The sequence below is a fragment of the Amphiprion ocellaris genome, chromosome 23 (genome assembly GCF_022539595.1).
Source record: "Amphiprion ocellaris isolate individual 3 ecotype Okinawa chromosome 23, ASM2253959v1, whole genome shotgun sequence".
In the NCBI taxonomy this organism is placed as follows: domain Eukaryota; kingdom Metazoa; phylum Chordata; class Actinopteri; family Pomacentridae; genus Amphiprion; species Amphiprion ocellaris.
Genome location: NC_072788.1, coordinates 20,068,187 through 20,189,276, shown reverse-complemented (window position 1 = coordinate 20,189,276; position 121,090 = coordinate 20,068,187). Strand labels below are relative to the sequence as shown.

Genomic DNA, 121,090 nt, shown 5'->3' with positions numbered 1-121,090 from the left:
TTCAGTGACCGGTAAATTCAAAATAAATTTAAAAATATACCACGACTAACTGTTTGGGTTTTTTGTTTGTTTGTTTTTTACCAGCATTTTAGATTATTGACTGAATCTTACAATGAGAATAGATGTGGCTGTATCAGGGTATTGTAGGAACCTATCTACTGATGTCCTGTTTTTTGTCCACAGCTGGCAGGCTGTCAAATTCGTTCCTTAGACTTTCTCAGATATTTGCAGCATTACAAATGAGTAGGAATTATTAATTGTTCAAGTATAAAAAGGGTAAGTTCTTTAACACAGGTTCTGGCTATGCATGATGTATGTTCTTCTGCACAGGTCAGGTTCTGGTTTGTTAATGTGAATTTTTTTCTGTTAATGTTTCTTAGATTAAGCTGTCAGGACTGGATGAGACTGTCAATAATAACTTACTGTCATCCTTATCTGCATGCACACAGCGCGAAAGGAGAGGAGGAAAGGTTGTGGTACCGCAATGTTTTTACTGTGTTATGGGTCAATCCAGAATTGGAGGACATTTGGGCTTCATTTTTTTTAAATAAACCTTCTGTTTTACAGTTTTCTGCTCCATATTCATCAATAATACATAATAAACTATCAAAGGCTTGATTGGCTCAGCTTACATATCAATGGAACCATTTTTATTCCATGTTTTATTTGTTGTTTGCTAACCCTACTCTAATCACAGTAACAGGGTTGCTAATACATGCTAATGTTAGCTTTTTCTCAGGAGTAGAAGCTAGATATTTAGCTGTTACTGCTAACCAAGAGGACAAACTTACTGATGGGAAAAAGTCAGGAAAAAAAGTCAGAAGAATTTGTCTTATCCTGATAATAAGTGACCCTGGTCCCAGAGCTGGATGCTTCTGATCTGTGGTTGTTCTCCCACCAACTGGCCTAATCTCCATCTGTGGGATGCTGCTGCTGACCTTCCTCCAGCCCACTGCTTCCAGCTGCCCATTCCCACCAATCTACTCTGCATTGCCCTTACTATACTTGATTTGCTCATCTACATATTTTTGAATTTACAACCAGCTATATATGTAGTATATTTAATGCCAGAGCCATACACCATAGCAGTAAACTATAATTAGTATCCATGTCAGTTGTACTTTGCATGTATCATCTGTCTTATCATGCATGTATTAAATTGTGTGTTTTATGGTCCTTGTGTCCCCCCCTCACCTCTCTATCTCTATCCCTCTACCTCTATCCCTCTACCTCTATCCCTCTACCTCTATCCCTCTACCTCTAACCTTCTACCTGTAACCCTCTACCTCTACCCCTCCATCTCTATCCCTCTACCTCTATCCCTCTGCCTCCATCCCTCTATCTCTACCTTTCTACCTCTTCTGTTCCTCTCAACCCGCCCGGCCAGCAGCAGATGGGTCCCCCCACATTAGAGCTGGGTTCTGCTCTAGGTTTTTTTCCCTGTTAAAAGGGTGTTTTCCTTGCCACTGTCGCCTTTTGGCTTGCTCTGGGGGTTCAGGCATATGGGTTCTGTAAAGCGTCTCGAGACAATTTGACTGTAATTGGCGCTATATAAATAAAATTGAATTGAATTAATTTGAGGTAGAGTGAGACATTCAATCAAGGCTGACAATGTGATGAAAATATGAAAAATAGAGGAGAGGACATAACTTTGCTCGACCCATTCTTTTGTAAAACTGTTTGATGATGTTAATTCCACCATATCATGTGATTCGCTGTTTTCTTCTTTTCCTACCAGTCTCCTGCTGTATTGTTGTCATTTATAAAAATGTTGTTTATTTACTGACATGTTATCTTATTGATTATAAAAGCAGTAACTGTCACGGCGCAGGTTTGAATCCAAAGTGAAAACATTCAGTAGCAGGTGGAAACAGATCAAGTTTAATAACTATATTAATAAACAACAAAACCAAGTTGAACAATAACTGGCTGAGGGAATGTAATGGGAGATAGTAACCAAAGTCCAGTCAAAAAACTTAGAATTCTACAAAAAACAAAATCTTTACTCTAAACTAAGAAGAGTGTGTGAACTAAAGTTAGCAATACCCAAATGTCGAACTAGGATCAACAAAACAGCCTCACTTAACCAATAATTAAGCAGAGAGGGGGCAGGTGCAGTTTGGTTTTGTTGTTAATAAATAAAAGATCTTTTGTTAAATCTGACCTGTCGCCACCTGCTCTGAGAGTCTGCATCTTGGGCTCTAACCTTGTAATGGCTTTGGCAGCTCGTAACAAAAAAAATGTGCAGATGAATACACTACAATCTGATCTTTAATACTGACTGTATAAAAGTCTGTCCATACACTCCATAGTAGCTGCAGGAAATTCCACTTCATGCAAGTAACATAATTGTCCTCTTTAGGACAACTGTAGCTCTCCTGTTTGGTTGATCGATTTAGCTACATTTATGCACAGAGCTGTAGACCGATGTCTACATTAGGGCTTTGTCGTAAACACAGGGACCCGGTGTTAATAATGATGGCTAAACTGCTCCACATTTCCTCAATTACAGAAAAGCAAACACCGCAAAATAAGTATAAATTCAGCAATTTTCAAAAATTAAGTATATTTTAGTAAAAGTTATTTGTCTGCCTTTCTATTCTTTTTAAGTCACAGTAATACCACATTTTTTGGAATGTAGTTGATCATTTAATATATTCCCATGTTTTATGTTAATTGTAAAATCAGTCTTGTTTATAAAAGGTATGAAATAGTTTGAATATTATTTTAATGTAGACTGATTCTTTTCATAGCAACTAACTATACTGATTGAATTGTCATAGTAACTCTGTATTCCTGAAAACTGACATCATTTGTTTTTGCTGTCATTTAGAGGCATAAACTGTGTGTGTAAAAACTAAAATACTGCTGTCCTAACTAAAATACAGTCAAACGAAAATGCAATCATAAAATTTTCATATTAATTTAGCAAATTCTATGATTTTGTTATTTTACCATCATTCTTAACTTAGAATATTGCAATTTTCCCCCTAAATTTACAACTAGATTGTTAGGATCCGGCTCTAGCCCCTGCCCTTCTTTCCCTTTTTCCTCTTTTTCCTCCTTTCTCCCCTGTCATGATTTGTTTCTGTGTTGACCTGTCTCTCTTTGGCTCCCTCTGTCTGTCTGTCACTTCTCCCTCATGTGTCTCTCTCTCTCCCTGTCTCTCACCCTCCTGCTTCACCTGCTTCACCTGCCTGCATTCTGTCTTGCTGATTGCTTCAATGAGTTCCAGCTGCAGCAATCAGTTCACACCATTCACCTGTTCTCCACCTCACCTCCACCTATTTAAGCTCTGCCCGTTCATTCACTCCCTGCCGGATCATCGACCCACATGCCCTCTGTTTTTGGACTCTGTTTTCGCACTCTGTTTTGCACTCTGTTTTTGGACTCTTTTTCCCCTCCTCTGGATTTCCCTCATTTGGACTCAGCAGTTCTTTTGGATTCTCGCTAGCCCTGTTTTGTCCCCAGCCAGTAGCTCCAGTCTCATCTCCGTTCACCCCAGATTCCCCGAGCCTGCTTCCCTACCCCTTCTGTTCAGTTCCCCCATTTTTGTGAGTATCCCTCCTTCGCTTAGTTTTGTTTGTTCTAGTTTCGTGATCTTCTGTTCTCAAATTCATAGTGTTTGTTAGTGGTTTAGTTTAGTCTGTTTTCCCCTCGGTTATCAGTTTCCCCATTTTGTGAGTATCCCTCTTTAGCTTAGTTTTGTTTAGTCGGTTCAGTTTGTAGATTTCCGTTTTTATAGTCATAGAGTTTGTTGTTAGAGTTTAGTAGTTTTGGTTTGGTTCTCCCCCCCAGTTCAGTTCTGTGTTCCTGTATTGATTAGTTATTTTGTGAAATAAATCTCTTTCAGTTATTCATTCGTCTGTCAGTTTCTGTGAGTCTGCGCTTGGGTTCCCCAGCTCCCCCCCGTAACAGTATGATCCGGCCAAAATTGAACCCAGCAGGCTCACAGACTGGCTCTGACCCTACACCATATCCCCTAGGCATTTTCTTTTCAAGTAAGGAATACAATGAATATTTCGACCTCCAGCTCCAGTTGTGGGGTTTGTGGACGAAGGCTGAGGATCAGGGGCTCAAAGACGAGGTGGTGTCTTTGGGTCACAGGGCGGCCGCCAAGATGCCCTGGCTAACGAGCCACCTGCCTGATTACGTTTTAGAGTTCCTGAACTCTCCCTTGCCTTTTGTGAACCAGCCTACCTCAGCCACATATTCAACCTGCACTCCACCTGCTAGCCCCCAGCCCACTAGTTTCCCCGCAGATCCTGTTTCACCAAGCCCCCTGGACGATGTTAGCAGCAAGTCGTCTTTCGAGGGGACCCGTCTCGCTTTCAAGCCTAGCTCTGGTCGAAAGCGGGGTCCCCGACACCGGAGTTCCCAGTCACCTCCCATCTCCATCTCCTCTAGCGACCTGTGCTCTTTCCTGCTCGATAGAGCACTTGGACTAGACAATTTCCACCCCAGCCAGATCAGTTCCCCACCTGAACCCGGACCCCAGTACCCTGACGAGCCACCCTCCAGAAGGTCTTCCAGAAGGAAGAGAGGTTCCCGGAGACCCCAGACCTCGCCGCCGCCGAGCGCCGCAGAGGTCCTGCCGCCACCGCCGAGCACCGCAGAGGTCCTGCCGAGCGCCGCAGAGGTCCTGCCGCCGCGCGCCGCAGAGTTCCTGCCGCCGCCGCCGAACGCCGCAGAGGTCCTGCCGCCGCCGCCGAGCGCCACAGAGGTCCCGCCGCTGCCGCCGAGCGCTGCAGAGGCCTCGCTGCTCCCCAGCGCCCAGACCTCGCCACTCCGCAGCAGCCACCGAGGTTCCACTGCCACGCCCCGTCTCCTGACCATCACCGAGGGGGTCGACGACGCCGCCTCACCCGTCTCCGAGGGGGTCGACGACGCCGCCTCACCCGTCTCCGAGGGGGTCGACGACGCCGCCTCACCCGTCTCCGAGGGGGTCGACGACGCCACCTCACCCGTCTCCGAGGGGGTCGACGACGTCGCCACACCCGTCTCCGAGGGGGTCGACGCTGTCGACGCCGCCTCACTCGCCTCCGTCTCCGAGGGGGTCGACGCTGTCGACGCCGCCTCACTCGCCTCCGTCTCCGAGGGGGTCGACGCTGTCGACGCCGCCTCACTCGCCTCCGTCTCCGAGGGGGTCGACGCTGTCGACGCCGCCTCACTCGCCTCCGTCTCCGAGGGGGTCGACGCTGTCGACGCCGCCTCACTCGCCTCCGTCTCCGAGGGGGTCGACGCTGTCCACGCCGCCTCACTCGCCTCCGTCTCCGAGGGGGTCGACGCTGTCGACGCCGCCTCACTCGCCTCCGTCTCCGAGGGGGTCGACGCTGTCGACGCCGCCTCACTCGCCTCCGTCGCCGAGGGGGTCGACGCTGTCGACGCCGCCTCACTCGCCTCCGTCTCCGAGGGGGTCGACGCTGTCGACGCCGCCTCACTCGCCTCCGTCTCCGAGCGGGTCGACGCTGTCGACGCCGCCTCACTCTCCTTCGTCTCCGAGGGGGTCGACGCTGTCGACGCCGCCTCACTCGCCTCCGTCTCCGAGCGGGTCGACGCTGTCGACGCCGCCTCCACCTCAGTTCCCGAGCGGGTCGACGCTGTCGACGCCGCCTCAGTTCCCGAGCGGGTCGACGCTGTCGACGCCGCCTCAGTTCCCGAGCGGGTCGACGCTGTCGACGCCGCCTCAGTTCCCGAGCGGGTCGATGCCGCCTCACTCGCCTCCGTCTCCGAGCGGGTCGACGCTGTCGACGCCGCCTCAGTTCCCGAGCGGGTCGACGCCGCCTCACTCACCTCCGTCTCCGAGCGGGTCGATGCCGCCTCACTCGCCTCCGTCTCCGAGCGGGTCGACGCTGTCGACGCCGCCTCCGCCTCAGTTCCCGAGCGTGTCGACGCTGTCGACGCCGCCTCAGTTCCCGAGCGGGTCGACGCTGTCGACGCCGCCTCAGTTCCCGAGCGGGTCGACGCTGTCGACGCCGCCTCAGTTCCCGAGCGGGTCGACGCTGTCGACGCCGCCTCAGTTCCCGAGCGGGTCGACGCTGTCGACGCCGCCTCAGTTCCCGAGCGGGTCGACGCTGTCGACGCCGCCTCCGCCTCAGTTCCCGAGTGGGTCGACGCTGTCGACGCCGTCTCCGCCTCAAAACAGCCCGGGTCAGCTGACCAATCCCCTGGCCGGGAGACTGTAGAGCCCGGGTCAGCTGACCAATCCCCTGGCCGAGAGACTGTAGAGCCCGGGTCAGCTGACCAATCCCCTGGCCGAGAGACTGTAGAGCCCGGGTCAGCTGACCAATCCCCTGGCCGAGAGACTGTTGAGCCCGGGTCAGCTGACCAATCCCCTGGCCGAGAGACTTTAGAGTCCGGGTCAGCTGACCAATCCCCTGGCCGAGAGACTGTTGAGCCCGGGTCAGCTGACCAATCCCCTGGCCGAGAGACGTTTGAGCCCATGTCAGCCAACGGATCCTCCAGTCAAGAGACTGTTCAGCCTCAGTCTGCTGACCAATCCTCCGGCCAAAAGACTGTGCCTGTGTCCACTGACAAACCTCCTGCTTCTGAGTCTCCGTCTGCAGTGGCCACCCCCGCTCCCAAGTCTCCAGAGGGGTCCCGCCTTCGTCAGTCCCCAGCCCGGCCTCCAGAGGGGTCCCGCCTTCGTCGGTCCCCAGCCCGGCCTCCAGAGGGGTCCCGCCTTCGTCGGTCCCCAGCCCGGCCTCCAGAGGGGTCCCGCCTTCGTCGGTCCCCAGCCCGGCCTCCAGAGGGGTTCCGCCTTCGTCTTGTCCGCCGCTGCCGGCCTCCCGAGGGTCCCCGTCTCGTCCGCCGCTGCCGGCCTCCCGAGGGTCCCCGTCTCGTCCGCCGCTGCCTGCCTCCCGAGGGTCCCCGTCTCGTCCGCCGCTGCCGGCCTCCCGAGGGTCCCCGTCTCGTCCGCCGCTGCCGGCCTCCCGAGGGTCCCCGTCTCGTCCGCCGCTGCCGGCCTCCCGAGGGTCCCCGTCTCGTCCGCCGCTGCCGGCCTCCCGAGGGTCCCCGTCTCGTCCGCCGCTGCCGGCCTCCCGAGGGTCCCCGTCTCGTCCGCCGCTGGCCTCCCGAGGGGTTCCGCCTCCTCCGTCGTCGGCCTCCAGAGTGGTTTCGTTGCCGGCCTCCAGAGTGGTTCCGTGTCCTTCGTCGCCGGTCTCCAGAGTGGTTTCGCCTCCTCTGTCGCCGGATTACAGAGTGGTTTCATCGCCGGCCTCCAGAGTGGTTCCGTGTCCTCCGTCGCCGGCCTCCAGAGTGGCTCCGCCGTCGGCCTCCAGAGTGGCTCCGCCGTCGGCCTCCAGAGTGGCTCCGCCGTCGGCCTCCAGAGTGGCTCCGCCGTCGGCCTCCAGAGTGGCTCCGCCGTCGGCCTCCAGAGTGGCTCCGCCGTCGGCCTCCAGAGTGGCTCCGCCGCCGGCCTCCAGAGTGGCTCCGTCGCCGGCCTCCAGAGTGGCTCCGTCGCCGGCCTCCAGAGTGGTTCCGTGTCCTCCGTCGCCGGCCTCCAGAGTGGCTCCGTCGCCGGCCTCCAGAGTGGCTCCGTCGCCGGCCTCCAGAGCGGCTCCGTCGCCTCCGTCGCCGGCCTCCCGAGCGGCTTCGCCGCCTCCGTCGCCGGCCTCCAGAGTGGCTCCGTCGCCGGCCTCCAGAGTGGCTCCGTCGCCGGCCTCCAGAGCGGCTCCGTCGCCTCCGTCGCCGGCCTCCAGAGCGGCTTCGCCGCCTCCGTCGCCGGCCTCCCGAGCGGCTTCGCCGCCTCCGTCGCCGGCCACCCGAGCGGCTTCGCCGCCTCCGGCCTCCCGAGCGGCTTCGCCGCCTCCGTCGCCGGCCTCCCGAGCGGCTTCGCCGCCTCCGTCGCCGGCCTCCAGAGCGGCTTCGCCGCCTCCGTCGCCGGCCTCCAGAGCGGCTTCGCCGCCTCCGTCGCCGGCCTCCAGAGCGGCTTCGCCGCCTCCGTCGCCGGCCTCCAGAGCGGCTTCGCCGCCTCCGTCGCCGGCCTCCGGAACGGCCTCGTCTGCCCGCCCAGCACCCAGGCCGTCCTCCAGAACAGCCTCGTCTGCCCGTCCAGCACCCGGCCTGTCCTCCAGAACAGCCTCGTCTGCCCGTCCAGCACCCGGGCCGTCCTTCAGCCTTTGAATTTTTTGTTTTGTGTTTGACCAGCCTTTGAACTATTCTCTGGTCTGTTTTTGTTTTTGAACTTTGTTTTGCAGCCTCAGTGCTGCCCCAGACTGATCTGGACACTTTGTTTTGTCCCTCCGTCCTGACCCCCTCCGCCCACCCAACTCCTCTTGGACTTCCGTCTCTGTCCCTCCGTCCTGTTCCCCCTCCACCCACCCGACTCCTCTTGGATTTTTGTTTCTGTCCCTCCGTCCAGACCCCCTCCGCCCGCCCTGTGCTTCTTGGATTTTGTTTCTGGACCCCCTCCTCTTCAGTGACCAGCTCCTTGTTCGGTTTTTCGTGCGCCAGGAGGCGCACGTAGAGGGGGGGGTACTGTTAGGATCCGGCTCTAGCCCCTGCCCTTCTTTCCCTTTTTCCTCTTTTTCCTCCTTTCTCCCCTGTCATGATTTGTTTCTGTGTTGACCTGTCTCTCTTTGGCTCCCTCTGTCTGTCTGTCACTTCTCCCTCATGTGTCTCTCTCTCTCCCTGTCTCTCACCCTCCTGCTTCACCTGCTTCACCTGCCTGCATTCTGTCTTGCTGATTGCTTCAATGAGTTCCAGCTGCAGCAATCAGTTCACACCATTCACCTGTTCTCCACCTCACCTCCACCTATTTAAGCTCTGCCCGTTCATTCACTCCCTGCCGGATCATCGACCCACATGCCCTCTGTTTTTGGACTCTGTTTTCGCACTCTGTTTTGCACTCTGTTTTTGGACTCTTTTTCCCCTCCTCTGGATTTCCCTCATTTGGACTCAGCAGTTCTTTTGGATTCTCGCTAGCCCTGTTTTGTCCCCAGCCAGTAGCTCCAGTCTCATCTCCGTTCACCCCAGATTCCCCGAGCCTGCTTCCCTACCCCTTCTGTTCAGTTCCCCCATTTTTGTGAGTATCCCTCCTTCGCTTAGTTTTGTTTGTTCTAGTTTCGTGATCTTCTGTTCTCAAATTCATAGTGTTTGTTAGTGGTTTAGTTTAGTCTGTTTTCCCCTCGGTTATCAGTTTCCCCATTTTGTGAGTATCCCTCTTTAGCTTAGTTTTGTTTAGTCGGTTCAGTTTGTAGATTTCCGTTTTTATAGTCATAGAGTTTGTTGTTAGAGTTTAGTAGTTTTGGTTTGGTTCTCCCCCCCAGTTCAGTTCTGTGTTCCTGTATTGATTAGTTATTTTGTGAAATAAATCTCTTTCAGTTATTCATTCGTCTGTCAGTTTCTGTGAGTCTGCGCTTGGGTTCCCCAGCTCCCCCCCGTAACATAGATTTTCTTGCAATATCTTTTTTAACTTAATACTTTATCTTGCATTATTAGTACAATACTGTGACACTGTGACTTCTTCTCAGCCTAAGAGTTTTGCATCATTCTTCCTCAGAACAGCTGCAGCTTCAGCCATTCATTAGATATGTGGTGTGAAATGCGAACTGAGGTAATCTGCAGCCCTCCTGAGCGTTATGAAGTGTCACTGTGCACCAAAGAGCAAATAGAAAGGATTTCTTTGGGGAGCAGTAGCTTCCTCTCTGGTGTCCTATCATGAACACTATACTTGTTCAATAACAGAGATGACAGCTGCTCCTATGATTCCTTTAAATATTTTTTCCAAACCAAATTGGGAATATGTAGATGTGAACCAGAACATTACATTTATTTGCATGTTATTAGTTAACTGAAGGTGCATATAACTTAGATGAAGATATGACCAGGTTTCAAGACAAATTTATTCATGAATGCAGATAATTCCAGTGCTTCAAGTGTTAACTTACATTTTCTTGCCATTGCAGTGATGTGATGGAGGAATTCTGACAACCCACTTTTCAATCATGATTCATATTTTTTTTCGCTGTCAGCTGTCACTTACCAGTGATGCATTCTTATACTTTCTCTTCCTGGGCCAGCTATTGCTTGGAAGGAATTCCAGTCGAGTTGATGTTAATATTTGTCATCAGACAGAAGTACCAGTATCCATCAAACAGAACAGTAGACAACCAAACAGCACAAAGAAACAAATATGTGGGAAAAAAAACAACAACAACAAAAAAAACTTTGCAATAAAGTATCAGAAAAAAATTGCAACAATATGGACAGTGGCAACAACATATAACCTCCGTGTAGAAACTTTCAGGATAAAAAATGAGCATAAAAGTATGGAGAGCCAAGGAGGCTCCATCACTTACACTACAGTTCAAAAGTTTGGGGTCACTTTGAAATGTCCTTATTTTTGAAAGAAAAGCATTTTTTTTCAATGAAGATAACATTAAATGAATCCAGTCTAGAAATTGTTAATGTGGTAAATGACTATTCTAGCTGGAAACGGCTGATTTTTAATGGAATATCTCCATAGGGGTACAGAGGAACATTTCCAGCAACCATCACTCCTGTGCTCTAATGCTACATTGTGTTAGCTAATGGTGTTGAAAGGATAATTGATGATTAGAAAACCTTGTGCAATTATGTTACCACATGAGTAAAAGTGTGAGTTTTCATGGAAAACGTGAAATTGCCTGGGTGACCCCAAACCTTTGAATGGAAGTGTACATGTAAGCCAAGGTTACATTAGCAAACATAGTTCATATCAAAAAAGTAAGCAATGACCAGCAGTGTACTCACAATACAAGAGAAAACTTTGAGAAAGTTTCGAGGAACATCAGTGTGCTGTCCTAAATGAAAAATGTTGAGTTACAAAATCTTACAACACAGTTCAGTTATCCTTCTTCGCTTCACCAGTTTTTTCCTGGTAGATGTATTTGTTCTCTAAGTTTAAATAGTTTGAACAGTTGAGTAGAAACACATCCACACCAGTCGAAGGGATGTTTTTTTAGCCACAAAATCAAAGCCGTTTGCATGCATGAACCTCGTATGAACAGTTCTCAGGAGTAATGTGCCAGTGTTAATCAGGGTTACAGCAATGTTGGTTGTAATGAAAAGCTCCCATTCTTTCACATGGCTGGAGAGGTTGGAGAACCTGGGGATAGCTTGTTTTGTCATAGCAAGTATGAAGCAGGTATGAAACTAAGAAGAAAGCCAGAGTAACTGCCTTCGCTCATTAGTTGAAATCTACCTTTGGCTTCTCAGATGGTATTTTAAATTTGTATGTATGCAGATTTAAGTTACATTGTTATCAGCCATCCTTTCCATGGTTTTCATCTTTTTTCTTTAATTGCTGTTGTCAGCAGTCTTTACATTTTTGCTGCATTGGGTATTACTTCCTCCTACTGCCACCGTTGCAACGTGCAGACTGTTTCTGACTTTGGTTTTTGTGACACTACAGCAGTCAATAATGACAATATATTAAATTTCTCACCAATATTTTTTAGTCTGTACTCAAATCTGCTTGATTAGGCCAATACAATATCTCAGCTGATACAATTTTAATGTTCTTTTGGAAAGCTTGGTGAACAATGACTGCACGTTGATTTAGTTGAACAAGGGCATGTTGAGATGATCAGCTACACATTGAAACGATCCATCTCAAGGAAATCTGACATTTGTACAGACAATTTTTTATTTTGACTGTCAGAACCTCGTGTTTTTCAATGTTTCTGTCAAATTTACTAATTATTTTTAGGTTTACATGAAAATATGACAGATTTTTGATGTGGCCAATACAATACATTACCTCGTACATGCACACATTACACATGTATACAGTCAATATTCTGTATTGATGGTAAAAGGTATGCTGCTCTGATGAACTGAGTGAATATGTGCTCCACATTCATTCTGCAACAGCTGTAGCAAAAATAGAACTGTGTGAATTTGTGAATCTGAAGCAGTTTTCTCAGTGACTTAAAATTTTTTGATACGTTAACAAGAATAATTTCTACAAATACTAATTCTACGTCAGTCTCAGAGCAGTACTACAAAATATTGTCATATCAGACTATAGTAAAGAAAACTATGATAAAACTATAATAGGTAGTCACAGAATGGAAAAAGGTCTTAAGTCCTTTATCACTATGTAAAGCTATTGGTACCACAATGTAAGAATACTGCACTTATGAGTTTATGTAAGTAAAAGTATTTAAAGTCAAATGTAGTAAAATATAAGAAGTACAAGTACTCATGGATTTTATAGACCTGTCGCATAAGGTCTAATGTGTCACACTGTAAGTATTTCATTCTCATTTCACATACTGCTGGTATTAAACTCTTAAAGGAATAGTCCTACATTTAGCTTTTCATAGTTCATAAATATTAACCATCTTTCCGTGAGGAAGATGAACAGTCAGACGGATATCAACTTCTGTGTTTTCAAAAGACAAACTTTGATTTCAGAAGGAGCTTTGGGCTGGAACTGTTTCTTCAAACAACATCTGCATCCTGAGGTCTTTCCATCGCAGAAAGGCTGCCAGTACAGAGCCCACAACTACAGCCTGTGCTCACTGATCATATCTGGCAACCCATGTAGCCTGCTTGGAGGATCAATAAACTATTATTCCAAGAACAGGACATAGTCATGTATATTTCAGCACACAACTCCTCCTAAAGCCATGAAGTGGCATTTGCAGACATTCTTCTAGATCTTATTCTGTTGGTAATCTTTATGCTAAGCTAGGCTAACCACATGTGGACTCAAGCTCCTGACCCAATATACAAACATTTGATTAATGTCACTTTTTTCATTTCACTCTCAAAAACAAACCATATAAGAGTATAACTGCAATGTTGAACTATTTCTTTAAGACACAGACAAGAACCTGATATCAACTGTCTGCTAACTCTCAGAGAGAAAGCTAATAAGAGTGTTTCATAAATCTTGAACAACTGCTTTAAATAAGGAAAAATAAAATGAAAGAAAGGACAGACTCAGTATTTGTCTTTACTTAAAACAGAACAAATGAGGAATGCTTGTTCATGTCTCACCTTCTGGAGCTCCACGGCATTATCAATCAAGCCATGATAAAGCAATCACTCCAAATGAAGCACAGAGAAAGATTTAATGTACAGAGATAAAGGTTCGCATCACTAAGTGCATATCAAAATAAAATTATCTTTGAAGCCTACACATTTGTCACACTGACTAGTTTAAACTCTAGTAGTGCATCTTATTTATATTTTGCTCATAACAACATTAGTCTTCAAGGTAACTAGTTACTACAGCTGTTAATGGAATGGAGTAAAAAGGACAACAGTTTTCTCTGAAGGTCTCACAAAATGAAATTACTCACATGAAGTACTATACTAAATGTACGGAAAACTTTTTATCTGTTGGTTTAACTAACCCAAACCTGCATTACTCTTTCAGCACATCGCCATTTCACCACCCCATTCTGTTAAATTGTTCATCTGTTCTGAGAACAAAATTAGGATTCTTTTTTCATGCCACTGCGTACTGATGTACAAAATGCTCTACACGTCTTTCGTGAAATGATTCAGTTTTGAAGCAACATTGTCAAACTGACAGAACCGATCTTACATGAAACTTGATGACTCTTTCTGAACATCAAAATGTACAACGAGAACATTTGTGTTTCTTTGAAGTTGATGCTACTTTACAAGAGATGGGAGCTTATCTATTATTGCCAGAGACAACTAAAGTGCATGCTGCTTTACCCACTAACTCAATGGCTTGTACAGTAATTCAATAAAACATACATTAATGTTATAGTTAACCCTATAATACCTATAGGGTTTGCAGCACAATGTATTAGCAGTTTATTCACTTGTATACTAAGTATACAATCATCATATTTTTCAAAGTGCTATAAGTAACCCAAAAACATATTTCAATAATAATTCAAATCATCGTCACATTAAACCACCAATGATATTAACTTTGACTTTTGTTTATGTGCTGTAGGGCCACTGGCTAGAAGAAAGACACACATTTAACTTAGATAAATTTTCAACTAAGGTTCATATTGAAAAAAAAAAAGTTTTAAAAATTTACTCAAAATTTGCTGGGTATTTTTTTTCTGCTAATTTAATTGACAAACATAAAGGTTTAGCAGTTTAGCATGAAATTTGGCACTTCTTTGAGCTTCCTTGAGCACCCACCATCCATCCACATTCAGTGAAAAAATATTGTGCATATTGAACATATTGTATATTTGTACACAATTTACCGTAAACACAAGTCTAAAGTAAGCAAGGGTCTCCAGCTCTCTGGGAATTCTGAAAACACAGTGACTCCACAGCTGACGATACTCTCCCTGATTAATGCGATCTGAGGGCTCTACTTGATGTTAAAGCCAATCATATATTTGATATCATTAGCAAAAATGCTTTGTTTTATTTTCGTCATCATCTAATAGATCCTCTGTGTCAGAGTATCCCTGAATGGTACATCCTGGTCTTTTGTGCTCTTGCCACCTGTACATATGGTACCATAACCTTTCATAAACAACATTTTATTAGATGGTAGTGGCAAATTTTAACATTTTTTTTAATAAGTTGTGGCTAAAGGTCTAATATTGTGTCATAGGGATGAACTCTGGTAGACGATGGGTCAATAAAGTGTCTAACACCTGTCACCATTGTTGCACTGTTATTTCTCACCTCTCTAGCATTATCAAAGTAGCTGTTTTCACCCCAAACTTCAGTCTGTCCCGAACACTAACCAGTGCCCAACCCTAACTAAACTATAACTAAAACACTGACAGGTCAGAAAGCAGTCATACTCATAATTTTTTAACAATAACCCATAACCATTTCACACCTCTGCGGACCTAAGCAAAGAAAAGGAGCACCACAGCCTTGTTATTTATTGGCCTACAACTTGTTAACCCATTACTAAACATGACTTACAAAAATGTCAATGAAAAGGTTTAATTCTGTGTTTAGTTAAATGGTTGTTTAGCTGTTATGTGACACCAAACAATCTCCTTATTAAGCATATTACTGAGCTATACTAAAGACACTACTTACTATTTGTAACCTTTTAAAAAGCATCTCTTAAGTAAACGTTGAATCGAAAAGGGTTAATCACATATTCTGTTGGGCTGTGTGTTTGATACCATTCAAACCACACTGCACTCCAATTCCACACTCCAAAATAGAGGTTCTTCAAAGTCTGGGGGCCAAGCAGAAGAGCATCAGGCAGAGAACAAATAATTTCATCCTTGAAATACTGCAGGAAAACTGTTAAACTTTGTTTGAATGCTCTTTTCCCTTTAGGACAATATTTAGTATCTTTGATCACATTCAAAATGGTGATCACTAAAACTCATCAAACCACATTTGTTGGATTGATCTCAATCTGCAGAACTCAGTGGCAGAAACCTTTTTTTAATGAGTGAAGCACTTCAATTTATAGACTTCAGAGGTTTGTAGAAGCACCTTAACCTTTGGCGGAGGTTTTTAGAAAAGTGAAACTCTACAAGCAAGTATATCTAACACTTGTCTATGTAATGAACTATATGGATCATTAACAAGGCAAAGATGTGGAAATGCAACTTACTGACAGCTTCTGCTAGATTCATTTGCATGTAAATATCAAAGAGCTTAAAATGCTTGGTAGGCCATAATAAAAGCATTCCCAAGATGCTTCAGTTCATGTGATGATGACTGGGTCAACTTTATGGGAAGATGCAAAAATAGGAAGAGAAATGATACTGGTGTTATTGATACAACTCAGTGTCTGTTTACATATAGTGCATTAAGATTAAAGGGTGATTTATAAAAGGTTAGAAGGTAATAATTTTGAGTTATCGATCCAGGGGGAAGATATATATGTATGTCAGTATGCCCAATGCAAAGGTCTTTCAATGGCAAAACTGAAGGACTGCATTTATCAGTAGGGGGTTGTTGGGTTTCTCTCTATAATAATGAAAGACCTTACTATGTAAAGTGACCCCCCACCCATCCCATTACCACCTCCCAGGCCCTAAACGGCACAAATAATCTTGAGACCAGATCTAGCAGTGACGCTGATGATGTCAGGACTGAAGCAGGCAACTCAAGCTGAAATGGTTTTTAAAAGTAAAGTGGCAACAGAGCGCATTGAATGAACATTGAAAATACACATGTTATTTATTTTTTTTAAAGTGAGACGATCAGTGATAAGAGGACAGGTTTTCTGAGATAAATTCACAACTGGCTACTTTAGTAGTTTCCTCAGAATGAAGCTACCATAAGCTTTATGACCATTCAAATGTCAGCATTAAGTCTTAATTTGGGTATGACACAAGCTCAGGTGACTTTTCCAGCCAAATGTACAGTATTCACACATGTTTTAAATTATCAGGACAAAAGACAACAAAAATTTGTTCATGCATTTATTTGTCTGGGATGCCTCTATTTGCTGAATTGGGATTAAGGTTTACGTTATTTTAAATTAAATACAGGGGCTATTTGATTGTGAGGAAAACATCCAGCTAATTATATTTCAAAGACTACTCAGCTTGTTCAGTGCTGCTTGGTAATGTGCGTGTGTTTGGGGGTGTAGACGGGCTGCATATGTACATTTCTTCATCATCAAATGAAGGCATTTAAAATTTATATCTTCCTCGACATCATCTTCATAAAGAAAGGAGTAGAGCACATAGGTTAACGTAATTATTGTTTGTTTTAAAGAGCTTTTCGTGGAATCACAAGAAAATTATCTTACTGTCTTGAAATTGGAAATCTTTTTTGTGACTATAAAATTACCATAATCTAACAAAATGACTGTTTGTGATTATTTGACAAAAATAGCCAACATATATACTTGGATGTGTATGTCTGCAATTGACATCTCCAAGTTGAAAGTCACGGTATGTGACTAGCAAATGGTGAGTGGCTGATTCCAAATTATAGTAGCTGCCGACAAAAAAACTTGAATTCAGTTATATTAGAGGGTGTCCCTAAAGTCTGGGCACATAGGAAATCTCATTATATTTTCTTTGCCTCCACAGATTAAATATTGCATAGTCGATAGAAGAAAGGATGGACATATCGAAAGATAAGGTTAGGTTTAAGGTTAAGTTTAAGGTTACAGCTAGGGAAGTGATTTTTGGGGCCTAGCATGAATTTTAGCATGACCAATTCTTTCGTTTTGACTGATACATTTGGTCATCCAGAACGGGGTTTGTCCATGACACTGCCCATTTTTGTACACTTTTTAACCATCTTCGCCACTGTGGAAAAGCCAAGTAGAATGACATGCATTAAATTCATCTGCTATCTTTCGATATGTCCGTCCTTCACGTCCACTGAGAATTACCAGTTCAACTCTTTCTTCTTTCAAAAAAGTCATGTTTAATCTGTGGAGGCTAACAAAAATATATTTAATGAAATTTCCTATGTGTCCAGACTTTAGAGACACCCTGTAGAGTCTTGTTGACAAGTGAGGGTAAGATGGAATGCAAGATCAACACACAGATTCAGTAGTGTTGTGCCAAACTGTTGTGATGAAGACAGGCCTTAGCCTGAAAGCCAAGCATTAGATTTACAATAAATCCAAAACTTGGCTTAAAGTCAGAACTAGCTCCTTCATGTCTGATAATATTGTAAATAACACAGTGGAATTAAATATTATTGTTACATTGCACAGACATTTACTGCATTAGACTTAAGGCTGGATTACTAACAGTCAACTTCCATGCAACCCCAGACCTTTGATTGGCCCCAGAATCTCCACATTCATTGTGTGGCAACCAGTTTTGTTGATCGATTTAGTTTAGTTACCTAATCAAATAATTTATTTCCCAACATTTGGAGGGGAAGCCAGAAAACAGAGCCACCAAAACACAATATTAACTGACATGAGAGGATGGATCTCGATTTACTACCTTATCTGCCATTACCTTAAATGCCCATAAAATCTAGTTTTAAACCTCCATTATTACAGCTGATTTTATGGACTAAATGTGTGTTTAATTATATGGCCATACACCAAACCTGAGGTCAATCCAGGGTTATTACTTCTTCCACATCATTAGGTTCCACTCATCCCTTGAGTAAACCTGATAACTACTGATGTTAACAGCTAGTCTGAAATGTTAGCGGCAGTCTGCTCTGTGTTAGCCGATAAACATGGTTATCACCTCAAAATCATAATCATGAGAATACAGCTTGGGCTATGTTTTTCTAGGAACACTAAATATTGGATCTGTAATCACAAAAAAACCAAACGTAATTACAGCTGTGGTTTCTACAATCTTCCATTTCTACGTGTTCACTACTGGCAGCAAATAAAAGGCCATCAGTTTAGATGAGGGGTTATTTTCTTTGGTTACAAACTAGAGAATAAAAAGATAGTTGTTCACGATGTTTCTTATGATCCCTGGGATATATAAGAGTGTGGCTACTCTCAATATTCAGAATTTCAAAAAGGAGGACTGTTTAATAATCTAATTCTGTTATGTAAAAAACTGTTTAAAAGATTTCACTCTTTCTATCTTTCTTTAAAAATAGGCCCAGTCATCCTCACACCTAGAAAATTGCATACCAGAGGAAGAAGGAGGTCAAAGTCAAGATAAAAGCTGGTCAAGGCAAAAGGGACAAAAATAGTTCTATACAAAATAAAGTGTATCTCCAAAAACAGACTAATTTCAGGCTCAGATAGCTGCGCAGTCTCACACTCTGTACATGGGCATTTAAAAGTAGAATAAGAGAGTATAAAAAATGAAGATGGTCTTATGACATCATTTTAATGCCACTACGCAACTAATCTCAAGAGAAATAACAAAGAATATTTCAGGCCTGCTATGATACCTCCAGTTGAAACTTAATATGCAGGTGACAATGCAGGCCAAAGGAAATGGACAAGGAAATAATGCACTACAGGCAGGCGGAAGGTAATGAATGTAAAGTGGCATGTTGTTATTTTTTAGATGAGGACACAACAGTGTCTATTGTGTTTATACCATGGCCATTAATCAAAGGAACAAATTTACAGCAAAGCTAATAGTTTTATCAGGCTGTCCATTAGCAATATGCTAATGTAACCATGATAACTTGCTCATGATGTTTAGCAGATGTAGTTTTTACCGTTACTTTAGTTTAGTAGGTTAGCACACTAACATTGATAATTAGCTTTAAACAAAAACAACAGATATTTGATCAGATTTTAATGGACAAGTGTCAGATGAGCAAAAAATTGAGTCATCCTTGACCATGTATATAATCCACAATATTTTGTTCATGTTTAGACAAAAAAAACAGAAATTAATTTGTCCTAATGTGGCAAAAAACTTCTCTTAGCACTGGTCTTACATAGCTGCAATGGGAATGCTTTCTAATAGCTTTTGCCTGCTACTATTAGAGATTATTAAAACATGTAACACTACTTTAGTTAATTCAAATAGTTACTTTCATTACACTCCCTTTCCCTTTGTTAGATGCAGCCAGTAAACTGCTCAGTCATCTTTTAAACATTTTGAAGCATTAGCATTTGTTTGGCATTATGCTAAGAATCTAAAAAAGTAACCCTAGGTTTCACTTACAGCTTAGAAAGTTAATCATTTTATTGCAGCATTTAAGTGAAAATATTAAATATATAACACATATATATATTTACAGTCAAAGATTTGAAATTAAAAAAGAAAAAAGCTAAGACATAAACTTGACCATAACAGAAGATAAACTGTCAGACATTTTGTGTCTGAGCATGTTTATTTCACTGTGTATGCAGATAGTTGTTGTTGATAGTCCAAAGGTAATGCTAGTTAAAATGCACCCATCAAGAGTAAAGTGATGGGATCCGTAAATTACTCCTATTTGATCCTGAACTGTTCCTTTTCATTCTAACCTGTCTGTGTAGTTTAAATAAAGTGCCTTTAGAGTTGTGCAGATTCAGTAACCCAACTCAGCCTTTGTACATATTTAGAAGTGCCATATTTACAGAAAGAGCAGAATTGAAAGGTTTGATGCCCTAGGGGTACTTCCATTGGTTTTCTTCAAAGAAGAGCATTTGCATGTTTGCACTATTTTTAGATTACGTCACTGTTACCAGTGTACCAAATATCAGTAACACCTGTCATCACTATAATAAAGTATCAATTCAAGCTAAGCTAATTAGATGATTAATAAATTACATGATAATTGTTTAGGCGATAATTGTACTGTTGTTCAGGAATATGGGTTCTGTAAAGCGTCTTGAGACAATTTGACCTGTAACTGGCGCTGTATAGATAAAAATTGAATTGAACTGAAATTGTTCCATTGGATTGTAATCAGGCCCACTCAAATCAGTGTTTTTTTCACAATGACATTAATTTTCTTTCAATGCAACAGGATGACTCTGAATTCACATGTAGGGTCTTTGATGTACAGTTCAACTTTGAAGAACCCTGTTGTAAAAAAAAATCACTGTTGACCAATTGAAGGCTCTCTTGACAGTACTAATCAAATTATCCCTGGGGAGACTCAAATTGGGCCCCTCTCAGATTGGGTCTCTCCTCTTTTTAAAAAAAAAAAAAATAAACAGCGTGTTTGCATATGTTTTCTGCAGGTCCATTTTAGACCTCTACTAAGAGGTAGTTATGTTATTTCATGTCCACTCTATGTATTTTGGGGACACAACATATTAAAAATGCCTCCTAACTATAGCCTTAGATCTGTACCTTTCTAATGTCAATTGAATACTAGGATCTTTACAAATTAAGTGTTTGTCACATCCCAATTGTAGCTGATTGGGTGATGTGTTTATGATTTTATGTGCCTGCTATGTATTTGTTTCTGTATTTGTTAAACGAAATTTACTGCATTCTTAGGAGTTTTGTTTTGTAAAAACTACATTTTGTTTGTATGGTTTCTATCTCCTCAATACAGAGGGTTGTGTTTCTTTATGATGTGGAAATGAATTATGTCCATTTTTGTTGTCAAGACCCTTGTCTCATTTCTTTCTTGCCCCCTCACCTTCTGCTCCTTTCCATGCACCCTCTGAAACTAGACGACATCTGACTCCACCACGCATTGCTCAGTGTACTCTTTCACCAGCTCCACACTCAAGGTGTTGTTGCAGAATTCAGCCATCGACTTCCAAAGTGGTGGGTCCAAGAACATCTGGCACATCACATGACCCTTCAGGGTTGCAGTGTGGCGCTGCAGGTGGCACAAGAACTGCTGCCGAGCCAAGTTCAGGTCTTTACCAAACATGTCAATGTTCAGGTAATACCTGGTTCAAAACAAGTGCATCAGTTAACATGTGAAAAAAATGAAAAGGAAGAACATGTATGTTTAAATAGCAATAAATCTACAAATAAATCAACAATTCTTGTACCCCTTGCAGTACTATTAAAAGATACTATGGTAGCCAGAAGTGCTTGTCTTACATTTTACATTTTTTTTAATTACATTTTACATTTTCTTATGGACAATAGCTGTCTCTGCCTGTAGTAGCAACATCTGCTTTACGTTATGAATAAATAAAAACAAGACATTTACCAGTCATCTCCAATGGGCACCCTGAAAGGGAAGGTGCAAAGGCTGGCCACAGTAGGATTGGATACATCATCTACCATCCAGTCAATGTCCTTCTTTAGAAGGATGGCCATGTTGCTGGGCAATGGCTTGAATGGCTGCCAGTCTTGAATGATGGTGGCATTAGGAAGGACCCCCTGCATCAGGTCAGTGGTTAGATAAAGTCGGTGGATAGCTGTATGGTCAAGTCGCACTGGTGGAATAATGGAGGGGGAGGAGGACATAGAGGAGTGGATGTCTCCACCCAGGCCAAGTTCAGACAGACGCAGCTTGAGGTCTTCAGCTCTGAAGCGCACCAGCAGAATCCCCTGTAGAAAGGAAAAAACTATTTAAGGACAGGCAAAGAAATACAACAGTAAACAGACTGAGTAAAATAAAGACTAATAGTGTTTTGCTGTAGGTTTTGTGGTCCTTACCAGCAGTCATTAACCATAAGCACAGATCAGCACAAAGAAAGGTGTCTGAGTCTGGTTGTGTACCTGCTTAGTTATGATGCGATACTTCTGGAAGTCCTTAGGTCCAAGCTGATCATCACGGGTCAGGCGGCTCACTTTGACCTCTGGGTACTTGGATTTGACCAGTTCAGAGCAGAAACGCAGCAGAACTCCTGCCACACCCTTTCCTCTTTCCTGAGGGGCAACACGAAGACCTTCCACCAGCATAGTCTCCCCGTCATCAATCACACAAACTGACTCCAGAGCAATCTATGGAGCAGAACAGAGGAAGATGGAAGACTAAAATTTGAAAACAAGAACACCGACACTGTCCATTTAAGTTATCCAAGTTATCCAATATCAATATTTTGGGTTGATGTAATATTTTCTTTTGAATTCTATTTTATTTGTATATATTTCAATATGTCCCACAGTGTTGCAGTGCTGGGCAGCATGGTAGTTGGCATAAACTCTTAAAGGATTCAACAGCTGATTGGACTAGCATGTCTCTTGGTGAAGAGCATAGTATCCATTCACAGGTACGTAAGGAATATCCGAATCTGGTCTCTACAGAGCAAGAAGTCAAAGACCTCCAAAAGAGTTACATGAAGGTCCCCAGACTCTGATTAGGTCAGTCGGGAAATCATATCTCATTTAGATTCATATTCTGGTGGAGTTTGCTCATCCAGTTTTTCACTGAACTTTTTTGGACTTGTTTCAGAAGTATGCAGTTCAGTCAATGAATACTGATCAATGTATCCCTGCTGCTCTCTAAACTGTGGTAAATCTGAGCTGAAATAACATGTGACATGCACAAATAATGTTAGTTTTAAAATTACATTGAATTGATGTTTAAGTTTATGATATAAGTTTAAATGTTGATTCTAAATAGGTTTATTCTGTACTCCCTGTCATTTTTGTCTTGCTTTTTCACATGAATATGAGTGTAAATTTATGAGCAAATATACTAAAATAGGACATAGATATAAACTTATTGACTTCTTCATAGAAGTAATGCAATTCTTTGCCACTGCATGGAGACAAATCACAGATTACAGTTTGTTCTGATTTTGCTTCTGAAATATAACATTTCTGCTTTTCTCTAAAACCCCAAATAACTACATGCTATTGACAAAACTTACCACTTTTCCCTGTTTGCGGGCCAATATCACTATACGGTTGGTTTCTTGCAGCCAGCTGGTGTATCTGGTGGGAAGGTAGTCAAGGCCTCCATAGATGTCCTGGCTCATAGCCATGATTTCTTCAAAGTCCTCCTCAGTGGCTACAGCAAACTGAAGGCCTGTGTGGGACAGGGCCTCTGGGAGCTGGGGCATAGTCAGGCTGGTGTCAATCTTCATCTTCAAATAACTGATGAGATAGAAAGTGGAGGAGAGATTATTGAGGACTGTATTTATTAAGTGTCCCACAGCAGGATGCCATCCTCAACTTGTGAAAAACAGTCAGTCACAAATGACAAGCAACTAGTCCTCCTTTAAGGCAGTAGTAAATGCATGGTCAAGAGCTGTAGTAACAGAAGAGCCTAATAGATGTCGTTCTACACATGTCGTAGCGAACAAAACATCACCCACTATAAAAACTACTGACAAAATCAAGTATCAACTGTTGACTAAATGAAGAAAAACACACTCATGTTCTCAAAGTGCTGAACAGAGGGTAGTTAAACACAAATAACTGCCTGAAGAGATAAGTGTCAGAAAGCTAAAGTAGATATCAGGACACGTATACGAGAAGCAACATAGGAAAAGGGACCAGCAGCAAAAAAAAAAAAAAAAAAAGACAAGGCAGAAGTGAACAAAGCAAGACAACAAATCATAGGAAAGACGCAGACAGAAATATGGGACAAAACAGTAAACTGACAACAGACAGAAAATGGAAGGCTGGCACCTATCTAGATCCTTATGTCTTGTCACAGAAATCCTGTTTAACCACACCCTTACCCCCTTAATCCGTAATTAATACTTTCTGATACACACTCCACATAACACACCGGTATTTCTCCGTAGCTTGGCCGAAGAATTCACAGAATTAAATAGACAAAATGTAACAGTGAAATCTCTAAGCAATTAGACATTTAGGGCTTACAAGTACATCATGTGGAACCCAAAACAGTTATTTCATCGAAATGATATAAATTAGATATGACTTGTGTGTTAGGAACTCAGATAGGCCACACAAAATTCCATTATAGTTCAGGCAGCAAAGTGCTCCAGGAGCTATATCAGAATATTGAACAATATCAATCAGAGTGCACAGATATCAAGGCTCTGCACTAAAGACAACAAAACAAGTTGCTGGCTCTTATGTGGATTTTTGCATTTAATTCCGTCAGGATACAATGCTTTAACACATGATGCAATACAAAGTAATCAGACATCATGAAATAAACTTCAAAAAGAAAACATGCATTATAACATAAGAAGTCATACAAAAAATGACACAATATGATAAGATAAAACAAATTACCATAAGTATATGATAAAATACAATAAGAGGTAGGGCTGGGTACAACATCTTAGTAGGTTTTGAACATGCACCAAATGGTGTTGAGTTTCAAAAGCTTTCAAGTATCTAAAGTTACCTCTATTCAGCCGACAGTTTAAAAAATGTAATTTGTTACTGTGATTGTGTATTTTACATGGGTATTGAAAATTCTTCCTGTTTTTGTGAAGTTTGGAATATTGGATTAGTTGTGCACAATAACTGGTGTCACTGCCATGTCTTTTGTTTGCCTGAGGGTGCTCCTCGTGAATTACTTCCACAGCAAATGATGACTCCAGCTGTTTCATTTCCCCAACAGTTTTGACCTTAAACATCCAGGTTCCCCCACCACTCAGGAGGAGAGGAGGAAAGCAGTGCTAGTGCGGTAATATGGACATTCGTGAGCATCCGTGTGTTCTTCAAAACTCAAGACCAATCTGGAGTGACTTGTACTGCAAATCGGACCACAGTTTTTTGCACTGGTGGGCAGAAATTGGAAACTTCAAAGGAAAAGTTAAAAGTATATAAAGGACACTGACATTGGTTGCAAAACCCATGTTTGTTATTCCAATTCATCACAAGAAAATCGAATGATACCCAGCCCTAGCTATTTGTAATATCAAGGAGATGTCAACACAAGTATAATGACAAAGAAACTGTAAATTGTCCAAAACAGAGTTAAGTAAGCTTACTGAAAGACAAATCCTAGATACTGAGGCATTAAAACTGAATGTCCACAATTGTGACTTACTGAGTGCTAAACAGGGGCTACAGTTTCTGCTAGCCACAGAAAATGACCCACCCTGGAAGCACAGGTCAAGATGACACAAGAGATGATGACAAGGAAAGACTATCATCAAACTGCTGATCTATAACCTCCTTCTCTATAGCATGGTATCATAGTCTCCAAGCTGCACAGATACACATTGTGCATCAGTACAGGAAGGAAATCAAACAGGACCAGGAAGCAATTCCTTGGACTCAAAGTGCTCAACAGCAGTCACTGAAGACTTCAAGACTTTAGAGCTAACCTGACAGTGCTTTCTGAAGTGACAACAAGAAGCTTTCATCTCAGTGCAACATACGTCATTCTTGTATGCCTGCCACTCTAAATGATCAAAGGATACTCCAGAGTAGAGGTCCGCTTTGTTTTAGAGAACCAAGTAATGACCTGGAACTCAAGTCACAGTGACTTCAAATTCTATTCAGTGTAATTATGCCAGGAAGAATCCCATTGTACTGCTGGCTAGCTCGGTTCATCTCGTGATCAAGAGGTAAGTCACAATCAGATCTCTCCTTTTTCAATATGATGTACATTGTACACTGGATATGGAAAGGTCCTAAACATGGGTCCCCTTCATATCAGGTAAAAATTTAGGCAGTCACATGCATTCACATTGGATATTGGTAGAGGACACTGAAAACAGTACATTTTGGTACAAGTCTTGCCCTGTCTACCATAGAAGCTCTGAATCCAGGACTTTACTGGAATACCTTGGAAACAAATTTCCAAGTTGGAGACAGTACAGGCTCTCTATCTATGCAGCATCAGGGAAATCACATGTCATACTTGATGGGACTACCAAGTATGGCCAGAATACCAAAATGTGTTAAATACTCAAGAATAGGACAATTAGCTTACTCCACTGTATGGACCTCATGTCCACAGTTATGAATGGATGGCTATTAGAAAGGAATACTGGAACTGAAGAGGTTAAACTAACCGATGGCTACACAGATACACAGGGCAGCCCTATACTTAAAGATATCTCAATCATAGCGGGGCCCCAAGGCCAGGAAGACAGAGTAAAAGTACTCTCCTGAAGTACCACAGACACACATAAAATAAGTAGATTAACGTAGAGAAGATATCAGTCATCACACATCTGTATAGGAGGGAAGCCAAGGTCAATGACGAGGCAACTCAAGGACTCAAAACTCCAAATTAAGGAAGAAGGAAGAATTCCACCACAAATCCACCATCCAGAGATTTTGTAACTGCTGTAAGAGAAAACGACTGCAGCTAAGAAACAATCATGGACAGTTTCCTGAATCAAACATAACCTTCCCATAACTATCCATATAGAGCATTCCATGGAGTGCACCAGTTAGGGGTTTATGAGTGTTCTACTTGTATATTATAGAAGTTTGTTTGAAGGTTGTCAGCTGGTTGACAATAACAGATGAAAACACAACATTGTGTCACCAGCAGCAGGGTAAGACCCAATGCATTAACTGCACAATTACTCAGGACCAACCAACTAGCAACTAGTTGAAGAAATTGTGCAGAGAAATATTGGTGCTACAGAGTTATCAGTCTTAAGTACAAACAACAGGCATAGAAATAGAGTAGTTGACAATACTCAGCTATATACTGAGAATCCAGTGCAGCAATGGTAGGTGACAGCATTAAATGGAAAGAATATCAGAGGTTGGACAAATACCAGGGGTTGAAAGGAGAACTACACAGAATATGCAGAAAGTGAAGACAAAAGTGTCCTAGTGATGGAAGGAGCTGCTGTATGTGACAATGCAGTGGTTTCATAAAAATAAAAATACAAGCCAGCAAACTTCTGACAGTCTGAACACAGCCTGTCATGTGTGCTTCTCGTCTATCTCACCCAACTCTCTCTTACAACATGCACACGGCAGTAAGACATCAAGAGGTGTACTTGGGGATATCAGTACCTTAAACTCCACGGTACAAATCACAAAGTCATACAAGATCTACATCACTGTGCGGAAAATATTTCAATAAATATTAACTTTGAGACTTGTACAACATCACAAAATAATGAGCTCCAAAACATAATAGGGAGTTTCGTAATTATTGCTTTGTTAGAGGCCAACACAGAAATGCTAGACATGTTCCAATAATCTATCAATGGGCCATGTGAGCTGTGAGGGCATTTGCAGTGAAAACACTGTCTGGCCACTGCAGACACACAAGCATACACACTGTGGACACTGGTATTTTTCCATCATGCTCTGATGCTTTGAGATGAGCTGTCAGGCTTTGCTGGGCAGTCTGGTTCTGCCAATGAGAGTGATGCTGTTTTGTTTTGGTGTTTCTGTCTCTCACTCTCTCTCACACACTCATTTATTCACTCTTCTCTTTTTCATTCTTTCACGCTGCTGCTTCCTCTCTTTAGCTGGCAGTGTACTCCAGACAAAATGGAATTTGGCAAGTTTGCAAAGACTGTTGAACTACCATCATATACGCATCTGTGGGCAGATTCCAGTATGCTCACTTCAGACTGCATTACGATCATTTAATGATGTCAATGCCAGATAAAGGAACTTTAGAGACGTGGTGCGAAATGAGATTGAGGAAACAAATGCACACAATTAAGCGCACAAATTGCTTGACTTGGGTGGTAATATGGAACACGCATGACAGTCAACAAAGTTCTGCGACTGTTATTTTGCTTACATGGCAGTTGTCTAGATTATTGGCAGTTGAATGTTATGGTTATAGTTTACCAATACAAACTACTATACAGTTAACCATATAACCTAAAGCTCCCCAACAACCATATCTGGCAAACAACTTTACCAACAATGTCTATAAAGAATGGCTAAGAATCAACTAATGGTAATCTTCAATCTTTGTTTGATGATTGAACGCTATAAAGACCTGCATTTTCCACCAACCTGAGAGAAGAAGTAGCATTCATATGATGATTTCACATAAAAGCAACATAAAGCAACACAAAGCAAGGTTGGTATTATGGCCATTGCACACTGGCGATCAAAGTAAAATGTGGTGCACATTCATTATGAGCATGCCACTTTTTCTCTGCTAAGAAACCAAATGTAATTTTATTTGGAGTATGCTGCCAGCTGTTCTCTGTCCTCCCACACTGAAACACAGAATTGATCGGACCATCATACTGAAAAGAACAGGTCTCTTGAGCACCTGAATAGTACAAAACTCAAAGGAACACACCATGTTGTCAGTAGATTATCCTGTTGGTCAAGTGATGAGAACATGGACACCAAAATCATTCATGTCTTCTGGGTAGATCCTTGGCTCCAGTGCTTCATACCAGTAGGCTCCATGTTGACGCAAACACATTAGCATATCACTCTGTTGCACGATAGCAGGCTCCATTTTTCCCACGTAGCCCCGCCTATACATGAAACAAACCATTGACACACAGGCACCAGAAAATGATTAGTTGGTAAATTTGTCAATAATCACTCTGTGCTTGTCGTCATGAAAACAAGACTGTGCCATGTACTTTGACACTGTCATGTACACTTTTTGGTCTGGTGTAAGATTACTAATACTTCAAGAAAAATACATATGCAAATCATTGCAGCAGACCGACACATTTCTATGTACTACCTAAAATTATAGGAATATTCTGCTCTGACTGTGAGTAGACATTTGGCTTTTGTACATTTCAACTAAATTTGAATGACTACATCAAAAAACGAAGCTAATCTTGAGATTTGATCTTTTAAAAAGTTTTTGCTTGAAATAAAACCTGAGGTAATGACACTCTAGTGGGAAAACACAAAACGTATTGTCCTTAAACATACAATATCAGTGACTACCATCCCCAAGTGTATATTTGTGTGGTTTGGGGGTTTGTTTTCAGGTACATTTCCCAACTATAGGACACTTTTGAAGAGAAATATTGAGTGAGTGATTATCACACTGAGCTAAATAATGCTTGCTGTCCAAGCAGTCTCAAATGATTTAAAACAACAGGATCCAGTAAGGTAAACCTGTAAAATGTGATTTACTCACCATGACAAACTTTCTATTTAATGCAACATTTCTCTAAAATACACCTGGTAGTTAAATTTATCATTAATGATGTTTCAAAATAAAAAAAATGACACCTATATAGGTCCTAGGTGTGGCTAAAAGCAACGGGATGCAGCTAAGTGTCGTACAGTAGCACACACTGTTTTGTCTTAGCATATGACTGTAAATCAAAAAACAGAGTGCAATATGAATGACCCCATTTCCACACATTATAGAGTAGAGGTCAAGGTTACTGTCAATCCTTGGATTTACTGATAATGAAGGAGCCTCTGTAATAGTCCCATTATTTTTCAGAAATGATAGCTATATTCATGTATAAACAAAAAGTAGATTATGTTACAAGTTGTGAGTAGGTTTAGGCTATTAAATAGTATTAATTCTTGACACCGTATTGTATATTGGGAGATGACAAAACAAGGGACCATAAATAGACACCAATAAGCTAAACTTGGCCCTTCATCAATGTTTTAAGGAAACCTAGAGTACCTGAAGTAAATGCAAATCTCATTTAAGTCTCACTACAAAGATCCTGATGCACCACATACAAATCAATACATTCCATGCTGACAAAGGCCTGCCAACCACAACCAGGTCTGACTGTGCACCAGGCTGTTTACTAAGTCATACTGTGGAGTCCCTGGCACTGAAACGAAGCCTAATAAACATACCTAATGATTTGAAGTAGATGAACAAAATCCCATTATCTTAATTAAGGATATACTATTTCTATAAAAAAAACTCCTGTTTCTATGACCGTTCATTGTTTTTGTTTTGTTTTTGCTATTTCTATTAAGAAAGTCATATCTTGAATTGTTTAAAGTAATCATGTCTAATTCCTGCAGATATATCAGAGCTTCTAGTTCAAAGAACTACGCTGACATTCCCTGTAAATTTACAAAGGAATAAATGTACATAATTCACACATGCCTTCTTCGTCTAGAGCAAATTTAGTGTTATGAAAAGAATGCTCTAATTTAAGAAAATCTTGCTACATGTAAGGCAGCAAATCAGTCCTGAATTTCTAGGGTCTTATTGTCATTACACACTTTGCCTACAAAGAATTTATTGAGTTTCTTCTTTGAGAATATAATTCCTTTGTTTTCGTACAATCAAGATTAGTTACTACTGTGTACATGTCTATGTCCAGGATCCCAAAGCTTTATTTATAAAACTACACAAAGAAAATTTGGGGCCTGACTGAAAATAATCATTCATCTAACCCCAAATTTGAGAATAAAACCTCATCATATTTCCTTAGGTATAGAAACATGCCTAAATTGAACTCACAATATATGGAAGTTATTCTTGTCTTACTTTGATGTCATATTTTTTTACTGTTAAGTTCCTACCCAACAGCAACCCCAACTCTCATCCCAAACTCAGAAATGATTTTTTTTAGTACCAGCAGTTATTCCTTTTGGTCTAGTTACATTTGGAGACTATAGAATAGCAGTATGATGATTTTATTCAAGCCTGTGTACAAGGAATCAACAGGAAGTCAGCCTGGATGGCCAGCAGGAATCTTAACTGTGAAGGACACTAATGGACACTTTCTATGGACCAACAGTTGAAGAAGCATGCAGAACACCCGAGTACCAAAACAATGATTTTCTAAATAGCACCACATATTGTAGAAAAGAAGTTTAAACTGGGCTCTCATCAGAGGAAGAAGAGCTGCATTTCTATATTTTCCAATGTAACTAAGTTATAAATTCCACAGGACTATATTACAACATCAAGCAAAGACATGAAAGAAACAAAGATATGAAAAAATGAGTGCTGATGGATCTTTAGTGAAAGCAAATCCGGCACTAAAACTTGCCCAAACTTTGCTGTATTTTCTCTGCGCAGGACATTTACCCCCGTACAGTGATTTGGATCTGGTGATTGTACATTGTGTAATTTATTAAATGGTTACTGAAGGGAGAGAAAAAGTATTCCAAGGTACAAACCATTTCACTGTTTGCTGTCATTAACTTGGCTGTTGACAGGACAATAGGTTCACATGTTTTATTCAAAAGCTGTATCTATATTATCTGTCTTACTTTTCAAACTGTATGTTTACACTGCAACAGAAGAAAGTTCAATTAAAATATGTGAGCATACATATAGTTATGTAAAGATGGATTACCAATGGTCAACGGTACTATTACATGGGTCAAAGTTCACTAAACTCAAACCAGAGGTGAAATGAAACTAGTCCACTTTGCAAAGCAAGCAAATCCACTCCAAATCCAAATCCAATAGTAGCTATTTCATTAAAAATAAGTTTTGCCGGGGCGCCCGTATAGCTCAACGCATTGAGCGGGCGACCCATGTACAGGGGCTGGTCCCCGACGCAGCTGGCTCGGGTTCGATTCCCGCTCGCGGCCCTTTGCTGCATGTCTTCCCCTGACTCTTCTCCTGTTTCCTGTCTCTCTCACACTGCACCTATCCAATAAAGCCGATAAAAGGCCAAAAAAATAACTTTAAAAAAAAAATAAGTTTTGCCACTGCTTCTCTGTTTAAATTTGGGAGTGTCCAGGCCATAAGAGGAATCCTCACCCTCAAGCACATGCGCTCCTAGATAATGGTGTCAGTTGCAATGGTGTCAAACACCATTCTCAGGACTGCAGCTGGTTAGTGGCCTAACCCTAACCCTAACCCTAACCCTTTATGGAGAACAAATTACAATACACTGAGTTGTATTTTATTGCACTTTGTACTTTCGGATCACACAAAGTGACTCAGAGGGTCTGGACAGCATGTGTTCCGTGTTGCCCAAAATGAATAAAATTTTCCTTCCCAACACCCATTATCATGCAATGCTAATGATGCTTTTTTTTTTTTTACTTGTTTAACCAAATAGCATATACGAGATCAAAAACACATTTTGTGTTAAATGCTTTATTTTTTTAGAGAATAGTAAATAGAACATAGAATATATACAAAGTTTACATAGATGAGTAATGAGCCATTGTAAGCTCAAGACTACCATGATATACTTGTTCTTTACAAATGTATGTATGTACACACATATATATATATATATATATATATATATGTATATATATATATATATATATATATATATATATATACACTCTAGCGTTCAAAAGTTTGGGATCACTTAGAATTGTCCTTATTTTTGAAAGAAAAGCAATGAATTGTCAATGAAGATAACATTAAATGAATCAGAAATGCAGTCTAGACATTGTTAATGTGGTAAATGACTATTCTAGCTGGAAACGGGTGATTATTAATGGAATATCTACATAGGGGTACAGAGACCCATTTCCAGCAACCATCACTCCTGTGTTCTAATGCTATTCATCCATATTGATGCCTCTGTGTTATCAGTATCACCTGGGTCCAATCGTGAAGGAAAAAGCACAAGGTCTTTGCCCTTGACTGGTAATGGGGAATAACAGACCATGCCAAGACAATGGTGAAGCAGTGTTTAACCTGGAAATAAAGGAACATACATTAAGCTATGAATTTTGACATTTGTGTGTAATCAACTCATGGATAAGAAAACAAAAAAATATGTTTATTTATATTTCCATACCTTGTCAAAAATGTTTTAATCCCTGGATGGACACAATAGAAGCATCATTCCTCTAATTGAAGTGTTACTTTCTCCAAGCACTCACTCAGCCACTTCTGCAAATGTGCTTAATGGTTCAAGACTGCCACCTGTGCAATGTAACATCGGTCATGAATAATGCGTTATCCGAGCCAGTATGCATTATTCAGAATAAGGTAGTATAGGCTTACCAGTCGTTGCAGTGGCTGTCTGGTATGCTGCAATCTCCCAATTAGCTTTTGACACATTAAACAACTTTAAGTGTTTGTCCGATTCATAAAACAACAGTAAACTTGCCAAAAATTTAGTTTTTTGACCTTTTTTTCATACACACCTACAAAAAAATCAATGCCCTAAGCACATATCCATGATCAAACACAGCTGATGACAGTTTCAGCTGTCATATAGATATCAAATGAAGCTCTGTCAGGATGGTATTATTACTCCACCAAGGAGGCGGAGCCTCGGCAGAGTTATGCGTCGATCGTCGTTGGTTTGTTTGTCTGTCTGTCTGTTTGTTTGGTAGCAACATTATTCAAAAACGGACTAACGGATTTGGATGAAATTTTCAGGGAAGTTCAGAAATGACACAAGGAACAAGTGGTTAGATTTTGGCAGTGATGCAGCTTACAGTCTTTAAAGATTTCTGCATCATTGCGAGGTAGCGACACGACGTTACTGTAACTATGACAACAAGTGGACACTACGTCAGCTGCCTGCTGACAATCACATGTTTGTGATCCTGCTACAAATCGACCGCTGCAGATTTATCAGGACATATCTGTTGGAAATGATGCAAGGAACAATTGATTAAATTGTGGGAGTGTTTCAGAGTGCCATCAATTCCCACCACCTGCTACATACTCAGATCATGTGATTCAGTATCCATACAAAACACACACATGCAAAACACACGACTGTGCTCAGCGCAAGGTCATTTTGTTTGTCTATTTATATTAAATGGCCACATTCTATAGTGCTGTGATTTCGACTGAGCACCCTTGGTGGAGTACTGTGCTCTCTGAATGGTTTTCTTGTTGATATTGTTATTGTTCTATTCTTTTGTGTGCAGTTGGCCCAACTCAGAAAAAACAGGAACATAGAAAGTAAAATGAAATGCACTGTCCCTTAGCTTTTCCTCGGTGTAGTTTTGTGCACATGGTGCACATAATTGTAATAAAAATTGGAAGTAGCACAAAAATTGTCTAATTATGCACATTTGTAGCTTATGAGTTGTCAATATTTCTGAGAATATTTGAGGCAGAGTGATGATCCACATTAAACTGAGTCAAAATAAACTATGGTGTGTGTGTTCATTACGTGATAACGAAGAAACATGTCAGCCAATGCAGTTGTATAGTTTAAAGGTGTAGTTTTAGAACAACAATGGTGCAGAGAAATAGGGAGACTCAAATTACATACCAAAAAATTGTCAGTAACACAAATCCATTGTTGGTTTGGCTTTGCACATAATAGCCGCTCATCATTCCTGTATTTAAAACCAGAGTTTCAGTTTAAGTCAGACTTTGGACTGAATTACTTTGGCTGCAACAATGCAGAGCTTGTTTTTTCAAACTGCTACACCGCTGTTGTCCTGAGTCATGTCCATACACAAGCACACAGTCAAAATCCCCTCACAAAAACAATTGAGCATATAAATGTCAAAGCAAGTAATATTGCAGAAATGCTTGTCAACACACTAAAATGTTCCTGCTGTAAAGTGAATGAGGGTCGTGATGAGGCAAAGATGGGTTTGGGGGAAGGGTGGGGATTATGTGTTCATTACACCCATGGACAGCTGTCGGTGTAATAAAGATGACGAAACAGTGGAAGGGAGAGGTGAAAGGACAGAAAGAATGACAGCTTTGTGTTCTGTATATTTGTATTTCCTCTGTCCATTTTCAGCAACGGAGTGTGAGCAATGCAATGCATCACTTAACACACACAGACACACTCACACACACACATTCACTAAGCATATTTGACTGTGCAGTAGTTCATCACGAGTGAGGCCTATCTGCAAACAATAAGACATTCTCCTTCACCACCTCCTGGTCTCCTTCTAGATTCCTCTTTGCCTCTTTTTGACCTCTGACCTCCTCTTTGCCTCCTACTATTTCAGTCCCAAAACCTTCTCTTCATCTCCTTCCTCCTAAGTTCCACCTCCCCTGAATGTCTTCTTCGGCTCCTTTTGAACATGCCCTCCTCCTCTCTTCTTTCTTGCCTCCCTACCATCCCCCTTCTCCAGCTTCTTTCCTCCTCTCCTAAATCTGTCCCTGCCCTCTTTCGCCTCTCTTGTCCTCCTTGGTTGGCCTCCCCCCTGCACTGCAGCACCTATACAGTCATTAATCTCTAGTGTCCCTTTCGTGCGACACACAATGTGTGCGCATGCATGCCTGTGTGTGTGTGTGTGTGTATGTGTGTGTGCCTGCAGCTCTTCATCACACAGCCCTGGAAAGTCACATGGACAATGAAAGGCAGATCTATCCTGCATCCATGCTCCCACAACGGTGCATCTGTCCACAAAGATCTGTGAAATGTAAATTCTGTTAGCTGCTAACTGTACAATATAGACGCTTTTGCTGTTTTCAAGTAGCTATCCAGAGATCCTTTTCACCAAATTTAAAGCAAAGCTGCAATACAAGATAATGTGCGTTCATATTAATTTGGACATTTCACAAATCTAACACTACTTGCAACCCATATGTGAGCAGCTGAAAGTCCTGCAGAACTCGCACACTTACCCATGATTTGTAGGACGTGATGATGCCACCATTTTAATTCTCAGTCCTCACAGAGAATCTTCATGCTTAGAGCCTTTTCTCTCCCTGTGTGAAACTGCTCACGTACCTCCTGTCAGGTCCTTAGAATGGTCAGGGTGATTTTCTCCAGCTGTTATTATTTTTCAGATTGTCTTTTTGAGTTTCTCACCATGACGTTCAATGGTTATGGCAACAAATCCGCCTATGGTTTAGTGTAGTAATACTACTAGTAATTTAATCATTTATAGATTTAACAAAGGACACCCACATAGTAGATGTATAGTAGGATTGATATATAAACCCAAACTGCATAGTGTTAAATTAAATGAATAAGTTTATCAGCCTGCAGTGGTCAAACACGTCTAACATTTACAGCACAGTATAACAGCAAAACCACAGACTTTGGTTTGTGTTCATGGTCAGAGATGGTGGGTGAAGCTGCACAATCCTGAAGCATCAGTCAGATTATTATGACCACACAGCACACTTTCATATATAAATACTTTAAACATTGAAAAGACTTAACTTACTAAGACATTGCACGATAACAGGCTTAACAAACTCCACTCAGTCTAGTCCATCCTCTGCATACACATCCACTGCCAGTGTCAGAGACAGACGGCACTGTGTGAGTAAATGTGTTGACAGAGTTGGAAAGAATAGGATGTCAATGTTGTGCTTTCCTATTTTTTCTCTCCCTTCCATGATTAATACAATAATGCCTCTGCTCTTTCAATACCAAATACCAAACTGTCAAAAGACATCAGATCACATCAGAACCTCTCTCTCTCTCTCTCTCTCTCTCTCTTTCTGTCTCTCTCTCTCTCTGTGCCTCAAGCTGCCCTAAAAGGCTTCTATAACAACACAGTATTTCACTCATTAGCCGCCATGCACAAGAAAGACACACACGATATTAGGAGTATGATGATGAAAGGGAAGTATGGCTGCCACTTACAACACACTTCCATTACTAACTAAAACTGCACTAATCAATAGTTTTATATTACTAGCGAGTCAAATGTCAGCAACTTGTGTGTAGTGATTAACCTACACAAAATTATCATAAAATCTGCAAGCTTTTTATGCCCTTTTAGTCTATTCTTTTGGATTCATAACAGACAATTTTTGGTCTCATCAATATTTGTAACAGGCAAAAATTTTAATTTAATTTAATTTTTTAATCTAATTTAATTTTTTTTTAAATTTAATTTTTAAATTTTAGCAAAAATATTAGCAACTAGCAGGAGAACATACTGCTTTTACATTTGAGTTTCCTATTGTGCCATAAACTCTGAATCTCTGAGGAAAATATGAGAGCAGGATCTGGGTTCCTTGCAAAAAGAGAATGGGATAACTTTTTGAATAATGTCAAAGATTTATCTCTACATTAGCATATTAATTCTGCTAAAATACATCAGAATTAGACCCCTATGTTTTACCTCGGTAGCAAAAGTTAATTTAAATGCTTAGTTTTCTTCCGACTCAAAGACTTGAGGTCTTAAACTGTTCATTTGATTTCTCAGAACTGACACCCAGTACCCAAGCTGGATTGGGTTTATCTTCTACACTGTTTAATTGTGTTGGGTATAGTCTTGTTTTGCTGTCTCCAAACATACCAAAATGCACATGGAATGATCTTGTTTCAGTTCTAATAGTTTTTAGTTGGTACAACTGGTGGAAAGAAAAAATAAATTAGTTTTTGAAGCATTTAATCAAACAGTTTTCATTTTGTGTACGCTGTTTTGATACTGTTGTATATATGGAATTAAAAAATGTTTGCTGATCCATTTGTCATATGTGTCACATAAAGGATAAGCGATTTCACACTGCAGACAGAGGGAAATGTGAATAAGACAGACAATTTCTGCTATTCCATCAACAGACATGACACCTCCCAACAAGTTTACCCACAAACTAAACTCAAACACTCATCGAACAAAAGGATGAGAAAAATATGTCTGCGTTAATGTCATATCAGAATTAATCTTGGACACTTAGACCCATCCCTCCATTCGGCGCACACACACTATAGTGTGTCCCACTTGTGTTTAGGTGGAAAGGGCAGTGGTTAAATAGAGGCCAGATGGTCTGCCAAATGTACCATTATTACATGCCAAGTCAAATTAAGGGAGAGAAGACTTTTTTCAGAATACAGTACAGTGCAATGATGAATGACTAAAAAATGAACAAATGTGAGGTAAATATTGTCATATTATTTAACAAAATGCTTTAAAAAAATATCTCATACACATGCAGTGGATTGCAGTATGTTACTAATTTTGTATTATGAGTGCATGACCATTCCTGCAATATATGAATATAAGATATAACAGATGCACTGGTCTGAACTACTACAGTCTAGTTAAAATCCTGCTCTCTACAGTAGTTTCTGTTGTCCACTAGTACATTTTGTATCTCAATTACAGGTTGCACATTGACCCTTTTGTCCTTGTGACCCCATTCCAGGGGGCTATTAGCCAATCAAGAGAACCTATAAGTGATTGGGTTACAGGAAAAGTAATGGGACGCAGCTCATATCTGTTAATTTTACATGAGTCTCATATATCTATTTACGTTTTTAGTATAAGATAAAACAAAGTAGACAGATGCCTAGTTCTCATTTGGAACAGTCTAATTCAATCACTTTGGACCCTTTGTCTTTTTGAATTTTGTTGACTCTGGTTGTCATCTGAGCTCATCTAGTACCACCAATGAAACATATCCAGCACTGCATGACAAGATATGACTAAAACTATCAAATTCCTGTCAGCTTTAGGTTACTATATAGCACAGGAATATGCTTCAAGTTTCTTGCTCTTTGTGGACAGATATGTTTAATGTCTGACAGCAATGTAAAGTTTTTCTTTCTTTCTTCTTTTTTTTGGACAAATTGAGGTTTTTGTCCCTATCTATGTTTCAATATTATTTAAACAATTGACTTAACGTGCTTGGTAACACTGTAAGACTGTAAATTTACTTACCCTTTATAAAGAGTCTTTTAGATTTTAAGATTATCATTATATTGAGTCATTTTGTATGTTGTTAAAGCTACTATTCTGGCTGGTGATGCAGAGGCTTTGAGTCAGTGCCAGATAATCATCAGCCAAACTAATCTCGGTAGTTCTCTGATTGGATGATTGAGGCAGTTCTTTGGTACATATAATATGGAAGCTTTACAATATTACCCAAGGATCTGATGAAGATCAGACAAACCGAAACGTTGTAATGAAATAAATATTTCAGAAGTAAGTGAGGCAGTCTGCAGGAGTTCTTATTGTTACTCTGCCAAAGAACGCAGCGGAATTATATGAGTTATGTTTGTCTGTCTGTTAGCAACATTATTCAAAAAACGGACAAACAGATTTAGATGAAATTTTCAGGGAAGGTCAAAAATTACACAAGGACCCAGTGATTTGATTTGGCAGTGATGCGGCTTATAGTCTGGATCCACGGATTTGTTAACGATTTTGGTATTATTACGAGATAGCAGTACGACATCACTGTAACTATGACAACAAGTGAATGCTACGTCAGCTGCCTGCTGACGATCACATGATTGCAATCCTACTACAAATTGACCGCTGTGGACGTATCGGGACTTATCTGTCGGAAATGATAAAAGGAACGATTGATTAAATTGTGGGGGTGCTTCCGAGTCCCATCGATTCCCGCCCCCCGCCACATATTTAGGTCACGTGATTCGTATCCGTACATAACGTACACACAGAAAACACATGCCTGTTCTCAGCACAAGGTTACTTTGTTTGTGAGTACATCTATATTAAATGGCCACATTCTATGTTGCCATGATTTCTGCCACAAATTTTTTCAAGATTTCAGCCATCAGAAATTATACAATCACTGAGCAGCCTTGGAGGAGTACTGCAATGTGACTTTACAGGAAGCCACATTAATAAGAACATCACGGAATAGAAACTTAAATTAGTTCTTTTATTGCACAGCAATATATCATATTGTTTAGCCATCAGACTGTAATGTGTCAGTTTAATGTGCAAATATTGGATTTCATGTGCCACTAAATCCATTTTAACAGCAGTCCTTTGCACCTACAGTGTTGATATATCATAGCTCCATATTTCTCTATCTGTCATGACCTAAATAACATCACTATCATCATGTGAGATGAAAGGTAGCGAATAGAAAGACACTAGCCAAAACTCAAGGTGATTGTTGCTAATGTTGCTATTAAAATGTGAAATGAATAACAATATATAATTTGTCATGAGCTGTGCTATTTTAGGATGCAAGGCAGAGGTAGTCACGAAGGAGTAAAAACTACTGAGCAGTCACCAAATCATAAAAAAATGAAGGTTTATTGTGAAGTATTAACATTGTTTTAGTTGAGCTATCTGTGCTTACTTGTTTTTTAGACTCTCTGGATTATTTTGTGCCTTTATCAGTTTTTAGAAAGCCTCAGTAGCATCCCTCATCGCAGCCGCAAATATAGGTTAATCCTGCCATGATCGGATGATAAAATGTTGAAATCTGGAACTCTTAAGTGACATCAATCCTAGTCTGGTAGATTTTGTAATCATGTTTCAGCAGGATCTAGTACCAATCGTTGGTGGTGGTTGATGACCGGTTTAAAAAAAAGAAAACTCTGAATATAGAAACATACCAGATGGCTGCAAACTGCATCCTATTATTCCCTTGCTGTAAATTTTTTGTTGTTTGAGTTAAGTATAACTTAGGTGGACAATACACACCTCACAGATGTGGAGCTGCCACACAGTTTTAAACACAGTTTTAGATATCCTGGACGTGTACAGAAGTCAGACTTGATTGATTATGCTCACACTTGGTCTCTGGTACTGCTACTGGCACAGATCTATGAACAGAAATGGCCATTTTTCAGTATGGTTTATAGTGAATAATGAGTGTGACAGCCTCACAGCGTCATAGATTTTTGTGTCTTGTTTTATCTAGGATGGCACTGGGTGCTATCAATAGAGGTGCACTACACAGAGATGACCTTGTTTTCCACCCAGTGTGCCCGTTATGGCCGTTGTTGTCCATGCTGATACTATTGTGGTTACAAAATCATTGGCAGTAATGTCAATGTGAAATACATGACTGGTGTAATGGAAAATGTAGTCTTTATAAAGAGCAGTGAAAGTACAGAATCCAACTAAATAGGATCCCAGTCTGGGAAGCTCTGCATTATATCCTGGCAGGGTGGGGTACAAATTAAACCATTATGTATCTGTATGAAAAAAAGAGCCAGTGAGACAATGCATCATGTCAAATAGCTGAGGACCTTATCGTTAAATGCCATTAAAAGGTAGATGTTTGGTTTTTTGCCCACACAAAACATCATCAAATTACAGATAAATTCACATCAAGACAACATTTTAACTTCAAGGGTCACTCAAAGCATGAATCCTATTGAATGGTTAGTGCACTGAAAAACAAGTATAATGTCGAGAGCTTGAAACACTTGACAGTTTAATCAACCAATCCGTTATCAATCAACAGAAAATAGACCAGTGCCAGAGTGTCTCACTGACTAGTTTTTAAAACGAGACCCCCGACATTATTCCCCATAGCTATAGATTGCATTCTTACCATTACCTCCCTTTCTAACAGACGTTTATGTCATTTTGTCCAAATGATCTAAAATGCATAAACTATCCAATACACTACTTTGCACTGACATGGCCACAAAAATGAAATTATTTAGCAAATATTTGCACATTTGCAGCTTTCTAGTGTGATGATTTGTCAGTGTTTCATTATAGACTAAACATATTCAGGTGGACATTTACCTGCTTTTTTCATGTTGGGGATGTTGTTGATATTTTATAGGCTAGATGACACATCAACAAATCCAAAAAAAAAGTAAAAAATCAACAGATAAACTAACTCAGTAGGTAATGCTTTAAATAAACAAGGCCTACTTTGACATAATTGTCCAGTACTATCCTGATTAAAAACTATCCCTTAAAAGCTGCAGACTACTGTACATCCTTTTTGTTTGCCTCAGTAGAACCATCCATAACAAAAATCAACAAAATATGTCTTCATGTAGAAAAACCAACCTCTCAGACCATATTCAGTAGTTATTTCATTGTAGTTCCATGATGCCGTGAGCTGACCTGATAATCAATTTGTTGTTTTTCAGCAGAAAACTAATCACACATTCAAAGCTCACACCAAATACTAAGCAAAATGCCAAACAATCTCTGGTTTTACTTTCTCCAATGTGAGAAATTACACCTTTTCTCCGTTTCACACCAGATATGCAGGAAGTGTACGGCAGGGTACTTTAGCTTGAAAAAAATGATTTGGGTTGTTTATTAATCATTGGCAATGGAGGAATCAGCTAATTGTCTAACTCTAGATTAATAAGCAGCTAATGAAAATAGCCATCTAGGTTACTTGCAGCTCTAATTTGACAAAAGACAAAGAAAAAACTAGGTCTATGTGTTTGATAGATAGTGGAATGGAAAATGCCTAGCTGACTAGTTTGGAAATATCCCACATATCTGTAGTCTCTGTAGTCTGCATCCTCATGCCTCTCTGCCACTGAATAAGCTGCTTCTGGTTTTTTTTTTGGGGGGGGGGGGGGGGGGGCTTTGGTTTGGTTTTTGTTTTGTTTTGTTTTTTGTCCAAAGGTACAGAAATCATCTGCATTCCATTTTATCCACTACACTCTACAAACCCAATAGGCAGCCTAGTGGCACATGCAAAATAAATATTAAAAAATGCAATCATAAACTGAACATCATACCCTTGTAAAAATCACATTTTGATTTTTTCCACTCTCTTGCAGGTGCTTAAATGTACGAATTTGTTTTTTTATGCATCAGCAGTTTGAGTATCTTCCGTTATACTGCGTTGGAAGAATAGCTGAGCAGACTGAATGAATGAGACTACACCAAAAACAATCATGATGACCTTAATGCCAAGTTATGGAGCGTTATGTTGCACATAGTGTTCAAATGGCGACTAAAAGCGGAGTTTTACAGGAATAATGCTTTAAAGGAAAAAAAATGTCAAGGTTAGACATCCACATTCATCTGTGGTGTGTGTCGTCATTAGTGATGGGCTTCCAAAGATCAGAAAGAGCCTAAATAATCCGACAATGTCACTATCGTATCATTATTGAGCAGCCTGCCACACATTTAATAATATTACGTAATATCTAGCGCTGGTGATTAAAATCAAACAATACCGTCAAATCCGGTAGGCTACGTCACAATGAACCCCGCGGGCCTACCGAGCACCGCTGAGCATCGCACGCGCTCCGTAGCCCATACAGGGATGTTATAGGCTGGTAATTTTCCCTCAGACAGCCTATAGGATAGCGCACTGCCGCCTGTTATCTAAGCGGCAGCCGCTTGCCAGCCTTCTGTTCTGCGGGTCTTACCGCGGATGATGACCGGCGGCGGTGTCCTTGGTCGGAGGAGACAGGATGGTTGACTGTACCACGGCTGATGCTAGAGCTGCACAGTTCCGGTGATGAATGAAAGACGGACAGCGCGGCTCTGCCGGTGATACACTGGAGACTCAGCACCGACTACAAGCCCCGCCTCTCCCAGTTCCCTACGTCAGCCTCCATACTGGAGTCACTGGAGCGGCTCAGCATCACTGCAGCCCTCCCCCCAGCAATCTGAGTGCGTGCGTGCGTGCGTGCGTGCGTGCGTGCGTGCGTGCGTGCGTGCGTGCGTGCGTGCGTGCGTGCGTGCGTGTGTGTGTGTCGAGAAGACGTGCAAAGACTTTTAACAAGCTCGAGGAGTTTGGTCATTTTGTATTTGGGTGGCAGGGATATGTCTGTGTAAAAATGCCATCACATCATATGGAAAAACTAAAGAACAATGTAATTAAGATCCGCCATAAATAAGATCTTGTTTAAAGATTGGGTTTGAAAAAAAAAAATTAGAAATGGCCCCTATGCGGCAAAGTATCTTTTTTCTAACAGAACACAAACGTTCACATGTCTCATGAGCATGTTGATGTTTCTATATGTCTAAACTTCAAAGGTGTGTGATTCAGGATGTTATTACCAAATGGCATGTTAGGTTTTTTTGGCATAGAGAAGTATGTATCTAATAAGGCTTACATGTCATAGACTTTGACTTAGACTGGCTTTATTAATCCCCCGAGGGAAATTCAGTTATTACAACAGCATGGATATTCAATAAAGGTGTAAACAATAAGAATATAAGTGTATAAAGTGGAGGTAAATAAAATAAGATAAAAAAAATAAAGAAAATATAATACAGAAAAAATCTACAGAATAACATAAGTAGATGCACATGAATTTACAGATATAATGAATGACGTTTATGTTTACGTTTACATAAACATTTGTCATTATGTTTACAAATATGTGTTTGGGATGTTTCAGAGGCGATGGTTTCACTGTCACTTCTTTTAAATTGGAGGACACTCATCACCCTTGTAACCAAGAAAATGAAGTGAAATGCTTGTTACAAAAGTATTGACTTTATCCCATATCATGATTTTTCCATAAACCTGGCCAAGTAGTTCAGTTGCATTAAGTTAGTGGCTGACATTGAAAGAATTATAATGAATAACAAAAATTTAATAACAAGTTAACTATATGCTAAGAAAAAAAAACACTGCTACATTGGACACAAACCCCACTCTTTTAGGTGGAAGTCTATGATTGATGTTTGCCTCTGCCACATTCACATCCTCTAAGTTTGGACTTTTCCACCTTTATACTAGGTCACATTACAAACATTCATATATGTCACATATACAACACCAGTCAAAGGTTTGGACACACCTCCTCATTCAATGTTTTTTATCTATTTTAATTATTTTCTATGTTGTAGATGAAAACGGATGACATCAAAACTATGAAAGAAAACATACTGAACAAGAAAAGCACTGAGAGAGTGCAGTACTCAGTTGTATCATTTTCGACGGCTGAAATCTTGAAGAAAATTGTGGCAGAAATCACAGCACCATAGAATGTGGCCATTTAATATAGATGTACCCACAAAAAAAATGACCTTGTGCTGAGCACAGGCATGTGTTATGCATGTGTACGTTATGTACAGATACCAAATCGCGTGACCTGAATATGTAGCGGGTGGCAGGAATTGATGGGACTCGGAAACACCCACACAATTTAATCAATTGTTCCCTGTATCATTTCCGATGAACAAGTCCCATTAAGTCCACATCAGTCGATTTGTAGTAGGATCGCAATCATGTGATCGTCAGCAGGCAGCTGACATAGTGTCCACTTGTAGTGATAGTTACAGTGACGCCGTGACGCTATCTCACAGTGATACAGAAATCTTTAACAAATCCGTGGATCCAGACTATAAGCTGCATCACTGCCAAAATCTAATCACTTGGTCCTTGTGTCATTTCTGACCTTCCTGAAAATGTCATCCAAATCAGTTTGTCCATTTTGAAGTAATGTTGCTAACAGACAAATAGACGGAAAGACAAATGTGTGCCGATCGTCACATAACTCTGCCATGTTCCTTGGTGGAGTAATTATGTCGTGGACCAAAAAATCTTAAGTTTGCTCCTAGTTCTGCTGCTATAGGCCTAGGCTGCTGGGGGACCTCTCTTGATGCACTGAGCCCTTCTCTAACTACCTATGTATTTACTATATATACCATTATTGCATTACACTCACTCTGTTTCTTTCTGTGTCCTTTCTCCGAGTGTCCCTGGTCCCAGAGCTGGATGCTGGATGCTTCAGATCTGTGGTTGTTCTCCCACCAACTGGCCTAATCTCCATCTGTGGGATGCTGCTGCTGACCTTCCTCCAGCCCACTGCTTCCAGCTGCCCATTTCCACCAGTCTACTCTGCATTGCCTTTACTATACTTGATTTGCTCATCTACATATTTTTGAATTTACAACCAGCTATATATGTATTATATTTAATGCCAGAGCCATACACCATAGCAGTAAACTATAATTAGTTTCCATGTCAGTTGTACTTTGCATGTATTATCTGTCTTATCATGCATGTATCAAATTGTGTGTTTTATGGTCCTTGTCCCCCCCACCTCCTCTACCTTTCTACCTCTTCTGTCCCTCTCAACCCGCCCGGCCAGCAGGCAGATGGGTCCCCCCACATTAGAGCCGGGTTCTGCTCGAGGTTTTTTTTCCCTGTTAAAAGGGTGTTTTCCTGACACTGTCGCCTTTTGGCTTGCTCTGGGGGTCAGACATTATGGGTTCTGTAAAGCATCTCGAGACAATTTGACTGTAATTGGTGCTATATAAATAAAATTGAATTGAACTAAACAAATTAGAATATTTTACATTTTAGATTCTGGGCTGCACAGTGACATAGTGGTTAGCACTTTCACCTTGCAACTAAAAGATCCCTGGTTCACGTCCCGGCCTTCCTGGGATCTTTCTGCATGGAGTTTGCATGTTCTCCCTGTGCATGCGTGGGTTTTTTCTGGGTACTCTGACTGCTAAAATATTTCTGCATTGGTAAATATCTGGGTCTGAATTCCTTTCTGATTCTGTTCTCTTCACCAACCACTGTCAAAGGTGAACAAACATGGCCGATTAGATGATCTGTACAGTGTTATCAAGGAAATCTTCTAATTTGGTGACGCAAAAAGACCAATCAAAACTTGTACTGTGAGTTAACACAAGACATACCTTTCATCTTGTCCCGTCCAAGCTTAACAGTCAACCTTGCAATCACCAGCTAAACACCCAAGCAGCTACAGCACCTATCCAACTATTGGAACAGCTAAGAAAACACTAAACTAACTACATAGAATATCCTAGCAGAATCTTTGTTACACTGAAGCTTTAAACCAACAACCCCTCTTACATCAGAGTTTCTCATATTTCATCCAGTCACTCAGGTCTGTTTTACTCAAATCTAATATGTATCTTTACTCATTGTTTTAACAGCAACATGACAGTTTTCCTGCCCTGTGAAGATACAGCAGAGGAGACACTAAAGTGCTGGGCAGGTTTATTAAGCCAGCGCTCATCATCACCACACAGCGAACACTTATGCCCAGTCCAGGTGATATATTCACAGCCTGGGAAAAAATGAGGCCAAAAAACCACAACCACACAGTGACTGTGATAACCGTGATGGTGTAGAAAGCTCTCTGCTTTGATTGGTCAACATGCTGCTTTTCCCCACCTCCTTCCCCTGGACCTGGACGAATCAGAACACAGAGAACCGACAGGCTGCAGAACGATATGACTGTTGTGGAGAAAACCAAAAAGCACAAAGATGGGATGAAGGTGGAGTCAAGGAAGGGTATAACAACACCTGAGATTCCAAAGCTCAGCAGCCAAATACAGCCTGAACAGATGTTTCTGATTCTGACCCCACGAGCTTTTCTCAGCCCCATGTAGGTGATGGGATGAACCACAGCCAGGTAGCGCTCCACACAGGTCAGGACGTGAAAACATAGCTCTCCGGAGTAAGGAACAGAACAAATATACTGTCCGACTAGTACCATTGCTGCGTGGTTAGTGGATTGGCCACCAAAGAGGCAGAAACTCCCCAAGATCCAGATCAGCTCCATGGCAGCCACATGATAGGTGAAAATGTCAGAGTGAGTTGTCGTTTTAGAGGAACGCTGCTGTCGCCATCTTTGGTGACCCAGGTAGAGGACGAAGGTGGAGAGAGGGAGGAGGAGGAGGATTCTCAGTTGAACAATGGTATAGTACATGTACATGCTAACCTCAATGCTGATACAGGCGTAGAACAAGTTGGAAGTTGATGACGAGTTAACAGACATATCTGCTGCATATAATGCCGGTCTGAGGAGAAAAAGAAATTAGAGGGACAAATAAAGAGACAGTAGGTTAAAGGGGGAAACAGAGAAAGATTGACACAGTTAATCTTGGAGATGGAAGGTTACAGGGAGTTTCGACTGGTAGCTTGAATATTTTATCCACTGTCATTTTAGTCTTCTTTAATGACCTGCAACATTTGAGGAATCATACTTCTGATCTGTGTTGCCTGTTGCCCAAAATATGTTCAGAAAGGGATTTTGCATTTTAAATGAAATGAACGTGACATGTAATGCTTTCTTACACTACTGGTCTCTGGAAGGAACGGGAGTTTTGAATTAAATTCATTTACAAATCAGAATTAGACAAGTGGATGTGTGGATGTGACCACATCAGTTTTTTATGTTGCTATGAAGGAATTGAGTAAAAATAAAAGAATCGAAAGTGTGAAAAACTGGCAAGAGTCTGCTGAAGTTAATTTGGAGTGGAGTACCATGTTAACTGAAAATGAATAAGTTATTAAAGAACACCAACCTTGCCTGCAGTGTTCCTGATTGTCCTTAGTCTCTCGTCTCAACCTGGCTGACTGCTGTTCATTCCAAATGTGCAGTGATGTCTCTGCCTCTGTTGAAGATGTTCATGTGTCACAGCAGCAGGACTGTCTGAGCTTTTTGCATGATGCAAAGCAAATTAGAGATTCTGCATGACTCTCTTACTGTAAACTGAACCGTGCAAATCCACCCATCCACCATCATCTGTCTCCACTTCACCCTTCAGAGGGCCACAGGGTGGTTAAAGACAGAAGGCAGGTTTACCCCAGCAATTTCTCACTACTGTGGAGACTTTATGCAGAGAAAACTTCACTCTTTATCCAAATAGGCATCAAAATAGGTAGCTACAAGTCTGTGTCATTAGTTTCGAGGAATTCTTTTTCAGTTTCAAACATCTGAAAGACAACAAGCTGCAGATTAGGACAATAAATAGGGGGCAAAAAGTTTTTGTGTTTCTTCTTCCTGGGCATTGAGCAGGACTGACATATTTACACATCAGTGGTTGTGATTCATGTTATCCATTACATTTGACAGGATTCAAATTACCTGCATAGAAAGACAGACATCTATTCAAATGAAGCAGTATCACGCAGACTGTGTTTACAGAGCAGTTTGAAAGCAACTCATACATGATTTATGTGCTTGATAATTTACACCATACTGGAAAAGCTTCCAAAACACCCATCACTCAAGAATGACATTTAAAAAAAATATTTATTGTTAAAGACCATTTTCTACAGAAAGAATCAAACTGTCCAAAACTAGATAACAACAACCATTGGTTAAAGCCTTTTGGTTGATTTAATTGTCTTGTGTCTGCAAGGGATTGGGTCTGATTTTTGCTTGGACTTTGTTATACTTGCCTACCACTTTACTTATTACTCAGGCAGTATTTAAATGTTGGGACTACAGCAGTCTTGATTATAGTTGTGCAGTGACGTAAATCAAACCACCTATTGGTTGCATCATCCCAGAAAACTGCGGATGCACATTTTTCTTGCTGGACAATAGAATCTGATTTTCCAGTGTCAAAGCTTTTTGTCTTATGAAACATTTTCCTCTGCAGGGACTTGCAGACCCTTTTTAGGCAATCTGCACCTTTGTGCACATTTGACCACTGAAACTAATCCTGTAGAACCTGTTCAAGGACCATTTTCTGGGAGAAAAGTACCAGCTGTAAGGTAGGTACATACAGTGCAATGAAACAGTATTTGCCCCTCTACAGAAATCTCCTATTTTTTGCATATTTGTCACATGTAAATGTTTCAGATAATCAAACTAATTTTAATGTCAGACAAAGATAAAACAAGAAAACACAAAGTGCAGTTTTTACATGATGATTTCTTTTTTTTGAAAGAAAAATCCTGTCCACCCCACCTTGCCCTATGTGAGAATATAATTGCCCCCTTAGCTACCAATCTTCCAAATTACCAAATTCATCTGGCAATTGGGTTCACTTTTAACCATCCACACTCACATATGATTACTGCCAGGCTTGTTGAACCTAAACATCACTAATTAGAACTTATCTGGCATTGCGAAGTAGCTAAAGGGTCTCAAAAAGCAGCACATGATGCACCACACGATGCTACACACATGAAAGTCATTGACATTCATCGGTCTGGGGGGTACAAGAGAAAGACAGTATCCACAAATGGAGAAACATTAAACAGTGGTGAAGTTTCAGGAGTGGACCAACGACCACCATTTCTCCAACAGCATTGATATCTACGATGTCACAAAAGAACCCAGACGAACATCTGAAGATCTGCAGACCTCACTGGTCTAAGTTAAGGTCCGTCCACACAACAGCCAGGTAGCACTCTACGCAGGTCAGGACGTGAAAAAATACCTCTTTGGACAGGGTGCTGGAATAAGTTTACACCCCTACATTTATCATTACCAAGTGGTTACTGTACAGGCCACCAAAGAAGCAGAAACTCCCCAAGACCCAGAGCAGCTCCATAGAGGCCACATGGTAGGTGAAGATTTCAGAGTGAGTTGCTCTTTTAAAGGAATGCTGCTGCCATCTTTGGTGACTCAGGTAGAGGACGAAGGTGGAGAGAGGGAGGAGGAGGAGGATTGTCGATGCAGCCTGAGAGATGGTCATGGATAAATAAACTCTATCACTGGTGCACAAGTAAAGCGAATGATAGTTGGAGGCTGATGAGGAGTTCACTGCCGTATATGTCACCTGACCTAAACCCAATCCAGATGGTGATGAGATGGAGTGCAGAGTGAAGGCAAAAGGGCTAACAAATGCTCAGCATCTCTGGGAACTCCTTCAAGACTGTTGGAAAACCGTTTCAGGTGACTACCTCATGAAATTCATCAAAGAGAATGCCAGGAGTGTGCAAAGCAGTAATTCCATATGTGTTCATTCATAGTTTTGATGTCTTCGGTGAGAAGAAAGAAAAATCATTAAATGAGAACGTGTCTCCAAGCTTTAGACTGGTAGACTGGTTTATATATGGAGTACATACACACACACACACACACACACACACACACACACACACACACACACACACACACACACACACTTCAATATTGTTACAATGGCCAATTAAAAACGACATGTTTTGACTCTATTTTTAATTTATAGAAATGTAAAACTGAACAGCTGTCAACTTCTGACCCTGTGAATTCCACCACCTGTTGCTAATCTTAGCAAAAAGTAACAACTGGTCAGTCATTATTCCTGCTTCTCCACTGTCGGTCAGACTTTGAACCATTTTGGGGTTGCAGACTACAAACACGTCTTTAACTTTAGCATAGATTTAAATTTAAACTGAAAATCTTAAAGCAGAAGACAGATAGAAAATGACACATCACAATTCATAATTTTTTTTTAAAAAATAGGGAGTATAATGAATAAATGTAATGACATTGATAGTGAATCAGCAGGTGGAGCTGTCTAGCTGCAGGACTGAAACTGGCTCTTGATTGGAGCCATTTAAACCCAAACTGAAAATGTTTTTAAAGAGGGATCAGTGATGTAGTCAGTACTGATGTCTTGTTATATAGCGGTTTTATTGTATGCCTATCATAGTTTATGTCTTGTGCATTGTCTCTGAGTGTCCTTTATGTGTTTTCAGACTGGGTTTATAATTGGTTTTATTATTTTGGTTGTGTGATTTGTGCTGTTCCTTAAGTATTTTGTTGTTGAGTTGTATGTCTTTAAAGGCCCCACGATAGAATTGGCATTGCAATTAAGCTTAAGATGTACAGTAAATGTGGTGGTATCTAGCATCAGTTCATGCTACATAGTTGTCTATATACAAATAATTATTAAATGAAATTAACATATAAATAACTTTTTTTGAGTAAACTGTTGCTTTATATGTGGTACCTGTAAACTCAATAGCATTTGAATCATTTTAATACTCATCGAAACATTAGTGAGCTTTTGTTACAGCATTATACACAGACTTTGTTGTTTTCCTGCTTTTCTAGTCTCATTCATCGTCCATCATCCATAGATAGATGAATATTTTATTAATTCCCTTGACATCAATAAAGTAAAGCTCATATCCATCATGGACAATCCCTCTCACCCACTGCATGTGACTGTAGGGGCTTTAAGCGGTTCCTTCAGCAGCAGACCAAGACATCCATCCTGCAAGAAGGAGTACTATCACACATCATCTATACCATCTGCTGTAAGACTGTACAACATTAGCATTACTGGCTGATATTAACATAAACCGGACTTATTTCATATCATCAGCATCATGATTTCAAACCATGATAAAATTTGCAGAGCAATTTTTGCACTGCTGCGTCTTTTACACTTATTTTACAAGCCACTTTATGTTGCTGTTTGTTTACAGTTTGTTTATACTGTATTTATTCATTTTCATTCTTGTACTTATTCTTATTCTTCTTATGATTATTATCATCATCATCATCATGTTTGTTTCTGCTGTAAAAATGTTGCTCCTGTAACAATGTGAATTTCCACTGGCGTGGGGAGCAATAAAGGATTATCCTATCTTATTTGATCTCATTTAAAAATGCTGTCAAGTGTAAACTGATAACCAAGCATAGTAAGGCTTATCACCTGAACCAAGTGAGAAACTGCCCCCGGCTCCTGATCTCCACATGCTCCAAAAACTCCAAGCTTTTTTGTCCTGTCTTGTTTCCTTTCTACCTTGGCACTGAGTTATCTAATTAAAGCAAAAATGCAACCTGTACAAGCAGCAATCCTCTTTTAGTTTAAGCTCTCACAGAAGTTAATTCAGGCCTGGCCATAGAAAAAATACCTTAAAAGAACAAGTAGTAATATACAATGCCTCCATTTCCAATCCCATAGACATTTTGGACCTCAGGACAGCAGTGGAATATTGTGTGAGATAATGCATTGACATAGAAGTATACAGTATACCCCCATCTGTGGAATCAATGCTCTGCACAGGTCCACAGTGCTGATAGGACCACATTGCTATAAAAAAAGTCATTTAGTTCAGCAATGCCCTCTACTTCCCATTGTAGACTGGCTCTGGCCTATTGGGTGAATTGTGAAGTGTCTCTATTTATTTGTTTAGCTTATGTGCTGAATTGAGCACAAAAACGCAAAGAAAAATGAAAATGTACAAATGTACACTATTCATAGCACAGAAATTTAAAAAACAAAACAAAAAAACAGCAAAATATTGTTGACAGTGCAATGTTTCGTATAACGATAGGCAATGGCACTCTACAAATTCAGCAGAATTTCAGCTAGCCTGGAAAAATTATTTTTCTGACATATAAAAAAGCTATTCATAGGACAAGAACTGCCTACTATTCATCTTCAAAACAAAAACAAACCCCAGGTTTCTTTTCAGCTCTGTAGCCAGGCTGACAAAGAGTTACACCTCTATGGAGCCTTCTATTCCCTTAGCTCTCAGTAGTGATGACTGTATGACCTTCTTTACAAATAAAGTTTTGATAATAGACAAAAAGTCCTGAACATATCTTTAAATGCAGTGGATCCATAGGATCAGGTTTATACTTGGATTACATCTCTGCTGTAAATCTCTCAGAGCTCTTGTTTATAGTAAATTCCTCTAAAGCAGCAACCTGTTTGTTAGACCCCATCCCCACTAGATTGTTTAAGGAAAACTTTGCTTTAATTAACACTGCAGTATTAAATTGCATCAACTTCTCCTTACTAACAGGGTACATACCATAGGCTTTTAAAGTCGCTACAATACAGCCAGTTTTCAAAAAGCCTACTCTAGATCTGTGTGTTTAGCCAACTACAAACCCATATCCACACTTCCTTTTTATTTCTTAAATTCTTAAAAAAGTTGTTGCAAGCCAATTATGTGATTATCTGCATATAAATGGTTTGTCTGAAGAGTTTCAGTCAGGATTTAGAATACGTCATAGTACAGTAATAGCACTGGTGAAGGTCACCAATGATTTTCAAATAGCTTCAGACACTGGACTATTTTCTATACTTGTTCTATGGGATTTCATTGCTGCATCTGATACAGTTGATCACAGCATCTTATTACAGAGACTGGAACATGTTATTGGGATTAAAGGAACTGCACTGAACTGGTTTAAATCATATTTATCAGACAGATTCCAATTTGTTCATCTTAATGATGATTCTTCTGCTCATGCCAAAGTTAGTTAGGGAGTTTCACAGTGTTCTGTGTTATGACCAGTATTATTTACTTTGTATATGCTCACTTTCGGCAATATTATTTGGAATTACTGCATAAATCTCCATTGTTATGCAGATGACATCCAGTTATATTGATCTATAAAGCCAAATGATACCAATCAGTCAGTCAAACTCCAGGCATATCTGAAGGACATAAAGGCCTGGAGGAGGATTTTCTTCCTGAACTAATTTTGTGTTTTGTGACACATTAGGTGTAACAGAGTATAACAGTGATCACATGCAGTAGTTTTGTGTGTTCAGTGAGTTGACACAGTTATGCTGGCTGTGCATTGCATTGAAGATACTTTATTCCTGTGTTGCTCACAGCCTTTCAGAAGAAAGAATGTGCAATAAATGCATCAAGAGTTACTTTATCTTTCCTCTCTGTAGCATTTGCAGTGTTTTCTATGAGGCTCACTTAGGGTCAAGTGGGGACTTCGTACATTCTTATTTCACATTGGACATTTTTACTTAGAGTGTATATTACTTTTGTGCATTTTGCATTTTACATTTTTCTTATTGTTTATTTTTACTTTCTGCATATTTTTGCATATTCCTCCGTATTTATGGTGGTGGTAACTTTACTCTCTCTTCTGTAACAACTGATTTTCCCCCTCAGGGATTAATAAAATATTTCTATTCTGTTTTATTCTACTTTTATGTTGCCTCACAATAAGACTTGCAATGTTTTTTGCAAGTTGTGGTGAAGATATGTTGCATGGGACCACAAAACTTTCTCAATGTGTTGGAACAGCAAATTTCCAGTTTTGCAGGGGAAAAAATCCCAATGACCCTTCTGTACAGTTTCAAGTTAATTATCCAGCTGGTTGTTGAGTGTCCCACTAGTCACCAGAAATTAGCCTATTCAGATTAAAAGAAAAACACCATGCAGAATTTTTCAGAATCAGATTTAGCATTAGCTCTGAATCTGTGAATGACTTGGTTCAAGCTTGGTTAAAACATTTAAGCATTTTAGTGCTTTTTTTTTTTTTTTTTTTTTTTAAAAGAAATTGCTTCTGATTTTGTTTTACTTTCTTCGGATAGTGACAGAATGAGCTGGAGAAGCACTTTGAACTCTTGAAGGAGTGCCCAGCTACGACTGAAGCAAGGGCTGCAACTCAGTTCTAGTACTGGCTTAGCTATATTGCTGGGTTTAAGCAGTTTCAGGTCTCGTACGGTTGAGAGTAAAGGCCCAGCAATTGGAATCTCTAAGGCTGCAGCTGTACAAGTTGTACAAAACTGTAAGAGATGGGGCCAGATTGTAATGATACTGAAAAAGGCAGAGCCATTTTGTAATTATTCACACTGATAACGATGTTCCAGTATGAATTCATCCGATGTTTTTATATTAGCTACAAGAAGTGTAAAAGATGAAAAATCAACCTCATTTTGAGATGTTTTTGTAATCTGACTAAAAATAATCCCTATACTGTGACACATATACACTCTGTACACTTTGCACATTAGAATTGTGTGTTCTAATATGTTCTACAAATACAAACAAAATAAAGACATAAGCACCAACCTGTCCAGTGTTTACTGGTAACACTGACACATAATGGGTAGAGGCAATTGGACCCTTCTGAAGCTTTATCTCGTCAGAGATACAGTAGCCTACGTGTCACCATATCGCGGAAGGACGTTTGTCCTCTTTATTACAAAATAAAGAAGCCCAACCCATCAAATCCAGTTCTTTAGTTTAATTACATAGTGACGGCACTGGTTAACAGCACTTTATTCCTAAAAGGAACAGCAGATGAGAACGTACAAAATATATTTATTTTAAAGAGTATACAGAAAACAATGCATCGTCTTGCCTGATGCGTATTCATATAAAATCCAGGCACATCTGTCACTTAAAACAATTATTGCTCCACAAAAATAGGGCAACAGATTTGAAAACTACCTTTCCCTGTTTCCTTTGCGAACGACAATTCGACAACGAGCCAATCTGCGCCATGTTAGCCTGTCACGTGACATAGAGTGAGTTCCTGCTGTGGCTTGAAGGAAACAGATCGACATTCAGCCACGGGAGAATCGCACTTTGCGGGTAAGTTAAGACATTTGGCCGCCAAGAGGCCGCCTGAGTCCATATTAAGTGTTCTTTGGAGGGCTTTGCCCTAGGTTTCGGTGCACTGTAAGCCAGAAATGGCCTGAATTTCTTGTGGAACAAGCTGTCGTACCGTTTAGGCCTACGCTATTTCCTGGTGTAACTCCACAGATGTGCCTATTGGAATGGCCAAGTTGGGAAAGTTCACTTTTGGGGCTTTACATGAGCTTTGTTCTTCTCCACACCGACTTTAACTATTGTATGGGCTCAGATTTAGTAGTGAGTATTTCCCTGTTGTGAAGCCGAGTACATTCTCGATGGTGATGAAGAGTGAAAGGAACATTTTGGCTCTGTGTGCATATCTTTGAACTGTGTATTGACACCGCAAACCATTCCTTAGGTTATTTTGTCCGTGGTAATTGCTAGCTAACCATACCACTCCGTATTACATTGTGCCACAAACCCATTGACTGCTTTTATTTAAAACAAGAATCGTAACTTATTTTTGAAGGAGCAGCCATTTTTAGTCCTGAACGTGTTTCTGTTATTCACAGCATTTTGTCATTCTATTTACCGGAGCTGATTTTAAGTTGTGAAATATATAATAGCATACATTTGCAAATATAAGAATATATACGAATGTTTAAGTGTGTGTCTAAGGACGTATGTGCAAGGTAATACCTGCGTGAGACTAGACGCTTCTCTGTGCTCTGCCACCTAGCTAGCCTCTACCGTAGCCATGTGAGGTGTTTAGGTAAAATTGGTAAATTGTACTGTCTATTGATACGCAGGTGTTCAACAACTGAGACATTTTAGACAACTTACACGTTCATATATATTTCTCCTTTTAGGAAATACACTGAATTCAGGTGAAGAAGAACATTATTTTATTGTTTTTGTTCATTTATTTTATTTTTTAAGTGAAAGCAGTACTCTGTTTATTCAAATTTGAAAGCGCAATAAAAAATTTTGTCTGTAAAATCTTGATAGTGGCCAAAGTAATCGGATTTTAACAGCACCTTGGTCAACTCTGGTTGGTTTAAAGTGCTTTAGAAATAAATTTGATTTGATTTGATTTTGATTTACACAAAAATGGACCGAAGGATTTGGATGAAATTTTCAGGGAAGGTCAGAAATGACACAAAGAACAAGTGATTAGATTTTGGCAGTGATGCAGCGTATAGTCTGGATTCACAGATTTGTTAAAGATTTCTGTATCATTGCAAGAATGCGGCACAGCGTCACTGGAACTATCACTACAAGTGAACGCTACATCAGCTGCCTGCTGATGATCACATGATTGCGACCCTACTACAAATCGACCCTGCGGACTTATCCGGACTTATATGTCGGAAATAATACAACGACTGAGCAGCCTTGGCGGACTACTGTGCTCTCTGAGTGCTTTTCTTGTTCCAAATAGATTTATTAAAGTCATCTGGTGGAAATTCCTGTTTTTCTTAACATTGCAGAAAAAATTTATGTCACTGTCAGTTTTATCCAATATTGTAAAGAACTAATACTAATAGCTTTTTGGCTGTTTGAATAGAGCAACTCACTCTGTGGTTCTGGTTAAGTCAGTCATTGTGGCTACCAGTCACCTTCACTGCAGAACAGCTATTGGTTTAAAACTTGTTCTCTAAAATACTGTTTGCTATCCAGGTTTATTGTGAGATTAAAAGCACTGCACTGATCCTAAAGGTGACTATACACATCAAAGTAAAACTAGCATTAGCTGCCGGGGATGTTGGTGTTTTGCTATCAGTTGCATAATTACCAAGCTTTAGCCAACATGTTTTGTGGTTTGTCAGTTACATTGCTTCTTGTTGTAATTTTCAGTGTGCTTTTATATTGGATTTGTAAATATAAATAGTCCAGTATTCTACTACTTTTTTCTTCCACTGACTGGTTAATTTAGAAAGAAAAAACTAAATAAATTTGTTATAGTTTTCATTATATACTGAATGTTTATTATTTCGTCAGTTGATTTTTGTTTCATTCTTGTATTGTAGAAAGCAAAAAGTTCAGCATAGATTTGGCTAATTTCACATCTCAAAAATGATTGTCATCTTGTGAAGACACTTACCCTAAATGACCTCGATGCAAGAGCAATCCATATCAAGTTTGTTTTTTACAGTGTAAAACATCCCAGTCACTACATATTTTGGCTGCAATGTTTTAATAACCAAATTCAGAAGATTATGTTAATGTTTACAGATAAGAATTTGTCCATTATATATTTTTGAATATTTTAACTCTAAAATATGGCTTTTGGTGTTATTTTAATTTCAGTTTTAAAAATATGTACATCCAGATTTATGATTTCTATCAGCTGTCTTAAAAAAAGAATAAATGAACAAGAATATAAAAAAAATCCATCTGACATTTAAAGGCAACATAGTGTACATATGATTTCAGCACATGCCACACAGACATGTTTTAGTTGATGCTATAAAGGTACAGTGCAGACATTTGATCAGACATTGGAAGCTTACTTTCCACAGGCTATAATTATTCACATAGGCTTTTAATTCTTCAAACTCCACCCTTCTCCCACAGCCTTTCACCGAATGAGGAAGTATTCACTGCTAGTAGTTTCATGTACAGTCACTTTAGAAAACATTCAGACCCATTGCTTTTTGCATATATTTAAATATTGTACAGTTCATGTTAAATGGCTGTATTTGCCCATCAATCTATACTTAACAACAAAACAAAAGTGTTTTTTAGAAATGCTACGAAATAATATTTTTTAAAAAAATTTCTCAGTTCTAAAAATATTTATACCCTTTCCTGTGGAAATCTACATTGTGGACTGGCGTCTCTTGTTTGCCTTAGTTTTCCCGGAGATGTCTGAGAGAGAACTTGATTGTCCACCTGTGGAAAACTGAATGACTTTTGGCTGTTCTCTTCGATGGACTACATACTGTAATAACTGTGTTGGACCCCACCAAAAAAGAGAAAAAAAAACTTCTCGCAAATATTTGGGAGAGACTCATAACCCCCAACAAACCCACTTATCTATGTCACTGCCTTTCTTTAGGGGATGTGCAGTTCTGGTAACCAAAATAATTCATGTTATGTTAAGTGTGAGATTCTTTATTGAGTTAAATTACTGATGTCTCACTATAAAGGTCCTGCATCAAAAATATCATTTCAAAAGTTGTGAATGACAAAAACTATATGGAAATCCTATAGACACAAAAGAGCAAAATTATGTTTGCTCCCAGCAGTCACACCAATTATTGTATATGTTATATTTATGTTAAAAAATATATGTTGGACAGTATACTGCATTGTTTTCAGATTTGAAACTTTCAATTATTGCTATTGATGCTGACCTGCAAGGTTTGTGTAGGTTTATGTTTGTAAGACTTTTTTAGTCAGTTGTTTGGTCAGTAGAAGGCTGTTATCACTTTATATTTTAAAGTGCAGCATTGCTTGTCATCCACATTAATTTGGGTAAAAGTAAGCCAGCTTCATGACACAGAAAATGTTCACTCAATGCCAGTTTAGCTTGCTGACCTTCTGATGTCACTTACTAACGTAGGTCTCTGATTGAGACGGCTTTTCAAGCAGAGTATAGGGTACTGCTCTGTAATGTATTTTTAGGATGATTCATTTTTTCAGTAGATGGTAAGGTGAATTAAAAAATGGTTGTAAAACACAGGTTTCTGAGAGGTGTTGCCATGACTACTGAGATCCAGTATTACAGAGAGATAAACATCCCTAGTGCATGGAACACCTCTTACTTGCCTTACTTTTACCTGATTATTGTGTGTATTGTTGGAAGTTGCAATTCAGCATTAGAAGTGGACTTGTTAGTTAATGATGCAAGCTAATGACACAAGTGGGCTTATTTATGCTCAAAGGTCTTTCAACCTGATTCAACTGGTGGTCAACTCTAATCTAAATTTGCAGCTTTAGTTTTGATTTTTGGCTTGGATAGATAGCTATAAAACCTACCTCTTAAACAACATTGTCTTGTGCCTGATATCATGTAAACATTAAAATGTTTCAAAAATCATGCTTCATTAGAATGTGTGAGCATAATTTAAGTGGGATTTTTTTTTTATTTTAAAGCATGATTTATTTATTAGTTTGCACACATTTTTCCTCCATTCCATAAATTCACTTGGACCCCACCCGATATTGTATAATCCTATGTAATTTTCATGCCATTTGGTCGACGTGTACCTTCCAGACAGGTAAATGTTTTATGGTTAGAAAATTGGGTTATGTTGATTCAAAATGTGATTCTGCTGAGTACCATTGACAATTTGAAATGTGGGATCATAGTGACTGAAAAATAAAAGCTTAGCTTTGCTCATGATGTTTGCATGACACCATTAATGGTCGCTGTATCTGTCATTCTCAGCCTGTGGAAGCCCCCTCCCTGAGCGATGGCCTCACCTGTCTCGGTCTACAACTCCAATGCCTTGGACGCACACATCTCCAGCGTAAGTGGATTTATGAGTGTGTTTTGTCTCTCTTTATAGTGGATCTGCAATGGGCTAGTGTACCAGTGCCCACTAATTAGAAATACAGTTGTGAACAAATGTTTACATACATTTGTAAAGACCCTGTATATTATAGCAATCCTGAGTTTCCAGTCACTCCTTCAACTCTTTAATTTTCTATGATGGAGTCATTAAAACACATGCATCTTTGTCACAAAAAAAAAAAAACAACAATCACACATTTCAGTTCTTTCATGGATTTTTCCTCTGGAATTGTGACAACATCTGCTGGGTCAAAAATATACATACAGCCATTCTCATATTCTAATATTTGGTTAAATATACTTTGGTCATTTTCACCTCAATTAGGCACCTTTGGTAGCTGTTCACAAGCTTCTGGCAGGCTTCTAGTTGTATCTTGTACCACTCCTCTTAACAGAATTAGTGCTGTTCACCTAAATTTGTAGAATTTTTGACACAGACCTGTTTCTTCAGCACAGTCCCTAATCCTTGACAGGGTTTAAGTCAGGACTTTGGTAAGGCAAGTCTACACCTGTAGTTGTAGTCTGATTTAGCCTTCTTCTTTTTTTTCCACTTTTGGTGTGTGTTTGGGCTTATATCTTGCTATAGCACCCAGCTACATCCAAGCCCCAACCTTCTGGTTAACGATTTTAGGTTTTTCTGAAAAATGTGGAGGTAATTCTCCTTCTTCATTATTCCATTTACTTTGTATAAAGCACCAGTTCCACTGGCAACAAAACAGCCCCAGAGCATAATACTACCACCACCATGCTTCACAGTAGGTTTGGTCTTCTTGGGGTTAAGAGCCTCACCTTCTCTCCTCCAAACATATTGCTAGTCATTGTGGCCAAAAGCAATTTTTTTTATTAATCTGACCACAAAACTTTTCTTCAAAGTTATTTTCTTGGTCTCTGTGATCAGCAGCAAACTTCAGTCGATCTTTAAGATGCTGTTTCTGGAGAAAAGTCTTCCTCCTTGCACAGCAGTCTTTTAGACCACGGTGATGTAAAACACACCTGACTGTGGACACTGCCTCCTGTATTTCAGCAGCTTGCTAATTTATTGCAGGCCTGCTGTGAATCACCTTTTTGGTGATTTTTTTTTTTTTTTTCTGGTTCTTGACCATCATGACCACCTGTGATCACTTGTTTTTCCTTCCTGGCTATGGCAGTGACACAACTGTGGAATGCACTTTACAAACAATTGTTTGCACAGTTGATTTGGGGATTTGAAGCATCAACTTTCTCGGCTTGTTCAAGTCAGGGATTTGCTCCTCAGACCAGCACTCAGCTCCTTAGACTTTCGGATTATAGTGTTTGTAGCAGCAGTGTCAGTTGTGGAGGTTAAGCGCATGAAGTCCTCTCTGTCATAGTCTATCAGTTCAGGTACTTAAAAGGAAACCTTCCATGTTTATGATGTCCCATCTTACTGGTCTCTGAATCTGTTCACACTTGGTCCAGCTTGATACTGATTTGTTCGTTCTTCCCTGAGTTTAGTACCTTTTACTGAAAGATACTCGAACTTTCTGAGGTTTGACTTGCACTTGTTTGACTATTTTATTTTTATATTTTTGACATAGACGACCTTCAATCTTTGGGAAACCTCTTACTTTTCTAAGAACTTCTGATGTTGGCGTCCTTTATGATTCCTCTGACCTGCTTGGGATCAGATGTGCATAGAGAATACCTTCGTGTTGCTATTTACCCTCTGAGGTGCTCTTTCTTTATCTTTCGAGAATTGCTGGTCGAGGTTAATGGATGACCCTACCACTGTGACTATTGTAAACTAATTTCAGAACATCTTGCTCACAGTTTTCTTCCTAAATGAATGTCTCATGAGAGACATACTCATTTTGGTATTGGAGGGCTTTTTGGAGAAGTTTTTTGTTTGTCTGCTACAGTTTTGTGCCTGTTGGAATGGAAAAGGCTTTTATTTTGCTAGTGTAATAGCTAGAAGGGGACCTAGGCCTGGGTCTGAAGGGTGTCACCAGACCAACAGCAGTCCTCCTCACTCCAGTATTTTTGTGAAACCTAAGCCTTTTTTGATGACGCCATGACAGAAATTACATATTTTAAGTCACTGTAATGGAAGAATTTCTTGTCTTTAGTTTAATATGAACATTCTCTGGAGGCATAATTATTGTGTCCCTGCTGTAAGTCGTTTTATCAGGTTAATAGAATTGTGAAGCACTAAAAACACAGAATTAGTGATTCCTTCTGTGGAGCCAGATGCCTGCCTTCAGTATAACTGTAAACCTTTGATTACATGTTTTTGACTATTATTGGGTTGGTTAGTATTGTTATGTTTGCATATTTATTAATGTAGATGGTTTAAATCTTACATTTGTTTTACCTATTTTTGTTTCTTTGCCTTTGTACATAACTTATCTCTAAAATACCAAATTAATAAAGGACACATATATTGGTTGGTTCTACAACTTTTGGTGTGTGTTGTTTGTAGACTCCCAGAGAGTCTCTGAAGATGGAGTTGTTAGCTGATGTTTCTCTACTGCCAGGAGAGGAAAGAATTATAGGTAAGTACAATTTACTATAGCTATTCATTCTGTTCAAAGGAATTAATTCTCACTGCCAGTTAAACTTATACAAATCTATCTTTATGTTTTTCTTTGTCACCAGTTTTATACAAAAACTCAGTCCAGCAGTGGTATACCTGTCATCAGTTCACATATGATTGGGTAGCTTACTGTATGGGTTAAACTGAGAGTAGAAGGTTCTGTTATGGCCCACCTTTTTTATGCACGCTTCTCTTATTCTGCTTCCTTGTCTGTGCATATATGGTGATTATTTTTTCCCTCACAGTACTAACTGTGTACATAAAGTAATAATGGCATCTGTACCAGAGTACAGATAGGAAAAAAGGAACCTACTCTGGGTGCAAAATCAGATAAAAGGGAAGATTAGTAGTAGTGCAATCAATCTGTTTGCGTTTTGTCTGTTTTCAGATAAAGACATCATCTACATGTGTCACTTCAATGGAGCTGTGAAAGGCAAAGTGTTAATCACAAACTACAGACTGTACTTCAAGAGTTCAGATGCTGTAAGTCCTATTAAACTCATAAGGGGCCAGTCACTGGCTCTGGACTGTGTGTGTCATGGAAACATTCTGCTTATCTACAAGCGATTGGTTTAAATCTAACACTATATCTGTTTATGTTGTTTTTAACATGGTGCACCACTCCTTTGATCTGTTATTACAGGCTGAATCTTCTACATTTTTCTTGAGGGGCTGCGCAATTTTCACCTGAACAAGCACCGTGTATGCCTCAAAGTCATTCACAATATTTATTCACCACCATAATATTTGCCTTTTTCTGCAATAACGAAAATTCATGTTGACCACTTCAGGCTAACGGAAACAATCTAACCCAAGACTCCTAGATTATCTTCTCATAAAAAGAGCTTACATTGTTACCTTTATATAGCACTAGTATAGTATAGTATGTACAACTATACAAATAATGAAGCTGCTCTTAATACTAGGCATTGCTTTGTCACACACACTCTACAGCAAGCCTGTCATTTTGAGCTACACATGGTTCATGTGGAACTAGACTTGACATACATTTTTCAGCCACATATACTTGTGTGGATTTCTACCAGGTAAAGGAAGTGCAGGACTTTCCCATTAAATTTTCCATGGAACCAAAAGGGGTAATTTACATTGGTCAGGGAGGGGGGCAGAATATGTTTTTTTTTCTTTTTCTTTTTTAAACAGACTCTCAGTTTTCTAACAGTACTTGGCATCATTTAAAGCAACAGCTAATAGACACTAGTGTTCAAAGAAAGTGCATCACCTAGGAATTCACATTTCTAAGCTTGCCAGTTACTGTCCGGGGGGTGTTTACATAGCTGAAAATACCAAATAATGCAATATCACATCTTGTGTCACATATCAAATTATGTGATGCAGTCTTTAACAAATATTGCCATGGTTATTCGGAAGAAAACTACAATTTAAAGGCATGCACTTTCTTTGAATGCAACTGTATTTAAATGAGTTGGTTGTTCTCTGCTTAGTAATGAAACATAGATTACAATTTTTAACACTCAGACTAAAAGCCAGTGTATCCAAAATTTTGCCTTGTGACACTTTGTATTGATTGGTCATAATGATACTGTTCAGGATAACTTAGAAGATCTCTAGGTTCAGGGCTGTTTGTTGTCTTGGTGTATGATCTCCCAGCTTGTAACATGGAATATTATGTCTCCAAAGTACATATTCATAAGGAACAATTTTCCAGGGGGGATTATTCCGTTTATTTTACTTGTTAGAGACTATTTAATTGGTGTACTTGTGTGCTTGTTGTGTGTGACATATTTTGTGTGTTGCTGAGTGTGATGACATGCTTGCTGTTGTGTGTTGTAGGATGTAACAGTGATGCTGGACGTTCCTCTGGGTGCTATCAGTCGAGTGGAGAAGATGGGTGGGGCATCAAGCAGAGGAGAAAATTCCTATGGCCTGGATATTACCTGCAAGGTGTTTGTGCACTTTATTGTTTATTTAGTGGTCAATTATTTATTTACAGGCATGGTGATCTGATGGTCATCTTTTAATGCTACCAAAATGATTACTAGGTCAGTTTCTGTGTATTTAGTCATAAATAGTTGGTATGATTTGTTTAATGTTGGCAATGGCACTGATGTGCTGTGAAAGCCATTATTTCACTGTAGCATAGTGGTTTGTTATTATGCTGAGCAAAGCACAGAAGGTTAAGTTCAAGTTAGTTGAATTTTGACCTGCTGTGACAAATACCTGCATGACCAGTGGAAACATGGCATCCAGCTAGGAATGGAAGGCAAAACGGAGGAAAAGTTGATGCGGTGTGTGTATGAATTCCCCAATTTATACAACACAGGTTTGCATTTGTATCAAGAGCTTAGGAGGAAACCGCTTTCTCTTGTGACTCCCCACGCCTTGTACCGAATTAAGCAGCAGCCGCAGGACATATCGCTTTGCGTCTAAAAGCACCATAACTTATATCGATGACATGTGTAGTGTTATCAGTTACATAATGCACCAAAGTCTACTGAGGACAATTTACTGTCATTGTATTTGTATCTCAGCCATTGTATACATTCACTACAGCCTAAGAAATCCATGGTTGAAAGCCAAGTATTGAGTTTTATTTTAATATAAATGATGGCAGTTATTATCCATGTACACAGAAAACTTTTTTTGTAATAAGAAAATACTAATCGAGTTTGGAATATTATTTTGCATGCCTTATCTGTTGTGTGTGGGATTCTGTGTTTTGACTGTAAATTTGTTGATCTTCTTTGTCCCCAAGGACATGAGGAACTTGAAGTTTGCCTTAAAGCAGGAAGGTCACAGCAGAAGAGACATCTTTGAGCTCCTCTTCAGACATGCCTTCCCCCTCTCACATGGTTTGGTAAGCTGATAACACCTGCTGCCATCTAATGGCTGATGGATGTTCTTCTTGAATGTGGAAAAAGGAGACACACTACCAGTCAAAAATTTGGACACACCTTCTCATTTAATGGTTTTTGTTTCTAATAATTATTTTCTACATTGTAGATTATTACTAAAGACATCAAAACTTCGAAAGAACCCATATGGAATTATGTTGTAAACAAAAAAATGTTAAACAAACCAGATTATGTTTTATATTTTAGACTAAAAACACCTAGTCATTGTAGAGCACAATGAACATTTTGCACAAAGAGAGCACATTTTAAATAAAATGCTTCACTGTCTTTTATTGTCAAATTAGTCCAGACTTAAACACTGACTGTATTTAAGAGCAAAAAACATTTAAATCTATCCAGTGCTGGCTGAGAAAGTACATTTCTCTGCATGTAGTCATCCTCCATTTGTTTCAAAGCCAAGCATTCATGCAAATGTTGAAATGCGGAGAAGCAGCCCCCTCATATGCCATGACACATAGCTACCCACCCACATCACAGCTACATCTGCTTGGCTAATGTTCGTATATACTAAAATTTGTGTCAAGCTTTACACATGACACATTTATGCCTGTGGTAAGAGCCAGTAGACACGATGAAATACCTGTGCTTTTATTCTCTTAACTGCTTGGAAGCTGAATTGAACAACAACAAAGCAAACAGCAATAAATTATATGAACAGATTTATTTTTAAAAATGTTTAAAGCATCTCACTTAGAGCTGAAAAGTGACAGATACTACTGAGTGCTCTGGAAGTCCTGTTAATTTCTTTTTCTGTTGACTTACAGTTGAAGCACAGTGCACATTAAACTGGTTGTATCATTTCAAAAGATGGCAAACTGTGTTAGAAAATGAATTGTTCTTTGATTAAAAAGTGAACGCTGTAAGCCTGTGGACAAAACCATAAGGTGACCAGTGCTGCTGCTATAATATGATTGTAGTCTTTAAATTAAATCTCTGTCTCTTGCCTCCATGTAGCCTCTATTTGCATATGTGACACAGGAGAAGTATGCTGAGAATGGGTGGAACATTTACAAACCTGTAGAGGAGTTCAGACGGCAGGTAAGAAGGAAGACAAGTGCAGCATAATGATTACTTTACATTACTATTAATCTGTGATACCAATACTTGTATATAATTTTGTAATGTTGGCATGTTATGTAAGAAGAGCTGGAAATAAGGTAGAGTTAGGAGATTCCAAGTAAATCATAAACATCTAAGATGTGTATTAGGCAGTCAAAGCAATAAATACTTGGTAGGTATTTTGTAGAACTGAGTTTGGGTTCAAAGTAAAATTTGAATCACGCTGCCTTAGCAATACAGTGTTGTAGTCACGAATTGATGATGATCACTTTCTCCTCCAGGGCTTACCTAATAACAAGTGGCGTATTACATTCATCAATAAGAGCTATGATCTGTGTGACACCTACCCCACTGTGCTGGCTGTTCCCTTTAAAAGTAAAGAGGAGGACCTCAGACGAGTGGCTGCCTTCCGGTCAAGAGCACGCATACCGGTGAGGGCAAAACTGATCTACATAAAATGAAACTCTTGTTACGCATAGTCCAGAGTTTAAAATGTTTAATTTTGACAAAATAAATCTTTACCTAAGATCCATTTATTAACAATTGCATTAACCTCTATGTCAAGGAAAAATAGGATTTGAAAACGCAAACAGTTCTTGTAAAAGAATCAAGATCTTGTTCTTTGTTTCTTCATGGAAATTGTTGAAAATTGAAAACAAAACAAAGGCATTATCCTTTGTAATATCAACTCACAAAAGCTAATATATCGAAAAAAGTAAGCAGTTTGGTGTGCTTGCTTAAGAAAACAGTGAAAATAATAATAGTTTAATCGTTTTTTGGTTGTCATTGCCTCATAACTAATGTCCTATCATGCAGTGAGTGACTCTGAATTTGAAATTCAAAAATGTGCCCTCTAATACTTGCATTGTCATACTCTGAGGGATTTTCTTGCTGAGGGTATTTAAGTCAGTCCTTCCTTTTAGGCTAATTCATGCGGTCTGTGTGTGCATCCACAAGGCATGATGTCAATTTGTTCCTCCACCCAAACCTGTTACATCTGCATTGGTCTGGGCACAAGGATGTGGAATTAATTGACCCTTAGGCTACAAACTAATTCCATGCACTGTAGAAAACAAACCCTACAGTGCCTATAAAAGTATTCATCCCTCCTTGGAGATTTTTCCCCTTGATTGCTTTTCAGCATTGAATCATGGTCAGTATAATTTTGCTTTTCCGACAAGAATTTACAGAAAGACTCACGTTAAAGTAGAACAGGTTTCAACAGAGTAATCTCAATTAATTAAAAATCTAAAATGTAACATAAGTCCTTGCATTCACCCTCTCTAAGTCAATAGTTAATAGATACACCTTTGGCAGCAATTAGAGCAGTGTGGATAAGTCTCAATCGCCTTGCACATCTTCACACTGCAGTTTTACTTCATTCTTCTTTGTAAAACTGCTTAAGCCCAGTGAAGTTGCATGAGGATCGTGAGTGAATATCCCGTTTCAAGTCCATATGTCACATAAAATTTTAATTAGTTGTGCCATTTGTTGCCATTTAAAGTAACTGACCGCCATTCCTTGTCCGACAGTATAGACAGACGTCTATAAATGCATGTCTTTGTACCTTAGGTTCTATCGTGGATCCACAGGGAGAACCAAGCAGTGATTGCCCGCTGCAGTCAGCCTCTTGTTGGGATGTCTGGTAAAAGAAACAAGGACGATGAACGCTACCTGGACCTGATCAGGGAGGCAAACGACACCACCAAGCTCACTATATACGATGCTCGGCCCAGCGTCAATGCAGTGGCGAACAAGGTGAGGAGTGACAGACACATGAGGGTGGAACAGGTTGCAGTACTCTGCATCTGTCTTAAATAGGAAAATAGTGACAACAATGCACTGTGTAATGGGATTGTAAATCGTTAACGTACAGATGTTTAGAATGACAGAAAACAGAGAAAAGAAACAAATCCTGACACAAGCTGTTTTTTTCTATTATACATTTGAAACACACAACTAAAAAGATGAATACAGTTGGAGTTTTGTTTTTATTTTACATTGATTAAATGACTTTTTTGTTGCCGACAAAATATACACAAATCTTCTGATATCCAGCCAAAATATTCTAAGATGATGATAGAATCAGAGTGAAATTATTTCTTCAGTATCATCGTTACAATACTGTTTAGGTATCTTTTATGCTTATGCTTTTATCTGCTTTTATAATATACATTATTGAATACAGAAATTTCACAAAAATGTAAATGTGTTTCAAAACTTGGCTGTGGTGAAAGAGCTGATGCATTAAATTAAGAAAAAGAAGAAAAAAGACACATGAACACATGAAGTGTGTGGCTTACATGTTTAAGCTTCCACAGAAGACATGAAAAATAGCACAACATGAAAACATGGCAGATGTGTAGAATGATGAGGGGACTGTAACAACTTCGAACTCATACTTGAAACAAACATGCCATTTTACTTCCCGTTTTCCGTATGATTTTCTATCCTTTAAACTTTGCTTCCACCTTTTAAATGACATCAGTTTAGGGCAACAACTAGCGATTGTTTTTATTAGCCATTAGCAATTAGTTGTTTAGTCAGTCAGGTGTCAGGAAATGGTGGAACATGTTGTGTGTCCAAAACACCCAAGATGGCGCATTCAAATGTATTGTTTTGCCGACAGTCCAAAGTTGTTCAGTAAACTTGTCATAGAAGTGTTCTGAATCCAAAAACTACCCTATCTTAAACTGGAACTTAAATTTTCTTGATTATTAAAGTACTTGACGGTTAATTTAATAGTAGACAAATAGTCAAGTGATTATTCAATTTGATAATCAATTGAATAATTGTCACAGCTCTCCATTAGTTACACTGTCGCACCTTGATCTTCTGCAATGATTTAATGAGACTGACTCAAGAATTTGTTCCACTGTTAGCTCAATAGTTTACCTCTAGAAGCCAACTACTTGTGAAAAGACTAACAACTATCAAACTAAGTCAAGGTCTCCTATAACCCTGTGCTTCTGTTGTTGGTCAGAGACATCAGCTATGAAATCAAAAATTATTATTAAAAAAAACAACTAAATGCTGCCAGTTTTGGTAGATTGATTATGGAAGAAAGTTGTTTTCGTATTTGAGTGTACTCATGTAGTCAGTGCTGTTAATTTTGCTGTCCTCAAGGCAGCAGGCCCTCAATGTCCAATGAGCACTCTGATAATATCTCAAAAGCCAAAGCTTCAGTAAATTTGTTGTGAATGTTGAGGGTCCTTTAAGACAATGAATCGTAGAGTTTCTTGATGCCCAGATTTCCTCTAATGCCTGCACATGTACAATTGAGTGCTCAATCTTTGCAATCTTCAGGCCACTGGAGGAGGCTACGAGGGTGATGAATACCAAAACGCAGAGCTTGTCTTCCTGGACATCCAGAATATCCACGTCATGAGGGAATCCCTGAAGAAACTTAAAGATATTGTCTACCCCAATGTGGAGGAATCCCACTGGCTGTCCAGTCTAGAGTCTACACACTGGCTAGAACATGTAAAGGTCAGGAAAAAAAAACCATCTATTTACACATAAAAATTCTGAAATCACCAAGGCATAGTTTATCATTTTTATTTAATGTATTGTTCCTTCTTCTCAATCCTATTCTTGTGCAAGTAGCTTGTGTTGTCGGGAGCCATCCAAGTAGCAGACAAGGTTTCCAGTGGAAACTCAGTGGTGGTCCACTGTAGTGATGGCTGGGACCGAACTGCTCAGCTTACGTCTCTGGCCATGCTGATGTTGGACAGCCACTATCGCACTCTGAGAGGATTCCAGGTCAGTAACTGCACAGAGATGAAAGGGAAACTGCTGAAATATGGGCAAAAAAAGTTGTTAAATTGGAAAGTTCACCCCAGTTGTGAGCAGCACAATATTTTTTTGTATTGTTTTTGCATCATACCATCCAGTGGTTGCACTGTACCTTTAAATAATGGAATGTAACTTTTATTAACAGTCTGGCTTTTACAATAAGGGTTTAGGGAAATGAATTGACAGAAATGAAGTTAATTATTGTTTGTGTGTTTGTAGGTGCTGATTGAAAAGGAATGGATCAGCTTTGGGCATAAATTTGCCTCAGTGAGTAACAGTTTAACAACACTTGTATTTACAATGAACTACGCTAACTGTGTTGTGACTCCATAGTCAATATTGTCTGATAGTTTAAAGGAATATTCAAAAAATTGAGTCAGACATTTTTACAAGTAACGGCTCAGGTAACTAAATGTGTGTGTTTGTGTGTGTGCTTATAGAGGATAGGTCACGGTGACAAAAATCATGCAGATCAGGACAGATCGCCCATCTTTGTTCAGTTCATCGACTGCGTATGGCAAATGACTAAACAGGTATGTTTAACACATCTGAATTATCTAGCACAACTCAAGTGTTAATGTAACTACAAAATTCTTAACATTACTTGTTGCTTGGTAGTTATAAAGAACTGACTGAAATTACCTTGAGTTTTTAATGGCTAGCAGGGCAAGTTTATTTGTCAAGTTCAGGTCCTGTGTCACCAACAAGCCACTACAGCCCTGTTTTACTTATGTAAGCACATCAATCAGTGCAGGGAATGAGGTCTTAAGTGCATGGACTTTGTGGGCATCTTCATGTGCTATTTTGGTTCATCTGTGTGCAGAGGTGCTAAATTTGCAGAAAGTGTTTGGGTTAAGGATGAAGTGCAATATAGACCAGAGGTTGTGGGAAGTAGTTAATTCAGTGTCAGCCAACACTGGTCATCACTGGACTCATAGCACTGAATGAATCCAGCACAGTGACAACACCTTAAATATAGACACAGAATTCATATTGTTTTCTGGTGCATAGCGTCCAGGTGTGAAGACACAGCATTGAGAAATCTGCTGCCAAGTGCAGACAGTGTAAGTTTTTGATTTATTTTGAAAGATAAAGATTTAGAGAACGCAATACTCCGCCAAGGCTGTTCATTCCCCCATATGGCATTGTGAGAAATGCAGCACTTGTTTATTAGTTATTGATGATCAGAAATCACGGCAGCCTAAAATGTGACCATTTGGAATAGATGTACCCACAAACGTAATGACGCTGCCCTGAGCACAGGTATGCATTATGCATGTGTCCGTTATGTACGGATACCGAATCGCATGACCTAAATATGTAGCGGGCGGAGGGAATTGATGGGACTCAGAAACATTCCCACAATCTAATCGGTTGTTCTTTGTATCATTTCTGATGGATATGTCCTGTTAAGTCCACAGTGATCAATTTGTAGTAGGATCGCAATCATGTGATCGTCAGCAGGCAGCTGACGTAGTGTCCACTTGTCATAGTTACAGTGACACCGTGTCGCTATCGCGCAATGATACAGAAATCTTTAACAAATTCATGGATCCAGACTATAAGCCATATCACTGCCAAAGTCTAATCAGTTGGTCCTTGTGTCATTTCTGACCTTCCATGAAAATGTTATCAAAATCCAGCAGTCTGTTTTTGAGTAATGTTGCTAACAGATGGACAAACTAACACCGATTGTCATATTACTCTGCCATGTTCCTTGGCAGAGTAACAATGATGAATGACCAGAATAAATGTACATAAAATAACACCGTGACGTCATCTTTGAATTGTAACTAGTTCTCTCCTCTCAGTTTCCTACAGCCTTTGAGTTTAATGAGCACCTCCTGCTGACCATCCTGGATCATCTCTACAGCTGTCGCTTCGGGACTTTCCTCTACAACTGTGAAAGTGCACGAGAGCAGCATGTAAGATAACATGGATAGAAAACATTGTTTGCTCTTAGCTGCCCTACCGCATGCATGCATGCAAGCATTGCTTTGACTTTTAGCTTTTAGCTTGTTCTGTATTTGAATTGCAAATGTGACACCCCCTGTGTTGCAGGAGGTGCGGTCAAAGACAGTGTCTCTGTGGTCCCTGGTCAACAGTAAGATGGATATTTATTTAAACCCCTTCTACACCCCGGAGTCCGGCAGGGTCCTCTACCCTGTTGCCAGCATGCGCCACTTGGAGCTCTGGGTGACCTACTACATCCGCTGGAACCCACGTATACGACAACAGGTAGGCTCATCTCATTTGACTAATTTCAGCCTCTTCCTCTACTCTGTGTGTGTGACAAGTGCCCGTGTGACTCAAAAAACATCTTCAAGCAGAAAAAACTCAGAGATTCATTGTAAAAGAAGGACTCTCGATTTGAAATAAAGAAAAGGGGCAAGTTTGCTGAAACAGGAGGTAGATTCAGCTGTAATCATTACCATGTAGGGGCTGAAAAACTACTCAACTCACATAGTTTCCAGGCTGAATTAAAATCTTTGACTGGGAACCTTATATGAGGCAAGTTCATCCCACCTCCCCTAGAGAAATAATTCCAATGGGGCTTAACTCTCCTGGTCAGAGAATGAACTCACCAAACGTGCATTCAAAACTAATAAAACATTTGAGCTGTCTTCTTCTGTGTAACATTTTGTTACTTGTGTTGTTGCAATTCAATGCACCAGAGTATGTGTATTGGTACTGCCTGTGACTTTAAATAATGTGTGTGTGTGTGTTCCAGCAGCAGCAGAGTCCAGTGGAACAGCGCTACAAGGAGCTGTTGGCCCTCAGAGACGAGTACTTGAAGAAGCTGGAGCAGTTGCAGCTGTCGGATTCCTCCACTTCCTCCCGTCTGGCTAACAGCCCCACAGCCAACACCTCCTCCACCACCTCAACACCAACACAGCAATACACACACCTACAGACTCCCTTTTGAGGGCTGGTAACACACACTTGCTCACTCACAGATATCAGATATACTTGTTGACTTGCACTTACGTCCTCTTTGCTCCAATTTGTGTTTCACACACACGCAGGGAATTAATTAGTATTGTGCAGTCCTAAGTGTGGATAACAAAGAATGCTAATAAGATTTAGATTTGATGGCTATATTTAATACCATAGTGGTGATAATGGTGATTTATGCAATATGTCACAGTACAGCCTTGTCTCAAGACTTTTCTATACACACACTGATCATACAATGAAGCCTTAAAGACATTCACTGGCTTTAAGTCCAAGGGCTTGAACACACAAGACACAGCGGTTGTGTTCACACAAGGAACAGAGCAAAGCTGAAGTGTTTTTGGTCTGTATGTCCTACTGTGACTACAGATTAATGAGAATAGTTGATCATTACAGTTCTTTCTTCACCTTAGGAAAAGTAGTCTGACAAGAAATGTTTAACTCAAGTCTTCTTAATAGCTTTTTCAGGAGCTTTTAATTGGAGAGTTACGCAAAGTGTTTACTGACACCCTGAGATGCTGCTGAGATTAGTTTATCAAATGACATGAGAGCTGATGTTATGATTTGAAAAGTAAAAAGCAGGAAAGCCTCAGGCTTATGCAGCCACGAGTGGAGATGCTGGTGAAGAAAAACTGACAGCATAGATGAAACATTTCCTTCATTTTGATATAATGTATAGTTGATTTTAATAATGGTTCAAAAATTTCAAAATGTAAGTTAAACACATTTCACAGTTAGATGTCAGAAAACTGCACGCACTTAGCCCAGCTTAACCCTGTGCTGCTTCACACCGTTGATGTCCTGTGTGAGCAAAGCGTAATGCTAACCACGATGTTGTAGAACTCTCACTTTTCACACTTTTCCTCCTTGCTGCATGGCTGTGTAGTGTTGCCCAGTCCTACAGGGAACTGATCAAAAGTGCTGCAGAGCTAATGCAGCAGCGTTGGAGGCTCCTACAGTAGATGTCACTGTAGTTTCCAAACAAGTGTTATATACTGAGTGTGGTCAGATTTGGATGAATTAGTGTGGAATTTTTCCATTGTCACCTGAGGATGGAAGCTTTCAGTAAAGTTTAAAATATATATATATATTTCAGGTGCTCAAGATAGTAAAAGGAAATGAAATGATGCTGGCTTCTAACTCTGAATCACTACTTGTACTTTAAGGTTTTAACTAAACTAAGACCCTGGATGGAGAAACCAGCCAAGGCCCATGAATACAATTTGTAGATATTTTTATTTCACCCTCACTGAAAATTCACATTGAATCTTAAAGTACATGTGCCTTTTGGACAAGTGTTGGCTTGTGCTTGTATTTGGGAGCTTGATGTAAGAATTATTGGACAATATACATTGGAGCAAAGTCAGTTTGCTTTAATATGTGAGTAATTTATTCAATCTCAAAATGCTTAGGTAGTACTACGGTATCATCATTTTGACATTTTGAGTCGCATTTTTGAATTCTAATAACTGCAAAAGTCTAGTCTAGTATGTTCTCAGTCATCCAGGTCATGGTAATTGTCAGCGCTTTGGTAAAAATACCTAGTATGAGCTACCTATGACCTAGTATAACAAAAAAAAAAAGCTTTTTAAAGCAACACGTTTTTGATTTTTATTTATTTCATTTTTTAAGTTAACTGTCAAAATATTTCCTAAATTATGTGTAATAGTTTCCAATATACTAGAATTTCATTTGGATCACATAGTAGTATCTTTTTTTCCTGATTCAAATGGGCTTCCTTAAAATTCCCCAATACAAATTCATGAAACCCAATCTGTTCAAAAAGCGCATGCTTTAAGAGTTGAAGTGCTTTAATGAAGCTGGCATCTACAGAGCGGTGTACAAAGTCAAACTCCAGACATCACAGACAACAGTGTGTGTATCGATAACAGAAATGCTGAGAACAGTATCTTTTTTTTGATCATGACAATTGAATTAGACTATTTCCAGAAAGTACATGACACAAGGATTTTGCTGCTAACAGCTCGTATTTGGGTTGTTTTAACATTTGATATAAATTCAGAAAATAATCATAAAATAACAAATATTTTTGCTATATCATTCTGTCTGTCCGTTTATTACAATCACACCTGAGTTTAAAGTACTCTGTCACTGTGTTTGTTCAGTTAGTCTATAAGGATGCTTGATTTCAACCTTGGTTACTTAGGAAATTAGGGCTTTATTTGAGGAGTACAATATGAAAATGTTTTAAGTGTGATCATTTTTGCCACCACAGTGCATAATCAGTCAGCGATCATTTTAATAGCACGTTAAATTCTGGTTGTTGTGTCATTTGGGCATAATTCAAAAGAAGAACAAAGCCAATGGATAACTATTAAAAGCAGCTCCAGAACTGTACTGGTAGTGCTGCATTGTGGAAGGGGAAGCGGTTAAATGCAGGTTCGAAACATCTTAAAATCTACATGGAGCACCACTGTTGATAAAGTCCTAGGCCTAAATCTGTAACATTTTATAAATCACCTTTTTCACACATGGATGTTACAGTAACCCTGAACTTTTAGTAACAGTGGTTTTATTCAAATGAGCTCTTTTTTGTTCTTTAGTCTTCACATTGACTTTTCAAAACTGGATACACTGTCTTTGACTTGTTGATAGTAGCCAGTAGAGTTGCACAGTGTGAGAAGTTGTTTCTAGAAGGATTTTCCCCACATAACTTTGTAGTTGTATTGATAAATTAATATTAAGTTCCAGTAAGTCAGCAGTGTTTCCTGCTGAGGACCTTGTAGACACAACAGTTGTTTGAGCTTGGATACATGAAAAAGCAATCATATGTCACGAGACAGACTTAACTGTCGTCTGCCATTTGCCCTAATTTAAATGTCAGTAACAGAATTTAAGCTTGGTGATGTAGAGTTTTCTCTCCTGTGGTTAACTTGTCTTCTACAGTGTACACAGGAAACAGAATGGGACTTCTGAAACCCTAAATACCCATAATGTCTCCCTGCTGTGTTTTTTTTTTTTAAACGTCAGCCTTGAATTCCCAGAAATGCAGCCTTCCTGTTGAAAAGCCTGCTCAGACAATACATTTTCCTCCTCACAGTGTATTCAATTCAATGGGTTTTCAGCAAACTGAGAAAAATGTATATACAGTGTAAGATTTTCATTTGTCAATGAGGTATAAGTCATTTTGTGAAGCGCTTCAGGTTATGTCCAGATTTGTGCCTTGACTCTTGTGAGAATCACCTTCATCTCTACAAAGAGACACACTTGAGCTGTCTTGGGCCATGTTTGAGATTGACATCTTTGTAGTTCAGGGTTCCAAAGAAAAAAAAACACACCCTTGGATTGAGGAGGAAGCAGAGCTATGCCTATTTTAAAGTGGGAGGAAGAGGGTGGTCACGGTAGGGATTCCTCAGGTAACTACAGAGGGTAGAAGACAAGATAGTTTACTAAGGTAAATTCTCTGTGTGGAAGGAACCCTCTGTTTATCTCCTTAAATCCCACTGTATGATGCAGTACCTGTTCAAACAGAGCAATAAAAAACACGTTTTAGTAGGTCTGTGGCATATTTAGCCTTAAGTAGTGCAAAGTAAGATGGTCACAAGTGCTGTAGGTTTCAGACACATCTTCATCTATGTGCAAATCCTGCAACCCCACGGAAGGGGCAGAGAGTCACTATATTTGTGCTTTTCTTGTTTTATTCCTGGGCCTTGGCACATCAGTCTAAATCACAGCACCTCGATTTGTTATGCAGTGGTTTTGTTCTGTCCTCCCCTTAACCCAGTGTGTCACTTGGTCAGTAATAACTTCTTGGTAAACATGGCATAAACGAACAACTGGGGAGAGATCTTTCTAATAAATTACAGTTAAAAATAACCAAACCCAATTTTGTCAGGACCTGTTGGGTTCTGATTGGGTGGCAGCTCTACTAATACCCCCTGTTCATTGAATTATTTTAAAGTAGTTGAATAACATTCATATAAACTGCTTTTTGAGCATACTTGGTCCCTTTATATAGTTTCCAAGCAAATCAATTTACAGACCGACTATCGATTGTCATCAAGGCTTTGTTTCCCCCATCACCAGAAGTAACTATGACAAAATAAGGGAGTAGAGATCTCAAACATGACCCGTTTTTATGACTGGAAGGATGAAAGAGGGTAGATCAGAGAGTGCAGTCTGAGTCCCGTGTTGACAGAGAGATGGATAAAAGATTCTACCAAATGGATACTTTGGACAAACGTTTGGTGTCCTTGATCAAAGGTTTGAAATTGGCTGAGAAGGTTAAGCAACAGATGGAAAAGAAGTGGCAGAAACATGAAACATATGTGTTGGTTCCAGGGTTGTGTTGTTAGGGAAAAACAGATAAAAAATCTATTTTTTTTATTTTTTACTTTGTACAAGCACCATGATGTAATTACCTCAATCAAAACCTATTTTACTGTCTAAAGTTCTATTGTTGTAAGATACAATTATTTTATGTAGTGTAAAATCTTCCAGTTTTATAATAAAGGAAAGTAATGTTGGTTCAGAAATTGTTGGTATAAATTGTGGATTTCTGCTCCATTGGGTCAAATTGTTCTGTTTTATATTTAAGGGCATTTTTAGGGGTTGTACTCATTTACCCAGGAGCAAAAGACAGAAGTTTCTGGATACTGTTAAACCTTAACATCTTCCTGTCTGTTCTCAGCGGGTCTTTACCTTTGAGATTCTCTCTGGCTTTGTGGTGATGACTGAGAAGTACTTGTTCATTTCAGTTTCACTCTTTCATTAATGTAGGGATTGTAGTTTGAGGGTATTGTGTCATATTATAGCCTGCTTTGTCATAAATACACATGAAATGTGTTTGAGGATCTTCTCTGTATCAACAAAAAGGTGAAATCTGAAAACATTTCAACTGTACTTCTTTTAATCATGTTATCTCCTCTCCACAGTTTGTTGGATGGCTCTTTTTATGTAAATATTACTGATTAAATTAATTTAAGAATTTCTGACAGACTCCCTGCATGTGTTGTTTATTCAGTTGCTTTTTTTGTTGCTTTGCCCTTTATAAAGGTAGCCTTTTCTCTCCGCATTAACACTTTATTAATTGAAAAGCCACATATTACATTAAGGTGAGAAATTTATGTGCAATTAACAAAGTGCCATTTACTAAACTGAAGTTTTGACTGTGGCTTCATACTGAATATTTGCCTGATCTATGATGGGCTTTGATCGGGATGAAATCAAAGCACCACTTTAAGTAAAAAATGACTATATCCACCGACTTCATCTATTCCTAATATTTGCTTTTTATCCTGCAGCAGGCCATCGCTCACTCAGGACTTCTTGCTTGCAGTGCAGCATCAATCTAAGTATGGACATGCAGTTTGGCTCTTCAGTATTTCCATTTTGAAACAAAATACTACATTAATATTCCAAGTCAATTATCAATGTGTGTTCTGCTGCCTTTAAATTGTTGCAGAGACTTAATGACCTGAAGGCGGCAGCCTAAAGTAGCTGTAGACAACAGATACTAATAGAATCAATCTTTTTTTATTATCCCTCATGAGACCATAAGGACAGTTTTGTCTTTTTCGTGTTTGATTCCTGTAATAATTTTGGCTGTTTAAATGTATATGGCATAACATTTTGCAAACCACACCTTTCACAACTTCAGCCCCCACAATGCATCAACAATACATATGGACAAAAAAATGTTACACTCAGGACCTTCAGGACTAAAATATGTCTATTGACACGCATTAAAACTGCTATTACACTTTTGTGCTTACATGCAGGTGTTTGTGGCCAAGTCCAAGTCTAGAGTCACTGAGCTTAGAGTCCAAGCAAGTCCAAGTCTTGTTTTGATTTGATCAAGTCGAGTCAAAAAGTCATAAGATCGTGACACAAGTCCCAAGTTCCCATCTATGGTAGGCCAACTTGAATTTCACATTGATAGGAATTGTTGATTATGGGCATCATAAAACCCATAGCTGAAGCAGATAAACTTGTCTTCACTTGCACTACATGTCCACAGACACGTTCACAACTATTCAGAATATAACTCTATTTTTCTTTTGCCGTTCTTGGCTTGACTTAGCCTTTTATGAGTTTTCTGGAGAGTTTTGTCTTTACACACTAGAGGGTACAAATCGAAAAAAAACTTGAACTCTTGAACTAAATTATTCTTTATTATTTTGTTGAAACACTAGTCATTCCTTATTGCTGAAAAGACAGAAAAATTTTGCCAAAAGGTTTGCCCTGTTTTTGAATTTGTTGTAAGAAGTCCTCCAATTTTATGTCATTCAAATATTGTCAGATGTTTCTGAATATTTGTCATTACTGGAATTGGATGTCAAAAGAGGTAGGATTCTCTGAGTCCCCATCTCGTTTGTCATAATTTAATCCATTTGGTTCTTTATTTAATTTTTTAAAAATGATAAGTTACTTATTGTAAGACAAACATGCATTTTAAAATATTATTTTGACTCAAGTGTCAATATGAAGTGTAAATTATCATTCTGGGTGCTTGTTTATTCAATACATACTTGCACGTTGGAAAACCTTGAATATTTAAACTGGCAGTATGTGTGGAAAAAGTTGTTGTTTTCTCTTTCATGTAAGCATTTGGATTAGACTGGGAACCTGCAGAGGTTTCTACAGATCACAGTGGAAAAAGTACAGTATGACATTATCTGCACACCAACATCATTTCATTTAATTGCAAAGAACAAAACAGGGACAGTGCAAATTGAAGAACTACATTGTATATTTTGTTATCTTGTAGTCATCAAGTTGAATGCAGTACTTAGTTTCCTTCTAAGAAGTTAATTATTCTGGCAGTGTTAACACCAAACTGCTAAATATTTCAAATGTAAAATAAACATAACATTAGTCAAATAGCAGTAGCAGAAAAAGTGAAAAAGAAAGCACAGGTAACGAGAGAAGTTCCTTCCCAGATGTGCAGCACTTAGCATAGGTCATTTCATAGCTTAGTTTCACATTTACCTTTTACATTTGTCCTCTATATGGATCAAAGTGAATCTAACCGTGAAGCTGCTCAAAAAGACGGACTACATCGGTTAAATTACACCGGATCCAGCTCAGACGACAAACTAAACCGGATTACATGTTCCAGCTGCTACATCACTGTCATTGTGTCTCGCTTCCTCTCATCTTTCATTTTCATCGCATTTCTAGTAGGTTTTAACTGGGCGGCGCTACAGAGCGAGGAAGAGATGTGAGTAAAGCAGTCAGTAGGAAGCGCAAATAACCAAAAGAGACGAAGCAACGAGACCCGCCAGAAAACCTGAGCAGATTTTACTAACGACCGCCGCTCCTGACCAAACAAAGGGCGGCGTCTGCAGAAGGAGGATACTGGAGTTCACCCGAGGTTTAACTTCATCCGCATCTTTGCACTGTATCAGAGGAAAGCATCCACCCCCGCCCCGCTGACCCAGAAAGTAAACAGTTGTCTGGCAGATGGAGAAGCAGGCCGGAGCGGCGGACGGAGCAGGGCCGAACAGAAACCCCTGGGGCTCCCCGACCAGCGGACCAGGCGCCGGTGATGCCCTGGACAGGTGAGTGGACTCGCTATTAAGACATCTCTAAATGCTATTACTCGCATTTAGAGATGTCTTGACTTTCCACTGTACCAAAGTCGCACAAAATATATCTCAAACTATTTCCCGAATCATACCTTTATATTCGGCGTAGACCAAAACCACAGAATAGCGCTTGTTTTATAAACATTTAAACTTTTGAAAGTGCCCTCGGAGTCTTTCCGGTTAGCAGTGGTTACTGCAAATTGCCGTATTTCTGACTGGAGCGTTGAGTGGCGGTACACCCTACCAGTTACTAGCTAACGGTGAACAGGCTACGAGTACACCACAATGCTGTATTAGAACCAGCATAAGAACGCCTAACGTGCTGTTCGAGGGAAGAATATGGTCTAACAACCTCCATAACTAGACAACAGCAGCTACAAATAGTTTCGAATTAAATAGCTACTGCTAATGTCGGCCACAGCAGGATACTGTAGGCGATGCTAGCACTAATGTTTACTGTAACCCTGTTTACTAACTGACACACCTACTATCCGCTCAGGAAAATTGCTCTGCCATTATAAACGTAGAAGGAAGCAAAATGTTTCCCTGAATTTAATGGTGAATAATATCTGGAAATGTAGAATCTTGCACATGAAAGCAGCATTTGACAGTATTCTGTGGCAGCATCTCGACCGTAGGAGCCGCTGTTGCACAGATGATAATTTGTTTCAAAGAGGTTTGTGCTGTTCTGTTCAGGCTAAAACAGGTTAAAGGATGAAACACCTGACAGTGGCAAGTGCTGCACATTTGTATGCACGTTCCAAGTACATATTCTATTCCTAAATGATTCTGTCTGGTACAGTTTTTGTGTTATTTCAAAGAAAGGGAGACACATGCTAACTACTTGTTAAGTGACATCACATCTGCAGTCTGTGATGTCAGCAAACATACTGTGTTGTTGATGACACCATGGAAAACGAAGCTGCTCATCCAATTATCTGCCAGGCCAGTTACTCAATATTTTTCAGATTTTCAATATCTTTTTTTTAAAATCAATTCTCCAAACCATAATTAATGGAGGGCTGCACAGTGGATCGGTGGTTAGCACTGTTGCCTTGCATCTAGAAGATCCCCTGTTCGCATCCCATCCTGGGCCTGGGATCTTTCTGCATGGAGTTTGCATGTTCTCCCCGTGCATGCGTGGGTTTTCTCTGGGTGCTCCGCTTCCTCCCAGAGTCCAAAAACATCCATCCGTTATCTATACATCGCTTAATCCTCATTAGGGCGGCGGGGGGCTGGAGTCTATCCCAGCTGACTGCCTTGAAGGCAGGGGACACCCTGGACAGGTCACCAGCCTATCAAAGGGCTACACATACAGAGACAAACATTCACATTCACATTCACACCTATGGACAATTTAGTTTTTGGACTGTGGGAGGAAACCAGAGAACTCGGAGAAATCCCATGCATGCACAGGGAGAACATGCAAACTCCATGCAGAAAGATCCTGGGAAGGCCAGGACGCAAGCCGGGGATCTTCTAGTTGCGAGGCAAAAGTGCTAACCACTGAGACACTGTGCTTTTTGATTTAGATAATTAATTGTAATTCACGCTGAAAAATATAGCGAAGTATTCATAGTTTTGCGATCTATATATAGTATTTCCTAAAACCGGACAGGTAAATGAATGGTTGTTTCAAATGATAGCTGTGATCTACATAAAAAAACAAAAAGGCTGGCTTTACTTTGATAGTTCACAGCTTCAATAATATTATACATTTTGATGTTATTATTATACAGAATGATGTTCTATTCACCTCTGTGCTTTTTTGACCTGAAACGTGTTAACATGAAACATTTACAAATGATGAGTTTCCAGGGAAAACAACTGTTCAAGCAAATGGAAAAAGTATGTTATATTTTTGATGAATATGTGTCAGCTCATTATTCCTCTTCTTTTCCTCAGTCCAACAGGTTCTCACGTAGAGTGGTGTAAACAGCTGATAGCAGCCACTATCTCCAGTCAGATCTCAGGATCAGTCCAACCAGACTTTGTGAACAGAGACAACAAGGTAGCTAACAGCTTAACACCCATACATTCACACTGCTGGCAGTATTTCTCATCAGTTTGTGTTTTGTAACTAATAGGCTGGGAGAAGACCAGATTTCATGGTAAGGCTATCAGAAATGTCTGTATGAATCTATGAGCACATGTGCTGTATGTGCAATGTGGTGCAGGGCATTGCGTCTTAATTGTATGTGAATGTGCTGTACGACTCCTGTTGCCGTTGTTTAGATCAGCCACTGTATATTTTTACTTGTGCTTCTGTCTGTCACCAGCCTGCTTACTACAGTTACAGCTCTCAACCAAAGCACATATTTGCTTATTGAATATTGGAATTGGTGCTTTCATTGGTTTGAGAGAAGAAAAAACATATCTGGATGCATACTGTATGTAGTTGGTAGGGATGTGTAGTTTTGCGACATGTGGTCAGTGGAGCAGTTGTTCTCTGTTGACTAAACCATGCTAGCCAAGTTAGCCTCTGGCCGTGTAGCTCATCTGGCAAACACAAACAGCCCAGAGTTGGAAGACCCTCTTCACTGCATTGTGTACATGGGAAGTGGCTTCCCTGTATCTGTTGAAGACAAGTCGGGTAATACTACATGTATAGAAACACTAACATAGTTAACTATTTACCATAGCCTCACTATAATACTCCTGCTCGTGTGCGGTGTTGATGCTCTTTATGCAACAACATGACGTCACCCTTGGCTAAAACTAAAACCAGATACTTTGAGTGGGTTCAGTTTTGCAGCTACTCCTGCTGACTTCAGTGTCTTTTTTTGTTGTTGTTTGTTTGTTTGTTAACCCCCCCCATGTATTGAAGTTTTTCTGATGAAAATAATCCTTAAATGCTTTAAATCTTTTGATCTTTGACATCCTCGCCTCTCATTTCACCTACCCTTCCCCACTCACAACAGCTTGAGCATATCAGCTCACCTTCAGCTGATCTCAAACACTTTAAAATTACTTTACATCAACAAATGTTGTGTTGTAATATTGAAGTAATACAGCCATACGTGTCTGAGCCATAAACCCATTCTGATGAAGAATAATGATACAGAAAGCAGCACCCTGTAAGTAGACAGGATCTGCTCATTAGGTCTGTTATATATGAAACTCCAAAAGTCTGAATCTTAGTCTAAATGAGTTGAATTTTCTCATGATTCATCTTCAGTATATAGACACACATATGGACATACTGACAAGAGAAAAAATGGGATTTTCACCTCAAGAGTGTTTAAGTATAGCTACAGGGAAGAAAGGTGCAATAACTATTGCTCTCATGAGTCTTGGTGTTGCTGTTGAAAGCTAACAAAATATTAACAGTATGTAAGTACTTAAATTGACGTTGATCAGATTTAATGTAGATGTTTACATGGATACTAATTAGAAATCTAGATAAGAAATGTCAGTGTCATGGTTTAGAAAACAATTCGACCAAATCAAACAGTTTCAGCTGGTTCTCCATGCAGAGACTTTTGATATTATTTGTCCTACTTTGGAGACATTTGTCCATCTCAGCTTCTGCCTCCACTAATAGAGGTGAATGGAATTAAGTTTGTACATTAATCATTACACTTAGATAGGATAATCCACAGATGTCTGACATGATGTGGCACATCCAGTGCTTTACTGTGGCTTGCATTTGAATTTACAAATACTATATATTTGCTTGGCTGTTCTGCACGTCCCCTGTATTTTAGCAGCTTTTCGCAGTTGTATTTGCTGAAGTTTTTTTTTTAGTTTGCAGTGCATTTTTGCTTTTGTAATTGCTTTGGGCTCTTGCCTGTTTTCACCCATTTGTCACAATTGTTGAATTCCCTGGAGTAAAAGTAATTTTGAGTATAGATGTCATATTGTGAATGTAGTGGTTTCCATTTCATGTTAACTACATGTGTTCTGTTTACATTTCCGTGTGTGTGTGTGTGTGTGTGTGTGTGTGTGTGTGTGTGTGTGTGTGTGTGTGTGTGTGTGTCATGTGACGTGTTTAACCTCTAGGTGTCCAAGAGGCTGAATCCCAGGGTAAGAGTTGTTCTCTTATCAGGTTGTTGCCTGATAGATGCACTACATTTAAAGCGCACACTACCCTCTAATTATGATCAGTCTTTCAGCGGGGCTGTGATGCAGTAAATATTTTGTAAATCTTTCAGAGAAACAGTTTATAGGTACAGTAATCAGATAGGAATGTCACATTTTTTTGGCAAATTGTCATCCGACAAATAAATGCTAAGGTCATATAAAATCTGTTGCTGGAATAGAGCAGGTCCAAGACCAGTTGGATGCTCACACCTGTCACAGCTTGTTACACGGTCTTTGATTCTGACTTTTTAGAATGCGTAGATGTGTTTCCTGTTTTCATGTGACATTAACTGGAAGTGATTTTGTGGCCAAGTTGTGTGAGTGTAACTGCAGACAGGTTAGATCTGTCAGTGATGTCTGAGAGCAGAGGTTAACTGTGTTTCTTGCGTCGGTCAGAGATAGAACTGAGCTCCCTCTCTTTCTGCTCAGTGTGCTCTCCATCTTTTTTTCCACTTACTGTGACTTTTGTCATGCTTTTGCTTTGTTCTCTTATGTTAATTTGGTGAAATCTTCCTTTTTCTTGTAAAAATAACAATAATATCATATGTCATAAATATTTATGTCACTTGTTTTGCAGCAGGTGGATCACCTTAGTCTGATAAATCTGACATTGAGACATTTGCATTTTGTACAAGTAAATTTATCTTTCACTTGCTCAGGCACAAAAGTCACCTGTCTAGCTAAAAATGTCACTCAGAGCTACACTTAATTATTCTAAATTATTTATGAGTGATGAATTTTAGCGTTCTTTTTATTTACATTTGAATAATTAGTTCTCGGTTGTCTTTCAATTTGTTTTTGAAATTCAAAGCACTTTGCAAAATCAGTTTCGTTATAAGCTCTAGAATAATTATTAATCGTGCTTCTGATGTTTAATAAAGATAACTGAAATACTATACTGTAAATTTTACTGCAGTTATGGTTTACAGGTACATGTGATGACTTAATGGCTCATGTGCAATGAATAGCCACTGTAGTGTGCCATGGATGCATGTAAAGCCATTTCTACATCCATTTCTGAATAATCTGAAAGTGGAAATGAAGCTCATGCACGTGTGCCCCTTTCCATAGTGACTCCAGTTTATAACATGAAATCAGACTATTCAGCAATCTCTAGGACTGAAAAATGAGGCCAACGCTTAAGTGAACAAAAACTGCAGTTCCTTGAATGCCCACTCGAGGCTTATTCCTAAAGGGGGTCAGTCCCCATGGCCCCTCATGTTAAAATGCCCAGCTTTATAGAAGAAATACACAAATTTATAGCTATGCACAAAAAACTATTTTATTCTCCAATAAAATATAATTATAAACTTTCTCAGACCCAGATCCAATGGCATGTCACACTGTGTAGGTCTGCATGTGTTCACATCAGAAATGTGAGCTTCCAGCTATATAGAACTATTTCTATGTAGTTCATTACAAACCTGCAGCATCAAACAGTGGTAGGATCCACAAGTGTCTCCAAAGAGAGAGAGCTGCACACGTTTACGCAGGGATCAAGAGTAATAACTTAATTAGGTTTAATTGCAAATAATTCCAACTTGAAGAAAGAACCAGTCATTATCCAACAGCAGCTGTGAACATTTCTTCACCTCAGATGGGTGAACTCTCACACAGAATCACAGCTTATCAGCTGCAGTTAAATATTTTGTCACATCGCAGAAGTCCTCAGGTTGAGACCTGAGCTTTAAGTTTCACTATTTAAGACAACAAGAATAAACTGGACTGTTTGTTCCTGGGACACTTTGATCAGCTGCTATTAGTTTAGTTTATTCTGTTATTGCACTATTATGTACCATACATCATTTGGTGCATTGACTAGTCTCATGTGAATGACAAATATCACATGATTACCTTTCTCCGGCAGTTGTAAGGACCATTAAAGGAAATGGGGCTTGAATGACAGAATGCTGTCACTTTAACAGACTGATGAACCCAGCAATGTTTCATGTCCAGTGTCTGAAAGGGGCTTAATAGTAAATTGCACAGCTGCTAACACTATCCATCTAATATCACTAACTCATCAGCCGCTTTGGGTTGTTAATAGTAGAATTGTAATGCACCCAGTCATATTCATCTCTCCGGTTGTTCACTAATTTTCATTCTATCTTTTAATTGTTCAGTGAAGTTGCTGTAACATTAGTTCTTCTATTTGGTCCTGTCTGTTGGCTGCAGAACCTAGAGAAACGTCACTGCCACTGTGTTTGAACTGCCAGTGGTTTCCACTTTGATTAATACTTGCCTCCCGATTGGTCAATCAAGGCATTCTATGTTGGACTTATCATGGGGGAAAATCCATTTGTTTCAAATTAGTAATGTGAACATAGTGTCATACCTCACTGTTACGCCAACAGTGGCCCAGATGTTACCAACAGGGGAACATGAGGAACTGCATAGAGGCTCCAGACCCTCAGGAGTCCCAAAGGCCAGATTTAGTCAGTAGTAATAAGATCCACATCATTTATTATTAATGCATATTTGTTAAAACAAATTGCAACACTGAAGAACAATATTTACTGTGTGGGGTTCTCCATTATCTGTCTTGTAGCCCTTTTGTAAAAATCTGGATTTACACCTGGAATTGTTTTAGTTAATATTGAGTTAATTTGTTGCAAAGCTGTATTTTATTAAATTGCTTAGGTTGCTTAACCATATTTTTCCATTGTAAGAGGACTGTATGTCTGCCACCAGTTATTTTCATTGTCAGTTGATTTCACAAAATAGTGAAAAACAGCACTTTCAAGTTGTTGCCTTTATGTCTCAGCAACAGTTTACTATGAGTTTGCTATGACAGAAAACCACAAAATAGCCACTGCTCACATTGGAGAAGATAGCACAAATTAACTTGGGGCATTTTTGTTTAAAGATGACTAAAATTAATAATTATGAAACTCTTGCCTAATTGATTATCAATCAGTTGACTAATTATTTACACAACTGATTATTTCAGCTATGGATATCAGTGTGACAATCGTCTACAGAGAGTGTTGCATTATGGGCTGTTTGTAGTCTAAATGTCATCAGGATAGTATATGTTTTCAGCTTGGTTATAGTGAACCTTTCAGAGTCAATCAGCACTAAATGTGTTGGGGTTCACCTACAGGAGTTTCTGAAGGTTCCAGTAAACATGTTTTTCTGCTTTTCTGTTATATCAAAGAACTAATGTGAATCCCCTCATCATTCCATACAAGAAGGCACCACTCTCAGCACTGCAGGGAGTGGGAAATGACTACAAACACACATCTATTTACTGTATAATCTATCTTTCTCTCTTGTTTTCTCTCACTTTCTCCATGCTGGCTTTCCCCTGCAACAGGATTCACAGGATGAAGGGCTTTGTCACCATGGAGAAAGTGATTCTGAGCATCCTTCCAATGCTTTGGCAAGTCTCTCTCTGTCTTTCCCCTGTTTACTTCTTCCTTGCTCCTCCCTCTTCTGGTCTGCTGGCCTCATTCTGCTGTCTCCCTATCCTCTTCCAGCAATAAACACGTTTTCCAGACAGGAAGAACCTTATGAAAGGTGTATTCTGGGAATTGTAGGAGCCTGTGTTTTTTTGTGTTTCCCCATACCAATACAAAAAGTCAGGATATCTCATTGTTTGGTCTGTCATTTTTCACCATTCTTTTTAAAACAATGTCTCAGTTGTCCATCAGCATTATAGAAGTGAAATACTAAATTACATGTGGAAATTATACAGGAAACATGTACACAATATTAAAAAAAATAAAAAATTCTGAAAAAAAACTGGTATAGGCTAATGTGGCAAGTATTTAGTGTGAATCTATTTGCACTTATGCACACCACTCTTTTGGACAGACAATAAGACATTTACTGCACTAATCTTATGATGTATTACATAAGGTTTCTTTCAGGACATGTCAAAACTTTCTTATTGATTGTTGGGAGTTGGAGAGAGGTACAAGAAAGAGTGCTGTAGCCTTTGGTAAACATGGTGAAGGGCCTCTTATGGATTGGGGCTGTGTTTGTACCCCGGTATTGTTGGGGCTACTCTCTGAAATGATGGCATCATAAATGCTGAAAAGGACAAGAAAGCGTCTGGTTGACAGCAGGTTTATTTTTCAGTCTGACAGTGACCCTAAGCATACTGCTAATGCAGTAAAATCAGATGTGAAGATAGAAGATCACTGACAGTGATGGACTGACCTCCACAGAATCCAGACCTAATATTATAGAGACTGTATGAAATTATCTGGAGTGAGAAAAACAATAAGAGACAGTACAAGTCTAAAAAAAAGACCTTTGGGAAGTGCTAGATGAAGACTTGTATTATATGCCACAATAATCATTAATAATAATCAAAGACAATCAAACAAAAAGAGTTTAAGATGTGCCAAGTGTGTTTACACCTTAAACTGCCTTTTTTTCTTTGGACAACAGAACTTGCAACATGTTAGCACTCAGCACTGTATACACTCTGCTGTAATCAGTGTTATTTTCTCATGTTGCTACTACACTGCCACCTGTCAGAGATGCTTATTTAAGTTATATTTACTAGAGAATTTGAAAATTGTTACTAACAACGATCATCTTCACTTCCATTTTGTTTTAAGTTGCGTTACATATGTGGAATACAAAGAACTCTGACCTTTTTTTCCCCCCAAGATTAATTATCTATCAGGTTTTTCTTCAGCTTGTTGGTCCCCTTATCAGAAGACATTTGAAAAAAGTTGAAACTTGTATTTCTTGCAGTGGGTGGTGCTAGCATACGTTTCAAGTTTTAGTTTGTTGTATCAACAGAACTGAGATGGCATTCAGTTTTCATGTTCTTGTTTTTAACCGGTTCAGATTTAATCACTTTTCATTTCATTAGTCCATTCCTGGCAGAAATATTTACATGAACCTTATTTAAGCATCACTTTGGACAAAAGCTAGTTTCTTAAACAGAATCACATTGTACTTTGTCATAGAGTCAAGTAGTATGTGTCGACTACATAGCTGGAAACAGTAGGTCTTTGATTTTTTTTTGTATTTATTTTTTGCTGCAAGTGTTGCCTAAGACACAGAAATTTCTAAAGTGGGCAGCTCCTATTCTAATCATTAGAAATGCAGGGAAACCCCTATTTCTTGACCTTTATTTATATATTTGACAGTGTCTGATCGTGATACTGTGCTGTACTAGTGTGAATGGTGCAGGTCTAGTTGCATGTTGATGGTTATTATGGTCCCACTGACTGGTCTGTGTTCTGTACAGAACCTTTCGGCTCTGAGATACGGAGCACAGGCCAAAATGTTCCAGAACCAAGTTCCTCTGCTGCCGGGGGAGACCATCAACACCACAGGTACCTTTCTTTCTGTCTGTTGCTCAGCCCTGAGTCCACCACCGTCCTCATGTGTATTATCCTGCAGCACAGTTACTATTCCTCAGGTCTCAGATTTTCTTAATGTTTGCTGCACACCTGCCAGTGAATTAATATATTTTCAATTTTACCTGTGTGTGTGTGCGTGTGTGTGTGTGTGTGTGTCTGTGTCTGTGTGCACGCACAGTGAAAGATGTGATGTATATCTGTCCATTCAGTGGTCTGGTTAATGGGACCTTGACCATCACAGACTACAAGCTGTATTTCACCAGCGTGGAAAAGGTACCGTAGGTTTGCTTTTATTATTTACTCAGAAGTTGGCCTGAAAAACAATTTCGAATTGAAATTGTGATTTGAAAAAAATGCAGTTGATAAGTCACAGCAACTGCACTGAAGGACATATGTTATGCAGTGGCCTGACCCAGGGTTTAAACTGTTGTGTCAAAGGCTTTACAAATTCATGACGTCCTGTTTGTGTGAGAGTCAGGTTTTTGACGACTTTTGATGATGTCATGTGGTAATGCTCCATCATATTATTTTAAGTCTATTACACAGGATTATTTTTGTAAGGATTAAAACTTCACCTGGAAATTTTTAAACCACAGTCAGGAAAATATGCAGTTAGATACACTAGTGTTCAGAAGTTTGGGGTCACCCAGACAATTTCCTGTTTTGCATGAAAACTCACACTTTTATTCATGTGCTAACATAACTGCACAACGGTTTTCTAATCATCAACATCATTAGCTAACACAATGTAGCATTAGAACACAGGAGTGATGGTTGCTGGAAATGTTCCTCTGTACCCCTATGGAGATATTCTATTAAAAATCAGCTGTTTCCAGCTAGAATAATTATTTACCACATTAACAATGTCTAGACTGTATTTCTGATTCATTTAATGTTATCTTCATTGAAAAAAATGCTTTTCTTTCAAAAATAAGTGACCCTAAACTTTTGAACGGTAGTGTGTATTCCCCAAATCGTTCAGCCCTATTCAGAAGTGTTTTAACATAGAGACTGTCCACCAAGTTATAGTGGCAGGACTGTTGTTACCTCCCAGTGTGTGTGGTTGCAGCTGTGTGTTGATGTCAGTCTGTGCACATTTAGGAGTCTCACTTCGTTCTCGATGTGAACCTGGGAGTCATCAGCAGACTGGAGACCATCAGTGTTCCCAACCAGGGAGAGAACACCAAAGGACTGGAGCTGGTCTGCAAGGTCTCACTTCCACACAGACACAAAATGACTGAGAATTTTACCTTACAATAACAGTTATATATATTACCTTATATTACATCATGTAATTTATTCCAGAGCAGCAGCTTATGCTGCAATATACAACAGAAAAGCAGCAAATCCACGTCACTGTGACGACCTCCTCAGTGATGCATTTTCTTATCTTGTGCTTGCAGGACATGAGGAGTCCCAGGTTTGCCTATAAAACAGAGGAGAGCCAGCCAGATATAGTGGAGGTCTTGACTAAACATGCCTTCCCTCTTTCACACAGCCTGGTCAGTCACATCAATTCTATTCTTTCCTATTGGTTGAATAGATGTCTATGTTGTGTTTCAAAGTAGTCACTGAGTATAGTGGTGTGACCAGATTGGATACAGTACAGTATAAGAATATACACCTATACTGTATTCAGTCTATTATTTTGGCAATGTGTGCAAAGTTTTACATACATTTCTTTTTATAAAGCTTTGGTCCAAAATAAACAAGATCACTATTGGTTCTGAGAGATTGTGATTTAATTATATGGTAAGCAGTTGATCAATTACTTAATAAATAATCATGTATTTTTTGATAATAAAACTGATTGTTTGATGATAAGGTAATAAGGTGTGTATTCACACTTACCTATTCATTATACACAGTTCTTCACAGTTGCAAACTTTTCTCAAGCAAGCGCTGCACACTCACGTTCCAACCAAACAGACAAAAACTCTGAAAAAACTATAAAACTATTCTAAGAATGATCCAGCTAAAAAACAGTTGAGAAAAAAAAGGCAAAAGATTCAGTCTCTGTTCCAGAAAATGGATCGATCTCACTGGTTTTTAGACTCGCTATCTGAGGATCCCACGCAAAATATAATCAAAGAATGAAACCTGTCATTCTTAATACCTACGTAATACTATAATACAACTATAGGACTGCAGACATTCAGAATGGAATAATGTTAAACGTATTACAGTTAATTTTCCCCACTGTTTTATGTTTCAGGCCTGTCTATAAAGCAAACCCTATGGCAATGTCACAAGTCTAACTACTGATGTGTTTAGAAAAAAATGTCCATAAAGTTAACTGTAACTGCATGTAATTGCTCAAGCAGCCATAAATACTGATCATTCTACGGAGACTGAATACTAACATGTGTCCTGTGACATCCACTGCCAGCCGCTGTTTGCCTTCCTGTACAAGGAGCAGTTTCCTGTGGATGGCTGGAAGGTGTATGATGCAGCAGCGGAGTACAGACGTCAGGTAACTATACACCAGTTAACTAGATGTGTAAATCTCACAACACACATGAAGTGTGACAAAGCTGGGAGGGTACTCTGATCTAGTGTGGCAGTGTGTTGTTGGTATAAACATTATGTCATTTTGCTATCATCTGCTTTGTTTTGCCATTGGTTGGATGTTTTTTCAGGGCCTACCTAATGAGAGCTGGACCATCAGTAAGATCAACAGCACCTACGAACTATGTGACACCTATCCCTCCATCCTGGTCATCCCCACCAACATCACAGACGATGACATCAAGCGAGTGGCGTTGTTTAGAGCCAAGCATCGCATACCGGTCAGTCCAAGAAGCACACTCTGAGGAGAGACACCTGAGGTTTTAATATTGAGTTTCCTTATTCCCTCTTGACCTTTGGAAACAGCAGCTGACAGAATAATCTCTTTGACTCTGAGAGATTCTTTGGTCAGCAATTTTGATGCTGTCAGATGGGATTGTACTAGAAGCAACAGAGAGCGCTATTGTTTAAAGTGTTGAGGTCCTCATGGTGAGCATCATTGTTCTTGGCAAATAAATTGAATGATTTAAACCTGTTATAAATCTTGTTTGGCAGTGGGTAAAAAAAAATACTATTTGATTTTTAAATCACTGTTACAATTGAACTACAGCAGGCATTTGTATTATCTAATGCTATAGTTAGTCATGTTTGTTTGCCCCAAGACATCTGTAAAATGATGTGCCTTCCTTTCTAGTAAATGAACCATATTATTAACCTGTATTTTTGACCTGGTGTTGTTTAGATAAAGGAACTGTATCTCAGTCCAAACATTTGAATTCAGATTTTTGAATCTCAAAACAGTAACACAAAAAACTAAAAACAGAACGGTCCAACTTGACCTCACGTTTGCTTCCTATGACACAACATGCTACTAGAAATTCTAAATGTTCCATTAACTAGTTGAACTTGCAAATTGCTGTCAGAATTACTGGAAATTATCACAAAACATAGCCACTACAAAACGAAAGGATGAATTTAAGTCTGTTCTTATAAGCAATTAATTGTCAAAAATTAAAGATGCACAAAACCAGATTAAAGTGCACATTGATGACTGAGACAAATCAAGATGAGTTGCCTTATACAGTCTGAAATAAGATGCTTTGATGTGCTTGAAATTACTATTTTAGTGACAAACAGTCTGTTTACCTGCTGTTTTACTTTTTCCCACCAAAATGCATTATATGTATTCCAACAGGATCACTCATCCGTCTGTTTGTATTTTTCTCATTATCAACACTTCTTCTAAAAAGACTAAAACCAACTATATGTTAGTGTGTCTGTAGCTCTCTGTCTTAGACACACTGGTACTTAACTGAACACATAAATCAATCACAACAGCTCACAAATATATAGTTGCATGTTTGTTTGTTTTTTTTTAACATGCAGTCATTTCCCAACAAATGCACTATTTGTGAAGTAGCAACAGACTAATTCACGTTTGCTGATCCATTGAGTATTTTGATCCGAAGTTATGATTCAAATTCATGGCATAGGGCTCACTGGTTTAAGCAGTGGTTCTGAACTGCTCCTGCTTTTCCTTGCAGGTCTTGTCCTGGATCCATCCAGAGTCTCAAGCCACCATTGTGCGCTGCAGCCAGCCATTAGTCGGACCTTCAGACCGTCGCTGTAAAGAAGACGAACGTTTCCTCCAAATCATCATGGATGCCAATGCTCAGTCCCACAAGCTCACCATATTTGATGCCAGGCAGAGCAGTGTAGCCATTACCAACAAGGTGCAAGACAGACATTTGTCTCCTCACTGATATTTGTCTCTGTTTTCTCCCTCTGTCATCACCCTTACTTTACTGTTCACTCAGAAATTTACTCTCTTTATCCTTTCAATCCCTCCACTCTGACCTCTGCTTTATCCATCACATCCAGGCGAAGGATGGAGGGTATGAAAGTGAAAGTTTCTACTCCAACGTAGAACTGAACTTCCTGGAAATCCCGAACATCCACGTAATGAGGGAGTCTCTAAGGAAGATGAAGGACGTAGTTTATCCAACCATAGATGAAGCCCATTGGCACTCTGTGATTGACCAGACACACTGGTTGGAGTATATACGGGTAAATACATAAAGACGTCATAAAGAATTATTAAATATACCAAAATACTCTGTGTAGCCTACAAGACACTAGTTGTTTGTGTATTCCTAAAGCAAGATTCTTCAGTTTTTTGAATAAATCTTTACCTGCAAAGAATGTACCAAAAATATCTTGTAATACATTGTCATGTATTCCTGTTTCATTCAGCTGTTATTAGCAGGAGCAGCAAAGATAGCAGACAAGCTGGAGTCTGGGAAGACGTCGGTGGTGGTTCATTGCAGCGATGGCTGGGACAGAACTGCCCAGCTCACTTCTTTGGCTATGCTAATGCTGGACAGCTACTACCGCACACTCAGAGGCTTCCAGGTCACACATTACATCACAACACTAGCTACACACTGTAGTCTTCATCTGTGCAGCATGATAATGTCATTTATGTCTGTGTGTTTGTGTTTGCAGGTTCTGGTGGAGAAGGAGTGGATTAGCTTCGGACACAAGTTTTCTGCTGTAAGACATTTGGACCACTTCGTTGCTTAAAAATGTCACTGTATTGTATCAGTAACAGAACAGCATCCTCAATTATCATAATCTATTCTAGTAAATCTAATGTTATCTTCATCATAGCTTCATTTAAACATTAGCCTTGGCTGGCTGTCTAACAAAAGTGTCATAGAAATACATTTTCACACATGAATCATTTGCAGCAAATTCACACAAAAGAACAATGGCCTCTATGTCCCATTTACACCTGCACATACATATTACCTATAATAACATCTGATCACATCCCTTTACACCTGATATTGATAGATGTTACATAGAGCAGTGGCTGTTAAGGTTTTCATTAACTAGAACCCTTGTGATGAGAACTCATCACTTTAGGTCCTGCTTAGGGAAATTATTGCCATTGTGTTGCATATTTATGACATCACATGTAAAAGTACAGGTATATTGGTACACAAAGCTGTACAAAGCCACATATCAAATAATTTACCCTGTTGAATCCAATTGCAGTGTATACTAAGCACATGTCAGTTCTACAGTGTCCCTAAAGTATGGACACATACGAAATCTCATTAACTATCATTTTTTTCCCTCCACAGATTAAATATGGCTTTGTCAAAAGACGAAAGAGTTGAACTGGTACTTCTCAGTGGATGTGAAGGATGGACAAATAGCAGATGAATTTAACTCTTTGATGCACAACATGGGTCAAGAGATACCCATTTTCCATTGAATATGGGTCACTTTTGGCCCATGTTGTGCATCAAAGGGTTCATGCACATCATCCAAGGAGGATTCCACTTCCCCAACCCGAACCCGAACCCTTATCTTTCGATATGTCCATCCTTCACGTCCACTGAGAAGAACCAGTTCAACTCTTTCTTCTTTTGACGAAGCCATATTTAATTTGTGAAGGCAAAAAAATTATATTTAATGAGATTTCATTTGTGTCCAGACTTTAGGGCCACCCTTTAGTTGTCATTTACATCTGTCTGATGTCTGATTACCATTCCATCGCAGTTAGAATGGTTATTTCTGGAAAATTGTAAAGGTGACTGTAGTGCAACTCGCCTTTGCTTAAAGTTGTCTCTGTTGAGTAAGTATTGCAGAAATACACTGAAGCCAAACTATTCCAACCTCTCAAAGATGAAGCAATTAATGTTGATTATCTCGAAACAACATTGTATGTCAAGCTGTGGAATAAATATATGTGAACAGTTGGTTCTCTTAGTAACCACATATGCAGAAGAAAAAGGAATGTGTAAGGAACTGAGCCACACTCCTAAAATCCCTGCACATCTATGCAATGGCAAGATTGTGTGTTGCTGGTAGTGATCCAAGGAGGTATGAGGTACAGTGTGTTGGGATGAGGTTTATATGTGGTAGCTTCACCTCACAACTTGCAGGACCTAAAGAACAGGCTGGTTACCTTCAGAGGTCCACCTCTTTGCACTTTGATATCAGGTCAGAAGTTCGAATCCATGACACTGTGATGTGTGTTTATTTCGGTTTTGCAGCGGGTGGGTCACGGTGATGAGAATCATGCAAACTCGGAGCGCTCACCTCTCTTCATCCAGTTCATTGACTGCGTCTGGCAGATGAGTCGACAGGTCAGAGTCCTTAATCCAGACTCCAAACACCCATGTCAAATGTCATTATCAGGCCAGAGTATACCTTTAATTACTTGTTTTCATGGAGTGGCATGCTAAAAACATGTATGCTCTGTATATGTACAAGTGCTCTTTCTAGGACATTTAGAAGCTGCTTCTCATCATATTTCCTCTGACTTCTTCTGACTCCAGTTCCCAGCAGCCTTTGAGTTCAATGAGCTGTTCCTGATCACAGTGCTGGACCACCTCTACAGCTGTCTATTTGGTACATTCCTCTACAACAGTGAACAGGAGAGGATGGCCAAGGTATGTTCCTGCTTCTGTTAATAAGAGTCATGGATCTGTAAGAACCACGTCAAATGAAAGTTTTCTTCTGTCCTGTGCAGGAGGTTCAGGCTAAGACTGTGTCCCTGTGGTCCTACATTAACAGGTAAAATACTGACCTCATTGAAGTGAGTGAGTGGAGTGAATGACTATCTAATTGTCTGATGCTCTTCCTTACCAGCCAACCAGAGGACTTCACCAACCCCTTCTATGTGGATTATGAGAACCATGTTTTGTATCCACTGGTTTCCTCCAGACACCTGGAGCTGTGGACCAGCTACTACGCCCGCTGGAACCCACGCATGAGACCACAGGTATGCTGTCTCTTTACTAGGTGATTTAGGAGTATTCAAGGCAATAATCTAGAGTCAGAGAAATGTTGTCCTTTGCAGATTATTCCAAAAAAAAAAAAATCAGCAAACAAAGACAGAAAATGCATGAGCAGTATGACCAGAATTCCTTGAAAAGTAAATTTCAGTTCTTCTAATGTTTCATTAGGCAGTTATTTTTTTCAGACTGCTCATGGATGATCTACTGTATGAGCCAAGAAATTCATATTACAGCTTCTTATAAATGTTTGATGTCACCCTTCTCATTCCATTAAATAACTTTTTATCATATATTTCAGTTCTTTATCATAAAATTTTGTCATAATATTGCATTTTTTATTAGAGATGTGCCTTTCATTGTATTATGTGATCTTTGCTGCAACATTAAAAGTTGTTTTTATTGACATTATAAATGAAGATTTCTAGTATATTTTTACAGCATTGAAGTTTATAAAATGTAACTTTACTCATAATGTGCTTCTTGTTCCTGGAGCTACATTCTAGTTGTGGAGGAAGGCCTTTGTTTCGAACACTGTGATTGTGTGTTTCAGGTGCCAGTGCATCAGACACTGAAGGAAATGCTGATCTTACGAGCGGAGCTCCAGAGGAGGGTGGAGGAGCTGCAGAGAGAAGCTTCTTCCCACTCCCTGTCCTCATCCTCTGAACACTCCTCCTCCCCCACACACACCACAGGAACCCCACTGCACACTGCCGTGTGAAGCACCACCACACTTCACCGTCTGCCACACAAACACACACTTATATGCAGGTTTTAACCCAATTACAGCGAATGCTGAAGATAACAATGTTTACAACCTGAGGGATTCATAAATTATAACAGTTCTAGATTTATACGAAAATATTTAGCAAAATAAAGTGATCTCAAAGTGTTCACAAAGTAAAAAAAATATTTATGAAAATATTAAAAGCTAAAGGTGCATTTGGAGAGTGCAGATTTCTACCAAGGCCAATCTTCCACTTTTATATGAAATGTGATTTCTGCAACAAATTTAATGGTTCGACCATGCTTCACCTCTTTAAGTTTCAGGAAAATCAGCTTGGTAATGAAAACATTTCCTCCTTGGCGGATTTTGCTAGACCTAACTGAACCTTCCTGTCATAATTATTTCCACTGATTTCCTCAGTTCAGAACAACCTGCTCCGTCTGTACTTTGAGGAATTCAGTTTGTGTGTTCATAATTACATTTAGACTTGATCCTCGGTTCAAGTGATTTTATTTTTGTATAAGGAGCTATTACATGTTTCAGGGATCTGACTATAGACAGCTGACAGGCATGTGATGCAAACAACTTTGCTTTTTAAATAAAATAACTGCATGCCCCCGACACTTTGCTTTGTCAGTGTTTCAGCAAGAATCTTAATTATCAGCAATGCCATTGTTCTCTCCCGAGTTTGAACTGAGCTCTTTTATGAACTCTTTTTTTTCATTAATGGCAGCTGTAATATTTTTAAAGTGGAAGAATAATTTTTAGAAATAGAAATCACAAAAATAATCACAATGGTTGCATGAATCCCAGTCAAACATTTACTTCATGACCCCTGTAGATCCCATCCCTTATATAAACACATTGTGATCCTTCACCTACCTCCCATGTGCAGACACTGCCACAGCAGAGACCAAAACAGATCGACAACTGACAGTTACTGCCCCTTGTGTATTACATTCCAGTTGGAAGCTCATCATTTATTTTTCTGTTAATTGGGTGGATGGATACGTGCTTTGAAAACGGGATGAAAGTTTGGATTTTTTATCAAGTCTTGAAGGTTAAACCTGCAAAAGTGCTCCTTAATATTCACTGGATTGCGACCAGAAAAATGTTCAGTGTTATCTTTTGGTGACTATTTGTTAAATAGGAATGGCAAATAGAACAACAGTCAATCCGCATTGAAAACCTTGTTAGTTACCCAGCTAATGTGTCAAACTGAACTCAGTTTTCTAAATGTTTGTCATACAGTCGATATAATGGTAAGTTTAATGTGTTCTGAGAGGTTTCATTGCAGACTTGGATTTTGTTTCAGGAGGTTCATTAAATTTTAAATCCTGTACAACTGCAGTTGAAAAACACTGTGTGCTACAATAGTGTCATTCAAAATGCACTCATTGAAGTAGTGTTTAAATGAGCACACACCAGGTTTAACCCTCTCACCGTTCTGCCCTCTTTTATTACTATTTTTTGCCTTGATGATGTATTTGTACAGTGTAATAGCAGCCCTTTTAGTCAAATGCAGTGCCACCTAGAAAGTCCAGTACCTACATGTGGAAGCTTACGTGAATGTTGGTTTTTTTTTATGTGAACATCACGTTTGTCTACTTATGTGAAGCTAAACACAAAACCTCCTAATGAGCCATATTCACTTCTGACATTCCATTTAAAAAATAAAACAGGAACAATTCAGAAGTCCAGTGTCTTCCTTGTCTTTTGAAATTGTTTATTTTATTGGTTCATATAATGATACCTGTAACATATTGTCAAAGTTAGCATAGTGGAATAAGAGAGAAAGCAGAGTTCACTATTAGACTTCAAAGGAGTGTCCAACATCCAGTTGTCTGAAAGACACACAGTTCAACACGTGCAAGTAATTATAATACAGTATGTAGACAAAAGCATGCATCAAAGTGCGTATGTGTATCAGAGCAGTATACTGTAGAAGTGTGAGTACATGTGGTGGATGACCTTACAAAGGCAGCCCTCATTTCTGTGAGGTTTTAGTTCTGCTGGGCTCTGTACTGGGAACAAGATGTGGCTGTTCTTGTTTACCAGAACCTGTTTCTGAATCATAAAGTGAGGCTGCAGGATTTTGTCTGACTTTGCATGACACAGTGACCAGCACTGGAGGGACAGAACAGGCAGCGCAGCAGCATGACGGGGTGATGCCACTGTGGACACACTGTGTCTTCACTGTGGACACACTGTGTCTTCACTGTGGACACACTGTGTCTTCACTGTGGACACACTGTGTCTTCACTGTGGACACACTGTGTCTTCACTGTGGACACACTGTGTCTTCACTGTGGACACACTGTGGACAAGTTGCCACATAAGTGCAGATCCCATGCAGTCTGGATACCATGGTGTTATTATGTACAAATCAGGCTGGTTTAGTGCAATCATTCCTTGAGAAAAATAGATCCAGGCTTCTGTGCTTTGAACAATAGGGCTGTCAACAAATATCTTAAAATTGATTAAAAGATCCAATGGTAAAATTATTTGATCAACATTCAGCAATTGATTGTGAAAATTGATATTTTATTGTGGGAAAAAAAGGCAGACACATTTTGAAAGACCAATTGAAGCATGAGCAAAAACAGCAACAACTGTTTCTTTGCTTCAGCAGAAATTACTAAACATGTTTTTTGGCCAGTTTGACAGCACTTTTGTTCATGGTGAAAGTCGCATTTTACTGTTAATGATTTGACAGAAGCAAGGATTTTCAGTACCTCAAAACTGCCTGACAGTTCTTCTGAAACTTCAGTCATGGCAGCAAGTAATTGAGCCCAAACCCGCACAACTGAAGCTTATTCGGGACAGAAGGAACGTTTTCGTACAACTTGAACATGCGGTTTTAGAATGTCTTTAATCTGCTGTTTGAGAGGGAAGAGTAGAATCATAAATGTAAAAACCTTCCCGAGCTTTTAATATGGTCAGCATCTCATTTGATCTCTGGTCATGGTTTCAACTTTTTATGCATCCTGCAGAGAAGCACTTGTGACACAGTGAATCCAATGTTTTAAATGCAACTAGCTTTAATGAAAATATCTGGGTTTGCTGATATCTTGCTGTTGTGTTTAAATCAGAAATCCTATTATCCAATCATTTCCTTGAATGTGCTCCATTCAAAAGGTTCAGAAGATATACAGCTAGGGATTTTTAAAAGCGTCCTCAGCCCATCCTTAGTCCATTGTTCCCTAAATGGCACAAAACAAAGCAACACCCCTGCAGCCTAATATCCACCTCTACAGTGTCCTTAACAACCACACATGGTTGATGTGCTCCAAGCCCCTAATGTAAACACCTCCCCAGGGTCTTCAGCCACCCAACACCAAACCATTCACAAGGATGTAAACCGCAGTAGGGTGTAACTGCTACATGACGTAGCATTAAATTAGCTACATTCTGCTGGTAGGCCATTCAGCTGTGTAGCAGCTTTAGATTGTACTGATGGTCATAATATGGTATCTACTGTCTGTATGATCAGTACAGTCTGGTAAGTGCAGTGTTCCACATAGAACCTTAAAACAGCATCACCATCCTCAGTACCAACAGTAGCGCAGTCATTCACACATTGTGTACTGAAGTGAGCACACAGCTACACACGTATCATATCAGGTGCATCTTTACTTTCTTGACTTGTTATAAAACAGACCCTTTACGTCCACATACACTCTACTCCTCACTCTCATCCTAGTGATCAAACTAATTCAAATGTTGCACTTGAGGTCATCTGCGTTACATTCAGATTCAAGCACAGACCCAATGCTTTTTCTCCAGTATTATTTTCTTTCATTTCCAATAAAATAAAGGCAAAGTCAATCACAATCAGCACTACGTCTTTGGTGGATTAGAGTTTTTGCTACAAGCCAAATGTTTTTGCTATAAAACATGAAGATATTGAATACATTCAGTCAACAGAAAGTTTTGTTATTTTGTGTTTGATGTGAGTGAAGTTCAGCTCTCAGCAGCCTGAGCATGATCAAACAGCCACAGCGTTGTGTCCTCTGGGCATCATAGAAGATGAAGGCAGTGGCTGCTGCTGCTGCTCAGCTGCAGCTACGGTGTGTTAGATGAATACTGTGGCGCGTCCCTGTGGGACTGTGCAGGGTACAATAAGGCAAAGAGAAAAGCACCATTTGAATTACAGCTGATAGGGCAGAGAGATTATCCATGCATGAGTCTTACAAGGTGAACTCATCAATTTAACAGCAACTCCCACCACCCAGAGTCCCTGAACACAACACAGTGGGCTAGTTCAACATGCTGGATCGCTTTTAGAAAATGATATAAGACCCCTAAGAAACTGAGAGGCAACACTGGTTTATCATTCTCTCATCTGAATGGGATGTTACAGGATTGACAACTGGTTGCACAAAGATCTGTCTGCCCATATACATGTGAACCTCACAGCCATGGACAGAAATGTAGATTTTCCGAAGGCTGAAAAAGGAGCTCCTTTCATACCACTTCAATTACTACATGTAGAAAGGTTAGTATAGAATATGTGTCCAGTGAATCCAAAAAAATACTGACTATCCCAGCTTTTATATTTATGATAACAGAGGTCTACCCTCTGAGGTCTTCACACATATGACAGTTTTTTTTTTTTCAAGATTTATACCCAGCATTTGTTTCATTTTAAGAGCAGAAGCCGGGGTGCTACTATGACTTCGAGGTTAAGGTGGCACCATGAATGGACCTTGAGGTTGTACCTTGGCTTTAGAAATTAAATGTTCAGCAAAGTTGTGCTGCTTCACACTCAAAATACATACACAGCTTTGTGTTAATGATGAGCACAGTGTCTGTATTCACCATATTTGTCTATCTTTGTGCAACCGGCTGCTGTGGCATGTTGTGCTGCAGCAGCTGGAGTGTTCAAGGACTGTGAGTAAAAGAGTGGACAAAAGAATTGTGGATAGAAGAGTCTGCTTCTCCAAGACAACATGGAGGAGAGCAAAGTGTAGTATTTGTGTAGAACTATGCCGCAACCTGTCAGATATGTAACCCAAACTTCCCATAGACCACAAGCACAGCTGGATGACTGTACTGTCCAACACTATTACAGTTCATACAACACATACTCATTCAGTATTACACATATTTAAGGACAAAATATAAAAACAGAGATTTATACACATTAAAGTCAAGAGCTAACATCCAAAGTCCTTCACACATTTTCTCCTGTGTCGATACAGACTATTCTGTCAGACACTACTCAGTCCAGTATAATCCATAATGGTAGTTGCTAACCAGTTATGGTCGCACGTTTCACATTTATGCATAGGTGGTTGTTGGTCTGTTTTTCAAAGAACAGTTTAAAAGAAAGGCCAGAACCGAAACTCTCACATTAAAAAAAGGGTTTTGCAGACATGCATGCAGTGGGTGCATATTCTAATTGGAAAACTTTTTCAGAAAGCTCAGAAATATTCAACTACAGCCTGAATGAAAAAGTAATGTAGTGAGTACATTCTGTTAACTTCCACACAACCACCTTTACAAATGAAACAGTCGTCTTTTGTTGACTTTGCCAGTGCCACCCTCGACCACAAAACACGACAACTTTAGTCACTATTTTTCATGCTGCATTGTGGGATAATTTAAATCCTCACTTTAGATCTTGAGCAGCGCTATAAAACAATCTAAATATCAGACAGTATAGAAAACAGTGAATGGTTTTCCGATGCAGCCCAGGTCTCCCAGTTAAAGCTTTCTCATGTAAGAACACACAAGACTCAAGAAGTGTGAAGAAAAACACAACAAGCTCACTCACGAGGAAGCAGTAACTATCTACAAAAGTTCAGCTATGTTATTAGGAAAATTCATTTCAGGTACAAAGTGTAAAAAGAGCAGGCGAAGAGTGTAAACACACACACTAAAGACTTAAGTCTAACATGGAGCATAAATATGCTCTCAGAGTCTTCTACTAGTATAAACACAGAACTGCTCACAGTACAACCATCACAACTTTCCAAAAGTATTTGTTAGGACACTATTTCAAACCTAAAGCTACCTATGGCTGCTAAAATTATCTACACAGCTAAAGCACTCCTACCTTTTTAAAATGCAGATTATCTGAACTACAATGTTCTGTGTGGCAGTTAGTCACTCCTCTGTGACTTCAAACATCCATTGCTTATCTCATCAATACATCTTCTTTCTACTTTTGTAAATCCTATTCCCATGGCATCCATTTTGAACACTATCTAGTGTTTAACTGCATCTGAAACTCCCTTTCTGATACGCTGATTAGGGGACACAGCCAAAAAGAACATAACTTTCACCAGGTATGAATATTTTTGTGTGTAGACATACAGTACCGTTCATAAGTTTGGGGTCACCCGGACAATTTCATGTTTTCCATGAAAACTCTCACTTTTTTTCATGTGTTAAAATAATTGCACAAGGGTTTTCTAATCATCAATGAGCCTTTCAACACCATTAGCTAACACAATGTAGCATTAGAACACAGGAGTGATGGTTGCTGGAAATGGGCCTCCATTAAAAATCAGCCATTTCCAGCTAGAACAGTCATTTACCACATTAAGAATGTCTGGACTGTATTTCTGATTCATTTAATGTTATCTTCATAAAAAAAAAAAACTGCTTTGCTTTCAAAAATAAGGACAAGTGATCCCAAACTTTTCAATGGTAGTGCATGTGGACAACGAAACATATCATCTAGTTTGTTTAGGAAGAAGTGAGGCTGGAAAACTGTTACAAATCCGTATCAGCTTCTTCGATGATTCTGTGGCAGACAGTAATATCCAGTGTAGCAGGCTGTGACAACACAATATCAACCCTGAAAAACAAAACACAGGGTCTCTGGGCTGAACATTGGCGTCACATATGACAATTGGTATTGATGTCTCCTGTTTCAGGACAGTAATGAGGTTAAAGGCACTCTGTAGAGTAACAGCTTCAAAGGTGTTAGGCATACTGGTTACATGCTACACATTCCCAGGAATGCTTTCACATTGTTCTAATGACAGATAGCTGGTGACAGTAAAGCACCAAGAACATAAAACTATATAGTCTTGTGTATGTTTTGAGGGAGAGAATGCATTTATTATGTTTGTTAAGCCTCATGGATACTCAGAAGGCACTAAAGCCAGATGTAACAGTGTAACTCACAGGATACTTGGATGATTTTGAACTTATCTTTATCAGTTTATGCTTTGGATTCCTACAAGGTTTCATCTAATAGCTTCACATTCTGATCAGTCTGCTTAGTTTATGTTTTTGTACCGCTGTTCCCAAAACAAGTCATCACAATGATGTCAGGTCAAAATGGCCGCCATGGGAAAAAGGTCACTTCAGAGTTGTGTTTCTGCACACACACTACTGCTAACACAAGAAAACAGAGCGCAAACAATATTTGCTATTATGTAGCATCTTCAACATTTTCTGCCTGTCCACGAATCTCATCGCAGTCAACTTTTTTCCCGGAACAAAGTGCTGACATTTCCTCTTTTTCCACTGAAGAAAATCCCTTTCAGATTAACGGAGAACGCACGCGCTGTGCATTTTTAAGCTTAAACTGCAGTGGAACTGATGTAGCTAGCTTCAATTTCTTACATCAAGTGCAGTGAGTGCTTATCTGATGTTCCATATTTGGCACTATGTTCAAACTTCTGAACTTCAGCTTTTCTTTTGAACCTAAATTGCTATTGTGTCAACCACTCAGTCCTTTACAAAGAACATGATGGGTGGTTCACTGGGAGTTTCACATCCCCATTTTGAACAACCAATCTCCTCCAGGCTCCACTCACTAGGCATTGTAATTAACTAAAGGCTAGTTGAAACAAAAACTATTTGAAATATTAAGTTATTTACACTATAAAAAGTCGCACGCAGTTTGTAGACAGAAATGTTCAGATGCCTTATTTTCCTCACTGCAAAAAAGATCCAAATCTGAATAAGGCAACTTTGTACGTGAGGAGGAAGTAGATGGACCTACATGGACGTACATGCAGCAACTAATGATGTAACCATCAAATGATATAAACAGTAGTTACATGCAGTAACTCCAATTCATGACTACGCACATTACTTACTAATGAACTTTCTCAGATAACAGTGAAGCCCATACAATACATGAACCAAGTGGGTCAAACTGTAATTAAGCGTGTTTAGATACTTCATTGACCCTGAATTATTAATGTATGTAACATTACTATAGTAGTCAGTGATTATGATGTGCTCATAGCAAACTGAAAATGCAATAAATTAAATAAAAATGTCACATTTTGTAGGATTAGTTAGTCTCTATGTGTATTAGCTTTCCAGTTCTAGGAGCTGACCCCTGTAGTGAATCCTTTCTATGTGATCACAACATTTAACAAAGCAATCAGTTGCTACAGGGCTATGACAAGGGCCTTGTTAAATGTCTCTCATTCAAATTCAGCACCACAGTGGAGGGAAAATACAGATCTCCATTCCTTAATTTTGAGAAGGGTTGTTCCAGTTTAGATCTGATTTACTTCAGTGGTCATCAACAAAAGTAAATGCTTTGATTTATGACAGAAGATCAATTATCTGTCAAAAGAAAAAGTAAAACTGAAAGCCACTGTGTTCCGTAACAAGTAAAGGCATGAGATATTCCTGATTAAAATTCACATCTTTCATTCACAGAAAACAAACACAATTACAAGAAAATAAAAATACAATGGTATGCATCACAGCATACTCTGGTTCACTGAAAGTTTAGCTGCACAAAATACAAACTTTTCTGTCTCTTTTTAAAATCAGGCTGCAAGTAATTTATTCATCAGTATCCCAAACGTTATCTAGTCAGTAAGTAATCCACCTAGTTCAATGTACAGTGACTAAATCTCCGTGAACTCAGAGCAGCTTGGCACATACTGACAGATGCCCAGATGAGTTTCTCTCACCCACACAATACAATAAGATCAACTAGATCCTTGCTTGTGTTGTATCTACTCTCAGATGTACATCGCTTTGGATAAAAGAGTCTGCTAAACGAAACTGTAGAATTGTAGAACTTCTTTCTGTATTCTTCCCCCACTGTTCACGCTGTGTCTGGATATGATGCCACTGCAGCTTCAGCCCACAGATAACTGAAGCTAACATTGTTAGTGGTGTCAAAACAATAAATTACTATGTACACATACATTTGTCAAAATTCCATAACTGGCAAGAGAATAAAAACCACATTCAGCGTAGAAGGACTAGAAATCTCAGCTTCTGCAGCACAAACTACAGGATCAACATGACATGCTACACAACAGTCTGGCCTGTAGCATGGCTGTGAGAGTGTTTGTGTGTGTGTGTTTGTGGGTGTATGCGTGTTTTGTGCGTGTGTATACATAGGGATGAGTTGTGGGGGGGAGGACCTTCATGTGTGTGTTACACAGCATTCTCTTCAGTAGGAGGCTCAGCATTGGGCGGCTCCAAGAGAGTCTGTTGGACTGCAGAGACAAAAGCACACGTCACCTCCATCAGATATTACAAAAACAGTCATAAAGTCGGTAGATTTCTAACTGTATGTGGGTGAAAAGATGTTCTAAAAACAATCTCTACAAGTGTATGAACTACATTTTCCCAACTGATCCCCATCACCTGATAACTGCCTTCAAAAACTCTAATCAGTTTCTTCCACACGTACTATCAGTTCCATAAGTCGAAAAAAACTGTTTCTTTTAGCAAAAAAAAAAATAGATAAGAATGGAAATGCACATGAAGTAGATGTGAGTGGAGTGTAGCAGCAGTGTGTGTGTACCTTGTGGTTCTGTTGCCACCACTGTGTCAGGGTTGTCAGCTTTCACCATGTCAGTGTTCAGGCTCTCTGTCACAACACAGCAGAACAGCCACTCAGTATAAACAAGTCAGAAGCACAGGCATAACCTTAACCTGGAAGATATATGATAGATCCATCAAAAACTCACAGATATCTCTAGTTTACGATTAAAAAGTTCAAACAAGTCAGAGATGGTCAAGCAGAAGGCAGCTGATTATTTGAGACTGAATAACCCAATTATTAACTGCAGCCCTGTTATTACTATGTCTGTTGCAAATACCTGTAATACAGTGTACTACTGGTTTTACAATGGTGAGTTTTTGTATAATTAATATAATTAACAACGAATGACGGAGAACACTGTTTTGAAGCAAATACTCATGTAATTCACAACTAAATATCAGCTGGAATGCGGCGGAGTTTTGTAGTGATCGATGTACGTTTGTCTGTCTGTCTGTCTGTTCGCAACATTACTCAAAAACAGACTAATGGATTTGGATGAAATTTTCAGGGAAGGTCAGAAACGACACAAGGACCAAGTGATTATATTTAGGCAGTGATGCGGCTTATAGTCTGGATCTACGGATTTGTAAAAGATTTCTGTATCATTGCAAGATAGCGGCATGGTGTCAGTGTAACTATGACAGCAAGTAAACACGACGTCAGCTGACTGCTGACGATCACATGATTGCAATCCTACTACAAATCGACCGTTGTGGACGTATCAGGATTTATCTGTCGGAAATGACACAAGGAACAACTGACCAAATTGTGAGGGTGTTTCCGAATCCCATCAATTCCCGCCGCCCGATTGGTCACTTGATTCATTATCCGTACATAACATACACATGCATCATGCCTGTGCTCAGTGCAAGGTCATTCTGTTTGTGGGTACATCTATATTAAATGGCAACATTTTATATTGCTGTGATTTCTGGTCATCAATAACTAATAAATAAACAAATGCTGCATTTCTAAATAAAAAAATAAAAAAAAGCGTAGTCATACATTGCTGAGGACAATATGCTTGAGGGACTGGCCCCTCTAAAATACATGACTGCATTGTAAAAGCCTTACGCTGTATACTGAAGCAGAACTTCTTCTTCTGGTAGGAGATGTAGCTGCTGATTGCGCCCACCAGTGCCATGGCAACCGCACTAACAATCCCTGCAATGGTGCCCACCTCTGCTGTAGTCTCTGAAAATGCACACACACACACAGATCCATACACACATTAAGCTGAGGCAGCCAAACAGACATGTATGCATATGAAAAAAACAGCAAAGACACAGAAAACCCACCACTGTTGTCATCATACTGGTTAATCTGATCTTTGTCACCACTTGGTCGCCCCCCTGTGGAAATAGAGTGTTCACATTTGATCTTTTCCACAGTGAGGAGTTAAATACTTTTCATGTACTATCTTTAGAGAGTCATGTTACCTTTGCCTTTATCAGGTTTGTAGGTGTCATCTTTACTCACATCAATGAGATCACTGTCAGAAAATCCACCTAGGAGAAGACAACAATAATCATCACACCAAAGATATTCACCAATATATTGTCCTGGCCCACAGACTCAAGATCACTTGAGATATCAACATAGGTGCGACTATTGGATTAAAGAAACAAACAAACAAAAAACTAACTCAGCAGAAAATATAGAAAATGACTGAAAACATGCAGTGACTGAAATAAATTCATAAAAACTATGAAGCAATTTTTTGTCTTTAGCCAATAGACTCAAAAAACCCTACCACAAATAACATGTGAAGCAGAAGACAGTGTTTTTCTGTCAGCAGAGTAGGGGGTGGTGGGTTGTGTGGTGATGAGAGACAGTGGACAACAATGAGCTTCCTCTCTTTAGGAGAACAGACTTGGGAGTGTCATTTACTGCAGTTCTTCTGTAGCACTTCTTTTAACACACTGTGTGTTGAAGACGATAAAGCAGTCTTTCTGTCCTCTAACTGACGCTGTATTTCCATTCTGTACTGCAGTCTGGTCTAGTATCACACAACTATGCTGGGGGTGGATCTACTGTGACCCTGTACAGTTCTTTTTGGTCCACATGAGCTGTATGTGCTGCAGCTGTGGAAGTTTGCAGTGATGTGAGAAACAAGAATCGTACAATTATAGCATGAGTCTTTTTTCAGGTTTTTGAATACATTCTTAAAACACACTTTATGTCTCGCCTATTCCATCCTCTTTTTTTCTCTTTAAAAATAAAAAATTCATTTTCTCATTAATAGGCAACCATGGCTGAGTATTCCTACCCTGAAACTGCAGGGTACTGAGGTTTCATAACAAACCTAAGGAATCAAACCTGTCACTTGCAAAGGCGGCTTTCCATATCATTCTTCTTCAGAATCAGTTTCTGTGACTAAACGACTAAACAGTAGAAAAGCCACTGTTTTGCTGATCACATGTCTGCAGCTGGGACTTCTCAGTGGGCGCAGTGGTTAGCACCATCGCCTTACAGCTAGAAGATCCCTGGTTTGGTTCTGCCTAGAGTTTGCATGTTCTCCCTGCATGCATGGGTTTTCTCCAGGTTCTCCAGCTTATAGATAATGGATGGATGGATGGATGGATGGATGGATGGATGGATGGATGGATGGATGGATGGATGGATGGATGGATGGATGTGTACAGTGGAGACATGGGTGGCTTGGAAGAATCCTAATCTAAGAGATTGCAGAAAAAGAACATATCCATTGTAGATGTGTGGGTAGACTTAGGGTAAAGTATAGAGGTACAATTTACAATGATGAGGGTTTCTTGTAAACTGGTATCAAAACTCAGACATGATCAAACCAAAGCCACAGGCAAACTGTGCATCAACAATAAATCAGAAATAATGATTTGTCACTCATTAAAGGCCCTATGTGCAGAATATTAAGGAGATTAGAGTAACTAATCATTAAATAATATGTCTTTGCTTGGCTGCACTACTGTCTGTCAGTGTTTTTCATTTTTATTTTTTCTAATTCGACACATGGGGCTTTAATTGCATAGAAAATCCTTATGAAGTCAACAGACTTAAGAGTGATGATTTACTAATTTTGTGAACCCTATGGGAGACACTCCCACCCACCTCCCTGCCCCTTGTTCTTATCCTTGCCACCAATGTCATTGTTGGGGTCCAAGGCATCAGCCAGGTCAAAGTCATCAGAAGCTGTAAGGGTCAAAAGGTCTATGATCAATGTTACTGCAAAATGAAGGCAAAATCAGGAGTTAAAAAAACAAACATTAGTGCATACAGAGAGGGTAATAACAACTGAGAAAAACTAAACCAGATACAAATGAAGCAGATTTGTCTCCAGTCCCAGTCCTGCACTAGCCTCACCTCATGTCTGTGATATAAAATCAAAAAGTTGCAGTCGTAAGTCTGCTGTTCATGATTAGCTACCTTACTCTACGTCGTATGTTGCAAACTATTTATGTTAAGTTTTAACACAATTCCCACTATGTGTTCAAAATAAGGTATGTCTGAACTTAACTTCCTGACAGTTTCAATTCATAATGACGAGTTTGATTTCTGAGGAGCTCAGTGAATGATATTCCATAGATCTCCCTGTAATGCTAATCAGAACGGTTCATAAGACCGTTGTACTGATGAAATCAGAGCTGGTAAATTGTGCATAATCCTGACTGTAATAAGGCAAAAGTTAAGAAAGTAAATTAAAAGAGAAACTGGTCAGAAAACAGAACTCAACAACATAAATGAGGTCAAATTAGAGATGAAGACCTCATTTTAAAGTAATGCTGCATCAAACCTGGTTCTCTGTGCAGCTGAGGTGCAGGCCTCGAGAGAAGAGCAGGTAACGAACCTTTAGGGGGATGCATTCTCTCACCTGGTTTGGGTTTGGGCTTGGCTGGGGCCTTGGTGCTTGTGGGGACCTTAGGAACAACCTTGGGTGGGGCTTTGGTAGCGATTGTGGCATCATCAAAGTCAAGCAAATCCAGAATAGGATCTGCAGAGAACAGAGACACTGTTGCATCTACATCAAGGTTTTATTTTAATCTTTAAACATCAAATATTTAAACACCCAGATTCTGACAAAGTTTGCTGAGCTGGAAATGCATGAGAAACATTTCTCTAAAACCTAATCTAAAACATTTCCAGGAACAGGTGACCTTATGCTGCAATGGAAGGAGAACGTAAATTTAATTAATTTTCTGGGCCTATGGTGTTGAAAAGACGATCAAATATACTTGAAGAACTAACCGAAAAATGTTGCTGCATGCAAACAGTTTTCATCCTCCATGTCTCATTAAAATATCACCTTTGGGCAAATCCAGAATTTGAGATGCATATGATTCTGATTCCTGATTCCTGATCAGAATTTCAAAAACGCCTCTACTGACATGTAAACGCCATTTCACACAGACAAGATATCAACCCCACATTCTCAGTCCATTGATTTCAACTACTGTAAGATTATGGTAAAATCTGACATCAACTACAGGATACAATGCCTATAAAAAGTATTCACCCATTTGGATGTTTCACCCTTTTGTTGTTTTTATATATGAAATTAATTAATTATTAATATAATTTGGCTTTTTTGACATGAAATTGCAATAAAAAACTTCTTTAATATCAAAGTGAAAACAGAATTTGTACAAAATCATGTCAATTAGTTAAAAATACATAAAGTAAATGATTGCATAAATATTCACCCCCTTTAAATGTGACTAACCTAATTCAACAGAGCTCCAGCTGGTTGACGCAAACAGTGTCACAATTAGTGAAATGGGATCACCTGAGTGCAGCTTATGGGGGTTTAGTGATTGTAGTATAAAGGACACCTACATCTGGAAGGTCCAGTCTCTGGTTCATCAATATTCCTGCTACATTTGCAACATGAAGACAAAAGAACAATCCAGGCAGCTCAGTGCAAAGATCTTTGAAAAGTATAAGTCAGGAGACGACTAGAAAAAGATTTCTAACTCACTGGACATCCCACGGAGTTCAGTTAAATCCATCAGGAAATGGAAGGGGTATGGCGCTTGTTTAAATCTGCCTAGAGTTGGTCTTGGGCAAGAAGTTGACTGGTGAGGGAAGCCACCAAGACACTATGACCCTCTGAAGGAGTTAAAAGCTTCAGTGGCTCAGATGGGAGAGACTCTACATACAACAACTGTTGCCCGGTTCTTCACCAGTCGAAGATGTAGGGAAGAGTGGCAAGGAAAAGGCTACTGTTGAAATCTCACCTGGAAATCACCCAAAATCATGTGGGAGACTCCAAGATCACTTTGAAGAAGGTTCTTTGGTCTAATGAGACAAAAACTGAGCTTTTTGACCATCAGACTAGACGCTATGTTTGGCGAACACCAAACACTGCACATAACAACAAACTCACCATCTCCACCATGAAGCATCATTATATGGGGGATGCTATGGGGATGCTTCTCAGCAGCAGGGCCTGGAAGGCTTGCAAAGGTGGAGGGGAACATGAATGCTGAAAAATATTGACAAATCCTGGAGGATAATCTGACTCAGTCTGCAAGAGAACTATGACTTGGGAGAAGATTTATTTCCTAGCAAGACAATGACCCCAAGCAAACAGCAAAAGCTCAACAGAAATGGTTCAAAGACAACAAGGTGAATGTTCTGGAGTGGTCAAGTCAAAGCCCAGAACTCAGTCCAATTGAGAATTTGTGGCTGGACTTGAAAAGAGCTGTTCACTCCCGTTCCCCGAGCAACCTGACAGAGCTTGAGCTGTTTTGCAAGGAAAAACAGAAAATAATTGGAGTGTCCAGCTATACAAGGCTGACTGAGACGTATCCACACAGACTCAGTGCTGTGATTGCACATGATTATATAAAAATCTGTGTTCACTTTGATTTTAAAGACGTTTTTTTTTTTTTTTGCAAACTCTTGTCAAAAAAGCCAAATTATATTGACCATGATTTCCTGTATTTGTTTGTGTCTCCATACCCTGAGGAAGGCACAAGCCCACACACATTTGTCTGTTTAATGTCACTGGCTCACTAAAATAAAGGCCTTTTACCTTTCAAACACACTTTGAGCACTTGGACCTGGGTTTCTTATGACATTTCGTTTTAATTTTTATGCTTTCCTAAATCAGTGGTAACTTCCACAAGCACCTGAGGTCTGAAAGACACCTGCAGCACTCCTGTAATTTCTCTATACTATAGGTTACAGAACACAGTTTAAATGGGTTGTTGTAACAGTAGCTGCTATGTGGTTCTTACCTCCTCCGGCTTCTCCTCCTGGTGCTGCTGGCTTTGGTGTAGCAGTTGCTGATGTAAAATGAGAGAATAATTACATATTATATTTTGTATATATTAAGTAATCAATGGAGAATAAGATGTAAATTCTAATACGCGCTTTGACACTACATCAAAGCCACAGTTAGATGTCAGTAAAATTGGGAGTGTATCCCTTTGAAACAAATGACTGAAATCACAGAGCACAACTACTGAAAGTTTAATAAAAGCGTTAGTAAGATCTGTTGCCTCTTCGGTCCTGACTTCAGTGGACAGCTCATCGCACCACTGTGGATCCAAAAGGGAGAAGTCCGACCAAGATAAGTGACCACAATGGGTGTACCATTTTACTGTTGCTGAGGCAGAAAGGTCCAGCTTCCTTGCTGTTCCTGTAGACCAGCAGGAGCATTTAGACCTGGATGTGAGTAACAAAGCGCCACTGTGCAGTGTGGATTCCAGAAGTGGCAGCAGCAATCTGGATCAGCTACAGCGGTCATGTCAGAGGAGTGGTCCACCAAACAGAGAGTGCAGAGCCTGTGACATGCATCAGCTGGTTCACTGTCAAATGCAATAGACAGGTCTAGTAGTAGGACCAAGGAGAAGGAGTTCACGCTCCTATATTACGATGGAGTAGGCGAGACTCCGAGTCTGCAGGGCATCATTAAAAGTCCCACAGCCAGAGACTCTAATCATTTCAGGTTTACAGTCTTTCTATAGCATCAGTTTATGCATTAATTATATAACAATAATGTAACATTTCCAAATTACACAGAAAACAATGTTTTAACTGCAAGCTGAGAGAAGGCTCCATGCTATAGGCCCTGATAAAGTAGTTCCACTAATTCTGTCAAGTTCAAAGAGCTGATCTCAACAGAATTCTCTAATATGACTTTTAAGTGATCCATGTTTATTCAGACTTGAGACGAGCATGTTAAGATACCATCAAATTAACATAAAAAGATGCATATCTCAAACAGGGTCCCAAGTTCACCTTGTGTTTGGACTGTGGGAGGAAAAAGGCGAGTGGTGTTTCACTGTACTTACGTGGTGTCTTGTCATCCAGAGCATCCCCCAGGTCGAAGTCCCCCTGGGAAAGGACTGTGGCACAGAGACGGACATACTGTATCAGTGCTTTAAAGCTCAATCTCATGTCTGATCAAAGCGTCTACAAATATGACCATTTTAGTGCTCAGCTGTCCAGGCTCAGCTGGTGACACAAAGACACAAAAGCCTGCCCCGGGGTCAAACTGTGCCAACAATGCTCTAATCCTCCCCTCTGTTTGTTTGTCTGGACTGCAGTGTACAGATTATTAAGCAGGAAAGATACAGCCACACAGGCAAACAAAAATGAGCTAACCTCAGTGACAAGCAATTTGCAGCTTGTTTTATGGTAATCCCCCATTCCAAACAACAAAATATCTTCATTCCATAGAGACAGTTTATTCAATTGCTATTCCTACAATATCCACATAAAATATTTAGAAAAATAAAGAATAAACATTCATTTAAACTGATACAGTACAAAAGAAGACAATTAAGGCAGAAAAAGCACAGCTAGTTAGAACTAGCAACATTTTTCCAGAGGTCCTTTGTTACTTTTAAGTTTTTCTCTTTTGTGAAGTATTGAATCATTTGACCTCTAACTGCTATTGAATGGACTCAACTGAGAAGCTCAGGGAGGAAATGTCTTTTCGATTTACAGACACCTGATACATGACAAGGGGCCTCAAACAAACAGACAGGAAAAAGACAGGAAACTCCTGATTTATCTTCAACAATGTGTTGTGTGATTGGCATGTATTTTAAACAAAATACCTTACCCTAAAAAGCATCCAGTAACTACAGCTGTCAAATAAATGAGTGCAGTATAAATACATTATTTCTTTTTGAAATGTACAGTGCTGAACAAATTTATGAGACCGCTACCCACTGAAAGGTGTTTCCCACTGCTGCCTTAAATTGACAGGATTGCTGATTATCAAAATATTTTTGATGTTTCTGTAATGGTTAATCCGCCAGTATGTGCAAGCTCTTTTGATAAAATTAGATCTTTAATGCTAAAATACAATTACTGTTGTTATTCATGAATTTTCAGATTTACTGTTTTACAAAAAACAGAGACTGGTGCTCACAAAATGCACCAAGGAAGAGGCTGGAAATGAAAGCTAACTGAAGCAGATGCCAGGAACCTCAAGATCTTAAGTACTAGAGACAGAAGGAAGACCACTGCTGATCTTCAGGCAGAGATTAATACTTCTAGCTCAGAATCTGAGAAAGTCTCTAGGATAACCAAAACCAAACAACTGAAGGAACAAGGCTTAATGGAAAGAATAGTTGCTAAGAAGCCATTATTGAGGACTGCAAACATCCAAAAACATCAAATCTGCCAGGGAGCACAAACACTGTAACAGAACATCTGATGCAGCATTACCACATGATTAAATGTGGCATACTAGGAGGGCAGCATGAATTTGTAAAACCATTGACATGACAGTTTTAATCGTGGGTCAGACGGGGAAAAAAAATGTACTGTTTCAAATTGCAATTTGAAATTGGTCTTAAGTTTGAAGAATGTCCTCAATCTTAGTTAAGAGAAGTGAGCTTACTAGAACTCTGCAGCCTCATCTCTGTTGTAGGGTACAGACTCCAAACTGCATTAGCAGCCGCAATAACACACTCAAATGTCTGAGGAAATTGCTTGTGGGCAAGTTGTAGAATATATATAGGTCAAATTTTGCTGCAGTAATGTTGCATTGATGACTTTAATCGTTTCAAACTGTCTACAGTGCAATGCTTAATGCAATGTACCCATTTAAGGGATGGTTAGGTATATTCACCATATTTCAGGCATATCCGTTCTGTAAAGCGTCTTGAGACAATTTGAACTGTCATTGGCGCTAAATAAATAAATTGAATTGAATTGAAAATATGTATGTGTATACTACTGTTTAAAAGTTTGGGGTCACCCAGGCAATTTCATGTTTTCCATGAAAACTCACACTTTTATTCATATGCTAACATAATTGCACAAGGGTTTTCTAATCATCAATTAGCTTTTCAGCACCATTAGCTAACACAATGTAGCATTAGAACACAGGAGTGATGGTTGCTGGAAATGTTCCTCTGTACCCCTATGGAGATATTACCACATTAACAATGTCTAGACTGTATTTCTGATTCATTTAATGTTATCTTCATTCATTCATCTTCAAAATTGCTTTTCTTTTAAAAATAAGGACATTTGTAAGCAACCCCAAACTTTTGAACGGTAGTGTAGATACCATACGTCTCCCAGGGAGGCAGGATGCAGCCTTAAATCATCTCACATTCATCTTCCAAGCCCCCCCACCCCTTTTCTGCTCAGTGCCAAGGATAAATAGACAGATGCTTTCATTAATTAATTCCCAAATGTGTTCATAGAGACATGTAATAATATTTCCTTTTATCCTCTCACCAGTTGCTTTTATCTTTTAATGTTTAAGGCGGTCCTGTCCTCATATACTATACATTAGAATATGTTAACACACAGTATGTGGCGTCCCTAAAGCCTGGACACATGAAAAATCTCATTAACTGTATTTTTATTTTGCCTCCACAGATTAAATATGGCTATTATATTAAATATATATTTGAGTAACAATCAAATTTACATTAAATTCAATATATTAAAACATTTACATATTGAAAAAAATGTTGTCAAAATTTCATTTCTTGCAAATCTGTATTTTTGCCTATGTGTCCAGACTTTAGGGACCACCCTGTATAGTGGCACTAAGCTCTAAGAGCCAGCTGCAGTACAGCGGCTTCACTTCGGTTTCCTGAGATGCCCCCATGCGATGTCTGGTACGGAGGCTGTCGCTGACCTTGTAAGGTCTGATGTGACTGATCCATATTAGAAACAGCTTCTCCAGTTTCGCCTGCATTTCTGTGAGATCCACTAATAGTGATATCAAATTTGGGCTTTGGGCATGTATACTCAGTGTTAACAGATAGCAAGATTGTGAAAATCAGACAGGTGCATCCGCTGTATCTCCACAGCAGCTATGCAAAGAACAGTACTGTCCACATTAATATCCAACCTAATACCAACTAACCCTAACACGTTCATTTTTTTTTTTTTTGAAAACATGATTTCTGTCCTTCCTCCAAATTTGTTGGGCCAAATTTCTGATAATTTGCATAGTATTTGCATAATGTGCATCACAGTGCTGCATTGACTAGAAAGTGTTGCTAATGTTAGGTGCAAATGATTGCAAATGTTAATCAAATCATCTGCTTTTCAGTTGTATTTATTTATATTTTGCAGGTAAATTATTAACTCTTCACCCATCATGACATCATTTCCAGCATGGCACGTGCAGCTGTAACCCAGACAGGGATGATTGGGTGTTTCCTCTCTGACCTGTCCCAACGATTATCCTAGATCAATAACCCAACCTTTGGAAATATACCATCTGCAATGGCCCGGTCTATGACAGCTGCTTATTCTCAGGATCTGTTAAATCGGTGCAACAAGAATCAGTGTGGAATAACTGGATTTAACTGTAATGATAAAAGTCTATAACATGCGGATCTGTGCGATGAAAGGATCATTATTCAGAAAGGATGGGAATAGACGGGCCTCTGCTCTCAGACATATACCGGTGTCTCCAAGGCCGGTGAACCGTTCCTCGGCCTTCAGCAAAGTGCGGCACAAAAGGCAGAACATGTGGTTTGCTGAGGTGTGCCATAAAAAAGCCTTACCTTGCAGCGGCAGCAGCTGGAGCAGCAGCAGCAGATAGAAAGCGCACAGAGGGCGGAGAGCCATGACTCCACAGACGCACAGCCGGGACAAAGTGGATAGAAAGCCGGAGATAACGGGCCTGTCTACGACCTGGTCCTCTGAAAACCGCAATCAAGGCGTTCACTATGGCACTCCGAGGCACTCCCATTCTGTGCCACTTCCTGCTGCCTTTCAAAACAAAATCTTCTGCTCTCCCCGTCGTTCCTGCTGTATTTTCGGCGAATTTCTGGTCGCTGATTTAGCTCCTCGTTTCTGTGTATTAAAGTTACACATTTGGATTTTTTTTTCTCCCAGAAAATAACGCCTATCTACCTTAAAAGGCTTACATGTAAGTCTCCACCACTGATCTATTAAGTCTTAAGCCGGCTGTCTTGAGCACACCAGCTCACCTAGGACTCTGTTCAAACCCTGTAAAACTGCTCTACACTACATAAGTTCTCTTTCTCTACACTACCATTCAAAAGTTTGAGGTCACTTAGAAATGTCTTTATTTATGGAAAGAGCAGCTTTTTCAATGAAGAAAAGTCTAGACATTGTTAATGTGGTAAATGACTGTTCCAGCTGTAAATGGCTGATTTTTAATGTAATATCTCCATAGGGGTACAGAGGAACATTTCCAGCAACCATCACTCCTGTGTTCTAATGCTACATTGTGTTAGCTAATGGTGTTGAAAGGCTCATTGATGATTAGAAAAACCTTGTGCAATTATGTTAGCACATGGATAAAAGTGAGTTTTCATGGAAAACATAAAATTGCCTGGGTGACCCCAAACTTTTAAACGGTAGTGTACATTTACCAGCATTGCACATCACTAACTATATATCTTCTCTCTCCCGTAGTTTGTGTTTCTTGGAGGTATCTTTGACTGCAAAGCTTCACGTCTCTGATCGGCAGTTGCTGTCCTTACCAAACTCTGTATTTGTGTGTTTTCTGTCTACTATCCTGTTCTCTCTCCCCTTACCCTAATCCCTACCACTCAAGGCAGATGGCTGCCCTCGATGGGCCTGGTTTCTTACTGATAAAGGGTAATATTTTCTTACCACTGTTCTCAAGTGCTTGCTCAAAGGAAATCCAAAGGAAATTTTGAATTTGTTGTGATTTTCTGTGTAATTTTTGTAAGAGCTCAACGTTACTGTGTGAAGTGCCTTGAGGTGTTGTTAGAAAAATACTGATGAACAGCACTTGAATAAGTGTATTTACTAGTAAAGTCAAATGTTTCCCTGGAAATGCTATGATGGCAAAACTGACATGCATGCCTTAACCTTTGAATTTTAAAGGTCAAAACTCTACATCATTAAAAGTAGATATATTGTATCAACAAATCAAAAGGTTGTATGAATGTATGAGAAGATACAAAAATAAATGGCCAGATTCAAAATATGATCTTGTGTATATGATACAAAAAATACAGGCTTCAGCTGTTTATGGAAAAAATATAATTACAAAAGCATTCCATATTGTAATCACCCAAAAGCACAGTACCTCAAAAAGTAGAAAAAACCCCACTAAGAAATATGAGCAATACAAGAGGCGTAGGCATATAGATCATTTTTGCTAAATATCACCCAAATGTTTCTTGAATCAGTGCAGTACCAGCAGCATAATACAGCTGTTCTATAAAAAAAATATTGCACATATATAGCAAGTACTGTTTGATTAGCTTTAAGTGTAAAAACGATTTGCTTTCTTTTAGGGAAAGATCAGAGTTAGAGCTATAACATTGGAATTTTCTCATCAGGACATGTCAGTTGTCACTGATGAAATATAAATTCCTTAACAACTACCTTTGATGATTTTGCTAGTAAGGTACTGAGTTAATAATCTGTTAACTACTTACTATTTACCCCTTAACACAGACTTTTTCTTTTGTGTTTTCCCTTCCTTTCCCTTCCATTCCATGTCAAGTCAATGACATGGAGCCCCCAACTCATTTTTTTATTTTGATCATTTTTCCCCTCATTGAAGTCTCACATACTGTATATGATGGAGGAATCCCACATTTCAGAGAAAGAGGGTCCTAATTTTGATTCCAGTTTC

The 121,090-nt window shown here is 39.5% G+C and overlaps 4 protein-coding genes across 13 annotated transcripts; 2 read left to right on the top strand and 2 right to left on the bottom strand.

The window, feature by feature from the left end:
* Nucleotides 1–9,827: 9,827 nt before the first annotated feature.
* nat16 (N-acetyltransferase 16) lies at nt 9,828–43,102 on the bottom strand. Of its 2 annotated transcripts, XM_023263608.3 has the most exons (6): nt 42,902–43,102; nt 28,354–28,537; nt 23,048–23,273; nt 21,951–22,175; nt 21,436–21,779; nt 9,828–21,166 (listed from the first exon to the last, which is right to left on the bottom strand). In XM_023263608.3, the coding sequence occupies exons 2-6, from the start codon at nt 28,410–28,412 to the stop codon at nt 20,938–20,940; spliced, it is 1,083 nt and encodes a 360-aa protein (XP_023119376.2). In that variant the 5' UTR covers nt 28,413–28,537; nt 42,902–43,102; the 3' UTR covers nt 9,828–20,937. The 2 variants fall into 2 exon arrangements, with proteins under 2 accessions (XP_023119376.2, XP_023119377.1); XM_023263609.3 differs by lacking the exon at nt 28,354–28,537 and having other exon boundaries at nt 42,902–43,097.
* A 12,300-nt stretch (nt 43,103–55,402) lies between these two features.
* Nucleotides 55,403–78,216, top strand: mtm1 (myotubularin 1). 2 transcript variants are annotated; one of them, XM_023263613.3, is made up of 16 exons: nt 55,403–55,506; nt 59,885–59,966; nt 62,448–62,520; nt 62,950–63,044; nt 64,374–64,484; nt 65,296–65,397; nt 66,410–66,493; nt 66,796–66,945; nt 68,087–68,272; nt 69,821–70,003; nt 70,121–70,276; nt 70,529–70,576; nt 70,750–70,842; nt 72,121–72,234; nt 72,371–72,547; nt 73,044–78,216. In XM_023263613.3, exons 2-16 carry the CDS (start codon nt 59,910–59,912, stop codon nt 73,233–73,235), a joined length of 1,821 nt encoding a protein of 606 aa, XP_023119381.1. In that variant the 5' UTR covers nt 55,403–55,506; nt 59,885–59,909; the 3' UTR covers nt 73,236–78,216. The 2 variants fall into 2 exon arrangements, with proteins under 2 accessions (XP_023119381.1, XP_023119380.1); XM_023263612.3 differs by having other exon boundaries at nt 55,404–55,506; nt 73,041–78,216.
* A 2,181-nt stretch (nt 78,217–80,397) lies between these two features.
* On the top strand, nt 80,398–99,965 carry mtmr1a (myotubularin related protein 1a). Of its 7 annotated transcripts, XM_023263602.3 has the most exons (20): nt 80,398–80,787; nt 82,720–82,825; nt 82,902–82,925; nt 84,817–84,840; nt 88,214–88,279; nt 90,110–90,197; nt 90,403–90,497; nt 91,326–91,433; nt 91,628–91,726; nt 92,614–92,697; nt 92,864–93,013; nt 94,277–94,465; nt 94,614–94,799; nt 94,986–95,144; nt 95,238–95,285; nt 96,800–96,892; nt 97,085–97,198; nt 97,279–97,322; nt 97,398–97,530; nt 98,097–99,965. In XM_023263602.3, exons 1-20 carry the CDS (start codon nt 80,690–80,692, stop codon nt 98,262–98,264), a joined length of 2,076 nt encoding a protein of 691 aa, XP_023119370.2. In that variant the 5' UTR covers nt 80,398–80,689; the 3' UTR covers nt 98,265–99,965. The 7 variants fall into 7 exon arrangements, with proteins under 7 accessions (XP_023119370.2, XP_023119371.2, XP_023119373.2 ...); XM_023263603.3 differs by lacking the exon at nt 82,902–82,925 and having other exon boundaries at nt 80,399–80,787; XM_023263605.3 differs by lacking the exon at nt 88,214–88,279 and having other exon boundaries at nt 80,401–80,787.
* Nucleotide 99,966: 1 nt separating this feature from the next.
* On the bottom strand, nt 99,967–119,186 carry cd99l2 (CD99 molecule-like 2). 2 transcript variants are annotated; one of them, XM_023263617.3, is made up of 10 exons: nt 119,013–119,185; nt 115,314–115,367; nt 114,255–114,302; nt 111,887–112,006; nt 111,127–111,207; nt 109,479–109,547; nt 109,338–109,391; nt 109,114–109,233; nt 108,019–108,084; nt 99,967–107,707 (listed from the first exon to the last, which is right to left on the bottom strand). In XM_023263617.3, exons 1-10 carry the CDS (start codon nt 119,074–119,076, stop codon nt 107,646–107,648), a joined length of 738 nt encoding a protein of 245 aa, XP_023119385.1. In that variant the 5' UTR covers nt 119,077–119,185; the 3' UTR covers nt 99,967–107,645. The 2 variants fall into 2 exon arrangements, with proteins under 2 accessions (XP_023119385.1, XP_023119386.1); XM_023263618.3 differs by lacking the exon at nt 111,127–111,207 and having other exon boundaries at nt 119,013–119,186.
* Nucleotides 119,187–121,090: the final 1,904 nt, after the last annotated feature.

Bases quoted from the DNA above. Each gene is read 5' to 3' on its own strand.
- nat16 (XM_023263608.3), bottom strand. From the start codon at position 28,412: ATGATTTTGGTGTCCATGTTCTCATCACTTGACCAACAGGATAATCTA. The intron at 23,274-28,353 runs GTGTGTTCCTTT...CTATCTCATCAG, and splicing joins GATAATCTACTGACAACATG to TTATTTGAAGATGAAGATTG. The intron at 22,176-23,047 runs GTAAGTTTTGTC...TCTGCTCCATAG, and splicing joins CCCGCAAACAGGGAAAAGTG to ATTGCTCTGGAGTCAGTTTG.
- mtm1 (XM_023263612.3), top strand. From the start codon at position 59,910: ATGGCCTCACCTGTCTCGGTCTACAACTCCAATGCCTTGGACGCACAC. The intron at 64,485-65,295 runs GTGTTTGTGCAC...TTTGTCCCCAAG, and splicing joins GCCTGGATATTACCTGCAAG to GACATGAGGAACTTGAAGTT. The intron at 65,398-66,409 runs GTAAGCTGATAA...GCCTCCATGTAG, and splicing joins TCCCCCTCTCACATGGTTTG to CCTCTATTTGCATATGTGAC.
- mtmr1a (XM_023263602.3), top strand. From the start codon at position 80,690: ATGGAGAAGCAGGCCGGAGCGGCGGACGGAGCAGGGCCGAACAGAAAC. The intron at 91,434-91,627 runs GTCTCACTTCCA...TTGTGCTTGCAG, and splicing joins GACTGGAGCTGGTCTGCAAG to GACATGAGGAGTCCCAGGTT. The intron at 97,199-97,278 runs GTATGTTCCTGC...TGTCCTGTGCAG, and splicing joins AACAGGAGAGGATGGCCAAG to GAGGTTCAGGCTAAGACTGT.
- cd99l2 (XM_023263617.3), bottom strand. From the start codon at position 119,076: ATGGCTCTCCGCCCTCTGTGCGCTTTCTATCTGCTGCTGCTGCTCCAG. The intron at 109,234-109,337 runs GTGGGTTTTCTG...GTGCATTTTCAG, and splicing joins CCAGTATGATGACAACAGTG to AGACTACAGCAGAGGTGGGC. The intron at 107,708-108,018 runs GTACACACACAC...TTGTCTCTGCAG, and splicing joins GGTGGCAACAGAACCACAAG to TCCAACAGACTCTCTTGGAG.